The sequence below is a fragment of the Hemitrygon akajei genome, chromosome 10 (assembly GCF_048418815.1).
Source record: "Hemitrygon akajei chromosome 10, sHemAka1.3, whole genome shotgun sequence".
NCBI classification, from domain to species: Eukaryota; Metazoa; Chordata; class Chondrichthyes; order Myliobatiformes; family Dasyatidae; genus Hemitrygon; species Hemitrygon akajei.
In genome coordinates, this window is record NC_133133.1 from 122,127,735 (window position 1) to 122,271,913 (window position 144,179).

Here is a 144,179-nt window from a genome sequence, read left to right on the forward strand (position 1 = left end):
TTCTTGATATCTATTCCTTATTTATTATTCTTTCTGTTTGTATTTGTGCAGTTCATTATCTTTTGCAGTCTCGTTGAACAGCCAAGTTGTTGGGTTCTTTCATTGATTCTGTTATGGTCATTATTCTATAGATTAATTGTATATGCCTAAAAGAAAATAAATCTCAGGGTTATATATCACCATATATAAATCAATAGATTATATATATATATACATGCACACACACACACACAATTTGACAATAAATTTACTTTGAACTTTGATTTCTAAAATAGGATCCTGGGGACCTGCTTTTATTTCACAATACTGAATATTACACCAATGCTCAGGAATAACCTGATGAATATTCACTTCTTGGTTGTTTGCTAATCTTGCTTGCTAAACACAATAGCTGACTCTTGCAAGATCAAACAGTTGTAAGTAAATTTAACTAATACTGCTTTCTTTAGTTTTTAGCTGTAAATGGAAGTCAATCTTCAGTTCTTCAAATGTAAATGGAAAGCAGAAATCAGTTTGAAGTTAAAACTAGTATTGTCTATAGAACAGCTTTGGAAACAAGCTCTGTATGGAGCCTCAGAATTGCTGGCTCATACCACAAGGCTAACCGCTTGAGAGATGCAGTATATGACAATGGGTTATTTAATTTGGCTTGTTTCAAAACAGACAAGCTGACTAAATTGCTAAGGAAGCTTGCAGACCAGATGGCTAACATCATTTAGCACATCAAATAACTGATGTATTTATGGTTAGGAATTTTATGTACTCAGAGACGTTAGATTCTACATCTCCAAGATCATTTTAGAGCATTTGCTTTAAAAGGGTATTTGAGGTGGAGTCACCTGAGCAGTAGAGAAAGGGTACAAATGTAGAGTGTAGTTCAGGCCCATTAGGAATGGGGTAAGGAACAATCAAGAAACATGGTGAACTAGAATCCATTCTTCTTGCTTTGGTTTCTGTGACAGACAATTTGTTCATCTGCAACTGGTTACCATGTACAGGAATTGTACCTGTGTTTTGAAATATTTTATCCTTTATGCTTCGTAATTTGGAAAGGTTCAAAATAAAAATCTTCTGCATTTTAAATGTAAATGACATTCTTAAAGCGTATTTATGTATCAGTGAAAATAAATTAACTGCTTTATTAGCTGGAAGTATCTTTTCCTTGGTAGGGAGAGGGACCCCACAGCTTGAATAGTGGGTATTGGCAGCGAGACTCACCTCCGAAAATATACAGAGAAGTAAACTAGTCTTTGAAGATTAGGTCATTATAGTACGATATCTCTTTAGTGAGAGTACTAGTGGTTATTTATATTGATAGTGATTAAGGTCTTTGAGTGTAGAACTTCACAGTCAGTGAACCCAATATCATCACAATAGAAATGTTCCCTCCTCCTGCTGCCTGCCACTCTTCTTCACCCAGATCTACACGTTGCTTGTCACCTCTTGCTCTACCCCTGTATACCAGACAGCAACCCCCCCCACCTTTTCAGTGCAGATGAAAGGGTTTCGGCAGAAAATGCTAACCAACTGCCCACTGATTTCCTCCTGCAGTTCAGTTTCTTTTTGCCCTGGATTCCAAGTAAAAGGGCAAGCCACTCCAAATTCATGGGTCTTAATATCTCTGAAGATCTATCCTAGGCCCAATATATTTACACTATTGTCATGCTTACGCGACAGGCTGGTATATGGCTAGGGGAAAAATTCCAGCCACTCTCCAACCCCACCTCCCATCGGTGGAGCTCAACCATTGAACCTTTCGACCACCCTTCGCTGTCATCCAACCTCCATGACCTCGCACCTGGGACCACCCAGAGTGATCAGCCGAGCAGTGCGGCACACGTCCACCTTCTACAGTGTCTTCTTCCCCGCTCCCGAAAATCCCAGCTGCCAGACCCACACGAAAAAAAAATGACATCCAACCCCATTGGTTAACAAATGAATACAATCCCCGTTATCAGCAATTCTAAACCTAAACAGACTGCGAGAAGCTTCAAGAATGCTCTGCCGGACAACACTCTCTCTCCAGTTAGCATAACAAAGCAGTAGTTTTACTTTTCACAAAGAAGCCATTTTGATTAACATACATAGTACACTATATTATATACGTAGTATAATACTCTCAGTAATTTAGTGATTTTTTAATGTATTGCACTATACAACTTTCACAACATATGTCAGTGAAAATAAACCTGACAGCGTGGATGCACATTTGGGACCTCTGCAGATCACAGTCTGTGTTGTTTATTTTCTTTTTATATTTTTCCTTAATTTGTTCTTTTTTCACACATTGGATGTTTGTCAGTCTTCGTGTGTGTTCTTTGTGGATTCTATTGTATTTCTTTGTTTTGCGGCTGCCTGCAAAAAGACGACAAATCTTAAGGTTGTATATAGGGTGTACATATTTTGATAATAAATTTACTTCCAACTTTGATTCTGATTTTGAATTTTTCCCTTTCAAGTTTCTTTTGAAGACCCTGACCTGAAATTACACGCTGACTTTGGTTCTTTGCAGGAGTGGGACCTGTTCTCGGGGTTTCAAAACTGGCCGTTGTTCGGCATGCTAAGGGGTCAACCTGAGAGTCCGGCACGGATTTGGAAGCCTAGGATCTCAAGGCTCTGGGTATGGGCGGATTGAGTGTCAGTGTTGCAGCAGGAGACCTATGTGTCATTGGGAGAGCTAGAAAATCTTCTGTGTGCCCAAAGACCCAGAGTCTTTGAGAACAGAGCTCAGAAAAAGGGATGTAATGGACTTTTAACATCGTAAACCAGTAACTTGTTTGTTATGTCTCCCCGCTCACTGGGGAAAATACGGAGACACCTCCTCCTCCCTTATTAGGAGAGGGAACCTGTGGTATGTCGAATCCCAGGTGAATTGCAAAGTCTTTGGGTTAACTGCAAGTCTGTGTCTTTGCTATTGCTTTGTTCACCATTGAGTGTTCGGTGGTGGGTGCTGATGCATTTTTTTTGCTGGTGGAGGGAAGCGGGATCGTTGCATTCTGACGCTTACATGCGAGAGGGAGGAGAGTGGTGGGGAGGGGGGACTTTAGGGTTCTTACATTTAGCTGTCGGTCATTCTTTGAGGCATTTCTCCATTTTTGTAGATGTTTGCGAAGAAAAAGAATTTAAGATGTATATTGTATACATTTCTCTGACATTAAATTGGACCTTTAAACCTTTGGTTCAGTATTGTGTCTCCTTGTTCCCTGGTTCTTAACCATCCCAGGCCAGTGGAAGTTTCTCTTCATGCCCTATCCATACAATTCTTGATTTGAACAAACTACCTCTGAATTTTCTCCTCCCAGCAACCTTCATTTCAGGAGCATTCAGCAAAATCTGATCAGAAAATACACTGAAGGCAGTTTAATAGTTTGATTTTATTATAAACACCCATTGTAGCAAATAATCAGAACTTATCTTAGTATCAGAAACTGAACTACATCTTTTGTGGGAACAGAAGACACCCAATCTTCCATCAGGAACTACGCCATTCCAACCATGCATGGCCATTCGTAGCCTTTAGTGAAATAACTACAACTACCATCAGCAGGGATATTCCTGTTACACCGCCAATTATCCAGAGGAGGGGTTTTGAGCCATGCCCTAGAATGTAACAGCAAGCATTGGTTTAAATATTCCATTCATGGAGAGATTCAAGAAACACACAAACAAGAACATAAGAAATAGGAGCAGGAGTTGGCCATCTGGCCTGTCGAGCCTGCTCTGCTGTTCAATAAGATCATGGCTGATCTGCCCATGGAATCATCTCCACCTACTTGCCTTTTCTCCTTAACCATTAATTCTCCTACTATGCAAAAATCTCTCCAACCTTGTTTTAAGTACATTTACTAAGGTAGCCTCCACTGCTTCATCAAGCAGAGAATTCCAGTGTCACCACTCTTTGGGAAAAGCAGTTCCTCATCATTTCCATCCTAAATCTACTCCCTCGAATCTTGAGCCTATGTCCCCTAGTTCTAGTCAACTATCAGTGGAAACAACTATCCAGCCTCTATCTTATAAAATTAAGTAAAAGAAATGTTTCTATAAGATCTCCTCTCATTCTTCTGAATTCCAGTGAGTACAGTCCCAGGCGTCTCAAGCTCTCCTCTTAGTCTAACCCCCTCATCTCTGGTGAACCTCCTCTGCATCGCCTCCAAAGCCAGTATATCCTTCCTTAAGTAAGGAGACCAGAAACACACGCAGTACTCCAGGTGCGGCCTCAGTAGTAACCTATACAGTTGCCGCACAACCTCCCTGCTCTTAAATTCGATCACTCTAGCAATGAAGGCCAACATACAATTTGCCCTCCTGATAGCCTGCTGCACCTGCAAACCAACCTTTTGTAGATCATGCACAAGCACTCCAAAGTTTCTCTGCACAGCAGCATGCTGCAATTTTTAAAATTATTTAAATAATACGTTCTCCTATTTTTCCTTCCAAGGTGGATGACCTCGCATTTACCAACATTGTATTCCATCTGCCAGACCCTGACCCACTCACTTAACCCATCTATAATCTCTCAGCAGAGACCCTCTATCTTTTGCACAATTTGCTTTTCTACTCAATTTGGTAGATCATCAGCAAACTTAGATACACTACACTCAGTCCCCTCTTGCAGATTGTTAATGTTGTGACCAGTTACAGGCCCAGCCACGACCCCTGCAGCATACTGCTCACAGCTTATTGCCAACCACAGAAACATCAAAGTATCCCAACTCTCTGCTTTCTATCAGTTAACCAACCCTCAATCCATGCTAGTACATCACCCCCAACTCTATGCATCCTTATTTTATGCAGCACCTTGCCAGACACCTTCTGGAAATCCAAGTAAATACTGTCCGTCTGTTCCCCTCTATCCACTGCACTCATTACATCCTCAAAGAACCCCAGTAAGTTTGTCCAACAGGAGCTGCCTTTGCTGGATCCATGCTGCATCTGCCTGATGGATCAATTTCTTTTCAGATGCCTCACTATTTTTTCTTTAGTGATAGCTCCAAGCATTTTCCCAACTACAGACGTTAAACCAACTGGCCTTTAGTTACATGCATTTTTGCCTACATCCTTTTTTGAACAGCGGCATGATGTTTGCCATCTTCCAAACCACTGGGACCTGCCCAGAGTCCAAAGAATATTGGTAGATTATCAGCAAAGCCTCTGCTATAACTTCTGTCATTTCTTTCCGTACTCTGGAATGCATTCCATCAGGACCAGGGAATTTATCTATCTTCAGGCCCCATAAGTTTGCTTAGCACCTCTTCAGTGATAGCTATTGTATAGAGGTCCTCGCCTCCCATCACATTCATAACATCTCTCTTTGGCATGTTAGACATATCCTCCACAGTGAAGATAGACACAAAATAGTCATTCAAAGCCTCTGCAATTTCCCACTACCCAATATCAATTACCCCTTCTCATCCTCCAAGGGACCTGCTTTCACTTTGGCCACCCTCTTCTGCTTTATACAATTATAAAAACTATCCATTTTTATATTTTATGCTAGTTTATTTTCATAAAATAACTCTTCTTTATTGTTCGCTTTTTAAAGTCTTTCTAACCTTCCCGTTTCCCACTTTGTACGCCAAGACATCCCACACATCTTGCGTTGGGCATTTCACTTCTATGAAAAGAGAAGGTGCAAAGGTGATTGACCTGGATGCTGCTTGGATTGGAGAGTAGGTCTTATGAGAGGTTGAGAGAGCTGGGGCTTTTCTCTTTGGAGTGAAGGAGGATGAGAGGCAATTTTATGGATGTTTACAAGATAAGAGGCTCTGTCGTTGTCATCTGAACCCTTAGTGCCTAGGTGGCACATGGAGCCTCCACAAGGGTCTTCCATTTCTTCCGGTCTTTCGCTCTGTTGCTCACTGTTACCCAGTTCATGCCTACTTCTTTCAGTTCTGCTTCCACAGATCTTCACCACGTCATTTTGTCCCTGCACCTACTTCACTTTCCCTGTGGGGTCCACCTCAGTACTACTTTTGCTAGTTGATCATTTGGCATTCTCATTACGTGGTACAGCCATCTCCATCGTCTTCTTTTCACACAAACTGAGATTGATTCCATATTGCAAGATGTAAGCAAGTCTTGGTTTCTGAATTTCTCAGGCCAGAAGATCTTCTTGATACACCGTAGGCATTTTGTCTGGAACATGTCAAGTTTCTTGCAGATGTCTTTCGTCATCTTCCAACCTTCACTTCCATAAAGTAGCATGCTTAGGACGTTGCTTTTAAAAATTCTGATTTTGGAGTTAAGTTTGAGTTGTGTGGATTTCCAAACTGCATTGAGGCTGCCAAAAGCTTGATTTGCTTTAGATAGTCTTGCTAATACATCCTTACCACTATCTCCATCAGTGCTGACTTTACTCCCAAGGTACGTGAACTCATCTACCTCTTCCATTTGCTGATTATTGATGATTACTGGTTGGAGGTTGGAAGCGTTCATCTTCATGATCTTTGTTTTTCCTCACTTGAATGTTCATCCCAAGTTGCGATGCATGATGCAAGCCTGTCTGATTTCTCCTGAATGTCACAATGATGACTCGCTAGCAGACTGATATCGTCAGCAAAAACTAGGTCTTCAAGTGTTGAGGTAAGTGTCCATTGAATACCCCATTTCTTTTCTGTGATTGTTTCCCTCATAAGCCAATCCATTGCTAAAATGAAGAGCAAAGGTGATAGGATATATCCCTGTTCGACTCCTGTGCATACCCTGAAGCTTTCTGTCAGTTGCTTTCCACAAATCACCTTGCACTGGAAGCCGCTGTACATCATTTGGATAATGTTTACAATTTTTTGGGGAAATCCGTAACTTCTTAAAAATTTCCAGAGTGTTTCCCGGTGGATACTGTCAAATGCTTTTTCGAAGTCCACAAATAGTACATAAAGATTTCTGTTCCACTCTGCAGATTGTTCGAGAATTTGTCTTAGTACGAATATATGGTCTATGCAAGATTGACCTTTTCTAAAGCCAGCTTGTTCTTTCTGGATGATATCTTCCACAACCTCTGAGAGCCGATTTAACAAGATGCAACTAAAAACTTTGCTTGTGATTGAGAGGAGTGTAACAGCTCTCCAGTTGTCGCATATACTTAAATCTCCTTTCTTTGGCAGTTTTACAATAAATCCAGTTTTCCACACCTTGGGTATTTCTTCACTTTTCCAGATGGTGCTAAAGATTTGACACAGCACACAGCACATTCCTCTGCCACCTCCCTTAAGCATTTCTGCGCGTATCTCATCTTCTCTGGGTGCCTTTCCTGATTTCATTTTCTTAATGGCTTGCTGGACTTCTTCAACTGTGGGTGGTTCCGTGGACCTATCAAAGTCTTCATTACTCACAAATCTCAGGGGTTTCTCGAGGTGTTGGTCTATTCAAAACTGCTTCAAAATGTTCTTTCCATCTGGTGGTTATTCCTTTCTCGTTTTTGATAATATTGCCATCCTTTGCTTTTATAGCGATATCATGCTTGTTTCCATAGTTCCCCCTTCATGCACTTGGTTATTTTGTATAATGTTCTCATATCCATATTTTTTGCAGCTTCTTCAGCTTTTGAGGCAAGTGTCTCAAAATACCGTGGCTTGTCCTTTCTGCAGCTTCGTCTAACATCCTCATCATTCTCGGCACATTCAGCAGCAAGTCTCTCCCTCAGACGATGGGAAGTTGTACTCAGCATTCTTTTCTTGGTTTCTTTCCTTTTCGTTATTTTCATCCAGATTATCTCACTAATCCATTGTTTTTTCCATTTCTTTTGGTATCCCAGGATCTCTTTACTAGCCTCCTTCATCACATTATTAAAGTTGTGGATTGTCATGTCAGTATCTTTGCCAAGTATGCTAAATCTGTTTGTAAGTTTGAGTGTAAATTTTCTCTGTATCTTGAAGTTTTGAAGTTTGCTGGAATCGAAGCGTCGGCCTCTGCCTAAGCCGATTCTCACTTTCCTCAATTTTAGTTTCACTTTTGCTACAAGGAGATGGTGATCGCTGCCAACATCCACTAGCCTTTTTGCTCGAATATCGTTGAGTGATTCTTCCATTTGTTGTTGATGATGATGATATGGTTAATCTGACTGTTTTCCCATCTGGGGATTTCCACGTGAGTTTATGGATATCTCTATGCTGGAAAATGGTGCCTCCTACTGTAAGACGGTTCATTTCACGAATGTCAAAGTCTTTCACCATTGTCATATCCAACACCATGCCTTCCAATAGTACTTTTGGGATTGCTGTTTTCACTCCCAGCTCTTGCATTAAGGTCCCCCATTATAATGGGCACATCGTGTTTCAGGATCTTTTCCACGGCAGCTTGAAGGCTGTTGTAAAACTCATCTTTAGTTTCTTCTTCCGCATCCTCAGTAGGTGCATATACCACAATTATGGACAGTTTAGCAAACTTAGAGTTTAAACAAACATACAGGAGTCTTTCATAGATGGGGTTCCATTCTAATAAGGCCCTCGAGGCATCCTTGTCCATGATGAGTGCCACACCTTGTAAACGGTGGTTGTCCTTGCGGCCTGACCATATGATTGTATCGCCAGATGCTAGGGGTCGCTTTCCAGAATCTGTCCAATGTGTTTCTTGTATTCCAAGCAGCTGTAGTCATCTCTTTGATAGTCAGTTATGCATCTCTTTGATAGTCTGTGCAAGCTTTCCAGTTTGATATAAAGTTTGAACATTCCAGCATCCAACATGGATAGTTTCTTTGGGTGAAAGAAGATTAGCTTTCAGTCCGGCGATGTCCTGGTGGCTTTGATCTCCATCCATCATAATTTCTGTTTCCAGTTCTGCATCACTCCTCTCACCGGCAGCAATAAATTTCCTTGTTTCGGTTTCTGTAGCGGTAAAGATTTTACAGGGTAGTGTTGCTGGCCCTACACCCAACCTGGAGGACCAGGTGCTGTATTCCTCTGGCCCTTCACCTGGAACCTGCCCAGCAAGGTTGAACCTACTAGGGACTGAAGTCCCAGCTGCTATAGCTCCCAGGATCATTAAGGCACACAAACCTCTCCACCACAATAAGGAACAGCACATGTACGTTCCCCCATGACTGCGTGGGTTTCCTCCAGGTGCTCCAGTTCCCTCCCACAGTCCAAAGATATTTGGGTTAGTAGGTTAATTGGTCACAGGGGTGGCATGGGCTTATTGGGCCAAAAGGGCCTATTATTTTGTTTTTTTGCTCTAAACAAAAAATAAAGCACTCACTAAAATGAGTCATGATTGGAGATGGAATTATAATCCTCTCAACATTTACACTAGAGAAAGGACTTGCTACGTGGACTTTTTCGTAATGGGTCAGGCTTTCACTGAGAAGCCACATCTAAACCAATTCCCTGTTATACATGGACCATCAAACATGTACCGGCAGAGACGCATGAGAAGGCAGATACCGAAATACGGAGCATAACCTTTCTGGAGGAACTCAGTGGGTTGAGCAGCATCTATGGGGAGGAAGGAACTGTTCTGATGTAGGGTTTTGACTCGAAATGTTGCAATTCTTCGAACGCTCCCTCATTATTTTTTTTCCTATATTGCACTATGTAATTCATTGCACTGTACTGCTGCTACAAAACAAATTTCATTTCATATCAGAGATAGGGTAAACAAAATCATGAGGGGTACAGATAGGAGATCTAGAGATCATGGGTCAAGGGTGAAAGGTGAAATGTTTAAGAGGAACACGAGGGGGAACTTCTTTACTCAGAATGTGGTGAGAGTGTGGAACAAGCTTCCAGAAGTGGGGGGGGTGCAGGTTTGATTTCAATAGTTCAGAAATTTGGATATATACATGGATGGGAGAGGTATGGAGGGCTATGGTCTGGGTGCAGGTCAATGGGATAGGCAGAATAACAGTTCAGCATGGACTAGATGGGCCGAAAGATTTCTATGTTTATAGTATTCTATGCCTCTTAAAATAAATCTGATTCAGATGCTGCTTGACCGGCTGAGTTCCTGCAGCAAATTGTTCTTTGATCACTGATACGCACATTTGATGGCCGTTTCTTCCAGGTCCTCTGGCTGACTGGGATGGCTGCGCAGAGCTATGGATCCTGTGGAAACAAGTTCAGTCACAGTCTCATGGAGCGTTGTCCCTTCCCTCTGTTTGTCTCTTTTGGGAATCTGTGCACTGGAGCACTTCTGTGGGGGGTAGGAAATAAAAAGTTACCAATGTGCCAAGCAAGATGAACAAGGGTGGCGAGGTACTGTTGTGGTTAGTGTAGCACCATTGACCTGGGCTCAATTCCCACTACTGTAACAAGCTTGTGTGTTCTCCCTGTGACTGCACGAGTTTCCTCCTGGTGCTCAGATTTCCTCCCACATTCTCAAACATAATTGGTTAGGGTTAGTAAGTTGTGGGCCTGCTTTGCTGGTGCTGGAAGCATGGCAACACTTGCAGGCTGCCCACAGCACATCCTTGGACTGTGTTGGTTGTTGATGCAAAAGCACATATTTCAGTATGTTTTCACGTACATGTAACAAAAAGTTACTATTCTCTAATCTTAGAAATAGGAGAAAATGAACTTTAACTGCTTTTTGGTAGACTTGTCTCCCTTTCTGCATTCCTCTACAAACTATGTATCCACTTCCCTTCACCTCCTTCTAAGACAGCACATTCTAAAACAGAACCATATCAAAAGATTTTCACCAAAACCAATTTAAGGTGATTGGACTAAAGTACAAGGAGGAACGTCACAGGTGCGTGGAACACACTGCCAGCGTTGGTGGTAGAGGCTGATACATTGGACTTAAGAGACTCAGATAGGCACATGGACGATAGAAAAATGTAGGTCTATGTAGGACAGAAGGGTTAGATTGACTTTGGAGTAGGTTAGGTGGTCGTCACAACATTGTGGTCTGAAGGGCTTGTACTGTGCTTTCCTGTTCTATGTTCCACGTTCTATCAATTCTTTTTGCAAACTAAAAGGTTGATTAGTTAGTAAGACAGGCAAGTCAATCACAGCTGGAGTTTAATCCTGCTACACAAGCGCCAATACATTCTGGGAAGACCAACAAAGACTTCACACGATGAATGGCAAGGCCCTAGGGAGTTTTGAGGAACTTTTGCGTGCAAGACCAAGCATTATGAAAGTGGTGGCACAAATCGATAAGATGACTTAGAAGGCTTGCAAATAGCTGTTTTCTGTGTGACCAATGAAGGCAAGGGTAGGGGAGTTATGATACAACTTTCTAAGTTATCGGTTGAGTCACTGCTGGAGTTGTGTGTACAGTTCTAGTCACCACACAGTCTGAAGGATGTGACAGTACTGGACAAGTTGCAGAGTTCATCTGCATGAGAAGTTGGATTTTCCTTGGAGTGGAGGAGACTGTGGGGTGGGGGGGGGGGGGTCTAATACAACGTACAAAATTGAGGGGATTTAATATAGTAAGCACTCCATTAATTAGACATGCTCAGACAATTATTATTTTGGGCTGAGACCCCTCATTTATGCTGAAGAGTCCTGGCCCAAAATATCTACTGTTTATTTCCCTCTGGAAATGCTGAGTTCCACCAGCATCTGCATAATTTCACGTCTCTGAAATTAAATTAATAAATTGGTCTATTATTGTCCCATGTACTGAGGTACAGTGGAAAACTTGTCTTGCGTACCAACTGTACAGATTCATTCATTACAACAGTGCATTGAGGTAGTATAAGAGAAAGTGCAGTAATCTTTGCTGTGGTCACAAAACTTTTCCCATAGCAGAGATGTCTAAACCATAGGGTCTGGAGTAAGGAGCAGAGGGAATCCTAGGAAGATTTTCCACTGAGAGGATGTTGGAATCTGGAACATACTGCCATACACACCAGGCTGGGAATCCTGCTCTTGAAACAGTAGTGTTTGGAAACACCAGGAGATCAGTAGTTTCTGAGATACTCCAAGAACCCTGACTGGCACCAGGCTCAAGGACAGCTTCTACCCTGCTGTCAGACTCTTGAACAAGTCCTTTGTATGATAAAGGACTCAATCTCAGTCTACCTATCATAGCCTTGCACCTTATTGTCTCGCTGCACTTCTCTGTAACTAACACTTTATTCTGCATTGTTATTACTTTTCTTTCTTATTGCCTCAAAGGACTTGTGTATGCAATGGCTTTTCTGGATTACTATCTCAGTACATGGGACAATAATAAACCAATTACCACATCACTCACTGGTACACCATTACAATGTAATGAATACAAACTGTATCACTGAGAATATACACTCAGTGGCCACTTTATCAAGTGTCATTGAGTGTACATTTGAGATCTTCTACGGCTGTAGCCCATCCACTTCAAGGTTCAACATGTTGTGCATTCAGAGATGCTCGTTCGCACACCACTGTTGTAACATGTGGATATTTGAGTTATTGTTGCCTTCTTGTCAGCTTGACCCAGTCTGGCCATTCTCTGACCTCTCTCATTAACAAGGTGTCTTCAGTCACAGAACTACTGCCCGCTGTATTTTTCCACACCATTCTCTGTAAACTCTAGAGATGGTTGTGTGTGAAAATCCCAGGAGATCAGCTGTTTCAGAGATACTCAAACCACCCTTTCTAGCACCAACAATCATTTCACAGCAGGAGTCACTCAGATCACATTTCTTCCCCATTCTGATGTTTGGCCTGAACAACAACTGAACCTCTTGACTGTGTCTGCATGCTTTTATGCATTGAGTTGCTGACACATGATTGGCTGATTAACAAGCAGTGTAGAGGTGTACCTACTAAAGTGGCCACAGGTATTCATGTGCTGCTCAGCATCAGCCTGGCTTTGATTAGAACAAAGGACAGCATAGGACAGCAACAGGCCCTTCTGCCCATCATGTCTCTGCCAACCTATGCGGCCATTTTAAACTGATCCCATCTGATCACACATGGTCCCTATCCCCTACGACTGTTAAATGTTGCTAATTAACAAATCGTGCTTAGAAAACAACCAGATGCAGCATCTTCCATCTATAGAATCTTTAAAAAAAGTTTTTAATAACACTCCAGTTATCCAGTTAATAGCTCGCTTGGGATTTAAATAGTTGACCTACTGTTAAACAGTCTCCAGCAGCTTCCACATTGCAGATCGTCACCTGGCAGTGCAGGTAGATGGGACTGTTCACCATTTCTGTGAAGCGGAACATCTTGATGGCAAACCGGGTGTTGCTGCTCAGCCCGTTAACGGAATACCATCTGAAGGTCTCGTCTACAGGACACCTATTGGAAGAACGGAGGAGAGAAAACAGCAGAAGGAAAATCAACACCCAATTCATCTCCTCAGCAACACATGGGCTTGCTTTGTTGACCCAATCAAATCTGGTGATGAACCAGCATGTAAGCACAGAGACCTTCAATTTCATTGAGTGGTACCTCAATAACCTCTCACTCCAACATCAGCAAAACCAAAGAGCTGATTATCAGCTACAGGAGGGAGAAGCCAGAAGTCCGTGAGGCAGTCTTCATTAGGGAAATGGACGTGAAGAGGGTCAATAACCTGAAATTCTCTGGTGTTAATATAGAGAACATGCCTGGGTTAAGCTGCAAAAGCCACCACAAAGGCGGCACAACAGCACTCCTCTTAGAAGTTTGACTCTGTTCTAAAGGGACGTCTCTTTATTCAGAGATTGTGTCCCCAGATTCTCGACTCCACAGCCATTCTATCCAGGCCTTTCAGTACCCAAACAGGTCCTTTTTCATTCTTCGAAATACCAGTGCACACAAGTTTGTCCAATCTTTCTTCGCAGGACAAACCAACCCCATCCCCCCACATTCTGGATATCAGTTCAGCAAACTTTGTTTGAACTCATTGCGCTTATGAGAAGAAGTTCTCACCCATCCTGGAGGAACTGGAACGCTAATCTTCCCAGCCGGTCAGCAGCCGCAGTGGCCCAACAAGAAACCACTTCCAAAACAAAAGCAGCCTCCGAGATCCCAGTCGGAGATGCCCTGATCTCCAAGTAGAGATCCTCGTTAAGCTGGATGGTTGGAGACTCTCCGTACATAGTGCTGGGTGAGAATGTGTCGTCTTTGTAGAGGAAGATGGCGAGATGGAGGGGGTCTCTGTTATACTCAATTATGGGTTCAAACATCCTTGAATCAAACAAGAAAACAAAACAGTTTAGGACACTTCTGAGCAATAAATGGTCGTCCCATTATACAGAAGTTACACAGGTTTCAGAAGAGAATATATGAATTACAAGGAGAAACTTTGGTTGTTTTCTCTCTGTTAAACAAAAAAACTGCTCCCACCCCCATCACCGTAAAGCCATAGCCCCTGGTACTTTACCCTGGGAGATAGTTTCTGAATATCTATCCTGTCTACGTTTCTCAGAAGTTTATAAACTTCTATCAGTTCTCCCTTCAGCCTCTCCAAGAAAAACAACCCAAGTCTGTCCATCTTCTCCTGATAGCTTGTACCCCCTAATCCAGGATGCTGAGACAGGAATTCCAGGGGAACAAACATAAAATGTTGGAAGAACCCAGAAGGTCAGGCAGCATCTATGGAGGGCAATGAACAGTTGACATTTTTTGACCAAGAAGGGTCTCATTCTGAGTCACTGAATGTTCATAGGTGCTGCCTGACTTGCAGCGTTCCTCCAGCATATTGTGCATTTTCCGGCACGTTGCCTGGATTAGAGTGTAAGAGCTACAAGGAGAGGTGGGACACATTTAGGTTAATTTTTTCCCCTGAAGTAGCAGAGGTGCATAAAATGATGAGAAGCATAGAGAGGGTAGATTATTCTTGAGACTATCATCATGCAGCAGCTTGTGAGTTCCTGAGATCGAGAGCGATGCCATCTGGAATTTAGCTATCTGGCACCGATCTCCTGGTAGGGTCACCCATGCTGGTAAGGTTGAGGAAGAGGTTCCAGACAAAGAGCAATCCAACCAAAACCTCAGCAGTGGAGCAGGTGGAAGATGACGTCATGTCACAACGGCAGTGAAGGGACCCCAGTTGCCTTTCACTCCATGCCGCTGGACCATGACCCCAATCTGTCAAGGACTAAGTGGTGGTTGTCCGTGCATCAGCCTCCCACTTTAAACAGAGTTACACACAGGCATTGTCCATTAAGGGGTTAATAGACAACTCCTTACAGAACGTTGTACTTGACTTGAGTGATTGCACTCCTGCCAGGGTAGACGGTCAGAATTTTTCTCCCAGGGGACAGAAATGCCAAGCGCTTGAGGCGTAGCGTTAAGATGAGAGGGAAAAGCAAGTTCTTCATTTAAATGCCGAGGGTGTTGGGTTTCTGGGCCATGCTGTGTGGTGGTGGAAATAGATACGGAAGTGACATTTAAGGGATAAACGGTAGAAACAGATGCACAGGGAATGGATGGATATGGATCATGTACATGTACAGAGATTTAGTTTAATTCTGTATTTTGTTCAGCAGACATTATGCCTGAAGTGCCTGTCCCTTCAACAGTTCCATTTAAGATCAGAGAATGTATACAACCTGAAATTCTCACTTCCACAGACATCCTCAAAACAGAAGGAAAACCCCAAAGAATGAATGACAAAAATGCAAGAACCCCAAAATCCCCTGCCCCCTCCCACACTCAAGCAGCCTCAACTCCCCTCCCCCTCACTTATAAAAGCATAAAACATCAGCATTTCTACTACCCTCCATGCCCCCCAGAGACACACCATGGTCTACAGTACTTCAAAAAAAAACTTCACTTCAACATCTCTTAAGCTATGTCCACACTAGACCGGATAACTCCATAACCAAAGCCTTTTCTCTTCGTTTTGAACCTCTGTCCACACTGAAATGGCGTTTTCCTCCCCCAAAAACAGAGCTTCTCTAAATCATCCTCCAGAGTGTGTAAATTTGAAAACGCCACTTGGGCAAGAGTAGTGTGGATGGGGTAAGCGGAGATTTCTAGAAACGCTATCATGACATGCCAGAACAGATGGTGGCATTTCATTGTTTTCCTGGATGAAACCCACCACACAACCTAACAATTTCAGAACAGACGGCAACGAGACTGAAGCCAGAAGAGTTAGAAATGTACTCACCAAATACTTCGACCCATAACTTACCGAATAAATAAGTATACTCACTTCGTTCCGTTTTCTATCCTTGCTTGTATGAAGGTGGTTTACCTATTTATGCAAGTACTTCTCTGACAATAGATGTGTAACAGCCTAATGTAACATTGTATGGAAATACAAGATAACACTGATGCAGACATGTTTTATACATTTAACAAGGAGCTTTATTAATGCAGTTAGTCAGTTTTTCAATGTTCGTCATCAGCCGGGTCATACTGTCCGTTAACTCCCTTTTGGTTGCCTCCATATGCTCTAGTCTCTCTTTTTTTCAAGTTTTAAGTCCTCCTGTGTGAAAGCCAACAGCTGTCTGTCGTTTGGCAATTTCGTTTTAAGTTTTTCTAGTCTGTAACTGCACAAACATGGACTTTCACAGTGAGATTCAAAACCAAACATGTCGCTTGTTTTCTGTAGATGTGTCCTGTGCATGCCCAGTAGGAGGAGATTCACCCAAATACCCGTTTTAATGTGAACGGAGGTATTTTCAAAAATGCTTGGTATGGACGCTTATCATTTTTACACGAAGCCGGCATTTTCAAAATTATCCAGTCTAGTGTGAACGTAGCCTTAGGCTCTCCCTCACTAACAAGGGAGGGACAGACATCGCTCCTTCCATAGCAAGAGAGGAGACCGTCTACAGTGTTGTGCTGAACTAATTAAACTAGAAGTAATCAACTAGCTGGCTAAACTGTTCTACGCAAATGCTATTGGATCTGGAAATGATATTGACCAGGAGATTCTTTGGAAATCATGTTGTGGTTATGGCTGTTTAATTGGATGTTCATAACAAAGAATTAACAGCAAGTCAGCATTGGTAACCAACTCCAACTAACCAATTCACCTGTAAGCAAAAACAGAACAAAGCACCTTGCCTTAGGTCAATATTTGTACTGAAATCTAGCTCAAATGGGACAGATACAAAGGGAAATCTTTCGATAAGAACAGCCTATGAGACAACAAGGAAATAGTCTTGATCTGCACAGCCAAGAATTAAAATATATATTTTACCTTTCTATGCATATAAAACACTTAACATATGTATCTAATAATTAAACCACTGTGTTGCTTAGTAATAATTGTAGCTTTCATCGGGGCAGGGCCATTCACATCCTCCATTATTCTCACTTTATCCTTTAAAATTGTTCCGATTGTTGACTGACTGTAGCCTAATGCTTTTCCACTGACCGATGGCGTTTCACTTCTTTCCAAATGCTTTATTATTTCCACTTTATTTTCAATCGTGATTGCTTCCCATCAATGGAACAGAAACACAGTGGGCAGTGGGTCCTGAGCTCCGCCGGCTCCCGAGGTCCGCTGGGTCCTAAGGACCACCACACTGAGACAGGCTAAATGGGACAAGTGGGGGCTGTGCTGGGTTTGGGTTTTTGATCCTCCACAATATGCCGTGTGGGAATTTAAACTGGAGGTGGCAGTGTTTTTTTTTTAATGCGGTCGATTTGCGAGCTTGACATCAACCTGGCACGGATGGTATGGGAGTCACTGGATCAACATCAACCCGGTACAGGAGCGGTCCATCACTGGATCGAACCTGGAAACTTCCATTCTCTAGCCCGGTGCTGATCTCACTGTGCCACCAGCCGACTGGAATGGTGGGGGGGGGGGGGTGCAGGGTCAGGGTGAATCTTACTAAGAAAAATTTAAGCCAAATACAAAGTTAAACACTCAACACAGTGTCAACATCAACGACTTAAAATGGCGGATGGTGTTCTCCTTCCTCGGTTCGTAAGTACGAGTTGTCCGTAAGTCAGACGTTCGTAACTCGGGGACTACCTTTAATTACTGTTGTGATTTTTAAAAAAACTATCACTGAACCTAGTGAAAAGGTTAAACATTAAGCATACCTAATCTGTTTGATCGAATCCAGAGGCATTTTGGCTAAGGAACTCCTGGAATAGGCACAGTTCACAGTGAGTATCAGACGTGGTTCTCTGATGATGGGAGATTCAGAGTGGTACTCGTTAGTGATGACGTGTTTGAATATTTTGTGTGTCTCATTCATCTGGAGAAAAGACAAAAGCAATTCTTTAAAATAATTGGAGTTTGACATTGTTAATGTACACATGCAAAGTTTCTTAAGTGTATTAGAAAATAATTCAAAGTGGTTAACTAGGCTTTTTTTAAAAAAAAAGCTGGTGATTATTTGGGTTGCTGTGAGCTGTCTGTCTTTCAGTGGTCCCTCTAACCTTGCCCTTTTAGATCTTAAGGGGATATATTCTTATGTGCAGTATTTTGATAATAAATTCCTTTGACCTTACCTCAAGCTGCCCTCCACAATAAGCTTTGGTGTCAGTGACAGTGAATGTGTAGAAGTCCAGTTCCTCTTCTGCCCCACAGACCCCATCGTTCAGGACCAGCTGCAGACCTGTCTGCATCAGATCCACCAGGAATTCTTTCGACACACTAATTTTCATTGAATCCATTCTGCAGTCTGCAAACACTCCATGATCTAATGGGGAGAAAAGGGGTTCCATTACACATTATCATCCTACAGCAGAGAACAGGAATTCCTAGAACAGCCATGGCAAGGACACATTAGAATTGGTTTATTATTGTCACATGTACAAAGACATACTGCAAAGCTTGTCTTGTATACTATTGATACAGATCAAATCATTACACAGTGCATTGAGGTAGGACAAAGTAAAATAATAACAAAATGATCCAAATTAATGATTCTTACTAAAGGTAACTGACTCAAAATATTGCCTCCACATATGCTGCCTGACCATCAGAATATTCCATCATGTTTTTATTCAAGGTGGAAATGATTTATTAAATATCACATGTACTGCGGTACAGTGAAGAGCTGGTCTTGAATACAGCTCATACAGATCATATCATTACACAGTACATTGAGGTAGAACAAAGGAACACAAGACCACAAGCCATCTCTCTGACACAGCGGCGTCAAGAAAACAACCCTTCCCTCAATGTCACAACAACAAAGGAGCTGGTTGTGGACTACAGGAGGAATGGAGACGTCTAACCCCTATTGAGATCAATGGATCTGGGGTTGCGAGGGTGAACAGCTTCAAGTTCCTCAGCATAAACATCACCAAGGATGTCATGTGGTCTGTACACCCCAGCTGTGTGGTGAAAAGGCACAACAGCACCTCTTTCACCTCAGATGGTTGAGGAAGTTTGGTATGGGCCCCCTAATCCTAAAAATTTTCTACAGGGGCACAATTGAGAGCATCCTGACTGGCTGCATCACTGCCTGGTATGGGAACTGCACCTCCCTTAATAGCAGGACTCTGCAGAGTGATGTGGACAGCCCAGCACACCTGTAGTGAACTTCCCATGATTCAGAACATTTACAAGGACAGGTGTGTAAAAAGGGCCAGTAGGATCATTGGGGACCCAAGTCACCCCAACCACAATCTATTCCAGCTGTTACCATCCGGGAAACGGTACCGCAGCATAAAAGCCAGGACCAACAGGCTCCGGGACAGCTTCTTCCACCAGGCCATCAGACTGATTAACTCACGCTGATTTGAGTGTACTCTATATTACATTGACTGTTCTATTTATTATAAATTATTATAAATGACTATGATTTGCACATTTAGATGTAGATGTAACATAAAGATTTTTACTCATGTATGTGAAGGATGCAAGAAATAAAATTAATTCAATTCAAGAAATAGGAGGAATAGGCCATTTGGCCCATTGAGACTGCTCCACCATTCATTAAGATCTGGCCATGGACTCATCTCCAACTACCTGCCTTTACCCCATAACCCTCAATTACCCCTACCATGCAAAAATCTATCCAACCTCGTCTTAAATATATTTGCTGAGGTAGCCTCCACTGTTTCATTGGGCAGAGAATTCCACAGATTCACCACTCTCTGGGAAAAGCAGTTCCTCCTCATCTCGATCCTAAATCTACTCCCCTGAATCCTGAGCCTATGTATCCTAGTTCTAGTCTCAACTATCAGTGGAAACAACTGTCATGCCTCAATCTTATTTATCTCTTTCATAATTTTATGTTTCTGTAAGATCTCCTCTCATTCTTCTGAATTCCCGCGAGTACAGTCCCAGGCAATTCAATTTCTCCTCAACAATAACGATGCAGAATAAAGTGCAGCAACTACAGAGAGAGTGCAGTGCTCATAAACAATAAAGTGCAAGATCTCAATTAGATTACATGGTCAGGAGCCCAATTTATCTATAAGGGAACTACTTAATAGTTTTATAACGGTGGTGTAGAAGCTGACCTTGAGGCTAGTGATAAGTGCTTTCAGGCTTTTGCATCTCCTACGTGATGGGAGAGGGGTGAAGAGATAATGCTGACCGCTTTACTGAGGTAGGGAGAAGTGTGAACAAAGTCCACCACACCTCCCGGGGGGGGGGGGGGGGGGCTCTTGCTGCATTTGCTTAGTCAAGAGCCTCCAGCACCACTCAGGGAATTTCCAGTGGGTCAGTTCCTGGGGCCTGGATACTCCCCTTGGAACGTCGTTCAAATTAAAGTATGTATATATCACCATATAGAACCCCGAGATTCATTTTCTTATGGGCATACTCAATAAATCTAGGATAGAATAATAACCATAATAGAATCAATGAAAGACCACACCAACTTGTGTATTCAACCAGTGTGCAAAAAAAAACAACAAAATGTGCAAATACTAAAAGAAATAATAATAATAATAATAATAATAAATAGACGGAACTTCATACTCTGGTGTTTCAAAGGAAAAAGTTAGTCCAGTTGAATTACAAAACCCCCTAAGACTGTTGGAAAGGGTGGAGTCTCAGAGATTGGACATCATACATAATGGAAGCCCTTCAGCCCATCATGCTCATGCACCCCATTGTATCTATCCATACTAATCCCATTCCCCCCCACAATAAATGCACTGCCTTCCATGCCTCAGTGATTCAAGTACATGTCTAGATGCTTCTTGAATGTTGCTAGAGCATTTATCCCTACCAACCCTCTTAGCAATGAGTTTCCAATTGGTCATTGGGAAAGAGATTTCCCAAATATCCCCTATAAACATCAGCCCTCCTCAACACAAATGATTCTTCAGATACTGGAAATCCAGAGCAGAGCGGTCAGCAACTGCAGAAAGGAATAAACAGTTGATGTTTTGGCTGAGACACATCAAGTTGGCACTATAGCGTTGCAGTTTGCAAAATGCAACAGCAGCGCCCGTAACCCATTTCCTGCCACTGCCTGCAAGCAGTTTGTGTATTTTCCCTGTGACTGCACGGATTTCCTCTGGATGCTCTAGCTCCCCCCCCCCCCCCCCCCACATTCCAATGACAGGTTAATTGTTCACATGGCGTAATTGGGGGCACGGGCTCATTGGCTGGAAGGGCTTGTTACCACGCTCCAAATCTAAATCAGGACTGACAAAGGGTCTCAGCTTGAAATGATGACAGTTTATTTCACTCCATAGACGCTGCCCAACCTGCTGAGTTCCTGCAGCATTTTGTGTTTGTTGCTCCCGCTCTCCGCAAGCCTGCTCCCTCTTGGCCTAGACATCGGCACAAGAAAGAAATTTCTTCAATCTGCTCTATTTATGCTCTCCAATGTCACACACCTCCTCATAATGAAGGATCTGACCATTCAGCACTGGGATGTTGCTCACCGCTGCGCTGGTTTTGACAGAGCACAAATATAGAAACAACTTGCTTGCAAGCTCCAAGCTTATTCTCCCTCACTCCTGCTTGTCCATTGACCGCTCTTTGATTTTTTTTTGCTGCCCACCTACTTGGACAATTACCCTATCAGCATGTCTCTGGGATGCAGGAGAGGAAACCAGAGCACCTGGAGAAAGGCTGCACGGGTAGCAGGGAGAATATGCAGACCACACACACAGGATCTGACACAGTGAGCAAGCAGCTGTAACAAAACAATACCACATTAAAAAAGGGAGAAAACCAACCTCTGCAAGATCTGCTTTGAAAATTAGGGTCAAAATACCCTTGATGACAAACACATGTGAAGGAATCAAAGGTATTGATGCAGTCAGCCCCGACAGGACAGTCATTCTTGGCAGAGGAACACTCATCCTCATCTGGACAGAGACAAAAAAGAAAATCAAAAAGTCATTAAAGGAATGCACATTTGACAGGAATGCATGGTTTACTAATATTAAAAGGAATTTGTCTCTGTTCCCTATAAACTCAGTGGCCAGTTCTCTCCCACATCCCTGTAATGTGCAGATTGGTAGTTTAATTGGCCACTAAATTGCCAATTAACCTGCGGGTGGGGAGAGTGGTGGCATCTGGGATCGCAGAGTGAATGAACTAGGATTCGTGTAGATTGGAGACACAAGATTCTGCAGGTGCTGGAAATCTTGAGCAACCTGCACAAAATGCAGGCAGGAACTCAGCAGTTCAAGCATCAATGGAAGGGAATAAATAGCCGACATTCCAGAACTGTCAACTATTCATTTCCCTCTCCTTCTGTAGTAAATGTAAATTCCTCCAGCATTTTGTATCACTTTGTGTACATCCGCACTTAGCACTCAGCACGGAATCAATGGGCCAAAGGCCCAATTCTATATCGTATGAACTATAAATGCAAAAATAATAAAGGTTAACATGGTTTGAATGGAATTACTGAATTGTGGTCAAAAACCATCCCATTCAGATACACTTTCAGAAAGGAAATCTGCCAATTCACTAATTGCTGTACAAGTTGCTCCCCCTCTGGCCTTATTCTGTCTCTTCCCAAATCACCCACCTAGCACCCCACACTGTTTCTTTCCACTTCTTCACCCTCTTCATCTGCCCCCTGCACACACACTCCTTCCACCACGAGCCTCCCCCTCCCACTGCTCCACTGTCCTCCATCAGACTCCATCTTCTTCAGCTCTTGATCACCTCCACCAATCACCTCCCAGCTTCGGGTCCTGTTCCCACAATCTCTCCAACCCGATTGGATTCACCTGGCACCCGTCAGTTCCATTCCTTCCCTTCACCTTTAGCTTTTAGCACAGGCTCCCTCCCCTCTATTTTTCCAGATGAAGCGTTGCAACCCAAAATGTCATCTGCCCATTTCCATCCACAGATGCTACCCGACCCACTGAGTTACTCCAGCTTTTTTGTGTGTTGCTCCAAATCTTGCACATCAGTTGTTTAACAGTCTTTATGTATAAAATTTCCATAGATTCTATTGTATTTTTCTGCAAACGCCTGGAAGAAAATTAATTTCAAGGTCATGTATGGTAACACATACTTTGATAAAAGATTTATTTTGACTTTGAGATTCCAGAGCCTGCTGCCTCTTGTGTCTGACACTTTAACTAGCCCAGCCCAAGTGGGGCAGTGCAGTATTGCAGCGGTGAGCATAATGCTTTACAGTGACTGTAACAGGGTTCAATTGCCATCAGTGTCTAAGGAGTTTGTTAGCTCTCCCTCTGGATTTCCTCCAGATGGTCTGGTTTCTGCCACATTCCCAAGACACAGGGGTTAGTAGGTTAATTGGTCACATGGGAGTAATTGGGCGGCATGGTCTTGTTGGACCAGAAAAGCCCATTGCCATGTTGTATCTCTAAATAAAAAGTGATTCCAGGCCTATAATAATGAGACTGATTCTTAACAGCTGGATGGGGACACGCATGGATGGATACCCTCCACATTCTGGTACGTCAACTATAGGTGAGGGTCAGAAGCAACCAGGAGAGAAGGGCAAGGTGCAAGAGGAGGTACATTTCATTACCCACCATCCCAGAACAGCACATCACCCTCAGCGGACACCCTGGTATGACTGAGATTGGACAGAAGATACTCGAGGCTTGCTGGTGTGCTGTTCAATTGAATGTGGGCTGTCATATTCATCTCCACTCCATCACTTCCTCTCCTCAGATGCAACAGCTCCACATCTGCATTGGTGAGTTCCCCGGAATCCAGGAACAGCTGTCGAACCTGCCGGATTAACACAGCAAACGCGTTAGAGAATCGGATGATTCATTTCCCCAGTGGGGACAGGTCTTGGTTTATACTCTGGGCGAGGAAGCCCCCAACTAAATCTTCACCCTCACTGCCTGATACTCAACCCTCCAGTTCCCAGTTCTTGGCTCAAAGTTGCTCCTTGTGTTTCTCATCTCATACCTTCTGGTAGGCTCATGAGAATGATACATCAATATACATTAGTAGAGAACAATTCAAGCTGCATCAATGCATGGTACAGAAACTGTGCTGCAGCACACAGGCAGGCTCTACAACGACTAGTCAAAACTGCTGGCACCAGCCTACTCGCCATAAAGGACACGGATACAGAAAAGTGCCCGTAACATCACGGTGGATCCCATCCACCCTGCTCATGGACCGTTTGTCCCACTCCCATCAGGGAGGGGGTAACTCAACATCCACGCCAGGACCTCCACACTCAAACACAGTTACTTTCCCCAGGCAGCTAGGCAGATCAGCCCCTCCACCCACTGACCGATCCCGTCCACCACTTCATGATCATTTCCTGTCAGTCACCTCATGTACAGACACTCCTGTGCCTGGCATCACTTTATGGACAATGTATACAAGCCATTTCATGCATTTATTTATTGTGCTGTTTTATTATTGTGTTCTTTATCTTGCTGGTGTATTTTTGTACTGCATAGGATCTGGAGTAACATGTCTCATTCTCCTTTGTACAGTGGAAACAACATTAAGCAGTCTTGAATGATTGATTCTGGGAATGAAAGGATTAACACAGGAAGATCATTTGTTGGATCTGCGCCTGAATTCACTGGAGTCATTAAACACTCCAGTACAGAAAAAGACTACAACCCATCTAGTCCGTGACAAACTTAGTTCTGCCTAGTCTCATCAACCTGCACCCAAACCACTGCTCTCCCATCCACGTATTTAACCAAATTTCTCTTAAATGTTGAAAATCGAACCTGCATCCAAGACTCCGCTCAGTGTCCTAGCGCATGGTTTGCCAAAGGCCTATTTGCAGGTTGGGTCAGTGGTAAGGAAGACAAATGCAATGTTACCACTCATTTTGAGAGGACAAGAATACAAAAGCAAGATTTAATCGTGAAGTTTTATAAGGCATTGTTCAGACTGCATGGAGTATAGTGAACAGTTTTGGGGCCCTTAACTAAAAGATGAGCTGCACTTGGAGAGACTCCAGAGGTGGTTCACAAAAAAGATTCCTGGAATGAAATGGTGAACATATTGAGGAGAGTTTGCTGACTTTGGATCTGTACTCACAGGAGTTTAGGAGAATGGGGGGAGAAACCTCATTGAAACTTACCGAATATGGAAAGGCTTAGCGAGAGCGAAAATGAAGAGGATGTTTCCTATAGTGGGAGAATCTAGAAGCAGAGGACACAGCCTTCCTAGAAGGACGTCCTATTAAAACAGATGAGGAGGAATTTCTTTAGGCAGAGTGTAGTGGATCTGTGGAATTCATTGTCACAGATGGCTGTGGATATATTTCAAGCAAAGACTGAGAGATTCTATGCAAACATGAGAAAATCTGCAGATGCTGGAAATTCAAGCAACACACACAAAATGCTGGTGGAACGCAGCAGGCCAGTGTGGTAAACTATGTGTATACCTGTCTGGGCACGCCCCTCTGCTGACTGCTCCTGTGGCTCCTCCCACAGACCCCGGTATAAAGGCGATTGGAGGCACTGCTCCTCCCTCAGTCTCCAAGATGTTGTGGTCACTTTCGCTGCTAATAAAAGCCTATCGTTCGTCTGCCGTCTCCAAGAATTATTGACGGTGCATCAATTTTAAAACATGGAGAGCATTTTACGACCGGACAGATTGGATATTGACCCTCAATCTCTGGAAGCCAGCATCGCATTTGAACTCTGGCTTGCATGCTTCCAATCGTACCTGGAGGAGATTCGTGTGACCGAGCCTGCAACGATGCACAAAATTCTCTTCTCCAGGGTCAGTCTGCATGGCTACTTCCTGATCAGGGACCTGCCGACCTACCAAGGGGCACTGGACGCCCTCAAAAGACAATACCGGTGGCCGGCGAACACCGTCTACGCAAGACATTGCTTAGCGACACGGCGGCAGCGGGCCGGAGAGTCGAGCGCTGAGTTTGTCCGGGCCCTACAGACACTCGTGCGGGCCTGCGACTGCAGGGGACTGATGGAGGAACAGCATGCAGAGCTGCTGGTACGAGATGCCTTTGTTACGGGGATCAGGTCAGTGTACGTGCGCCAGCGGCTGCTGGAACACACCGATCTTACCTTACATTTGGCAATCGAGCTCGCCGACACGCTGGAGGCCGCTCTGCACAACGCTGACACTCTCCAGGCACGCGACCTCCCACCGGCCCCATGGACGCTGCAGACCCCGCAACCCGCCGGCGAATCGACCTCGGCTGCTGCCAGTCGCGAGTCCGTGAAGTCCCTGCAACCCGCGGGCATATCGACCACAGCTGCTGCCAGTTGCAAGTCTGTGCAGTGTTACTTCTGCGGACTCGAAAAGCACCCCCGAAAACGCTGCCCGGCCCGAGAAGCTACCTGCTCCAGCTGCGGAAAGAAAGGCCACTTCGCCAAGGCCTGTAAGTCCAAACCACGAGCGGGGTCGGGCAGCGCCGCATGCGAGGCATGGGGGTGGCCATCTTGGTCGCTGCCATCTTGCCTGCCCACCGCGTGCGAGGCATGGGGGCGGCCATCTTTGTCAGCGCCACCTCGCCCCGCCTCCTACCCACCGGTGCTGTGACCCTCGACCAAAGCGCTCCATACCAGCTCGCAAGGTCAATGATGGACATCCTGGTGGAGGGGCACAGGACTAGCTGCCTGTTTGACATGGGCAGCACTGAGAGTTTTATTGACCCGGACACAGTGCAACGCTGCGGACTCGTGACACAGCCGGTAAGCCAGAAGGTCACCATGGCTTCTGGGTCACATTCCACAGACATCCGGGGGGGTTGTGTAGCAACATTGGTGGTGCAGGGCACAGAATATCGGAACTTTGTGTTACTGGTCATGCCTCAACTGTGTGCCCTGTGCTATTGGGACTCGACTTCCAGAGCCACCTGAAAAGTGTGACAATGGAGTATGACGAGCCCCACCCACCAATCACTGTCAGAAATCCTCAGTTTTGTGGGACTTCGTCATATACCCCGCTACTGACCACACACACACACCGACCCACACATCCCACCCAGCACCATGCCAACAGCCGCGCTACTGACACCACTTGCAGCCTCTCCACCCTCAAGATCCCTCCCCCACCGCTGTTCGCCAACCTGACCCCCGACTGTAAACCTGTGGCAACTTAAAGCAGAAGGTACAGCGCGGGGGACAGGGCCTTCATTCAGTCAGAGGTGCAGCGGCTGTTCAGGGAGGGGATCATTGAGCCAAGCACAAGTCCTTGGAGGGCCCAGGTGGTCGTTGTTCGGACCAGGCAGAAAAATAGGATGGTCGTGGACTATAGCCAGACCATTAATAGGTTCACGCAGTTTGACGTGTACCCCCTACCCCGCATCATGGATATGGTCAATCAGATAGCTCAGTACAAGGTGTACTCGACCACAGACCTGAAATCTGCTTACCAACAGCTCCCCATCTGCCCGGAGGACCGCCCCTACATCACATTCGAGGCGGGTGGCAGGCTCTATCACTTCCTGTGCGTTCCCTTCGGTGTCACGAATGGTGTCTCTATCTTCCAGAGGGAAATGGACCGGATGGTGGACCAGTGCCAACTGAAGGCCATGTTCCCATATTTGGGTAACATCACCATCTGCTGTCATGACGGGCAGGATCACGACACCAACCTCCAATGATTTTTCCAAGCAGCTAAAACTCTTAACCTTACCTATAACAGGGACAAGTGTATGTTCAGAACCACCCGACTTGCTATCCTTGGGTGTGTCGTGGAGAACAAGGTCATTGGCCCTGACCCCGACCGTATGTGCCCCCTGTTAGAACTCCCTCTTCCCACCACCCTCAGACGGTGCCTGGGCTTCTTTTCCTATTACGCCCAATGGGTCCCTCACTACGCAGACAAGGCCCGCCCCCAGTCAAGTCCACTGCATTTCCCCTCTCAGCCGAGGCCCGCGCGGCCTTCAGCCGCATTAAAGGGGACATTGCCAAAGCAACGATGCATGCGGTGGACGAGACCATTCCCTTCCAAGTAGAGAGTGACGCTTTCGATTTCACGCTGGCTGCTACCCTCAATCAGGCAGGAAGGCCAGTAGCATTCTTCTCCCGTACCCTTCAAGGCCCGGAAATTCGGCACTCCGCGGTGGAGAAAGAAGCCCAGGCCATAGTGGAAGCTATTAGGCACTGGAGGCACTATCTCACCGGCAAAAGGTTCACCTTGCTGACCGACCAGCGCTCAGTTACATTCATGTTCAGCAACCAACAGCGGGGCAAAATCAAAAATGATAAAATTTTGAGGTGGAGAATAGAACTCTCCACCTACAACTATGATATCCTGTACCAGCCTGGAAGGCTCAGTGAGCCCCCTGATGCCCTATCCCGGGGAACATGTGCCAGCGCACAGCTCGACCAGCTATACGTCCTCCATGCATATCTTTGCCACCCGGGGGTCACCCGACTTTACCATTTTGTGAAAGCCCGGAATCTGCCTTACTCCCTTGAGGAAATCAGGACAATGACCAGGGACTGTCAAGTCTGCGCTGAGTGCAAACCGCACTTCTACCGTCCTGAAAAGGCCACCCGCCCCTTTGAGCGACTGAGTGTCGATTTTAAGGGCCCCCTTCCCTCCACTGACCGCAATGTCTACTTTCTCAACATAATCGATGAGTACTCGCGGTTCCCCTTTGCCATCCCCTGCCCCAATACCACTACCACGTCCGTCATAAAAGCCCTGCACCAGCTCTTCACTCTGTTTGGATATCCCTGCTATATCCACAGTGACAGGGGGTCCTCTTTTATGAGTGACGAGCTGCGCCAGTACCTGCTGGCTAGGGGTATTTCTACTAGTAGGACCACGAGCTATAATCCCCGGGGAAATGGACAGGTGGAGAGGGAGAATGCCACTGTGTGGAAGGCCACACTCTTAGCCCTTAGGTCAAAGGGATTGCCGGTCTCTCGCTGGCAGGAGGTCCTCCCCGAGGCACTCCACTCCATCCGCTCCCTGTTATGTACGTCCACCAATGCCACCCCTCATGAGCGACTCTTTTCTTTTCCCAGGAAGTCTGCCACTGGGACCACCCTACCAGCTTGGCTGACGTCCCCAGGGCCAGTGCTGCTCCGGAAACACTCAAGGAGCAATAAATACTCCCCGATGGTCGAGAGGTTTCACCTACTTCATGCAAACTCCCAGTATGCCTACATGGTCTTACCTGATGGGCGGGAGGACACGGTCTCCGTCCGCGACCTGGTGCCCGCAGGAGCACCAGACCCCTACCCCGAACACTCTACGGTGACTATGAACCCCGTACCCACGTGTGTGTGTGTGTGTGTGTGTGTGTGTGTGTGTGTGCGTGTGCGTGTGCGTGTGCGTGTGCGTGTGCGTGTGCGTGTGTATACACACACACATATATATATATATACATACATACACACACACGAAGCCCTACGCAGACTCCTCACGACACTCCCATACCGGGCGGCACGCACATGCATGAGGGATTACTGACGCCTAACGGGCTGGCACCTCAAGTCAGGCTGTCACTGGTGCAATCACCACCGGTGCTACGTAGATCGCAGCGACAGACTCGACTGCCTGATAGACTTAACCTGTAAATATACTTGTGAGAAACCTCGCCCTGTGGGGACTCTCTTTTAAAACAAAGGGGGGGGGGGGGTGAATGTGGTAAACAATGTGTATATCTGTCTGGACATGCCCCTCTGCTGACTGCTCCTGTGGCTCCTCCCACAGACCCCTGTATAAAGGCGATTGGAGGCACTGCTCCTCCCTCAGTCTCCAGGATGTTGTGGTCACTTTTGCTGCTAATAAAAGCCTATTGTTAGCCTCCCGTCTCCGAGAGTTATTGATGGTGCATCAGCCAGGCAGCATCTATAGGACGAAGTACAGTCGATGTTTTGGGTCGAGACCCTTCGTCAGGACTAACTGAAAAAAGATAGCAAGAGATTTAAAAGTGGGAGAGGGAGGGGGAGACCCAAAATGATAGGAGAAGACAGGAGGGGGAGGGATGATGCTGAGAGCTAGAATGTTGATTGGCAAAAGGGATACAAGGCTGGAGAAGGGGGGAGTATCATAGGACGGAAATCCTTGAAAGAAAGAAAGGGGGAGGGGAGCACCAGAGGAAGATGGAGAACAGGCAAGGAGTTATTGTGAGAGGGAAAGAGAAAAAAAAATTAAAAATTAGGGATGGGGTAAGAAGGGGAGGGGGGCATTAACGGAAGTTAGAGAAATCAATGTTCATGCCACCAGGTTGGAGGCTACCCAGATAATGTGTTGATCCTCCAACCTGAGTGTGGCTTCATCTCGACAGTAGCGGAGGCCATGGATTGACATATCGGAATAGGATTGGGACATGGAATTAAAATGTGTGGCCATTGGGAGATCCTGCTTCCTCTGGCAGACAGAGCGTAGGTGTTCAGCAAAACGGTCTCCCAGTCTGCGTTGTGTCCCACTTCAGCAAAATGGCCTCCCAGTCTTCCACCGCATCTGCTCTCAGGATGAGGCTTTTCATTCCAGGATGAAGGAGATGTCTTCCTTTTTTTAAACAAAGGGGCTTCCCTTCCTCCCCCATCAACACTGCTCTCAAATGCATGTCTCCCATTTCATGCATATCTGCTCTCACCCCATCCTCCCACCACCCCACTAGGGATAGGGTTCCCCTTGTCCTCACCTATCACCCCACCAGCCTCTGGGTCCAACAAAAAATTCTCCGTAACTTCCGCCACCTCCAACAGGATCCCACCACCAAGCACATCTTTCCCTCTCACCCCTCTTTCTGCTTTCCGCAGGGATCCCCTGGCACTTATTCCTTGTAAGTGGAACAAGTGCTACACCTGCCCTTACACTTCCTCCCTCACTACCATTCAAGGCCCCAGACAGTCCTTCCAGGTGAGGCGACACTTGACCTGTGAGTCGGCTGGTGTGATATACTGCATCCAGTGCGGCCTACTATATATTGGTGAGACCCAACGCAGACTGGGAGACCGTTTTGCTGAACATCTACGCTCGGTCAGCCAGAAAAAGCAAGATCTCCCAGTGGCCGCACATTTTAATTCCACGTCCCATTCCCATTCTGATATGTCTATCCATGGCCTCCTCTACTGTCAAGATGAAGCCACACTCAGGTTGGAGGAACAACACCTTATATTCCGCCTGGGTAGCCTCCAACCTGATGGCATGAACATTGATTTCTCTAACTTCCGTTAATGCCCCTCCTTACCCTATTCCTAATTTTTTTTTCTCTTTCCCTCTCACAATAACTCCTTGCCTGTTCTCCATCTTCCTTTGGTGATCCCCTCCCCCTTTCTTTCTTCCAAGGCTTTCCGTCCTATGATGTTCCCCCTTCTCCAGCCTTGTATCCCTTTTGTCAATCAATTTCCCAGCTCTAGGTTTCATCCCTCTCCCTCCTGTCTTCTCCTATCATTTTGGGTCTCCCTCTCCCAAATCTCTTACTATCTCACCCCCCACCCCCGATTGCCCTGATGAAGGGCCTCGGTCCCAAACGTCGACTGTACTTCTCCCTATAGATGCTGCCTGGTCTGCTGCGTTCCACCAGCATTCTGTGTGTTGACTGAGAGATTCTAGATTAGTAAGGGCAAAGATTATGGAGAGAATGGCATTGAGAGGGAAAATAAATCAGCCAGGATCTACTGGAGGAGCAGACTTGATGGGCTAAATGGCCTAATTCAGCTCCTTTGTCTCATGGTCTTATCTTAAAACCCAGATGTGATTGGCCAAGTTAAAATCCTTACTCCAGATATGAACAGCAATTCCTTCAAAGTCTGATGGGAAGATCACACACACTCTGGCCATTCAGCTCATTATTAATGAGCTATCAAATTACTCCCTAGGGTCCGATCAGTGCTGGTCTCCCAGTCTTTTCCTTACTGCTCTCTACTATATTCCAAATATTTAACCGATTCATGTTTTATTCGTCTCCCACTTCCTTTTATACAGCACATTACAACTGTGATTTAAAAAGAAATCTATTCAGCTCTTTTTATAGACACAAGAGATTCTGCAGTTGCTGAAAATCCAGAGCAACACAAAATGCTGGAGGAGCTCAGCAGGTCAGGCAGAATCTTTGGTGATGAATAAACAGTCAATGTTTTGGGCTGAGATTCATCAGGACTCAAATCTCCAAACATCTGTCAGACACAGCAATGAACCAAATCTTCGACTGCTCCATTGACTTGAATAAGTTATTCTGCTCCATAGATGCTGCCTGACCTGAAGTTCCTCCAACATTTTGTAAACATAATTCAGCCAGTTTGATTCCTTTTGTCTATTCTCTTAAATATGCCCCCTCTACTTCCTTGCTTTTCGACCACAGGAAACCACTTACACCCAATCTCTTCCATTAAATCCCACCAAGGTGACCAACATCTTCCATAAAATCTCATCAATCCACCCTTGCTCCGAGGAAATCAATCCCAGCGCCTCTGCACCCTCCCTTTACCCAACATCTGGTCTTTAACTCCATCTTACCTTGGAACGAGAGATGCCTGCCAGCTTTAGGTAAGCTTTTGAAGTTGGGTCATTCATGTAATCTGCAAACTGCCAGGGAAAATGTATGTGGAAGTGGATTTGGTTGGATGGCACGACAATGCTCTTGCGATCCGACGGTCGGACTTCAGGACACCCTGTGGAATTCCTAAGATTAATCAAAGTCAATACAAAAGGCACCTCCAACCAGCAGACCTAGGCCAGGACACTGGTTACTTCCCATCCACCAACTCTCCCAACTCTTCTGAAGAAATGCTCTGACTAAAGTCAGCAGCTCACCAACATACACACCCAAGGCATTATTCCCAACCTCCTTCCATTACATCAAAGCCATTTGTTCATGGCAGCAGCCAATGTAATCCTCATTCATGGAAGTGCTACTCCGCTTAGCAGAAGCCCCCAGGCAAAGAAGAGCACCTCTGAATCGCCAATAAACAAAAAGGACTCCTGGCTATTTTAATTGATTAGTTTTTGTTCTTTTAGATTTGCCCCAAATGAGCAGCCCCTCTGATTAACCAGAGGCCCTGTTAACCAGAATCCACTACAAATAGTTAACATCTTGGGCTGACACCCTTCATCAAGACAGTGAGGTTACACAGGGGAAAACAACAATGTAAAGATTAGTTTTGTCACACATGTACCAAAACATCCAAATATAGTGAAATGTGCTGTTTCCATTGATGTCTAACGCTGTCTGAGAACGTGCTGGGGGCAGCCTGCAAGCATTGCCAAGCTTCTGGCAGCAAAATAGCATGGCCACAACTCACTAACTCGTACGTCTTTGGAATATGGGAGAGCATTGGAGCACCTAGAGGAAGGCCACAGGGTTGTGGGGAGAACCTTGTAACCCTTACAGACTGCAGCAGGAATTGAACCTGGATCGCTGGTGCTGTAACACATTAACAACTCCATGCCACTTGATATTAAAACCCTACTCGTACTTTCCAGTGCAGGCTGGAGTTTCGAGACTCCTGAAACCTGCTCAGTTATAGCTCTATTTAGAGATGATTTCATCTCACTCGGGGGTTGGAGTGGGATAGAAATGGTACCTGTAACTGCGACCCAGGAGATTCCCTCGCTCATCCACGGTCCACAAGTTGCTTGGAAAGTGTACAGGTACCGAGTACAGGCTGACAAACCGGACACCTGGTAATAGCTCTTCTTAGTGAAAGCCACCAACGTGTTGTTAGCCTGCACACGAATTCCATGATAGGCCGGTGGGGAACGCCAGGAGAAGAAGCCCCCATCCATGGTTGGTTTGTAGATCAGCTCGGTAACACTGACTGGGGCTAGGGGGAAGAGAAACATTTAATAGCAGCCCCACAACAAATAACAAAACAAAATGTTTGTCATTATTCCAGAACTGTTCAATGTTATAGCCAATGAAATAACTTGTGTTCAGGAAACGTGGCAGTAAGGATGTTCTGGTATGACAGTTGAAGTACACATGGGTGAACAAAACTGCAGAGAATAGTGGCCTCGGCCCAAAACATCACAGACACATCCTTTCACAAACAAGAGAAAATCTGCAGATGCTGGAATGAACGAACGCACGCACACACACACAGTGATGAAGGGACTCAGCAGGTCAGACAGCATCTATGGGGAGCAACAAACAATCAACATTTTGGACCAAGGCTTAAAGCTACATCAAAGATTTGTCGGAAGAAATACTAAGCTAAATCCTCATCTGCTCAGTCAGTGAGATGCGAAGAGACTCCCATTACCAATTCCACTGCTGCAGGGGAATGTGTCCTGATGTTTTGTTCATATTTCTCTGAACAGACATTAAAAACTTCATCATTTATTCTATTGTTGTTTTGTGTTGAAGAACCTGACCATTTCCTACATTACAGATCCACTTCCCAAGCTACTGATCAGAAACAGGTTCTTTAAGCTAGACTGACTACTTCAGGAATGACACATTGAACAGTCACACAACACACAAGCAGCCCCGCCAGCCTAACTTGTCTGTGCTGATCCAATCTAGTCACATTTGACCCATATCACTTGAAATCATTCCTGTCTCATGCTAAGGATATGCATATACTGTGCTTCAATGAGCAAATTTATTTAGAGACACAGCGCAGTAACAGGTCCTTCTGACCCAACAAGCCCACATTGCTCAATTACACCCACGTGGCCATCTAACTCACTAACCCGTACGGCTTTGGAATGTGGGAGGAAAATGGAGCACCGCAGGAAACCCATGTAGTCATGGGGAGAATGTACACCAGATAGTGGTGGAACTGAACCCAGTTGCTGATGCCGTAATAGTGTTACACTAACTGTACACCCAAATACAAGGAAAATCTATACATCTACAATGCGTATCGAATAACAGAACATCAAACAGTACATGCCAACGAACTATACTGTGCAACTCCTTAACTTACTCCAAGACCAATCTAGCCCTTCCCTCCCGCATAGCTCTCCATTCTTCTATCATCCTGTGCAAGAGTTTCTTAAATGTCCCTAATGAATTTGCCCTTACCACCACCTTGGCAGTGTTTTCCACACACCCACCACTGTTAAGACACATCCCTCTGACATGCTTCCTATACTTTTCTCCACTCACCTTAAAAGTCATGCCCCTTTGTGTTAGAGATTCCCAACCTTGGAAAAAAAAGGAGCTGGCTGTCCACTCTATCTATGCCCCTTATCATCTCATACACCTCTATCAAGTCACCAGTGTACAAGGAGAATTGTCCGTCCTCATTGCCAACATTACTGGATAAGTTGCCGATTGTCTGTTGCTTGTCCTTTGTATTTAAGGTACATTTTTTCAAACCAAGGAAACAAGTTGTTATCCTGTTATCCTGAACTCTTCCATAAACGCTAAATCCAAAGGAAGATGGAACATTTCCTGATGTATTGTGGAGAGCATTCTAACTAGTTGCATCACCATCTGGTATGAAGGGGCCACGAGAAGAGAAAGCTGCAGAGGGGTGTAAACTCAGCCAGTTCCACCACGGGCACGAGGCTCCCCACCATCGAGGACATCTTCGATGCGCTGCATCTATCATAAGGGGCCCTCACTACCCAGGACATACGTTCTTCTCATTGCTACCATCAGGGAGGAAATACATTTTTGTATATACATTTCTTATTGTAATTTATAGTATATATTAAGCATTGCACTATACTGCTGCCACAAAGCAATAAATTTCATGTTACATAAAACATGATACTGAAAAAAGTAAAGCCCCAGACCTGTTGTCACAACAATTGTCTTTTTGTCAGCCACAGCTCCGGTCCTACACACCACTTCCAGCATAAACGTCTCTTCGGTGCAAGGTCCAAGGCCCACTGTGACGTACTCCATTTTATTCTGGGTCAGTTGCAGACGTCCATTTCTATAGACTCGGAAGAGGACTTGAGACGGATCTCCTGAGACTGACCAGGACACGCTGTAACCATCAGCAGCAGCAGTAGTCTGGGCAAGCTTCACCAACTTCACTGGAGCTGAAACAGTAGGAGATGCTATTTTTATGTGGTTTAATTGAGGAATGTTTCTAAACATCTTAAAAGCAAGTTACCGACAGCTGCAACTGAAAAGCCTCAGAAACAAGCATCTCCTCCACCTTCCCCAACACACTTTCTTACTCGGCCTTCTGCCCCTTTCCCTTCCAGGATCTCAGCCCAAAATGTCAACTGTTTATTCCCCTCCACAGATACTGCTTGATCTGCTGAATCCCTTCATTTTGCATGAACCCTGATGAAGGATTTCAGCCAGAAACGATGACTGCTCATTCCCTTCTATAGGTGCTGCCTGACCTTTTTTGGGGGGGGGGGGGCTCTCTCTCTCTCTCTCGCTCTATTTCCAGCACTGGCAAAATCTCGTGTCCACACACACGTGACAAGTACAAGCGGATTGTCTACATTGCGTGATTCTGTCTTCTCCTTATGGAAGCAATTCTGCCAAACACTCCCAGAATTTGGTACAATTAAATGGAACCCTGAAAACTCAGACTCATTCCTCAATTACACTATTTATTTATTTGTGCACAAGGAGAACAGCATGGTCGTGTCACCAAATTGTTCTAAAGTTTAACAGGCCAGTCCCTTTCAGTCTCACCTTGCAGAAGCTCCTTGTCCCAGGAATCTCATGCCCAGAATCCCAGGGACTAACTCCATGTCCTCCTTTAAGCTCTACAAAATTCTGGTTAGAACAGACTTGACGCACTGTGTTCAGGTCTGTTCATCTCATTATAGGAAGGATGTGAAAGCTTTGGAGAGGGTGCAGAGGAGATTTACCAGGATGCTGTCTGGATTAGAGAGCATGTCGTACAAGGAAAGGTTGAGTGAGTTAGGGCTTTTCTCTTTGGAGAAAAGGGAAGATGAAAGGTGATTTGATAGAGCTGCACAAGAACCATAGAGAGAATGGACAGCCAGAGATTTTTTCCCCCCTCCCAGTGTGGAAATAGCAATTCTTTGTAATTGTTGAATGTTGTTTTTGTTGCATGTTATGCTAACACCACAGCAAATTCCTAATAAATGTAAATGGATGGGACAATTAAAGTTGATCCTCGATAATTTTAAAGTGTTTGGAGGAAGGTATGGGGGGGGGGGTGGGGTGAGGTGGGGTGTTAGAGGCAAGTTTAATTTCATGTCTGGTGTACGGAATGTGCTGCTGGGGGTGTGGAGAGATACCATTTGAGTCATTTAAGAGACTCTTAGATAGGCACATGGATGATAGAAAAATGGAGGGTTATGTAGGAGGGAAGGGATAGATTGATCTCAGAATAGTTAAAGGTCAACACAACATTGTGGGCTGAAGGGCCTGTACTGTGCTGTAATGTTTTATGTTCTTTAGGCATAGAGACAAGATTTAGATTCAAGGTTCAAGTTCAGTGAAATACATCATTTGTGTTAAAAACAACACCCCCAAGAGTGCAGTGGGAGCAAGGCTGCTGGCTTCTCCACACAATTTGGCATCACCACAATGCTTGGCAGAACTACATAAAACAACAAAAATGGCCCCCATTCCTTCCTCACACCCCTGCACGTACACAGTCCTTTAACTGCAGGACATGCCTCCAGCAGACTTGGACACAGTCTCCTAGCATTCCGGGATGGATCTCACAAGCACTTTACAAACTTGGCAAGATTTGCATATGTTTATACTCAATCCCTCTACTGATAACAAGGTGGACAGACCATCTGGTTACCCAGTGGTCAGCAGCACCCTGCAGCTCGTCACAAACCAGCACAGATTCCACTACACAACACTAGCTTCACATTACATACAAAAAATATTCACTTTCCCTTCTAGCTCTGTGCAAGCAGCAAATGTGGACACCTGATAGTGTCTTTGCATTCATACCATTAACATAAATGAATTAAAATTCAAAGTTCATACAGTGTACATCACCACATACCATTGAGATTCATTTTCTTGCAGGCATTTACAGTAAATAGAAAATAAACAATAGAAAACAGCAGACAGAGACAAACAACCAATGTGCAAAAGACAACAAACTGCCCAAATACGAAAAGAAAAGAATTAAGTAACTCAGCTATAAATACTGAGAACATGCACTGTGAATCAGTTCACTGTCGAGGTGATTGAAGTTATCTGCTCCGGTTCGAGAGCCTGATGGTTGAGGGGCAATGTCTGTTCCTGAACCTAGGGGTGTGGGACTTGATGCTCCTGTATCTCCTTCCTGATGGCGGCAGCAAGAACAGAGTGGCCTGGACAATGGTGGTCCTCGATGACGGATGCTGCTTTCCTGCGACAGTGCTCCATATTGATGTGCTCAATGGTGGGGAGGGCTTTACCCATGATGGACTGGGCTATGCGCACTACTATTTGTGGCTTTTCCATGCAAGGGCATTGGTGTTTCCATACCAGCGGTGATGCAGCCAGTCAGGTCACTCTCCAACACTCACCTGTAGAAGTTTATCAAAGTTTTAGATGACATGCCAAATATGCAAGATCTTCGTAAGAGAGAGTAGAGTGGCTGCCGTGCTTTCTTTGCAAGGAAAGAGGACATGCTGGAAACAGGACAGATCCTTTGAGATGATAATGCTGAGGAATTTAAAGTTGTGACCCTCTCTACCTTGGATTCTCCTGATCAGGACTGGTCATTGGCCCCCCCCAGTCTCTTCCTCCTATAGTCACTAAACTTGGTTTCCCTGACATTGAGTGAGAGGTTGTTGTTGTCAATCGCAGTCAGTCACCATAATCAGAATCACCTCTCTGGATCTGTAAAATTCCTCAAATCCACTCAATCATTTGTCAACATGAGATTTATTTCTACAGATCCTCACCAACTTTTAATCAGTTCCCCGTAGAACGCATTGTCTGAACGCATCATGGCTTGGTATAGCAACTACTCAACCTAGAAACTGCAGAGTTGGGGACACAGTTCAGTTCCTCACAGAAACCAGCCCCCTCCATGCATTCAGTCTATGTCTCTCTACCTCAGTAAAGCAGCCAGCATAATCAAAGACACTCCCACCCCTCAATTCTTCCCTCTTCCATCGGGCAGGAGATACAAAAGCCTGAAAGCGTGTACGACCAGGCTCAAGGAAAGATCCGATCCCACTATTGTAAGACTTTTGAATAAAGTCTCAAATGACAAGATGGACTGACAATCTACCTCATTGTGGCCCTTGCATCCTATTGGTCTACAAGCACTTTCTCGGTCACACTTTGATCTGTATTCTTTTACTGCTTTTCCCCTTGTACTATCTCAATGTACTGATGTGATGAAATGATCCGTACAGATGGCACGCAAAAAAGGTTTTCTCTGTACTTGCATACATGAGGCAACATTAAACCAATTCACCAGTTTTATTGATGTGTTCTTCAAAACTGCTCAACATTATGCAACTGAAATTTTAAACAGGACTTTTTAAAATGTCAAAATCTTTGCAAGAAACACATGGATGCCCATTTCTTACTGGATTAAATTTCTGGTGAACACCCCATAGCCTTCTGAAACACTCCATTCCAAAAACACTAACCACACCATCTAGGTTCCATGCCCCTTGTGCCCCATTAATCTCATCCCACTCCCCGCCTGATGCAGTCCGAATTCTTGCTGAACAATACTGCGATCACTCGAGTTGAGTATGATGGGGGTTATCTATTGGTGGATTCACATGGTTGGAGAGGCCGATTACAATCCACAAAGTCTGACCTAGGAGCTTCCAGACCTCATAGCCCTACTCCCTTCGCTACTCGCTAATCACAATAATTGGAACGTAGGTGTGGATTCCCTTAAAGGAGATTACCTGTGCTTGACTTTTAACGTGGGGAGGCGGATGCAAGGGCAACCACCACAAAGCCCTTGACCAGTCAGGGTTGAGGCCCAGTGGCATGGAGTACAAGGCGACTGGGCACCCTTTTTGCTGCAGCCTGCCATCGTGATGTGGCATCATCTTTTGCCAGCTCCATCGTTGAGGTCTTGATTGGATCACTCTTCGTCTGGAACCTCACCGCCATGGGAGACCCTATCAGGAGCTAAGCTCCGGAGGGCTAAATTCAAGACAGCATCGCTCTTGAGATCTCAGGAACTCGAGCCTCTCCACCACGACAAGGTAGTGATTCTTGGAGCTGTCTAGTTCAATGCACTTCACCCACCCCCGTTGTGGAAGTTGCAGCAAGTCAAGAGTTAAAATGGCGTACTGACAGCACAGAGAGCGGACACTGTACAGTCTCAAGTTGAACAAAACCTCAGAGCTGGACTCCCCTTTTTCAGCTGGATGTTCAGCAAGGCAAGATGATAAGCTGACAGAGACAGTAAGCAGACATAGTGCAGGCTTCCAGGCCGAACATGACCCTTGGAAGCCTCGCTCCCCTTTGTACAGCCTTTCTGTTCAAGTCTGGGGACGAAGGTCAGCTAACGTATCAAGATAAAAAATGCAAATGACGGATTCTAGGACAACACTGATTTTACTGATTCTCCAGTATTATTGGCCTTTAACACATTGATTTAATTAGTTGACACTCAAAATATTGGTATTTAAATATGCAAATGATGGGAATCAGATTGGATCAATTTCTGTTTCCAACTAGTCAATTTCTGCACAGCAATGGCATTTCTCTGTTCAAACTTCAGAGCAGTTTGGTAACAGGAGCCACGCTGTTCACCTTGTGCACAAGGGTGATTGAAGAATGAGTTTTCAGAGTTTAGTTAATCAGCGGTGACACTGTGTGGCCTTAACCCACGTAACCCCTTTGAAGACCAGATATAGCCTATCCACAGGTTATATAGCCACATACAGTTCTTGAGGAGTATTTGCAACCCAAATTCTTCACAAGTCAGAAATATGCATCCAATGTATTTAAATAACACCCTAGGCCAATGTGTGGTTAAACCAGGCTGCTCAACTCAACCACAGATTGATACAGAGTTCTCAGCAGGCAGAAGATGCCTGCAGCCCAGAGGCAGTCAGCAAATCAAGCCAGCCAGTCTCCCAAATGCGGGTTGCAGTCTTCCCATATGCGAGTTATATGTGGTCCAAGTGTCTTCCCACCCCCCCCCCCCCCGCCACCACCAAGGGGATCAGCACACTACCTCCTCAGTTCCATGCAATTTGTGAAACAGGACTTTCCTTCCGTACAACTGCTGGCACTAGTGAATCCTGCATCGTGCCGTTACGTCAGCCATCAATTCCAGCACTTGGTTAACTGATTTTATTACACTCTGTCCCTCATTGAGTTCCTTCTAATGGCTCACCCATTTCTTTTTTAAGGAACAGATGTGATTGTAACTGTGTACAGCCAGAATCAGGTTTATTATCAATGACACATGTCATGAAATTTGTTGTTTTGCAGAAGTGATACACGAAGTATACTATAAATGAGAAGAAATCTATATCTACAGTCTGCACACTACAGATTATATACATTATAGTACATACTGTATATTATATAGTTGATATACACAGTAAATTACAGTTATGTTTACCAACTAAATGCATATAAGCATGCCGACATGGTCAAGAGGTTCAGTTGTTGTTCAGACCAAACAGCAGAATGGGGAAGAAGTGTGATATAAATGACTGACTGTGGAATGGTGCCAGATGGGGTGCTTTGAACATCTCGGAAACTGCTGCTCTCCTGGGACTTTCATGCACAACAGTCTCAAGGATTTACAGAGAATGATATGACAAAAAAAAATGTCCAGTGAGTGGCAGTTCTGTGGACAAAAACGACTTGATAATGAGAGAGAAGTCAGAGGAGAATGGCCAGATGTGTTCAAGCTGACAGGAAGGAGACATTAACTCAAATAATCATACATTACAATAGTGGTGTGCAGAAGAGCATCTCTAAGTGTACAACACGCTGAACCTTGAAGTGGATGACCTACAGCGGAAGACCATGAACATAAACTCAGTGGCCACTTTATTAAGTACTGAGTGTATATACTACCAAAAGATATACTATAAATATATATAAATATGTTTATCTACTACACACACACTGAATAAATAATGCAGAAAGAGTAATAATGATGAAATAATGTTCACAAATTTATTGTCCATTCAGAAATCTCAGTCTCACCTGTGTCAGCCACCAGAGACATATCTGTACTTTCTTTCACTGTGGCTCCTTCACACGCACTCTTAAGCGAAACACGCACCTGCTGACAAACTGGCAGGCTGTCGATGAGGAAGGAAACCCCACTCTGTGTCAAGTTGTATGATTGAAGTAGCGACTCAGTGTCTTTGCCGTCCCGTTCAGGCAAGATGACATCCAGTTGAAACCAGCCTACATCCCCCTGAACTGGCCTGTCCCAATAAACGGTGACACTGTTGGAAGTTGATGTTATTAGGCTCAAGTTGCTGGCAGGCAAGGGTTCTACATAAAGATTAGAAAATGAATACAGTTCGAATCAGATTTATTATCATTGACATACATTGTGAAATTTGTTGATTTGTTGCAGCAATGCAAGACAAAAACATTACAAGAAGATAGAAATAAATAGTGCAAAAGAGGAATTTGAAGTAGTGTTCATGAACCATCAGAAATCTGATGGCAGAGGGGATGAACCTGTTCCTCAAGATGTTGAGCATGTATCTTCATGCTTCTGTACTTCCTCCCTGATCCTAGAAATGAAAACAAAGGGCACGCCCTTCTTCATGTTCTGCCTTTGAAGATGTCCTTTACGGTGGGGAGGCTGGTGCCCGTAATGGACCTGGCTGAGTCAAAAACACTCAGCAGCTTTGGCTCACTTCATTCCTGTGCATTGGAGCCTTCGAACTAGGTGGTGATGCAGCCAGTCAGAATTTTCTCCATGGTGCAGTTGTAGAAATTTGCTTCTCCCCCACCTCAATCCAATCACCATCAGGGAAGATACAACAGTCTAAAAGCACACATGATCAGGCTTAAGGTCAACTTCTACCTCAATATTACAAGACTATTCAATAGTTCCCTAGTACAATAATATTGACTCTTGATTTCAGAGTTTGTTATGATTGTGCACCTTATTGTCTACCTGCACTTCCTCTGCAAATGTTGCTGTTTATTTTGCAAAGTTATTGTTTTACTTTGTTCTGCCTCAATGCATTGTTTAATGATTTGATCTGTATAAACTGTACAAGACAGTTTTCACTGTATATCAGTCCACATGACAATAACAAACCAATTCCAACTTGGATAAAAAGACTGGAACATTCTGATGGTCAGACAGTCTCTCTGGAGGCAATATTTCAGGTCAGTTAACTTTGGTAAGAATCAATAATTTGGATCTTTAATGGTGTGCAAAAAATTGCATATTTTAAAAATTTAAACCTTCAAATCACAGTTTGATCTATTTGGAAAGAAAGCTTATTTAAAAAAAAAAATTATATTGTTGGATACCTAGAGCAAGAATCAAAATTGTCTCACAGGCATAAAAAAGTCACATTACTGCTGAATTGATCTTGTCAGCTGTGGTCTAACAACCCACACACAAGAAAATATTGGAAAGACTCAGGAGGGTGAGGGTGTTCCCTTTCCACATTTAGAACTGATGAAGGGTGTTCAACCAGAAATGTTCTTTCACTCTCTCCACAAATGCTGCCTGACCCATTGAATATTTCCAGTTATTTTGAATTTCAAATATAATCAAAATTGATTCAGGCCCTCGAATGCAGTATCAATCTTTATTTGTGTAACCAAGGGCCAACCTCCTCAGGTAGATGTGAAATATCTCCCATCACTATTTCATTATACAAGCGCTGACCGGAATAGCACTTTCCTTCTGCCTACATTGTACCTGGCTGACTTCTGCTGAGAGAACAACCAGCAATGTATTGAATTCAAAATTAGAAAATATTTATTCATGTTTTCTAATATTATTGGACATCCAGAGTCCAAGCCAATGATGTGGGTGTGGCCATCCCGTGGAAATTGGGCTGTCCCAGACCTGGGACTCCCTGGATCAGATGTCCATGCAAGCAGGAAACATGTAGGCCAGTGACTTAGTGAGCCTGGAGTTTGATGGAACCCAGAGCTCCAGACTCATCGGCTAATCTGGGGGTTGATACCAAAGATCAGAACCAGAAAGTCAATCAGAAGTCCAGAAGGTCAATCCAATGGCTGAAGCCAGGAGTTCCGGAAGGTTTTACTGTCATGGGATCAAAGGACTGAGAGTGTGTATGGGTGAGAAAGGAAAGGGACTTGTTCTGCTGCTGTTGTTTCGTTGCTTCTTGGGCTGTGTCATTGTGTTCTTGCCAATATTGAGGGCATGCCATGTTGGTGTCAGAATGTGTGGTGATATCTGTAGGCTGTCTCCAACACACCCTTAGTTAGATTTCACTGTACATATTGATGTACGTGTGGTAAATAAATGAATCCGAATCTAATGCACATGCTCAGGGTCAGTAATATTCACTTTCATATCATAGTGGTAGATAATCGGGCTGCAAATTAGATGTAGGAAGGAAAAGAATCTTTTCTTAGGGCAACTCATCCCGGCTGTGACCACAATGAGGCCAGTCAACAGGAAACCCAGGGCTCAGACTGACCCAGTCTGCAGTTAGTTGTCCAAGGTGATAATGATGCCCAAAGAGAAAATATTTTTGCCCCAGATTCTACAAACTAAACGGCCAAGTGGCTACTTGGATTTTTATTTGGACTTAGAAATTTAGGATGTTCCCAAATCTAATACAAGAGAACTGTTATTTAAAAAAAAAATCTTAATCTGTACAAAATATCCCTTTCTAAAGATTTAGATTTATTCAAAAACCAAGTACTCCATAGAATTGGATTAGAATAAACTTGGTATTAATGTAGTTTTAAATGTAATACATCTGGTGTTGCCCACAGCTAAAAAGAAAATGTGTTATTAAAAATACAAAATTAAGATAGAAATGGAAATTTCAGGGAAGGGTTAGATTTATCTTAGAGTTAAAAAAAATCAGAGTAACATCATAGGGAATAGGGCCTGAACTGTGCTATAATGTTCCATGTTGTGGTTCAAGGCGCCACTCAGTGGCCAGAGCTTGCAACTACAATGTGACAGTTGACATGGCAAAATTGAGAGGGCAACAGAATTTTTTCTGGTGGTAAATGTTGTCAGAGAAGTATGACAACAGACTTTCGGATAAGCAATAGAACATTTTTAACATCTGGAGAGCAGGACAGCAAGAACACATACACTACCTGTTAGTGTTACAGCGCAGACACCATGCTCCATAATATTCACACATACGATGTAGTGTCTACATGGCGTTAAACCCGTGATGTTAAGGCTTGGGTGTATGACAATCTCTTGATGCAGTTTGTTGCCATCTACATCAAACAATAGAAGAGTGCAGAGGGGATCTTTAAGGAAACAGGTTCTAAATCCCCAGAAGAAGCTTAGTCCAGTGGGAACGGTGTTGATCTTCAAAGGGAAGTGATCAGCAGAAACTGAAAGGAAAGGACAAGATTAGTTTTATTTGTTACAAGAGCATCCAAATATACAGTGAGGTGTGTTATTGGTGTCAATGACCGACACGGTTTGGGGATGTACTGGGGGCAGCATGCATGTGTTGCCATGCTTATAGCATACCCATAATCTACTGACCTGCAGGAGGAATCCAGAGCACCCAAAGGAAACCCACCCAGTCACAGGGAGAACATACAAAATTCTTACAGACAGTGGCGGGAATGAAACCCAAATCCCAGGCACTGTAAAGCTTTACATTAACTACGCTAGAATGCCACCTTAGAAATTAGAAATGGTTACTGGTTAGAAGTTAGCTAAAGGATTGATGCCGACATTTACCGTAAGCACCCACAGTAATATGGCAGCTGATAACATATCACATTTGGGACCGATTATAACAACACACACGACTCCCCAGGGTTCCATTCCTGTGGACTGATTATAACCCAGACAGGATGGGGGTGCAGTGTTGGGTGTAGCACTAGTATAGCACCCAAACTGGATCATTCTCGCCACTGTCTGGAAAAGTTTGGATGCTCTCCCTATGACCACGTGGGTTTCCTCATTTCTTTCCACATTCCAAAGACGTACAGGTTGGTAGGTTAATTGGTCACATGGGTGTACTTGGGCAATGATGGCTCATTGGCTGAAAGGGCCTGCTAAGGTTCTGGACCGCTAAATAATTAAAATCCAGGCATGAACAGAGCACCCTTCCAGCAGAAGATGCCCACAGTCCCACAGCAGCCGACAAAGCCCACCTGTCGGCCGCCCAAACATTTGTTTCTGTGGGAAGTACACAGGTCGGGAACTCATAAGCTGGGTGGACCTGTTTCACTGCACAAATGCTCCCCAACCTGAACATTCCCCAGTGAGAATTGCTTTCACTTCTAATTATCCAGAAGACGAATTAAGCAACATGACTCACCTATCACCAATGACAAATCGTGTGTCCCTAAAAAGTAAAGGACTTCTCCCTCACAGCCAAGCCTTGCATTCCTTTGGAACAGGAAACTTTGTTTAGCGTCTTCCACTCCCTAGAAAGCAAAAAGGTGCCACTGCTAGCAGGTTGAAGCTCACGGCAAATGAAATGCTGAGCTTAAACAATTCATTCGACCACATACCACCAACCAAATTACCTGTACTTCTGTAACACTTCCATTTAACACCTCTACGTGTGGAGGACCTTCAATGTCATCGGAGAAAAGAAGCAAAAATAAATTCACACATCAAATGAACTGCAGCTTTGCCATGTCCACATTGAATTATTTTGACAATCAAGTTTTGGCTACTGTACATTACGACAGGAGGAAATTATGGCACTTAGATCAGAAATTTATAGCACTCAAACCAGATAGTTTGTCCATCCCTCCCAATACCTCTTGAAGTAGCTTGGTGCCAGACTGGAGTTAGTAGCACCCTGTAAAAGGAAAACTAGTCCTGCGGCCAACCTGTATCATGGGTCAGAGATTCCCCGTCTGGTCTGGGTCACATTGGAAGCAAAGCGGAAGATGGTGTGGGAATTCACTAGGTTAGCTCATGGGATCAGAGAGTTGCAAATCACGTACAGCTGAAGAGGTTAGATCTGTATTACACAGAACATAAAAGCACAGTACAGGCCATTGCGATGTTGTGCTGACATCTTAACCCACTTTAAAATAAATCTAACCCTTCCCATCCTACATATCCTTCCATTTTTCTATCATTTATTTGCTGAAGAGTTTCAAAGTTCAAAGTAAAACTTGTATCGAAGAACATAAATGTCACCAAATACTACTCAGAGTCTTTTTCTTGCAGGCATTCTTGGTAAATAAAAAGCATCAATGACCATCCGTGGCAGTGAATTCTACTCACCCACCACTCTTTTTTAAAGAAAAACATAACTCTGATATTCTCCTCCCCCCACCTCATACTTTCCTCCAATCATCTTACATTTATGCCGCTTTGTATTAGCTGTGTCTGCCCTGGAACAAAGATGTTGGTTGTCTACTCTATCCATGCCCCTTATCATCTTGTACACATCATCTCCTATCCTCCTTTGCTCCAAAGAGAAAAGACATAGCTTACTCATCATCCTATCTTCACAAGATATGCTCTCTTATACAGGCAGCATCCTGGTAAATCTCCTTTGCACCCTCTCCAAAGTTTGCACATCTTTCCCATGATGATGTGACCAGAATAAATACAACATTCCAAATGTAGTCTAACCAGGGTTTCATCGAGCTGCTATTGAACTCAAAATATTCCTTGGAGTTCAGAAGAATGTGCAGCAACTTCATCAGGGGGCATAATAGGACAGATGTTGAGCAACAAGCAATTTGCTGGAGGAATTCAGGAATCAATCAGTTGGAGGAATTGTTGACACGTCAGGTCAAAACCTTGCATCAGGGTTTATGCCAAGATGTCTCCACTAGTCAGAAAGACTCATCAGATGATGTAGTCAGACAATAAGGGAGAATTCTTTATAACTGATGTGTAGGAATTTCTTCTCAGAGGGCTACAGGACATTAACAGGCCCTTTGATCTAGGCATTCCATGATGAATTGTTATGCTGCCTGGTCCTACTGGCCTGTATCTGGACCATAGCCCTCCTATGTATCTATCCAAACTTCTCAAATGTTGCAATCAAACCTGCATCTACCACTTCCACTGGCAGCTTGTTCCACACTTGAACCACAGTGAAGAAATACCCCTGCATGTTCCTCTTAAGTATTTCACCCCTAACCTATGACCTTGAGTTCTGGTCTCATCCAATCTCAGTGGAAAAAGCCTGCTTGCATTTACTGTATATAGATCCCCAAAAATTTGCATACCACTATCAAATAACTCCTCATTCTTCTACGCTCCAGGGAATAAAGTCATAACCTACTTGGACTTTTTCTATAACTCAGGTCCTCAAGTCCCAGCAACAGCCTGGCAAATGTTGTCTGGGTGTTGAACCTCTGGAATTCTCCACCTCAGAGGGCTGTGGAGATTTGGTCATGGGGGGGATTTTAAGTTGGGGGGGGGAAAAGAGAGACATTTTTGAAGAATTAGGACCACATGGAACTGGCTCAGAAGAACATAGAACAGTACAGTACAGAGTAGATCTTTCAGCCCAAGATGTTGTACCTTTTACTATATGCCAAGATCAATCTAACCCTTCCCTCCCACAGAGTCTACCATGTTTCTATCACTTATGTCTATCTAGGAGATTTTCAAATGCTCCTTGTGTATCTGCCTCCACCACCACCCTGGCACCCCATACAACTGTGTAAGAACTTGCCTCTAACATCCCCACTAAAAACTTTCCTCCTGTCATCTTAAAATTATTCCTCCTGGTATTAGAGGGAAATATTTAAATTTAATTTAGAGATACAACATGGTATTAAGTGCTTTCAGCCCAATGAGCCCACACCACCCAATTACACCCATGTGACTAATTAACCTACTAACCCATACCTACGGTATTTGGAATGTGGGAGGAAACTGGAGCACCCAGTAGAAAGCCATTCAGCCACAGGGAGAACGAACAAAGCTCCTTATGGACAATGGTGGGAAATGAACCCAGGTCATTGGTGTTGTAATGGTGTTACACCTTTGGACCTGTGCTCATTGTAATTCAGAAGAATGCGTGGGGATCCCATTGAAACCTACCGAATGTTGGAAGGACTAGATAAGGTGGATGTGGAGAGGACATTTCCTCAGGTGGGGGTGTCAGGAACTAGAGGGCACAGCCTCAAAATTTGAGAGGCAACCTTTTAGAACAGAAGGAAGTTTTTTTAAGCCAAAGCGTGGTGAATCTGTGGAATGCACTGCCACAGACTGCGGTGGAGGCCAAGTCCAGAGGTACATTCAAAGTGGAAGTTGATACATTCCTGATTGGTCAGGACATCAAGGGATATGGCGAGAGGGCAGGTGTCTGGGGTTGAATGGGATCCAGGATCAGTTGTGATGAAATGTCAGTCTGGACTCAATGGGCTGAATGGCCTAATTCTGCTCCTATGTCTTATGGTCTACAATAACCACTATGCTACTGTGTCTTGGCTATCCACTCTATCAAAGCCTCTTATCCTGTACAGCTCTATCAAGTTACCTCTCATCCTCCTTCACTCCAAAGAGAAAAGCCCTAGCTCATTTAACCTGTCTTCATTAGATATGCTTTCTTGTTCACTCAGTATCCTGGTAACTCTTCTCTGCCATCCTCTCTAAAACTTCCACATCATTCCTATATTCAGCAGAGGGAAGTCCTATGGGGCAGGTGCGAGGTGTCAGGTGGCCCACAGCTACTTCTTTGTGTGGTGTCTCGCGATTGTTAGATGCCAGAACCAATACCACATCTGCGGTTGAGTATTGTCTAGGCAACCTGCCTGCAAACATCAATGGGCTTGAGCATGGTAAAAGGAAAAATAAATGTTATGTCCACACAAGGTATTCTGTGGATGCACACCAAATTCTGGAGGCACTCAGCTGGTTAGACAGCATCTCTGGAGAGGAATAAAGAGTCGATATTTCGGGCTGAGACCCTGTATCAGGACAGGAAAGTAATGGGGAAGAAGCCAGAACAAGATGGGGGGGGGGGGGGAAGGGGAAGGAGTACAAACCAGGTGATAGATGAGGGGGGATGGTAGGTGGTTGGGGGAGGGTGTGAAGTAAGAATCTGGGAGGTGATATGTAGAAGGGCCAAAGGAGGGATCTAATAGTGAACCATGGAAGAAGGTGAAGGAGGTGCACCAGAGGGAGATGTTGAGCACTTGAGAAGGGGTAAGATGGGAGCCAGAATGGGCAATGGAAAAAGGGAGAAGGTAGAGGGGAAACAGCAACTCAACCTACACATGGTGTAGATTTTCCAGGTTGACGACTGGGTCGCGTGTGTGAGGTGTAGGACGTGTTCCACCCTTGGTTCCAGCCACCAGGAACCAGACTTTATTTTTCCAATGTCAAGAACATTGTTGTAGTTTAAGTAAAGTTTCCTACAGAATAGAAACAAAACATTTTAAAAAAGCAACTAGAGTTCCATTCTCAAACAATTCTGATTTTATTTAAAAAAAAGTTCTCAGTCTGTAGCCAACATTCGCCACCCAGATCTTTGTCCTCAAGAAATTGTTGGCAAACCATTTGCAGTCCATCAATTTGCATATTCAAATCCCCAATACTGTCCTGTTCTTCCTCTAACCCTCCAATTTCACCCCACATCCCTCCTCCTGCACTCACACTTGACCACCCTCCTAGGAGCATAAGACATAGGAGCAGAATTAGGCTATTTGGTCCATTGAGTCTTCTCTACCATCAATATTGGCTGAGGAATGAAAACTGAACAGCCTGATTCTACTCTTGTGTCTTATGGTCTTGTTTTCCCTCTCAACACCATTCTCCTCATAACTTTTGACATCCTTACTAATCAAGAACCTATCAACATCCATATTAAATATACCCAAATACTTGGCCTCCACAGCCATCTGTGGCAATAAATTCCACAAGTTCCGCCATCCTGGCCATCATTTCTATTCCGAGGAGGTACCCCTTTCTGAGGCTGTGCCCTCTGGTCCTTGATTCTCCCACTATTGGAAGCATTTCTTTCATGTGAAATCTGCCCAGACCTTTCAATATTCGGTAGGTTGACTTCATTTCCCTCCACAGATACTGCCTGAACTCCCGAGTCCCTCCAGCATCTTAAATATTTGAGCCACTTCATTTCCAAGACCACATGGTAACCGAGTTTGTGGAGATACACATTTCAAGTCAGTCACACATCATGGAAAAAGGCTACTCAGGTCTACGCTGATCAGTGAGCACCCATCTGTACTAATCCCATCTTCAAGCACTTGACCCATTACCTTCCATCCCTGGACAATTCAACTCTTTGCCGAGCACTTGTCAGTGACTCTCCCACCCACCACCTCTCAGAAAGCGTATTGAAGGTACTCAACACTCTCCGGGTGAAATATTTTATATTATATTGGGGCGAAAAAGGTAATTCCAGTAAATTTGGGGCAGCACATGAGTGTTGTGGTTAGCATAATGCCATTACAACACCAGTGACCAGGGTTCAATTCCACCACCGTTTGTAAGGAATTTGTACATTCTCTCCGTGACCGCGTGGCTTTCCTCTGGGTGCTCCAGTTTCAAATGAAGGTTGGTGGGTTAATCACTCAGGTGTAATTGGGCCGAAATGGTATGTTGCAGAAGTCTAGGACCAGAGGGCACAGCCTCAGAATACATGAGCAACCCTTTAGAACAGAGATGAGGAATTTCCTCAGCCAGAGGGTGGTGAGTCTGTGGAGTTCATTGCCACAGACACTGTAGAGGCCAAGTCACTGAGTATGTTTAAAGTGAAGGTTGATGGGTTCTTGATTGGTAAGAGTATCAAAGGTTACAGCAAGAAGGCAGGAGAGAGGGGTTGAGAGGGATAAAGAAAAACAGACCTGAGTGAATGATGGGACAAATGGACTAATTATGCAGTCGTATGGTCGTCTTTCAAACCCAATTGCAGCTGCTGTACAGAGATGTCACCGGCTAATCCATTCAGAGGTCCCCAGCAGGTTTGCTATCTTCATCTACAACTGTACAGAATCCTCCTTGTTGGAGTTACCCAGTGAAGGTGACGGATGACGTAATGTCCCAGCACAGCGAGGTGGCACCACAGGTCACTGGCTCTGCTCCTTCAAGTTAAAAAAAAGAAAATCACATTCATAAAGAATTTACATAGAACGCAAAGATATGAGGTTATTGCTTGAAGTGTATAGTACACTGATTAGTCCACAGCTGGACACAATTCCATCACCACAGAAGATTCGCAAGAGATTCTGCAGATGCTGGAATTCCAGAGCAACACACACACAAAATGCTGGAGGGACTCAGCAGGTCAGACAGAATATACAGATGGGAGTAAACAGTCAATGTTTCGGGCCAAGACCCTTCATCAGGACTGGAAAGGGAAGCGGAAGAAGCCGGAATATGAAGGTGGGGAGGGTAGCAGGGAAGAAGGAAGAGCAAAAGCTGACAGGTGAGAGGTGAAATCAGGAGAAGGGAAGGTGGGGGTCAGGAGAAGGGGAAATGAAGTGAGAAGCTGGGAGAGGATAGGTGAAGTAAGTAAAGAGCTAAAGAAGGAGGAATCTGATAAGAGGACAGGAGAAAGGGAAGTCATTGGGGAAGGCACAGGTGGACTAAGTATTGGCTTTGGGAGACAAAAGCAGACAAAATAAAAGGCAGATGGAACAAGGTGTTGAGGAGGGGGAGAGGGAAAGTGGAGATAGCTAGGAAGGTGATAAGCAAGAACACAAAGGGCTGCCGATGCTGGCATCTGATAAGTGAGGCGATAATGGCGGGAAAAGAAGGATGGTAGAGTGGCACTGCAGTTCGCATAATGCTTTACAGCGCCCCCTGTAAGACCGCTGTTCGATTCTCACCAGTCTGTAAGGAGTTATTAAACATTCTCCCCGTGACCGTGTGGGTTTCCGTCGGGTGCGACCGTAGCGGTTAGCGCAACGCTAATACAGTTAGGGACATCGGAGTTCAGAGTTCCATTCCGGCGTCCTCTCTAAGAAACTGTGGGCGTTGGTTTCCTCCCACAGTACAGAGATGCACGTCTTAAAAAAACATAGTATCTCTAAAAGTGTGGGTTGAAGCAGCATCGTTCGCCCAGCCTTCTCCTACAAGGCTCTATCGTTTACAACTTTTCAACCAATGAATGGAGTAATTTCAAAAATTAACTCTTCATGACGATTGATTTCCCCTCCCTTCTGTGAAATTAAGTGGTTCACCGGGGTTGGGAGAAGGAGATTCCAATGGTAACTCTTAACAAGACAACCGGCCGTTCTGTCAGAACATCTCCGAGTGTGAACTAGTTAATAGTCCCATTCTAGAGTTTAGGCTGGAACGCAACTGAATCCGGGGGGGGGGGGGGGGGGGGGGAAGAAAAAAAATCCTTCGCTCTCAATTTCAGCCACAACATCGCAAGCCTTATCCGAGACCAAGGTGTTCACTTCATTTGATAAGATGTACACGCATGACTAAGAGGTGAAGGTCGAAGCTTTTCCCGGCCACTTGAACAGAAGTTAAGCGACCGTGAAGAAGAAATCAGTCGCTGAATGACGAGCGGAAGCTCCCGTCCCGTTACCTTCTGACGATCTCAGTAACAGGGCTGAAGTGGCGAGCCACAACAGGCTTCCCGCTCGCCCGGGCATCGTGCTGTTGAAGGTGGGAGTCCTCTGTCTCTCGTTTCTGCCCTTAATCATCTCCCCGTCAAAAAAGAACGAGCTAACCAGTCCAGCTGAGATCTATCACCTGTAAGTCGCCGATAAGGGAGCGATGAATGGAAGGTTGGGACCTGGAGCTCCTTAACATTTAAAGGGATATTCCCTGCACTGGCATGATCATCTCCAAGTTTTATCTTTTAAAAGATTAGCTTTACTTGTCACGTGTATATCAAAACATACAGAGACATACAAAACATACATTTGCATCAACAACCAACAAAATCCAAGAATGTGCTGGGGGCAGCCTGCAAGTGTTGCCACGCTTCCAGCATCAGCAAAGCATGCCCACAACTTACTAACCCTAACCCGTATGTCTTTGGAATGTGGGAGGAAACCAGATCACCCGGACAAAACCCACACGGTCACAGTGAGAATGGACAAACTCCTTACAGACTGCAGCAAGAATTGATTTTCCGATTGCCGGCACTGTAAAGCATTACACTAACCACTTTACTTATTTATCGTCACACACAAGATCAGAAACATTGAAATCCTGATCAGTACAACTAAGAAGGATTTGCCAAATTAAAACTGAAAATGCTGGGAACACACAGAGGCTCTGTGGAAAGAGAAACAAGATCATCTTTTTGACTTGGACCCATTAACCCCAGTTTCTCTCTCCACTGATGCTGAGCAACTAGCATTTGAGTGTTTCCAGGATTCTGTTTTCATTTCAAGCTGTATTTCATTAACTCTGCCCGCAAGCTCAGCTGCAAAAGGAGGAGGGTTGGGCATGGGGCTGGCAACCCAGAGCAACAGAAGCTCCAAAGACCTCATCCCTCAGAGAGGAAGGATCTTCAGCTGGAAGATACAAGATGGGTTACACCTAAGGACAACTTGAAAGACTGGCCCAGGACAGAGGACTGGGGAGCTGCTGTTGGCAGGCCATGGCCTATCAAGGGTGATGGGCTTAAGTACGTAAGTTAAGGACTATTTCATAAGATTTACCAAATGCTTTCTTAAGATAATGCTTTGCTAGGTGACTGGAATCAATAACACAAGGCTGATGTGCGGCTTGGAGGGGAATCCTACTGCTGGTGACATTCCCTGACGTCTGCTGCTGTTGCCCTTCTCAGTGGCAGCGTTGGGAGATGAGGGAGTAGGCTGGACATTTTCTAACCATAAGAGATTTTGTCAATGCTGGAAATCCAGTGCAGCACTTCCAAAATGCTGGAGCATAGGGTGATTGAGAAGGGATATGGTGTGTTGGCCATCATTATTCATCAGGAGATTGAGTTCAAGAGCCATGAGGTAATGTTGCAGCTCTATAAAACTCTGGGCAGATGATATGGAGTAATGTGTGCAGTTCTGGTTGTCTCATCATATGAATACGTAGCTTTAGAGAGGATGTGGAGGAGATTTGCCAGGTTGCCGCCTGGACTAGAGGGCCTGTCTAATGAGGATAGATTGAACAAGTTAGTGCTTTTCTCTTTGAGAAAGAGAATGAGAGGTGACTTGACAGAGGTGTATAGATGATAAAGTGGACAGCCAGTGACTTTACCACAGGGTGGAAATGGCTACTAAGGGGAATAATTTTAAGGTGATTGAAGAAAAGTATAAGGGGGATGTCAGAGGTAAGCTTTTTTTACATAGAGAGTGGAGGGGGTTTGGTATGCTTTGCCAGAAGTGGTGGTAGAGAGTGAATATATTAGGGACATTTAAAAACTTGGATGGCCACATGGATGATAGAAAAATGGAGGTCTATGTAGGAGGGAAAGGTTAGATTGTTTATTAGAGTATGTTAAAAGGTCAGCACAACATAGTGGGCCAAAGGGCCTGTACTGTGTTGCAATATACTATAGTCACTAACTCCCTTAATAGATTTTCCAAAACTTTCCTGTGGCTATGGACTCCGTTCTCAGTCACACACTACAGGAAGCAACTCGTCGCATTATCAACACCAGGTTTAAGTTTCTCTAATTTCTTCAAATGACAGCTCCAGTGGGATATTTGAACTCATGTCTCTGTAGTGGACCATTAATAACAGACCCTTGGTATGATTGGCCACAGCAATGCTACCATAGGGCAATCAGCTCCCATTAAGCCAATGAGGCATCAATTAGAAAACACATTTATATATAGCTTCTCACCACTTTAACAGGTCCCAATCAAGGATAATAATTGTCCTGAAGAAAATGAGCATCTAGTTTGTAAGTTTGTACACAGCATGATCCCACAAGTAACTCTTCATACAATAACAAGATATAGGATCAGGATTAGGCAATTTGGCCCATCAAGACCCTGCCATTACTTTTTTAACCCATTTCTCCTTCTCCCTGTAACTCTTAACTCCCTTACCAATTACAAAACTATCAATCTCTGACCTAAATACCTTCACAGTGTCTCTGGCAATATATTCCACAGATTCACCACCCTGTGGCTGAAGAAATTCCTTCTCATCTCCATTTTAAAGGGATGTCCCTTTATTCTGAGGCTGGCTAACGGAAACATTCTCTCCATATCCATTCCATATACTCCTTTCAATATCCATATCCATCTCCATATCACTCCACTCCATTCTCTCCATATCCACTCCATATACTCCTTTCCATATCCAATAGGTTTCAATGAGATCCTCTCTCATTCTACTGAACTCCAGTGAGTACTGGCCCAGAGACATCAAGTGTTCTCATATGTTAACCCCTTCATCCCAGGATCATTCTTGTAAACCTCCTCCCCAAAACTGCCAACAGTACTTCAATACAGCGTGATAGATGAAATCTCATAGCAGAAGGGGAGAAGCTGTTGCTGACTCATTGAGTGTGGGTCTTCAGGCTCCCCTGCCTCCTCCCTGATGGTAGTAATGAGAAGAGGATATGTGCTTGATAGTGAAGGGTTGTTAGTGATATCTCCTTCATGCCTCCAAGAAGAAGCCTCCTTCTTGAGGCATCATATTTTGACAGAGTCCTTGATGGTGGGGAGGTTTGTACCCCTACTGGAGTTGGCTGTTTACAACACTTTGCAGCTTTTTTTGATCCTGTGCACTGGAGCCTCCATCTCAGTCTGTGATGCAACCAGTCAGAATGCCCCTCCACTGTACATCTGTAGAGGAAAGGAGAAGTATAAACAGAGTCCACGGAGGGAATGCTGATTTTTATGATGTGCTGAGCTCTTCTACAGTTTCTTGCAGTCCTCGGCAGAGCAATTGCCGTATCAATCCCTGATGCATCCGGATAGGCTCCTGTATCTCCTCCCTGATGGCAGTAACGAGAAGAGGGCGTGCCCCCGATGGTAAGGGCCCTTAGTGATGGATGCCGCCTTCTTCAGGCACCACCTCTTGAAGATGTCCTCAAGAGTGGGGAGGGTTGCCCCCATGATGGAGCTGATTGAGTTTATAACCTTCTACAGCCTTCTGACTCCTGTGCATTGGAGCCTCGGTGATGCAGCCAGTCAGAATGCTCTCCACCTTTCAGCTGTAGAAATTAGTTAGGGTTTTTGTTGACAGATCGAATCTCCTCAAACACCTAATGAAACAGAGCTGCTGGTGCCCTCGTCATGATAGGAGTAGTAGTGCGATCACTCGAATCGAGTTTGATGTTCTCCTAAGGGGTTGTCTATTGGTGGGTCTTCATGTGGCTGTAGAGGCTGATCCAGGATCCACATAAATAGAGAACGCCTGTGCGTGGCTTTGTTTAACTTGGGGAGGCTGGTGCATAAGCAGCCACCACACTGGCCTTGATGAATCGGGGTCAGGGTCCAGTGGCCTGGAATGCAAAAAGACTGCTTCCGCCTTCCTCCACCTTCTCTGCCATTGTGTTTGTCATCATCTTCTGCCCACACCACTGTTGAGGTCTTGGTTGGATCGCTGTTTGTCTGGAACCTCCCTCTGGACCTTACTGCCGTGGGTGTCCCAACCAGGAGTTAAAAGCTAGATGGCAAACTCCATCTAGCTCTTGGGATCTCAGGAACTTGTAAGTCTCTGCACCATGACAAGGTAAGGATCCTCAGAAAAATCCATGAAAGCATCATGATAGCCCTCAATCTAGGTACTGGCTAACTTATGTGTGGTCTAACATATTGAACACCCATTAACGAGGCACTTCCCAGCTACCTGGCCTAAATTTGTCATTTGCATAACATTAAATGTTCATGTAAATGTATTTAGACTTATGTATCAATATGTTGTAAGGATCTCTGCCTCCTCCACTCTCCTGGTCAATGAGTTTCTGACCTACATCACCCTCCCTCCACATCTCTCCTCTAATTGTTCTGCAGTAACTAACTTCATGACATGGGGAATCAGTTTTTTCTAAATACTCTGTCATGGCTCTTTCATAATTTTAAACAGACTATGAAATGTCCCTGTAACCTCCTCTATTGGGCCTGTGTCCCACTTCATCCAGAGCAGCTGTGTGACAGAGGACTCTCTGATCTACAGGCTGTTCCCAGGGACAGACATGGACACAGACAGGGACACACATACACAGACACACGGATATCAAGTGCTGCTGGAAGGTGATCAATTTGGTGAAGTTCAAAGTAAATTCCTTTTGAAGGAACGTATCTGTCACCATATGCTACCCTGAGATTCATTTTCTTGCAGGCTTTCAGAGTAGAACAAGAAATACAGTACACAAAGACTGACAAACAAACAATGTGCAAAAAAGACGAACTGTGCAAATACAAGAAAAAGCAAGTAATATTAATAATAAATAAAGAAGAAAAAAAAACTAAGAACAAGAATTGTAGAGTCCTTGGAAGTGAGTTCATAAGTTGTGGAGTCAGTTCAGTGTTGAGGTGAGTGAAGTTATCCATATGATGAAAGATGCCCTTTGGTCTAGCAGAAGCTTGTTGTTGCTCTGCCAGCACATTGGGATGTCCGTAGAGGAATGCTGCTGACTGACACATATCCAGGATTCAGGAGGACATGCTGAGGGACGTACTGAAAAGCTTAGTGCAGACATTACATCGGCTCGGTGGGGGAGGACCACGGTGTAGGCTTCTTCTTCTACTAGAGAGTGAACAGGTGAGGAGCTCTCGTAGTAGTGTACCGGCCCAGGGGGCTGCATGAGTGATAACAGTGCCGTTGGTTTTAAAAAATGTAATAGAATACTACTTGATGCATTATCAATGAATCAGAATCAGGTTTATATGTTGTGAAATTTGTTGTCTTTGTGGCAGCAGTACAATGCAATACATTATAATAGATTTAAAAAAAACATGAAGTACACTAATAGTAGCCTGATGAAGGGTCTTGGCCTGAAATGTTGACTGGTTACCCTTTTCCTTAGTTGCTGCCTGGCCTGCTGAATTCCTCCAACATTTTGTGTGTGTTGCCATGAATTAGGGTGTATATATGTTAAAAAGCTAAATTAAGTAAGTAAGCCAAAAATAGAAATAAAAAAAGTAGTGAGGTGGTGTTCATGGGTCAATGTCCATTCAGAAATCAGATGGCCGAGGGGAAGAAGCTGTTCCTGAATTGTTGAGTGTGTGCCTTCAGGCTCCTGTATCTCCTTCCTGATGGAAGCAATGAGAACAAGCGCTCCCCCCACCCATACTTGATAGTGATACAGTCAGTCAGAATGCTCTCCACAGTACACCTGTAGAAATTTGCAAGTGTTTTTGGTGACATACCAAATCTCCTCAGATTCCTAATGAGATATAGTTGCTGTCATGGTTTCTTTGTAGCTGCATCAATATGTTGGGTCCAGGACAGATCCTCAGAGATATTGACACCCAGAAACTTGAAACCAATCTCTCTTTCCTCTTCTGATGCCTCTATGAGGACTGGTGCGTGTTCCCACGTCTTACCTTGTCATAATTCCCCAATCAGTCCTTTGGTGTTACTGATGTTGAGTGCAAGGTTGTTGCTGTGACACCAAGTAGCTGATATATCTTGCTCCTGGACATCCTCTTGGCACCATCTGAAATTCTGCCAACAATAGTTGTATCATCAGCAAGTTTATAGATGGCATTTGAGCAAACAGCATTGCATGGCTTATTCTTGTAAATAATTTTTTTAATGAATAAAGCTGGTGTTGTACAAGTGTTGTATTAACCACTGTGCAGGTAGTTATGTGTAGGTAGATCGGTTAATATAATTTGGCCACTACAGACATTGCGGGCTGAAGGGCCTGTTCGGGTACGGTATTATTCTATTGGCAAATCTTCTGGTCATTTCTTGCAAGTATTAATCAGCAAAGATAAGAACAATTCACCAACTCAGCAACCAATTATAAGTAAGATTTAATTGCACAGAGACAATCACTGACCTGGCAGCAGCTGCAAAAAGTTTTCATTTCGCATTTTGGAAATTCAAATTATCCTGAAAGTACGTACTGTACCTGCTTGACTAGGCCTCACACAACACATACTACAGTCGCTACCCTTAGCACACAGCTAGAGTGGGGGCTGACGAAAACAGCAAGGAAGTCCCATCAATGTTTCCAACTTCCTGTAGTTACCCCCTTCTCTTCTCCATTCCCTATTCTGATTCCTCACTCACCTCTTCTCTTCTTCTCACCTGCCCATCACCTAATTATGGTTCTCCTCCTTCTTCCCTTTCTTCCATGGTCCACTCTCCTCTCCTATCAGATTCCTTCTTCTTCAGCCCTTTACCTCTTCCACCTATCACCTCCCAGCTTCTCACTTCACCTCCCCTCCCCCAACCAGCCACCTTCCCCCTCACCTGATTTACCTACCACCTGCCCCCACCCCCACCTTCTTATTCTGGCTTCCTTTCCAATGCTGATGAAAGGTCTTGGCCCAAAGCAGTATTTATGTTTATTGCTTATTCCCCTCCATAAATACTGCCCGACTTGCTGAGTTCCTCCGGCGTTTTCTGTGTGTTGCTTTAGGGCCTTTTATAACTTACCCTAAAACCAATCCAACCCTTCTCTCCTACGTAGCCCTCTAGTTTTCTTTCATTCATGTGCCTATCTAAGAGTTTCTTAAAAGTCTCTAATGTATCTTTCTTGACCACCATCCCTTCTGTGTACCCACCACTCTCTGAGTAAAAACATATCTCTGACATCCCCTCTATACTCTCCTCCAATCACTGTGAAATTACGCCCCCCCCTCCAGGGTTTTTCCACCCTGGAAAAAAAAAGATCAGACTATCCACGTGATCTGCACCTCTTAACATCTTGCAACATTGGAATTACTTGCATATTTATTCTAAAACATTTTATAATCAAGCCATTTCATTGGAAAATCTGTTGAGTGCAGATCTGCAGAATATTCAATTATGTGAACTGCTTTGCAAAGTGAAAATATGGAGAGTTAAATTGGAAAAAAATGTAGTTTAAATCTAAAACCATTCACGCAAATCTTGGTTTTGATATATCTTTTGTTGCAGCCTGAATATGGGCACTGTCACAGGAGATCAATATTCATCTGAGAGACAAAGTAAGCTCAGGGGACAAGAGGAGTGCGTGATCAGTTGGATTAATGGGCATCGACTGAGACAAACATCCTGTAACAGAGAGCCGCAGTATTCAGTCTTCATTAGGCTATTTCTGTTGCAATATAGAATGTAGACAAAGAACATTACAGCCCAGAAACAGGCCCTTCAGCTAACAATGTTGTGCCAAACTAATTAAACTGGTAATTAAATTCCTAATTTAACTAATCCCTGCTTACTCAATGTCCATATCCCTCCAATCTCTACATATTAATGTACCAATCTAATAGCCTCTCAGATGCCTCTGACAGATCTGCCTCCACCACCAACCCTGGAAGGATGTTTCAGGCACCCACCACTCTCTGTTACAAACACCTACCCTGCACACTTCCCTTGAACTTAACCCTTCTCACCTTCGTTTGGCATAGCATCAGCTGTCCCGCCTGTGATGCATTTGCGGGCTAGCCCCAACACATCTTTGGACTCGTTGGTCGTTCACGCAAACAACCCATTTTACTGTTTGTTCCAATGTTTTCATGTGCATGTGACAAATAAAGCGAATTTTTTTAATTTGGAAAATGCGTTAGGGTTAGGGCATTCAGCCCACAATGCTGTGCTGAACAAATTAACTTAGTAATCAAATGGCCAAATAAACTAATCCCATCTGCCTACACAATGTCCATATCCTGCCATTTCCCTCACGTTCATGTGCCTAATAGTAGATTAATTGGTCACAGGGCTGTAATTGGGTGGCATGGGCCTGTTGTATCTATAAAAATAAACAAAATAAAATAACGTTAACTTTAAGGGAATTTTAAGAGATCTGACTCTAATGTTTGGTGACAATATGCAAAATAAAATGACTTTGCACAGACTTTAATTACTGAATATAGGTCTTTTTTTTCAATTAAAGTTTGCGGAAACATGGTAAGAATTAAGGTGGGAGGAGGGAGGTGGACAGTTTTATTTAGTGAGTTGTGTAGTTCATAGATTCATAGCTATACAGTGTGGAAACAGGCCTCTCGGCCCATCTTGTTCATGCTGACCCAGATGCCTATCTATGCTAACACTATTAGTCAGTCCAGTCCATCGTGGGTAAAGCGGTTCCCACCATTGAGTACATCTACATGAAACATTGCTGCAGGAAAGGATCATCCATCATCAGGGACCTCCACTGCCAAGGTCATGCTCTCTTTGTGCTTCTGCCATCAGGAGTCTCAGGACTCACACCACCAGATTCAGGAACAGTTATTACCCCTCAACCATCAGGCTCTTGAACCAAAGGGGATAACTTCACTCAACTTCACTTCATCATTGAAATGTTCCCACAATTTATGGACTCACTTTCAAAGACTCTTAATCTCATGTTCTCAATATTTATTGCTTATTTATTTACTTTTTTTGTAATTCAAATTTTTATTATTATTTCCTCTTATTTTACAAAGCAGCACAGCATATCATAGAGCAGATACAGTACAGCATACTTATACAGGCATCCCATGACAGGAAAGCATATAAAACTAAGAAACAGAAAAAAACTTCTAATTTAAGTTTAAATTAACATACAACCAAAATTGATCCCACGCGTCTTGCACTTTTCCCTCACTGTTAATTCTTCCCAAGTATTTTTGAAGTTTGTGTCTTTTGCACACTGTTTGAACATCCAGTTGGTGCAGTCTTTCATTGATTCTATGATAGTTATTATTCTATTAATAATAACTTGCAAGAAAATGAATCTCAGGTTTGTATATGGTAACATATATGTACTTTGATAATCAATTTACTTTGAACTTTAAACTTTAGACTCCACTATACTAGGAACTAGTCTATGCTTATTTGCCCTCTCTATGTCCTTCTTAATTTTAAGAAACTTCATAAGGTCACTTCTCTACCTCCATCACACCAGGGTATGCACTCCCAACCTATCTCATCTCTCCCTATAGCTTAAGTCCTAGCAACATCCTAGTGAATGTTTTCTGCCTCCTGTCTAGTTTAACCACATCCTTCATATAAGTGTGGTACAGATTTGATGGGCTGAATGGCCTAGTTCTCCTCCTATGTCTTACGGTGTGGCAGGCGTAATTGCACACTGTATTCCAAGGGTGGTCTAACCAAAGTTTTGTAGAACTGTAGCGTGATGCCTGAACCCCTACACTCAAGGCCTTGGTCAATGAAGGACAGCATGCCACATGCCTTCTTCAAAGTCTCAAAATCAAGTTTATTTTTATGTTCACAAGTACATATCTCTTCTCCCTTCTCCCATTGGGTGAGGAGATACAAAAGCCTGAAAGCATGTACTACCAGGCTCTTGGACAGCTTCTATCCTCACAATCTACCTCATTATGATCTTGCACTTTATTGTTTACCTGCACTGTGCTTTCTCTGTAGCTGTTACACTTTATTCTGTATTGTTATTGCTTTACCTTATTCTACCTCAGTGCGCTGTTCAATCATTTAGTATGTGTGAACAATATGCAAGACAAACTTTTCACTGTATCTTGGTACACGTGACCAAGATAAACCAACTCCAATACCAATGTGTGCATGGGTGCAATGAAAAACTTACAGCAGCATCACAGGCACATTGCAATAGAGATACGGTATTCACAGCAAAAACATAAATCAATCAAAAATACAATTGACAAAAAAAAATGAAGTTCATTTCAGTGTAAGGTGATCAGAGTGGTCATAGTTGCTATTCAGAGGTAATGATTGGGGTCGTGCCAGTTTGTTCAAGAACCAAATGGTTGAAGAAAGTACTAGTTGTTCTTGAAGCTGGAGGTGTAGGCCTCTGTATTTCCTGACCATTGGTACCTGCAAGAAGATGGAGTGGCCTGGAGGATGGTGGGGATCTTTGATAATGGATGTTGCCTTCTTGAGGCAGAATCTCCTGCAGATACTACCAAGCGTGGTGAGAGATGTATTGAGCAGAGTCCATTACTCTTTGCAGCTTCTTATGTTCCTGTGCAGTTGAACCTCCTAGCAAAGCATGATGCAACCAGTCAGGGCATTGTCAATAGTGCATCTGTAGAAGATTGCCTACCTGTTTTGCCATTTCCAGGCTATTTGTTACATGTAACCCAAGGTTTCAGTGTTCAATAACACGTCACAAGGACTCTATCGTTCACTGTGCATATCCTGGCCTAGTTTAACCTTTCAAAAATGCATAATTCTACCCTTGTTAAAGTAAAATTCCATCAGCCATTCCCTTGAGCATATTTCCAGTTTTGACTTGGAACACTTGAGTAAAAAGTTGGCAGTTACAGATTCAACAGAAACTTACAAAAGGGAAATGAAAAAAGTATTTGAAGTTAAATGTGCAGAGGTAGAGGGAAGGATTGGAGAGTGGGACTTGTGAGAGACCCACTCTACTGTGTGTTTGTCCACACACCATAGGCAGCTCAATGGCACTGTGAGTAAGCCTCTGCCTCACAGCTTCCATAACACGGGCTCAGTCCTCTGCTGCGTGGGCTTTGCCCATTCACCCTAAGACTGCATAGGTTTTCCACGGGTGCTTCCGAATCTTCCACATCCCAGAAATTTGCAGGTTGGTTGGGTGGGGGTGTTATTAGTCACTGTAAATTGCCTCTTTTGTGTAGGTGAGGCATAGAGTCTGGGGGAAGTTGATGCGAGTGAAATTACATCAGTATGGGATTAGTGTCAGAAACCCAATCATCGGCATACGTTGTGAAATTTGTTAAATTTGTGGGCAGTACAATGTAATACATGATAATGAGAGAAATAAAACCTGTGAATTACTATAAGTATGTTTATATAGTATAATATTTAAATTAAAATAAGTAGTGCAAAAATAGGAAATAAAGAAGTAATGAGGTAGTGTTTATGGGCTCAGTGTCTATTCAGAAATCACATGGCAGTGGGGAAGAAGCTATTCCTGAATCACTGAGTGTGTGCCTTCAGGCTTCTGTACCTCCTTCCTGATGGTAGCAATGAGAAGAGGGCATGTCCTGGGTGATGAGGGTACTTAATGATGGACACCACTTTTCTGAGGCACTGTTCCTTGAAGATGCACGGATACTACAGAGGCTCGTACTCATGGCTGAGTTTACAGCTCGCTGCAGTTTACTTCAATCCTATACAATAGCGCCCCCTCCCTGATACCAGATGGTGATGCATCTCATTAGAATGCTCTCCACTGTACATCTGTAGAAATTTGCAAGCGTTTTTGGTGACATACCAAATCTCCAATTGAAATATAATTACTATCTTGCTTTCTTTATAGCTTCATCGATAAATTGGTCCTCAGAGATATTGACACCCAGCAACTTGAAACCACTCACTCTTTCCACTTCTATCCTTAGAACCATAAAACCATAGAACACTACAGCACAGTACAGGCCCTTCAGCCCTCCATGTTGTGCTGACCCATATAATCCTTAAAAAAAGCACTAAACCCACACTACCCCATAACCCTCTATTTTTCTTTCATCCATGTGCCTGTCCAAGAGGCTGTTAAATACCCCTAATGTTTTAGCCTCCACCACCATCCCTGGCAAGTCATTCCAGGCACTCACAACCCTCTGTGTAAAAAACTTACCCCTGATGTCTCCCCTAAACTTCCCTCCCTTAATTTTGTACATATGCCCTCTGGTGTTTGCTATTGGTGCCCTGGGAAACAGGTACTGACTATCCACCCTATCTATGCCTCTCATAATCTTGTAGACGTCTATCAAGTCCCCTCTCATTCTTCTACACTCCAAAGAGAAAAGTCCCAGCTCTGCTAACCTTGCTTCATATGATTGTTCTCCAATCCAGGCAACATCCTGGTAAATCTCCTCTGCACCCTCTCCATAGCTTCCACTTCCTTCCTATAATGAGGTAACCAGAATTGAACACAATACTCTAAGTGCGGTCTCACCAGAGATTTGTAGAGTTGCAACATGACCTCTCTACTCTTGAACTCAATCCCCCTGTTAATGAAGCCTAGCATCCCATAGGCCTTCTTAACTACCCTATCAACCTGCGCAGCGACCTTGAGGGATGTATGGATTTGAACCCCAAGGTCCCTTTGTTCATCCACACTCTTAAGTAACTGACCATTAATCCTGTACTCAGTCTTCTGGTTTGTCCTTCTAAAATGCATCACCTCACACTTATCCAGATTGAACTCCATCTGCCATTTTTCTGCCCAACTCTGCAGCCTCTCTATACCCTCTTGTAACCTTTGACAACCTGCAGCTCCATCCACAACTCCTCCAATCTTCATGTCATCTGCAAACTTACTCACCTATCCTTCTGCCTCTACATCCAGGTCATTTATAAAAATCACAAATAGCAGGGGACCCAGGACAGATCCCTGCGGCACACCACTAGTCACCGACCTCCAGGCAGAATACTTTCCTTCCACAACTACCCTCTGCTTTCTTCCTTTAAGCCAATTTTTTATCCAAACAGACAAGGTTCCACTTATCCCATGCCTCATGACTTTCTGGATGAGTCTCTCGTGAGGGACCTTGTCAAATGCCTTGCTAAAGTCCATGCAGACCACATCCACTGCCCTACCCTCATCAATTTCTTTTGTTGCTTCTTCAAAAAACTCAATCAGGCTTCTGAGGCACGATCTTCCCTTCACAAAGCCATGTTGACTACCCATGAGTAGATTGTACTTCTCCAAATGCTCGTAGATCCTATCCTTAAGAATCCTTTCCAGTAGTTTACAGTCCACCGACATAAGACTCACTGGTCTATAGTTCCCAGGTTTCTCCCTATTACCCTTTTTAAACAAGGGAGCTACATTTGCCATTCTCCAGTCCTCCAGCACTTCCCCTGTAGCCAAAGAGGATTCAAAGATCATAGCTAATGCTCCTGCGATCTCTTCTCTCAATTCCCACAACAACCTGGAGTGTATCATATCCGGCCCTGGGGATTTATCAATCTTAATGTTTTTAAGAAGATCCAGCACTTCTTCCATAATCTCCACATTGTCCAGCACACAGGCCTGCTCTATTTCGACCTCACCCTGATATAGATCCTTTTCACTTGTGAATACTGAAGTATTCATTTAGGACCTCTCCAACCTCCTCCACTTCCAGGCACATGTTGCCCTCTTTATCCTTTAGCGGTCCCACCTTCGTTCTCGTCATCCTCCTGTTCTTCACATATGCATAGAACGCCTTGGGGTTCTCCTTAATCCTACATGCTAAGGCCTTCTCATGCCCCCTTCGAGCTCTCCTAAGTCTTTTCTTTAGCTCCTTCCTGGCTACCCTATATTTCTCATGAGTCCCTCCTACTTCCTGCTTCTTATATCTAACATATACTTCCTTTTTCCTCTTGACAAGTTGCCTCACGTGTTTCGTCAGCCACGGTTCCCTTTTCCTACCATTTTTTCCTTGCCTCAGTGGGACAAACCTATCCTGAACCCAGCTCAAGTGGTCCCTAAACTTCTCCCACATTACTTCTGTGCTTTCCCCTTTGAACATCTGTTTCCAATTTACTCTCGCTAGTTCCTGCCTCATCCCTTCAAAGTTAGCCCTTCCACAGTTAAGCACTTTACCATTTCATCTGATTTTATCTCTTTCCATAGCTATGCTGAAGCTAAGGGAGTTGTGGTCACTCTCACCAAAATGCTCCCCCACCAAGAGGTCTGTCACCTGGCCAGGTTCATTACCCAGAACTAGATCCAGTATAGCCTCTCCTCTCGTTGGCCGGTCCACATACTGTGTCAGGAATCCTTCTTGAACACACCTAACAAACTCAGCGCCATCTATCCCCCTTGCACTCAGGAGGTGCCAGTCAACATGAGGGAAGTGAAATCACCCATAATTACTACCCTGTATTTTGTGCACCATTCTAAAATCTGCCTACTTATCTGCTCCTCGGTGTCCCGAGGGCTATTTGGGGGCCTATAGACGACTCCCAGCACCGTGATTGATCCTTTCCTATTTCTGACTTCCACCCAGACCGACTCAATGACACTCCCTCTGCAGCGTCCTCCCTTTCTATAGCTGTGATACATCTTACCCTTTCTGAAGTCCACAATCAGTTCTTGGTCTTACTGACATTGAGTGCAAGGTTGTTGCTGTGACACCACTCAGCTAATTGGTATACCTCACTCCTGTATGCTCCCGTGTCACCATCTGAAATTCTGCCAACAGCAGTTGTCATCAGCAAATTTATAGCTGGCATCTGAGCTGTGCCGAGCCACACAGTCATGGGTATAGAGTGATAAGAGAAGCTGGGCTAACCACATATCCCTGAAGTGCACTATGTTGTTGTCAACAAGGTTCTTGGTTCTTGGTCCTCCAAAACATTCCGCATGGAATTTAAACTGAAGGTGAAGATGTTATTTCCGATCCTCACAGACTGGAGTCTTCTGGTTAGGAAGTCAAGGATCCAGTTGCAGAAGGTGGTAGAGGCCCAGGTTCTGGAGCTTTACAAACAGAACTGTGGGAACGACAGTGTTAAATGCTGAGCTGTAGTCAACAAACATCCTGACATAGATATTTGTATTGTCAAGCTGATCCAAGGCCATATGGAGAGACAGTGAGATCATGTCTGCCATCGACCTATTGTGGTGATAGGCAAATTGCAGTGGGTCCAGGTTCTTGCTGAGACAGGAGTTACTTCTAGTCATAACTAACCCCTCAAAGCACTCATATCACTGTAGATGTGAGTGCCACTGGATGATAGTCCTTATGGCAGCTCATCCTGTTCTTCTTGGTCATAGGTATAATTGTTGCCCTTTTGAAGCAGGTGGGAACTTCCAACTGCAGCAATCAGAGATTGAAATTGTCTTTGAACACACGTCAGTTAGTTGGCACAGGTTTTCAGAGCCTTACCAGGAACTCTCCATAGTCTGTCACCTTGTGACGGTTCACCCTCTTGAAAGACAGCCTGGTGTCAGCCTCCAAGACAGAGATCACAGGGTCACTGGGTGCTGCAGCGATCCTCATATCTCTAGTTTTATTCTCCCTTTCAAAGTGAGCATTGAGCTCTCCAGCTAGTGAAGCATTCATGATGTTGGGTTTTGCTTTATGGGAAGTAATGGCCTGCAAACCCTGCCAGGGTAGATGTGCATCCGATGTCACCTCCACTCCAGCTTGGAATTGTTCCTTGGCTGTTGAACTAGCCTTGCGCAAGTCATGCCTGGTTTTCTTGTACAGACCTGGGTCGCCAGATTTAAATACCACAGCTCCTGCCCTCAGCAGACTATGGATCTCCAGGTTCATCCATAGCTTTTGATTTGGGTATGTGCAGTAAGTTCTCGTAGGCGCTCACTCATCCACACAGGTTTTAATGAAGTCAGTAACAGTTGTGGTGTACTCATTCAGACTCGAAGATGAACCCCTGAATACAGACCAGTCCACCAATTCAAAACAGTCCTGGAAGTGCTCCTGCATCTCCCTTGTCTATAGCTTTCTGGTCTTCACTACTGGTGCTGCAGTCTTCAGTCTCTGCCTACACTCAGGGAGAAGAAGTACAGCTAGGCAATCAGACTTTCCAAAGTGTGGCATGGGATGGCACGGTAAGCACTCCATGGTGGTGTAACAGTTGTCTAACGTGTTGGTTCCTCAGGTACTACAAGTGATTTGTTGGTAATATTTATTTAGAGAGTTTTTTCAAGCTAGCCTGGTTAAAATCCCCCAAAAGGTGTCAGGATATGCTGTTTCATGTTTGTTGGGCACATCACCAGTATAAATAGGGGATTGATAGTCAGCATAGTTGGAGGGCAGAAGGGCTAGTTTTCATGCTGTATCTCTTTATACCTGTAAATGCTGCCTGAAACAAGTTTTTCATTGCACATATAACTCACTGTACTTATGTGACGATGATTGTGATCATTATATGCCATGTTGTATGATGTGAGCTTTCATTGTCTATGGCCATGATTGTTCTTGGCATATTTTTCTACTGAAGTAGTTTGCCTTTGCCTTCTTCTGGGCAGTGTCTTTACCTGACAGGTGACTCCAGTCATTATCAATACTCTTCAGAGATTGTCTGCCTGGTGTCAGTGGTCACATAACCAGGATATGTGATATGCACCAGCTGCTCGTACAACCATCCACCTAGTTTGGCAGAGACGTATCTCCACCCTGGGGGCTGTCATATATTTATCTACATGACAATAAACTCAACTTGAATTCTTTGACTTCTGTAAAATCCTGAGATTATTTTAAAGGTACAACTGTTACTCTTTTAAGTCGAAGTGTCCTATGTCCCATTCCTGCCTTTAAGAGTGGAACAGTTCTATGGCAGCTTTTTAAAACTCTAGTAAATTCCACATCTGGAGTATGGGTATTTGCATTCAGTTCTGCTCACCCCACTATAGGAAAGATGTGGAACCTTTACAGAATGTTCAGAAAAGGTTTACCTGGATGTTACTTGGATTGGAGAGCATGAGCTGTTAGGAGAGTTTGGATTCTTGGGAATGGTGGAGCCTGAGGGCAGACCTACGAGAAACATAGATAGAGGAAGCAGCCTGACCTTTTCCCTGAGATGGAAAAGTCTAATACCAGAGGGCATGCATTTGAGGTGCAAAGAAGAAAATTCAAAGGAGATGTGCAGAGAGAGTTTTTTTTAAAACAGGGAGTGCTAGGTGCCTAGAACGCACTGCCAGTGGTGGTTGAGGCATTTACAAGGCTCTTAGATAGGTAATGAATGCACAGACAATGGAGCGATAGGGACAACGTGCAGGCAGAAAGGATTAGTGTAATTAGGTGTCATTAGTTTGGCACAACATCGTGGCCTCTTCCAGTACATTTTGTGATCTATCTCCCTGTTGGTGATGCAGGTTTGAACCTCTAGATGGGGCTATCTGTTCTAGGTTTCAATTTGAACACTGAATGAAACATAGAAAACCTACAGCACAACACAGGCCCTTTGGTCCTTTGCAGCCACTTTGTTGAAACAAATCTAACCAAGATGGGGTATCCCGATGGCCACTCATTTCAGTTCGACTTCCCATTCCATTCCGTCATGTAGGTCCATGATGAGGCCACACTCATGCTGGAGGAGCAACACCTCATATTCTGTCTGGGTAGCCTCCAGCCTGATGGCACAACATCAATTTCTCCAACTTCCAGTAATTTCTCCTTTTCACTTGTTTTCATTGCCCATTGTTTGGCCCTCTCACCCCTTCTCTTCTCCTCACCTGCACGTCAACTCCCGCTGGTTCTCTATTTCCATCTTTGCACAGTCCACCATTCTCTCCTATCAGATTTCTTCCTCTTCAGCCCTTTACCTCTTCCACCTATCATCTCCCAACTTCTCACTTAATCCCTATTACATCCTCACCTATCACCTGCTAGTGTGTACCCCTTCCCCTTCCCACACCTTCTTATTCTGTCTTCTGCCCCGCTTTTTATCCAGTCTTGATGAATGGTCTTGGCCTGGACATTAACTGTTTATTCCTCTCCACTGGTGCTGCCTGACTTGCTGAGTTCCTTCAGCATTTTGCATGTGTTGTACAAGGTTTCCAGAATCTGCAAAATCTCTTGTTTTCTATGACTGTACTATTCTATATTCTGTGTTCTACCTGCCTATCAGAGCAACTGAGTTCAAACCTTCAGATGGGGCTAAGAGTTCTGGGTTTGAATTTGAAAATTGATTACTTACAACCAGTTTGTTGAAGCAAATCTAACCAAGCAGTCATGACTGCAAGTTTAATTATGTGACTGCATAGGTTTCCTCCAGGTGCTCTGGTTTCCTCCCACATTCCAAAGATGTATGGGTTAGTCAGTTAATTAGGCACATGGACTTATGAATTGGGTGGATTGTAAAGCCAATGTGTAGTCGAAATCATTTGGTGAATGTAAACAGTCTTTTTCCCAGAGTTGGGGAATAAAGATGCTTTATTCCCTAGAATTAGAACCAGGTTTAATACCACTGACATATATTGTGAAATTTGTTACTTGCAGCAATACATAAAATATACTATAAATTACAATAAGAAATATAGAATGGATTCTGGTTAATTGGGTCATCAGTTAATTGGATCATGTGCTTATTTGGGATAACTCTTAAGGAACAAAAACTAATTGAGAAAATAGCCGGAACTCCCCTTGTTTATTTGGGACACTATGCTGCTTGATAGGGACAGGAGACTGTTGCTGAACAGTCAGTTGCATGCACTTGTGTGACCATTAGACTCCTAGAGTGAACAGTTTTTAAATAACGTCAGTTGTATGTGTATTCAAAAAGTAGTGACTTTTGTCACAGAGAGTTGGTGAGAAACAAGCAGTAAGACAATTCAGAACTGTTTTGCTCACTGCAGTCTCAAGCATTCAGGCTTGCAGTTGGCAGTAACGGCCAGGAGTGAAAATGAAACAATTTCACTACTTCAACAAGTTAGGAAGTGCAAAGAATTTGAAGGTATCGACAATCATCTTGAATGTTACAATAGAAATGAAGATTTGGAGGGTGCAATCATTGAAAGTATTGTATGAAGGCTGTTCATTATTTGAACTAGATTCTGCACTGATTTTGATCATTTGCAGTCAATCAAAAGAATATAGCAGTGAACACTGGATGAATTCTTCTGTCGATAACTATTAGGAACTAATGCACAGTTTTATAATAATGTAATAGTATTGATAGTGTTCTAATTTTTTTCTGTATTTCATTTTCATACATAATTTTTGTATAGTTAAACAGTAGTTTTTCTTTTTTCTACCTTTTTAACTACTTCCATAAAACTTTGGCTAACTGGGGCAGCTGTTTAATTGGTCAAAAATGTACTGGTCCTGACGTGTTCCAATTAACTGGAACTCACTGAATATAATTTTTTTTAAGTAGGTAGTGCAAAAACTGAGGAATAATAGTGAGGTAGTGAATAGTGGTTCATTGTCCTAAAATATGATGGTCGAAGGGTAGAAGCTGCTCCTAAAACATTGGGTTTTGGTCTTCAACCTCCTCCCTGATGGCAGTAGTCAGAAGAGAGCACATATTGGTTGATGGGTGTCCATAATGAAAGGGTGGATGTAGAATTGACTGCAACATTTAAGAGAAGTTTGGATAAGTACATGAATATAGGGGTATGGAGGGCCATGGTCCAATGAGATGAGGCAGAATAACAGTTTGGCACAGAAAGATGGGCCAAAGGGCCTGTTTCTGTCTTGTAGAGCTCTTTGACTCTATAACTCTATACTGTAGGTTTAAGACGAGAGGGAAGAGATTTAATAGGATTCCAAGGGGGTGGTGTGAATATGAAACAAGCTTCCAGAGGAAGTAGTTCAGCAAGGTACATTAACAACACTTAAAAAACACTTGGACAAGTACATAAATAAGGTAGGGTTAGAGGGAAATGGGTCAAATACAGGAAAATGGGATGAGCTTAGATGGGCATCTTGGTCTTGGCACACTGGGCCAAAGGGATTGTATCCATGCTGTATGAGTCTAGGACTCTAGCCTTAACCCAAGGGTTAAAATTGTGGCAACAGTTACCATTTAAGGTTAGATTGGATAAGTGGATGCAAGAGTCAGGGCTCAGTGGTGTTAAACAAGCCAAAGTACCATGGAAATTCGAAATGAAGGCAGGAAATGCCAGAAAATTGTGAGGTAGCAGCAGTGGAGAGTCAGTAATGTTTCTCTAGTCAGAAACTGGCAGAAGTTGAAGGGAGACGAGTATTTGTGATGCAGAGAGAGGAGGGAGATCTGTGTTGGGTGCAACAGAGTGGTTAAATAAAACCATAAGACATTGGAGCATTTAGCCCATTGAGTCTGCTCCGCTATTCCACCATGCCTGATTTATTATCCCTCTCAACCGCATTCTCCATAGACCCATAGAAACATAGAACATTACAGCACAGAAACAGGCCTTTTGGCCCTTCTCAGCTGTGCCGAACCATTTTTCTGCCTAGTCCCACTGACATGCACCTGGTCCATATCCCTCCATACACCTCTCATCTATGTACCTGTTCAAGTTTTTCTTAAATGTTAAAAGTGAGACCGCATATACCACTTCATTTGGCAGCTCATTCCACACTCCCACCACTCTCTGTGTGAAGAAGTTCCCCACTAATGTTCCCTTTTAACTTTTCCCCCTTCACCTTTAACCCATGTCCTTTGGTTTTTTTTTTCTCCCCTAGCCTCTCCTGCTTTCTCCTCGTATCCATTGATGCCCTAACTAATTAAGCATCTATCAACTTCTGTTTTATGTACTTGGCTCCACGCTATGTGTGGCAATGTATTTCCACAGATGCAAACCTCTGCATCAGGGCTAAGAGTGGAGAGGAGGATGGCCAATGTAAAGGGCAGAGGAGGGAGTGGTGAGACACTAGCCTATGGGTGTAGATAGAGCCAGGTAGTGAGAGTGACAGCTGTTTTCACTTTTACCCTCCTTTCCCCCCACCTGGTTCTATCTGTCCGCACCCATCATCCAGAGAAACACTCACAAACACCAAATGCTGGAAGAACTCAGCAGGTCAGGTAGCATCCATGGAGTGTAGCAAACTGTTGATATTTCAGGCTGAGACCCTGCATCAGGGCTGAGGAGGAAGGGAGCAGAAGCCAGCATAAGAAGGCAGGGGGTGAGAGGTAGTTGTCAGGAAACGTAGAGGAGGCTTGACTGAAATGCAGAGTAGCAAAGACAGTTTAGCAATGAGTGATAACTTTAATAATGAACTGCCCATGAAGGGCCACAAAACAAGAGAGAATAGGCACTAACCACAACAAGGCAACAGAAGGCTAGGAACAACTGGTTGAGGCTGGCTGGTTCAATGGGTGAACAATGACTGTGGATGAGAGCTGGGTTTAAATAGGCTGCAGGTGATGAGTTAGAAATGAGTGACAGGTGACTCCTCTTAGTTGGATGGAGACTGGGAGGAGCCTGCATGTGTAGGATTGACAGGACATCCCCTCCCCACACACTCCCACCTCCCATGGCTGGCCCCAGATGGTCCAGGATGAACTGGATGGGTCCAATGGAATTCCTTGATGAATGACAGATCTAAGATGTAACTGGACAGCACCTGACCTTTTGTCTGGGCTGTACCCTTCCCAGTTGACCAAGTACTGTACACCCCATCAGTGATGATGTGAATCCATCAATGGGCATTTCACGTACACAGGAATACCTTCCACCTGGTAGGTTCTGAGGTGCAGCCTCCGATGGGTTGAGTGGATCATGGACTATGGGCTTGAGGCAGGACACGTGGAAGGTAGGGGTGATCCTGAAGGACAGTGGCAGGTGGAGACAGTAGTGACTGGATTGATGTGATAGGTAATCATGAATCAGGGCAAAGCTTGTGGGAGTCATTGCATGGAGGGGGGGGGGCAGATCTTGGGTGGACAGCCTGACACAGTGCCAGGCTGAATAGTTTGGGCACTGACAGTGGTTAGCCTGGCAGCAGTAGATGTAGTTGGCAGCTAGAATAGCCCTCTGTGCCCTCTTCCAAGCATTCTGGCATCAGCAAACCAGGAGTCTGGTGGATGGGACCTCCACCATTGGATCCTTAATGGGGCAAAATGGCAGATAGTAGCCATGAAGCACTTCAACGTGTGACATACCTGTGGCAGAGGAGGTGTGTAGATTGTGGGACAGTTCAGACCAAATGGAAGGCTCAGAGGTGGCAAGACATCACTGAATCTTCTCCACTTGCTGGCTGGCTCTTTTGGACTGACCATTGGTCTGCGGATGAAATCCAGAGGGCAAACTGGGGCGGGGAGGAAGGAATAGAAGGTTCACCAGAAGCGGGAGATGAATTCTGGGCCCCAGACCTACAACAATGTTCTGAGGGAAGTCGTGGAGGTGAAACACATGTTGGAGAACCGGATCTGCCATCTCAACAGTTGACCGAAGTTTGGGGAGGGCAATGAACTGGGCCACCTTGGAGAACCGGTTCACCACTATCAAGATGATCAGAAGGTTGCTAACCCATGATGTGAAGGCATCCTTGAAAGTGTGGTCCACGGCCGCAGACTAGGTTATCCTTAAGGTAGGTGACTTGTTGAGGGAGGTGAGAGGAGCGGCAATTTGGCTGTTGCTTCAGATGAAACGATGGTAGATGTTGGAGAAGCCCAAGAAACACAGTAGCTGTTAGAGTGAGCACAGTTGAGGCCATTCAATAGTGGTATGCACTTCCTCTGGGTCCATGGTTATGCTTTGGGGTGCAAGGACATAACCCAGGAAGGAAATTTATTTTATAAACCCACATGCTTGTTAGTCAAGACAATAAAAGTGTCTTGATTTTGAATCTGTATTTACTTGTCAGAAAATACAGATTCTTTCTGTGCCTAACTGGTCATAATTACTGAGGGGCAATCCTTGTAACAGTGTGTGCACACGCCATGTCTCTCTTCTACCAACAACCCCTACCTCACCCTTCCCGCAACATCCCATCAAGATCTCGGTACTGTCAACTTAGGGGTTATGTATTCTGAATCAGGTTTATAGGTTGGTTGACAGAAGAGTTAGAGGCCACTCAGTATCTATGGAATATTTACCGGTGCTTGGACATGCTCATCCATGTGGGGTACTTGTGAACTTACAGATCTGAAAGACAGCAGAGGGCATCTACATTGTAATCTGCAAACATGAGGAAATCTGCAGATGCTGAAGTTCAAGCAACACACACAAAGTGCTGGTGGAACGCAGCAGGCCAGGCAGCATCTATAGGGAGAAGCACTGTTGACGTTTCGGGCCGAGACCCTTTGTCAGGACTAACTGAAAGGAAAGATAGTAAGAGATTTGAAAGTAGGAGGGGGAGGGGGAAATGCGAAATGATAGGAGAAGACCGGAGGGGTTGGGGTGAAGCTGAGAGCCGGAAAGGTGATTGGTAAAAGGGATACAGAGCTGGAGAAGGGAAAGGATCATAGGATGGGAGGCCTAGGGATGCTGCCTGGCCTGCTGTGTTCCACCAGCATTTTGTGTGTGTTACATTGTAATCTGATGGAAATTCCATTTGTACGAATATCTCCAGGACTTCTTTCTGGATATCTCACATAAAACTATCAGGACCTCGAAGTAAAAGTGGATGATGCAGGCAAACAGAAATTCTGCAACTCAGATTATTCAGTAGTTTAACTTGGAGAATGTTGTTGGGTTTTGTGGTTATAGAATAGCAAGGAAAAGAGAACAAATCAGTTTTTCTTGTTGTTTATTAACAAAATGGAAGCAGCCTCTTCAGCTGCCAATCTTCCCCTCCCTAAAGGAATTGATGGCTTTGTGGCCAAGTTTACATACAATGCGAAGATAAGTGGAGTGGCAGGTTCTAGGGGGCAATTCAGTTGTCTTGTCTCAGCAGGATAAGAGCTTGCTGGTATATGCTTGCAGGCTTTTGAATCTTCTGTGCATTGGGGGGTGGGGAAGAAGTGAGAATGTCTGGGGTGAGCTGCTTCTTTGATTACGACTGTTTTATCTGTGTTAGGATGGGGATTGTGGTTGTCCTGGCGATCTAATGCATCTGGAGCTGGCAATGGATAAAAGAAAAAAAGGAGAAAGAGGGGAAAGAGGGAGAGAGAGAGTGAGAGCAAAGCAATGTGCAGGAATTGTGAGATGCAGAATAAATCAATTGGTGGAAATCTAAAACGAGAGATAATGAATCTGCTCAGCATAACAGACCACGTCTGAGGAAAAAAAAATACCCTGATGAAAGGTCTCAGCCTGAAACATCAGCACTTTATTCCCCTCTGTGGATGCTGCCTGACCTGCTGAGTTCTCCCAGCATTCTGTGTGTGTTACTCTAGATTTCCAACATCTGCACAAAAAAACGGAGTTAATGTTCTGACACCGACAGGAAGATTTGGTTCTCTAAGATGCTGAAGATTTGTTCCAGTGAGATTTGGAATAGCTTACCCCATTAAGAAGAGCCACATTATACTTGATTTTCTATCTTTTACACATCACAATACTCGCTTAAAAGAGTTGTCAGAATAAAGATGAAATACGCCAAAATAATTTTCCTCTGAATGCTTTATTGAGTTGAAAAGTGGTTCCAGTGGGCTTTTAATTTATTCCATCTTCTTTCAGCAGCTAATTATCCTTCAGTACTTACAGTAGATAAAATTAAATTAGAAGATGTAAAAAAAGGAATATCCGATGTCTGTCAGCTCTTGACAGTTGCACAGTTGCTTTACCTCCTTCTGTGTAATGAATGATTCAACCAATATGGAAACACCATGTTCCCCCAGAATGGAAATGTCTACTCAAAATGGTGGCTGCAGCCCAGTCCTTCACAGGCAAAAGCCCTCCCCACCATTGAGCTCACCTACAAGGAGCGCTGGCACAAGAAAGCAGAATCCGTCATCAAGAACCACCACCATCCAGGCCATTCCCTCTTTGCACTGCTGCTGTTCGGAAGGAAGTACAGGAACCTTAGGTCCCACACCACCAGGTTCAGGAATAGTTATTAACCTACAACTATCAGGCTCCTGAATTAGTGTGAATGCCCTCAATTCTGAATTGATTCCAAAACCTATGGACTCACTGTCAGCTCATGAACTCATTTATTTACTTACATATTTACTATTATTTTGTATTTGCGCAGTTTGTCTTCTTTTGCACATTGATTGTCAAGCATTGTATGAGTTTAGATTTTCATTGATTCAATTGTATTTATTTTCTCTGCTGTGAAGCCTGCAAGAAAATGCAAGGTAGTGTATGACTACCTTGGGGTGGCACGGTAGTGTAGTGGTGAGCACAATACTTCTCAGTACCAACGACCTGGGTTCAATTGCTGCTGTTGTCTGTAAGGAGTTTGTATATTCTTCCCGTGACCACACAGGTTTCTTCCGGGTGCTCTTGTTTCCTCCCACAGTCCAAAAATGTACCAGTTGGTAGGTTAATTGGTCATCATAAATTGTCCCTTGATTAGTCACAACCACGGATTTGGCAGTGCAGCTGATACGACAATTGCGCTCATCAAGATGCATGTGTCAGCTAATTATTATTTCATCGTGATGATATTTAACTCCATTCTTTTAGTCGTAGTGCTTGTTGAGGCTTGAGCAAAGCACAGCAATGTTTCGCTGCCTGCTTGCATTCAGCCTTGCCCGACAGATTGGACTTCCAAGTCAATTGACTCTGAAGACTAGCGGTATTTGTTTTATATTTAGCTATTCCTTTCAGCTGCAGTGTACACTTCGTTTTCCATTTGAGAGTTTTAGCTAATGGCCCTGTTTGGCCTAGCATTTATTGTTTTCTTTTCCCTCTAACTAACTCTGTTCACATTAAAGTCTGTGAACAATCTACCCGCTTCAGTGTCCCTCGCTCCACACTTGGGCCATATCTGAACGTAGTGACATGATTAGGTTAGGGTTACACTGGTAGTTGCTGGGTGATGTAGCTTGAAGGGCCAATTCTGTGCTCAATAAATAAGTAAGCAAATAAAATATATGTACTATAAGACATAGGAGCAGAATTAGGCTATTCAGCCTATCGAGTCTGCTCCACCATTCCAATGTAGCTGATTTATTATCTCTCTCAACTCCATTCTCATGCCTTCTCCCTGTAAGCTTTGATGCCCTTATTAATCAAGAACCTATTAATCCCCACTTTAATTATACCCAATGACGGCCTCCACAGCTATCTGTAGCAATGAATTCCACACATTCACCACACTCTGGTTAAAGAAATTTCTCATCTCTGTTCTAAAGGGATGTCCTTCTATTCTGCGGCTTTTCATATTTGATAGGTTTCAATGAGAACCTCCCACCCCCATTCTTCTAAATACAGAAACTATAGGCCCAACACCATCAAATGCTCTTCAAACATTAACCCTTTCAGTTGCTGCGTATGTGATACACTGTTCTCGGAGTGAGTGTTGGACACTTAAGATTGTCTGGTTCTGAAGCACAGTCACAAAATTATGGAAACCCACAGTCCTGAAGGAGGCCATTCAGCCCTTTGTGTCTATGCTGGCTTTCTGATTTCCAATAATGGACTTAGGGATAACAAGGTAGGGTAACGGTTAGCGTAACATTATCACAGCACCAGCGACTCGTGTTCAAGTCCCGCCATTTGTCTGTCAGTTGTTTGTACGTTCTCCCCTGTCTGGGTTGGTTTCCTCCCACTTTCCAAATGCCTATGGGTTAGGGTTTGTATGCTGTGGATGTGATGTTGGTGACACTTGCGGGGTGCCGTCAGCACATCCTTAGACATGGTTGGTCATTGACACAAATGGCACGTCTCACTGTATACTTCGGTGTTTTGATTTACATGTGACAAATAACTTCTTTATCACTTTACAGATAGAGATCACCCATATGTCTTTGGAATGTGGGAGGAAACCAGAGCACCTGGAGGAAAACCCATGTGGTCATGGGGAAAACGTACAAACTACTTATGAGACAGTGGCGGGAATTGAACCCCAAACTTAGAGCTGGGGCTGTAAAGCACACACTAACTGCTTCGCTACTGTGCCAGCCTACATGAAGCTGGTTCCTCAGTGAATGAACAATAAGGAGCAATAAGGAATGGGGCAATTCTGAAGGGAGGGAGATCCCAAAGTCTTTGAAACCTGTACAAGATTATCTAAGAAAGGATGTGCTGACATTGGAGAGGGTTCAAAGGAGGTCATGAAAATTATTCTGGGATTGAAAGGCAATTATATGAGGAGCGTTTGATGGCTCTGGGCCTGTACTTGCTGGAATTCAGAAGAATGAGGAGGGGATCAGATTGAAAACTATTGAACGTTGAAAGGCCTCCATGGAGTGGATGGGAGAGGATGTTTCCTATGGTAGGGGAGCCTAAGCTACAGGACACGGCCTCAGAATAGAGGGATGTCCATTTAGAATGGAGATGAGGAAGAATTTATTTAGCCAGAAGGTGGTGAATCAGTGGAAATCTTTGCCACAGGTAACTGTGGAGACCAAGTCATTGGGTATATTTAAGGCAGAGGTTGATAGATTCTTGATTAGTCTGGGCATGGAGGGATATGAGGAGAAGGAAGGAGACAGGGGCTGAGAGGCCATGATGAAATAGTGGAGCAGACTCAATGGGCCAAATGGCCCAATTTTCTCCTATATCTTATAGCCTTATTGTATGACCAGCATTGGAGAATATCTGAATTTATTATATCATGTTTACTGAGTGCCCACACCATCACAATTTTACTATAGATTTATATTAAAATTGCTTTATTATTTGGATCCCTGGGAGCATTAAAATGATTTCAGTTATTATTACAGCTCCTAATCAGGTCTTCCAACATAACCAAGAGAGTAAGAATGCAATTATTGCATAGATTTAGGCCGAACTTATGATTTAGCTTCCACATTGACTGCTAATGAGTTGTTTTCCACTTCCCGTGTCTGTGGGTGGCACAGTGGCACAGTTGGTAGGGATGCTGCCTCATAGCGCTGGAGATCCAGGTTCAATCCTGACCTCCGGTGCTGAATGTGTGGAGTTTGCATGTTCTCCAAAGACCTGCGGCTTCTACGTCAATTGGCCTCTGTGAATAGTCCCTAGTGCGTAAGTGAGTGTTGGAATAAGAGCAAAGTGGATGACGATATGTGGAAAATAAAAGATTAATTAAGATTATTGCCAATGAAAGTTACTTTCTATATCTCTTGGACAGCACCATGCTGTGTGAGGGACTGTGAAGCTGTCTATTGGATTTCTATTATTTTATTTTTAAATTTAGAAATACAGCATGGAACAGGCCCATCTGGCCCAGCAACCCACCTATTTATCCCTAGACTAATCATGGGACAATTTACAATAACTAATAACCTACTAACTGGAATGTCTTTGGACTGTGGGAGGAAACCACAGCACTCGGAGGAAACCCACATGGTCACAGGAAGGACACATGTACAAACTTCTGACAGGTAATTAACTGCTACCCTGCTGTAGATGAGACTGTTGAATTGCCCGATGACTCATTGAACGGCTGGAGAGAGCAAAGGAGCCATTGTTGGTGTTGGGGCAAATAATTCACCCCTCAGTCCCCATCACAACGCAGTTTGTGGAATCAAACTTTGTACAATTAAGTAATATTTCACTATTTATAAAACTTTCTAGGGTGTTCTGAAAGGGATGTGAAGGACATAGGAGCAGAATTAACCCATTTGGCTCATCAAGTCTGCTCTGCCATTCCAACATGGCTCATTTATTATTCTTCTCAATCCCGTTCTCCCATCTTCTGCCTGTCACCTTTGACACCCTCCACTGGTTTGAGTCGACCATGGATTTTGCATCCCAGCAGTGTACGTGATACGCATGCCAGGGCAGTACAATATGTCAAGCAAGCTGTTGCTCACGTAGCAGGCTCACCCTCTCCATACAGCTGATGAGTACAAAGGAACGGCAGAGACTGAATCAGTATGGCACCAGCAGTGTCGCAGGAGTTGCCAGTCAGCATCAAACTCAGTGTTGGACTACCTTAGGGACTCCAGCTCTGCATTTTCCCTCAGAGCTTACTCCCCCATGCGTGGGTATAGCTGCAAGGCAGTGGAGAGTTTTCCTTTTTCTAGGTGAGCTGCCAACCACGGCTGACGAGCCCCATTCTGCACGAAGCGACTGGTTTTAAGGTGCCAGTAACCTGCCTTTGCCCCTTCTCTGTCAGTAGAAATTGTTCCCCCGGGCTTAGTAGCTGACCCACACATGAACACCAGGAGCTGGACTTGGTTATCAGTAGCTATTTGAGATGCAGGCCATTGGGAGCATCTAGTAGCAGTGGGAGATTATCTCCATTACCACCAACCCTCCCCCCCAGCTATCACAACCTAAGGAACCAATCATGAACTACTCAGAGCCTATCAACCTCGCTTTAAATAGACCACATGTCTTAGACTCCACAGCCATCCATTGCAATGAATTCCACAGTTTCACCACCCTCTGGCTAAAGAAATTCCTCCTCATCTCTCTTCTAAAGAGACATCCTTCTATTCTGAGGCTGTGCCCTCATGGTCTTAGACTCTTCCAATACAATACGTCCACTCTATCTAGACCTTTCAATGCTTGATAGCTTTCTTTGATTCTGATTCAGATTCTGATTCAATGAGATGAAGGGGAATTTCCTGAACTAGAGGATGGTGTATCTGTTGAATTAATTACCACAGACTGCTGTGGAGGCCACATCATTGGGTTGATAGCAGAGTTGATTGGGTTGATACTCAGAGTGGAGGTTGATAGGCTCTTGATTAGTCAGGGTGTTAAAGAAGGCAGGAGAATAGGGCTGAGAGGGAATAATGAATCAGCCATGATTGAATGGCAGAGCAAACTTGATGGGCTGAAAGGACTAATTCTGCTCCTATTTCTTATGGTGTTACAATCCTATCATCTAGAGTCACAGAGCCATTGACGCCATGTAGAAACAGGCTCTTCAGACAACCAAATACCCTTGTCCCTTCCACCAATGGGAAATTCCTCTGTAGGCTGCATCTAATCCCCCAATAATTCTAAATCCCTTCACAACTTCTCCTGTTCAAAGGAGAACAACCCCAGCATGCTCACTTTAGAAACATTTCAGTAAATCTTTTCTGCATCCTCTTTAAAGACTTGTCATCTTTCCTAAAGTGCATTGCTCAGATCTGAGCACAATAATCCAGTGGAGATGCAAAAGGGAAGGACTTCATTTTATCTTCTGACATCTTTCTTCAAGCATTTCTGTGTCCAAGCGATTTAGACAAAAATGACCTTCCCACAAGGAAGTGAGAGCGGTAACTCATGGAGGAACTTTTGGGCTCTGAGGTTTGGATGATTAGTTTATCTCAGGCAAGACGCCAGATCCCCCTGGTCCCTTTACACTGAACTCCATCATGTGGGTGTTGCCCATCACGGAGCTGTCTACACTTTTCCTGTTTCAAATCGTGACAAGCCTGATGCTTAGCCACAGGACTAAATCAATCTATATCTCTGGAGTCATAATTCGGCCTAGACCGTTACATGTGTTTCCTGTTTAGTCAAATTAGAACAAAGCTCCCCATTGAATTTGATCTTCACTCAATATGTGACTGAGCAGAAATAACAGGGTAGAAATTTGTCCTCATGTCGATGCTAAATTTGTGTTGTAATGTTTGCCTGGTAAAATGCTGCTTCAGAATTTAGGCCTGTTGAAATATTTCTGTCTGAATCCAAGAAGGAATCCTTCACCACCACTAATTTACCTCAATCACTCCATTACCTCAATTACTCTAACTCCTCAATCCCTCTAGCATCTTAATCACTGAACCACCTCAGTCCCTCAGTCACCTCAGCACCTCTATCTCCTCAATATCGCTATCACTTCAATCACTCCATCAACCCATTCCCTCCCCATCAACTCAATCACTCCATCTCCTCAACCCTTCTTCACCTCAACCCCTTCATCACCTCAATCACTCCAACACCACATTCTCTCTCCTCACCTCGATCACCTAAAGTCCTCCTTCAACTCAATCATTCCATCACCTCATTCACTCCTCAAGCACTCCATCACCTCAGTAACTCTATCACCTCAGTCCCTCTGTCCCCTCAATCACTCCTTCACCTCAATCATTCCATCACCTCAATTACTCCATCATCTCCTCAACCCCTCCTTCACCTTGACACCCTCCATCATGTCAATCCCTTTGTCATCAATCCCTCCATTATTGTCACTTCAATCAGTCAGTTACCTCAATCACTCCATCACAACTCCTCCTTCACCTCAACTCTCCATCACCTCAATCACTCTATCATGTCAACCGCCTCCATTATTTGAATCCCTCTATCTCCTCAAACCCTCTATCATTTCAACCCCTCCTTCACCTCAACCCTTCCTTCATCTCAATCCCTCTATCAGTTCAATCCCTCCATCTCCTAATCCCTCCAGCACCTCAACCACTCCATCTCAACCTCTCTATCACCTTTATCCCTCAACATCTTATTAACCTTAAGCCCTCTATCACCTCAGTTCCTCCAACTCCTCAACCCCTGAATAACTCCATCACTTCAAACATCCTCTCTTGTTCTTGATTACCCAATCTCGGGAGAAAAAACTGTGTGGATTCACACTATCTCTGCCCTTTATGATTTTATACACCTCTTTTTCAATACGCTGCTTTTTAGTTATAGTTGTAATGTGACTACAGCTCCGAAATATCAGTTGTCTAAACCCAGGAAGCTACTTTATTTATTTGTGGATGATCTATTAACATGGGTTATAAAGGAATTAAATTTACCAAGGTTTAGCATCGCTCACCCTATTGCTTGATTAATTGTCCCACAGAAAGTAAAAGCAATTATGACAGTTGTTGCATAACAAGACCCTAGGTATACAAAGCTTACAGAGGTTTATAAAATAATGAGTGGCATATATAGGATGGATAATCACAGTCATTTCCCCCTGGTACAGGAGTCTAAAACAAAGGGGTGCAGCTCTGCAGTGAGAGGGGGAAAATTTATAGAGGACTTCAAGGATAAGTTTTTTTACCCAGAGGGTGGTGAGGGGAAGGAAGAAGGAGAGGGAGAGAGAGACAGAGAGGGAAAGCGAAGCGGAGGGGGAAGAGAGAGAGAGAGTGTTGGGGCTTGGAAAGTGAAGCAGGGCATTCAGCTTGTGGCTCATTTGTAAAATAAAAGAGGGAAGATCTGTCTGGAAAAGTTCCCTAATCACCCGACTGAAAAGACAAACTGTTGTCACATTAGAGTCAGACCGATTGCCTCCGACACCGGAACGCTCTTTCAGTGTCAGTCGTGATTACGTGCTGAAGTCTCGGAATGGTATTTGAGCTCACAACCTGTCAAATCACATGCATGAGGGTCCCACTGAGCTGTAGCCGACACCCTGTAATTATCCCATCCCCTTTCAGTGTATTAGACCTTCTTTGTTCTGCAACAGGATGGGCACATCCTGAAGGTTCACTGTTGGGACTGTGAGGTGAGGGCAGGGGATGGTGAGTGGGGAAACTGACTGGCTGTCTAGACCCCCAGACAGTCGAGGGAAGTATTGCTCCCTCAACACATCTACAGTACATCTGTGTGGCACATGATTCTCCATATATCCAGGCTGTGCTCACTTATTGCTGCTGCCATCAGGAAGGAGGTGCAGGAGCCTGAGGTCCCACACCACCAGGTTCAGGAACAGTTATTACCCCTCATCCATCAGGTTTCTGAACCAATGTGGATAACTTCACTCACCTCAACACTAAACTGACTCTACAACATGTGGACTCACTTTCAAGGACTCTACAACTCATGTACTCAATATTTATTGTTATTTTGATACTTTTTTCTTTTTTATATTTGCACAATTTGATGTCTTTTGCACATTGGTTGTTTGTCTATCTCTTGCTTCCGTAGTCTGAGGTACCCACCTGCTTTAAGCAGGTTTTAATTATACCAGTGGCTAAGAAGAACGTGATAACCTGCCTCAATGACTATCATCCGGTAGCACTTACATCCACAGCGATGAAGTGCTTTGAGAGGTTGCTGATGAAACATATCAACTCTTGTCTGAGAAGCGACTTAGATCTGGTCCATTTTGCCTACTGAAGCAACAGGTCCACAGCAGATGCCACCTCATTGGCTCTTCATTTAACCTTGGACCATCTGGATAGGAATGATGCATCCATCAGGATGCTCTTTATCAACTAAGGTTCAGCATTCAATACAATCATCCCCTCAAAGCTAATCAATAAGTTTCAAGACCTTGGGCTCAATATCTCCGTGCGCAATCGAATCTTCGAATTCCTCACTTGCAACAACATTTCTACCACGACCTCAATCAAAACAGGTGCACGAAAGGCTGCATGCTTAGCCCCCTGCTCGACCTGCTTTACACTTATGACTGTGTGGCTAAGCACAGCTCCAATGCCATATTCCAGTTTCCTGCTACACCAAATCAAAGGTGTTGACGAATCAGCATATAGGAGGGAGACTGAAAATCTGACTGAATGGATAACAACCTCAGCAAAATCAAGGAGCTGATTATTGACTTCAGGAGGAACATCCAGAGGTTTATGAGCCAGTCCTCATCGAAGGATCAGAGGTGGAGATAGTCAGAATTTTAAACTCCTCAGTGTTACCATTTCAGAGGATCTGTCTTGGGCCCAGCATGTAAGTGCAATTATGAAGAAAGTATGATATCGCCTTTACTTCCTCAGGAGTTTGCTAAGATTGGGCATCTCATCTAAAACTTTGACACACTTCTATAGATATGTAGTGAAGCGTATATTGACTGGCTGCATCTCAGCTTGGCATGGAAACCAGGGAGTCACGGCGGTTAAACACCCCCCCCCCCCACCTCCCCCGCATCCAATTCATGGAAACAGCCATAGTCAGATTTCTCACCCAGAGATTCATCCAAGTAAGATTGTAAACTTCCATAGTGTAAACTGCACAGCCTTGCACAGAATGCATTGAAATGCTCTTCCAATATTTGATTCCAGCCAGACTCTGGATGCAGCTCTGCATCTGTAGACCTCTATCCTCTGTATATTTAGTGGCTGTTTTGTTAATTACCTGCTGTATCTAATAGAGTGGCCACTGAGTGTATGTTCATGAGTGAAAGGTAAATCTCGTCACTGATATGGACCTTGTGTCTTTGAACTGGGCTGCACGGAAGGGGAAGGAGGCTTTCTCCGGAGGTAGTGTGTTGGCCTTCATTAGTCGGGGATTCAGATCAAGAGCCGCGAGCTAATGTTGCAGCTCTACATAAAACCCTGGTTAGACCACACTTGGAATCTTGTGCTCAGTTCTGGTCGCCTCATGTAGAAAGATGTAAAAGTTTAGACAAGTTTCAGAGGAAATATACCTGGATGCTGCTGGATAGGAGAGCATGTCTTATGAGGATAGGTTGAGTGATCTAGAATTTTCTCTTTGAAGCAAAGGAGAATGAGAAGTGAATTGATTAAGGTGTATAAGATGACAAGAGGCATAGATCAAGTGGATACCCTGAGACATTTTCCCAGGGCAGAAATAGCTAATATGAGGGGACATAATTTTAAGGTAATTGGAGGGAAGTATCAGGGGTATGTCAGAGGTAGGATTTTCACACAGAGAGTTGTGGGTGTGTGGAAGAACCAGCCAGGGGCTGGTGGTGGAAGCAGATACATGAGGAATATTTAGGGACTCTTAGATAGGCACATGGATGATAGAAAAATGGAGGACTATGTAGGAGGGAAGGGTTAGATTGACCTTAGTTGGTTAAAAGGTTGTCACAGCATTGAGGGCTTAAGGGTCTGTACTATGCTGTTGTGTTTTATATCCTATGTTCAACCCTCAGTGGCCAATTTATTAAGTGCAGCTTTTTCCAAATAAAGTGGTCACTGAGTGTATGTTCATGGTTTTCTGCTGCTGCAGCCACCCTCTTCAAGGTTCAACGTGTTGTGAGATGCTCTTCTGCACACCACTGTTGTAACACGTGGTCCTTTGAGTTACTGTCACCTTCCTGTCAGCCTGAACCAGTCTGGCCATTCTCCTCCAACCTCCCTCCTTAACAAGGCACTTTCACCCACAAGACTGCCACTTTTTTCACTTTTCACACCATTCTGTGTGAACTCTAGAGACTGCTGTGTGTGAAAATCTCAGATCAGCAGTTTCTGAAATACTCAAACCACTCCAACTAGGACCAACAGTCAAAGTCACAAATCACATTTCTTTCCCATTCTGATGCTCGGTCTGAACAAAAACTCAACTTCTTGACCACGTCTGCATGCTTTTATACATTGAGTTGCTGCTATGTGATTGGCTGATTAGATATTTGCATTAATGAGCAGGTGTAAAGGTGTACCTAATAAAGTGGCCACTGAGTGTATATTCTCTCTTGCAGAGTGTCACAGCATCCCCAATGAACCATGTTTAGTGTCAACTACTGTGATATGTTTGACACTGACAAATTTCCCAAGACATTTCATGTCAGCAGCTCTGCGATCCATCCTGGTGATACTCAGTACTTTTTTTTATGTGTTTCTGCTGATTTTCTTTTTGTTAAAAAAGCATTAGAATTTCACCCGTGTTGCCATGACATACATTAAAATGGTAAAGTGCTCAGCTCTCAGAGCTGGGGACTAGCCATGTTTGACGTTTCCAGTTGGAAAACATCTACTTATTCCATCGCTGTTGGCAGATTAATTTTCCCTTTCAAAACTTGGGCAGACACCAAATAGATTGTAGATCTTGCCCAGACAGCAAGGGTGCAAATTACCTTCCTTATCAGGAATATCCAACCCTCCATTCCCCTAGAATGATCAGAATTAACAGTGCAGAATGAGGCTATCTGGCCCACTTAAAGACCTATCCCATTCACAGAGTCACACAGCAAGGACACTGGCTGCTGGGTCCATAATGACCACCCTTTTACAATCATCTCATTTTTTTCCCCAGTCCTCGGAGTTAAAAGTTACAGGAGCCAATTAACCTACCAATGCAAGTGGGATGCGTGGACAAAACAGAACACCTGAAGGAAACTGATATGGTCACAGCAAGGGCACTTGTGAATTCCACACAAACAGTACCCAAGGTTAGGATTGAACTTGGGACCCTGGAGGTGTGAAGCAGTGACTCTACCACTGTGCTACCTAACTCATTCCCTTCACCCCTGTCCCTTTGTTCTGCAAATCACTGCCGGCACAATTCTATTGAAGCCACTTCCACTGTCCCTTTGGGAAGTTCTGGGTCACGACCACTCGCTCTATGCCTAACATGAGAAAACCTGCAGATGCTGGGAATCCAAACAACACACACAACATGGTGGAGGAACTCAGCAGGCCAGCCAGCATCAATGGAATATAGTAAACAGTCGAGCTTTCAGGCCGAGACCTTTCATCTGGAGTGGAAAAAAGATGAGAAGTTAGAGCAAGAAGGTGGGGGGAGGGGAGGAAGAAGTACAAGGTGGTAGGTCAAATCACAAACAAGGGAAAGTCTGCAGATACTGGAAATCCAAGTAACACACACAAACTGCTGGAGGAACTCAGCAGGCCAGGCAGCATCTAAAGGAAAAAGTACAGTCAACGCATCGGGCCAAAACCCTTTGGCAGGACGGTCGACGTTTCGGGCCAAAGCCCTTCGGCAGGACCCTTCAGCAAGGCGGTAGGAGATAGGTGAAACTGGGAGGGGGGAGGGTGAGGTTATGAGCTGGGTAGTTGATTGATGAAAAAGATAAAGGGCTGGAGAAGGGGGCATCTGATAAGAGAGGGTAGAAGGCTATGAAATAAAGGGAAGGGGGAGGAAAGGATTCCCTCTTCTGCCGTCTCTTTCACCAACCAACTTCCCAAATGGAATATTCCACAAGGCGCTGGGAAAGTTCTCAGGTGATATGCAGGTATCTGCGCATCGTGGACAGTTCCGAGAAGTGAGTTCACTTATGTAATGACCAGAAGTTAATGAGAAATAAAAAAACATTGTGTAAAGTGAAAAATGAAGATCTCAATTGTGTCGGTATCAGAGTGAACATAGGCTGCGTAACTGTTTGCTGATTATGAAACGAGCAAAGATCTATCACAACAAACTGAAAATTGAAGGTAATTGTGAACATGCAGCAGGCATGAGGTGTTTGATGTCTGATTATTTGATATCCAGCAGTGTCTTGCAAATGTACAAAAGACATAAAAGACGAACAATTGCGCCTTTGTTTGGACCCAGAGAGGCCGTTGCGTCATGATCTTACTGGAATAAAGTTCCTACTAAAAGTGGCCACTATTCCTCATAAAGTGGCCTCTGAGAATATGTTTGTTGTCTTCTGCTGCTGTAGCCCATCTACTTCAAGGTTCGACACGTTGTGCATTCAGAGATGCTCTTCTGCACACCACTGTTGTAACGCATGGTTATTTGAGTTACTGTCACCTTCCTGTCAGCTTGAACCAGTCTGGCCATTCCCCTCTGACGTCTCTCATTAAAAAGGCTTTTTACTAGGATTAAATATATAGGTGCTCCGAAGATAAAATTATTGGTTATTTGGGGAAATAAATAAATATATATACTAAAGCTATTATGAACTCCATGGAACATGTGGGGATCTTCCGATATCCAGGCATTCTTTCTTTCTTTCTTTTTTTTCTCTTTTTTTTCTCTTTCTACAGGGATATGTTAGAGGGGAGGGGTTAAGGGGAGGGGGGAAGGGTTGATAAACTTTTTTTCCTTCTGTAACCATTTGAAAATTCAATTAAAATTTTTTTATTAAAAAAAGGCTTTTTTCACCAAGAGACCTGCCATTCACTGGATGTTATTTGCTTTTCACACCATTCTCTGGAAACTTTGGAGATTGTTGTACATGAAAATCCCAGGAGGTCTGCAGCTTCTCAGCTACACAAACCACCCAGTTAGGCATCAACAATCATTCTATGGTCTAAAAGTCACTTAGATCACATTTCCTGTTCTGATGTTTGGTCTGAACAACAACTGAACCTCTTGCCATGTCTGTATGCATTGAGTTGCTACCACATGATTGGTTGATTGGATATTTGCATTAATGAGCAGGTATACAGGTGTACCCAGTAAAGGGACTACTGGGTATAAATTATACAAGACACTGAAGAGAGAAAGACTGTGAAAAAACAAAGATTTAGTGCAATAAAGACATAATCAGTGATGTCATGGTAGCCTAGCAATTAGTGTAACACTATTACAGTGCCAATAACTTGGGTTCAATTTCTGCTCCAGTCTGTAAGGAGTTTGTACTTTTTCTCTGTACTGCAAGGATGCTTTGGTTTCCTGTCATTCCAAGGACATATGGGTTAGTAGGTTAATTGGTCACATGGATAGCATGGGCTCGTGGGCCAGAAGGGCAGGGCCTTTTACTATGTAGTATCCCAAATTAAATTAAATTAAATCAATGGTAGTGCAAAAGTGGCCATAGTGTTCTGTCACAGAGGTAGAGTTAGGGTTCTACAGATTAGTTCAGGGACCTGATGGTTGTAGGAAAGTCACTGTTCCTGAACCTGGTGCTGATGGATTTCAGCCTTTTGCTACACATCAAAAGTTCCTCAATGCTTTGGCATGACATTGTCTGAAAATTCCTCTTGCTTTTTCCTCTGAATTGGTTGGATTTTGCCACACCCTTGAAGCGCCTCCTTCCTGCTCTGTGCTAAGCCCACCCCCTTTCCAGCAGTCAGGGACCACACAATCACTGCAAACAGCTGTCCCCAGTCAGCTCCTTAGCTCAGCTCATTTACTGATATTATCTTTATGCTTTGTGTAATTTCCCTTGATGGCACAGATTCCGCCGATGTGGATGTACTGAAGAGAAAATGTGTCAACAGAATGCTGAGACTTAGCTTTCCATTCATACACATACAGACACACTAATATATATAGTCTCACACCCATACATTCTAACACACTCACTATCTCTCTCTCTCACACACACGCACACACATTTTAATAAACCTGTTCTTACACGCACACGTTTATACGAGGGATGATTGATAAGTTCGTGGCCTAAGGTAGAAGGACTCAATTTTAGAAAACCTAGCACATTTATTTTTCAACATAGTCCCCTCCTACATTTACACACTTAGTCCAACGGTCGTGGAGCACACGGATCCTCCTTTGTAGAATTCGGTGTCTTGGACCTCCAGAAGTGGTACACATCAGGGGTGATTGATAAGTTTGTGGCCTAAGGTAGAAGGAGATGAGTTATTAACTTCAAACTTTCAGCATAATCACTCAAAAGAGTTGAACTACATGTGCATGTAACAAGAACTGTATAATTCATCTCCTTCTACCTTAGGCCACAAACCTATCAACCATCCCTGCTGTGGACCACTTCTGGAGGTCCAAGATGCCAACTTCTACAAAGGAGGGATCCTTAAGTTCCACAACCGCTGGACCAAGTGTGTAAATGTAGGAAAAATTAATGTGCTAGCATTTCTAAAATTGACTCCTTCTACCTTAGGCCATGAACTTATCAATCATCCCTCGTATATACACTGTTATACTTGTACACCCTTACACATACTCTTAAACACACACATTTAGACACACCTTTACTGTCATACATATGCTGACTTACAAACTCGTATATACATACAGCTGCCTTCCCACAACAATCAGGTCCTTAAACTGACCTGCACAACCCTAATCCTACCTCAGCAATGAAACACTATAGACCGCCTCTTGCACTACCGTTGACTTGGACTTGTCTCTTGAGTGTGTCTTGCTTTTGCACTGCTTGGTATACTATTATGTGTAACTTATGTATGATTTCTATTCTGTGCATTGTCTGTACCTACGAGCCTGTGATGCTACTGTGAGTGAGTTTTTCATTGTACTTGCATACAGGACAATAAACTCAACTTGGCTTCACACACACACATCCACACACGCAGAATCTCACACGCTCTCACACACACATCATCAGTTCACCAGCATGTACCAACACATGTATTCACACACATACATGCAGATATACTCACATACATCACTGATTCACAAACACATCAATCACATGCGCACATCTACTGTGTATTTAAATATTCTATCACAAACACACAGTAACTCACTGTACACGTTGCATGCACATTGCACTTGAACAAGCCTGCACGCACATATGCACACCCATCCAAACGTACCGACATACACGCGCAGACTAACATGTATGCATACACTCACACACACCCATTCTCATAGACGCACACACTCATATATACTCATACACATGCAACCACACAAACAAAGAAACTTGCACCCATGCATGGACACATACATACACATTCAACACACACACACTCACACTCACATACACACCTATATTTCATTCAAACATATTCACATATAAGTACACACTAATTTATACACACAGTCACATTCATTTACATGTGCTCATATGTCATAAGGCCATAAGAGATAGGAGCAGAATTAGGTCATTTGGCCCATCAAGACTGCTCTACCATTTTATCATGGCTGATTCAATTTCCCCTTCAACCCCATTTTCCTGTTTTCTCCCTCTAACTTTTCACGCCCTGACTAATCAAGAACCAATCAACCAATATACCCAATGACCCGACCTCCACAGCCGTCCGTGGCAAAAAAATCCACATTCACCACCCTCTAGTAAAAGAAATTCCTCCTCATCTCCATTCAAAATGGACATCCTTCTATTCTGAGGTTGAGTTCTCTTGTCCTAATCCATAGGAAATATAGTCTCCACATCCACTCTGTCTAGGCCTTTCAATATTCAATATGTTTCGATGAGATCCCTCCTTTTTCTTCTAAATTCCAATGAGTACAGGCCCAGAACCATAAAACGCACCTCATACACTAACCCTTTCATTCCTGGAATAATTCTCATGAAACTTTGCTGGGCGTTCTCCAATGTTAGCACATCCTTTCTTAGATAAGGGGCCCAAAACTGCTCACAATACTCCAAGTGGGGCCTGGTCAGTGCCTTATGAAGCCTCAGCATTAAATCCTTGCTTTTATATTCCAGTCCTCATGAAATGGATGCTGACATTGCACTTACCTTCCTCACCACTGACTCAACCTGCAAATTAACCTTTAGGGAATCCTGCACGAGAACTCCCAAGTCCCCTTGCACCTCAGATTTTTGAATCTTCTGCCCATTTACAAAATAAACTACACATTTGTTCCTTCTACCAAAATGTATGACCATACACCTCCCAACACTGTATTCCATCTGCCACTGCTTTGCCCATTCTCCTAATTTGTCTACATCCTTCCGCAGTGTCTCTGTTTCCTCAATGCCACTTGCCCCTCCACCTAACTTTGTATCATCTGAAAACTTGGCCACAAAGCCACCAATTTTGTCATCCTGATCGTTGACATTTAACGTGAAAAGAAGTGGTCCCATCACAAACCTATACGGAACACCACTAGTCACTGGCAGCTAACCAGAAAAGGCTCCCTTTATTTCCATTATTTGCTTCTTGCCAATCAGCCAATCTTCTATCCGTACTAGTATTTTTCCTGCTATACCATGGGTTCTTGTTACGTAGTTTCATGTATGGCACCTTGTCAAAGGCTTTCTGAAAATCCACTGATTCTCCTTTGTCTATCCCACTTGTTATTTCCTCAAAGAATTCCAACAAATTTGTCAGGCAAGATTTTCTCTTAAGGAAAACATGCTGACTTTGGCTTATTTTCTCATGTGCCTCCAAGTACCCCAAAATTACATACTTAACAATCACCTCCAGCATCCTCCCAACCATTGAGGTCAGACTTGGCACCAATTTCCTTTCTTCTGCCTCCCTCCTTTCATGAAGAGTAGAGTGATATTTGCAATTTTCAAGTCCTCCAGAACAATGCCAGAATCTAGTGATTCTTGAAAGGTCATTTCTAATACTTTAGCTACCTCTTTCAGAACCCTGGAGTGTATACCATCTGGTCCAGGTGACTTATCTACTTTCAGACCTCAGCATCTGAAGCACCTTCTCCATTGTAATAGCAATTTCACTCACTTCTGCCCCCTGACACTCTTGAACATCTGTCATACAGCTAGTGTCTTCCACAGTGAAGATGAATGCAAAATATGTATTTAGTTCATCCATTATTTCCTTTTGCCCATTACTACCTCTCCATTGTCATTTTCCAGTGGTTCAATATCTACTCTTGCCTCTCTTTTATTCTTTATATATCTGAAAAAGAACTTTTGGTATATATTATTGGCTAGCTAACTTTAAATATTTAATATTTTCCCTCCTTATGGCTTTTTAGTTGCCTTCTGTTGGTTTTTAAAATCTTCCCAATCCTCCACATTCCCACTAATTTTTGCTCAATTATATGCTCTCTCTTTGGCTTATATATGGTTTTGACTTTCCTTGTCAGCCACAGTTGTGTTTTCCTGCCTTTTGAATACTTCATATTCTTTGGGATGTACAGTATTTATCCTGTGCCTTCAGAATTTTTCCCAGAAACTCCAACCACTACTGTTCTACTGTCATCCCTTCCAATCAACTTTGGCCAGCTCCTCTCTCATGCCTCTGTAGTTCCCTTTACCTCACTGTAATACTGATAGACTTTCCTTTAGCTTCTCCTTCTCAAACTGCAGGGTGAAGTATATTATTCTTTCTTTTCAAATCTTTTTATTATTATTATCCAAAATAACAAGAGTATATCGAAGTAGGTAACACTTACAATGTCTCAAGGGGAGAAAAAACATTGTTTTAAAGATTGAAAAATTTGGTGACACAAAAAAGAAAAGAAAAAAAACCCTACTAAAGCAAAGCAAAGTGAGAAAAAAACCATTAGGTGTTCAAACCCGGAGCCATATGTCATATAAAAAGCTTCTAAAGATAAACATCAAACAGCCAGCAAGAAAAAAAATGTATCAAAAATTTACAATTAGATCGTGGAGGATATCTATCAATGAACTCAAATGATAGTAACGAGTATATTATGTTATGCTTACTGCCTCCTAAGGTTTCCTTTACCTTAAACTCTGTAATTAATTCCGGTTAACAGCATAACACCCAATCCAGAATAGCCTTTCCTCTAGTAGACTCAATCACAAGTTGCTCTAAAAAGCCATCTCATAGGCATTCTACAAATTCTCTGTCTTGGGATCCAGCACTAACCTAATTTTCCCAATCTATCTGGAAGTTGAAATCTCCCATGACTATCATAACATTGCCCTTTTGACATGCTGTTTCTAACTCCCGTTGTAATTTGTAGCCCACATTTTGGCTACTGTTGAAGCTCTTATCTAACTCCCATCAGGGTCTTTTTATCCTTGCAGTTTCTTAACTCTACCCACAAGGATTCTACATTTTCCGATCCTCTTTCTAAGGATTTGATTTCTCTGTCTACCTCTGCCTACCTGCCTAGCTTTTTGATATAATGTATATCCCTATATGTTCAGCTACCAACTATGATGATCTTCCAGCCACAACTTAGTGATGCCCATACATCAATGAATCAATCTCTAACTGCGCTACAAGATCATCTACCTTATTCCATATACTGCGTGCATTCAAATATAACACCTAGAGTCCTGTATTCATCACCATTTTTGATATTGTCCCCTTGTCACACTGCAACTCAGCCACTGACTGCAGTTCTGCCCTATCATCTGCTCCTTGCATCAGTGTCTCAGCCATGCATCATTGGCCAGATCATCCAATTCTTACCCTCGCTGATGTGTGGCATGGGCAGCAGTACAGAGATTACTACCCAGGAGGTCCTGCTTTACAGCTTTCTACCTAAATCCCTAAATTCCCTCTTCCGGACATCCCCCCTTTCCCTTCCTTTGTCATTGGTGCCAAGATATAGCAAGAGTTCTGGCTGCTCACCTGCCCCTTTTAGAATTCCGTGGACCCACTCCAAGATGTCTCTGACTCTGGCTGCCGGGAAGCAACATACCATCCGGGCGTCTCTTTCACATCACGTCACCAACCAATTCATACATGCATGGACACACACGCATGCACTCAAATGCAGCTGTATAAACCCATAGAATCCAGCCCACAAAACACCCATTGCGCACTGACCCATGACAGACTTTACCACCCATCAAACTGCATTTTCCAAAAGCTCCCTTCTGCAAAGTGCTATAGGGCTATCAAAACAAAACCTTCACACCATCTTAAAAGTTTCTTCTGCCGGGCAGTTAACCTGATCAACCATTCCTTTTAGTGCCCCACCCCACCCCCTCTATCTATTACCTCAGTCACTGCACTGTAAACACTTTAAACCACTTTTTATAATGCTGCTTACTTTGTAAATACTGGCGTTTATGTATTCATGCTCATTTTATTCCATATCTGTACTTCTAACTTTATTTTTACATAAAATTATTTACTCTTTATAATTGTTGCATGTTGTTGTTTTTGTTGCATATTGCACCAATACACCACAGCATATTCCTAATACATGTAAATAAAGTTAAAATAAAGGTGAATAAAGTTAATCCTTGATGTATGTTGTACTTTCACTCATACAGTTACACCCATAATCTCCATGTCGTCCTTCTCTTTTTTTCCTATTCCCTCTCACCTCATGTCTTCTGCTCACCTGTCTATCACCTTCTCCTGGTGCCCCTCCTCGTCCCTTTCTCCTACGGTTCACTCTCCTCTCCAATTAGATTCCTTCTGATTCAGCCCTTTACCCTTTCAGCTGTCACCTCCCTGCTTCTCACTTCGTCCTCCTCCCCCACCCACCCACCTTTCCCCCTCATCTGGTTTCACCTATCACTATAGTTTGTCCTCCGTCTCCTTCTTCTCCCCCCACCTTCTTATTCTGGCTTCCGCTTCCTTCCTTTCCAGTCCTGATGAAGGGTCTCAGCCCGAAAGTTGACCGTTTATTCCTTTCTGACCTACTGAGCTCCTCGAGCATTTTGTGTGTGTTACAAACACAAGAATCAGCTATCTATGAACATACACATGAACACAGGTGGACAGACAGACTCACATGAGTGCTCCCTATTGATTTACATATATTAAGTGCACAATTTTATCTGGAATATGCTTGATTTAACTGTTAATTCAAATCTACTTCATGCTCTGTGCTGATGCTACTGATGGTAATTGTTTAATTCCAAATCATTGAATAATTTGAGTCCTTTCCAAGATGGGTAACATGCCTTGGATTTAGCAGGATATGTACAACCCAGCATAGAAATAAATCTTTGATAAAGTTGTAAAGGTTTTATAGCATTCAAATAAGCTTTCTGCTTACAATTACAGTCAATAGCCACTTTATTAGGTAACCACTGTTGTAATGTGTTGTAATTTGAGAAAGTGTTGCCTCCTTGTCAGCTTGCACCAGTCTGCCCATTCTCCTCTGATCTCCCTCAGTAACAAGACGCTTTCACTTACAGGACTGCCACTCACTAGAAGTTTTTTTGTAAACTCTAGAGACTTGTGCATGAAAATCCCAGGAGATCAGCAGTTTTGAAAATATTTAAAACACCCTGTCCACAGCCAACAAACATTCCACAGCTAAAGTCACTTAGATCGCATTTCTTCCCCATTCTGATGTTTGGTCAGAACAACAATTGAAACTCTTCACCATGTCTACATGCTATTATGCATCAAGCCATTGCCACATGATTGGTTGATTAGATATTTAGGTGTACAGGTGTACTTAATAAAGTGGCCATTAGGTGTATTTTGGCCTCTTTAAAAACTCACTGGGGTAGATTCTGATTTGTGCTGTTGGTGCAAATATTACCTGAGCATAGTGCATCAAGTGGGGGAGTCTAGGACCAGGTGGCACAGCCTCAGAATAATAGGACATCCCTTTAGAACAGAGATGAGGAGGGATTTCTTTAGCCAGAGGATGGTGAATTCGTGGAATTCATTGCCACAGATGGCTGTGGAGGCCAAGTTATTGGATATATTTAAAGTGGAGGTTGATACGTTCTTGTTTGGTAGGGTATCAAAGGTTGGTGGTGAAGACAGGAGAATGGGATTATGAGATCATAAATTGGCTGTGGTTGAATGGCAGAGCAGACTCAATTGGCCGAATAGCCTAATTCTGCTCCTATGCCTTATGGTCTAATCAAGGTGAATGATGTGGTGAGAATCGCCAGTGTGCTGGCCCCTCAAATCCATCATGCTCAATCCTAGAACATCTCATGAATGTCTGAACTTGGCAATCAAACTCCCTTCAGAATCTGAACAATTCTGTGGTGGCTTCCACACTAGTATCGAGCTACTTTGGCCAGTCCTGATTCAAAGTGAAAATATTTTATGGACTTTTTACTAAGATTGCACTGGACTCTAAAGGTAAAGGTTTTCTTTAAAGATTAGCTTTATTTGTCACATATACATCGAAGCATCAAAACATACAGTGAAATATGTTGTTTGTTTCAACAACCAACACAGTCCAAGGTCGTGCTGGGGACAGTCCACAAGTGTCACCACGTTTCAAGCGCCAACATAGCATGCCAACAACTCATTAACCCTGATCATACATCTTTTGAATGTGGGAAGAAACTAGAGAATCCAGAGAAAACCCACAGGGTCATGGGGAGAATGTGCAAGCTCCTGGCAGACAGCAGCGGGAATTGGACTCTGATCATGATCTCAGGTACTGTAAAGCATTACGCTAAGCACCACACTACTGTGCAATCCCCGATATATTTCCAATCAAAACTGTAAGGAGAAATAACAATAATTTCAGTGTTATAAAGAGGATATATTTTCACATCTAGTTCCTGTATTTCTCCTCCACTAATAATAAGTAAGGAAGTTTGAGTTCAATAAATCCAAGTTAAATTCAAGGTAAACTAGATGGAAATGTCAATACGATTCCTTGAGAGTTCTGTGAAGTAAATTCCACCCTGTAAAATGTTTTCCCTGGCAACAGTGAGGTGAACAGAATAGCTAAACTGTCCCATTCATTCAGTGACAATCCTAATCTTTCATTCGCACGGTCTTTGTTCCCTGTATGCACCATTAACACGTTCCTCATATTATAAACAACAGCCAACACTATAATTTGGATGACAAGTGTCTTCTGGCACAGCTGTTCTCAAGATCCTGCAGATGCTTTATCCTTGAGGCCACTGGAATCGTCTTCTGTTTGATGCCTCCGTGCTTTAGGGAAGTTGACAGAAAAAAAACTTCTAGACGGACAAGAAGACCAATCCGTATTTACCCATAAACACAAGAGATTTCTGCAAATGCTGAAAATCTTGAGCAGCATATACAAAATGCTGGAGGAACTCAGCAAGTCAGGAACTATCTATTGAGAGGAACAAGCAGTCAATGTTTCAGGCTGAGATCCTCATTCCACTATTCCATGGAGCGGCTGATAATACAGAATCTGAGGCCACAAACCAGGCACGCCCAGGATCCTCTTCAGTTTGCGTATAAGGAGAAGGTGGGAGTGGAGGATGCTATCATGTATTTGCTGCACAAATCACTCTCTCACCTAGATGGGGCCAGTTGTGCTGTGAGGATTACATTCCTTGACTTCTCTAGTGCCTTTAACACCATCCAGCCCAAGATCTTAAGGCACAAACTAACGGAGATGGGAGTAGACTCTCACATGGTGGATTGGATAGTGGACTACTTGACAGATAGACCTCAGTATGTGCGGTTGGGAGACTGTAGGTCTGACACGGGGGTCAGCAGCACAGGAGCGCCGCAGGGAACCGTACTCTCTCTGGTCCTGTTCACCCTGTACACATCAGACTTCCAATATAACTCGGAGTCCTGCCATGTGCAGAAGTTCGCTGATGACACGGCCATAGTGGGGTGTGTCAGGAATGGACAGGAGGAGGAGTATAGGAAACTGATACAGGACTTTGTGATATGGTGCAACTCAAACTACCTGCGTCTCAATATCACCAAGACCAAGGAGATGGTGGTGGACTTTAGGAGATCTAGGCCTCATATGGAGCCAGTGATCATTAATGGAGAATGTGTGGAGCAGGTTAGATAGATAGATAGATAGATAGATAGATACTTTATTCATCCCCATGGGGACCTACAAGTATCTGGGAGTACAGTTAGACGAGAAGCTAGACTGGACTGCCAACACAGATGCCTTGTGCAGGAAGGCACAGAGTCGACTGTACTTCCTTAGAAGGTTGGCGTCATTCAATGTCTGTAGTGAGATGCTGAAGATGTTCTATAGGTCAGTTGTGGAGAGCGTCCTCTTCTTTGTGGTGGCGTGTTGGGGAGGAAGCATTAAGAAGAGGGACGCCTCACGTCTTAATAAGCTGGTAAGGAAGGCGGGCTCTGTCGTGGGCAAAGTACTGGAGAGTTTAACATCGGTAGCTGAGCGAAGGGCGCTAAGTAGGCTACGGTCAATTATGGAAAACTCTGAATATCCTCTACATAGCACCATCCAGAGACAGAGAAGCAGTTTCAGCGACAGGTTACTATCGATGCAATGCTCCTCAGACAGGATGAAGAGGTCAATACTCCCCAATGCCATTCGGCTTTACAATTTAACCGCCAGGACTTAAGAACTTTTTAAAAGCTATTATTAATGCTTTTTGAGATAGTGATTTAGATGCATATCATATTTTTTACTGAGTTAAGTATTGTATGTTATTAGTTTTGCTACAACAAGTGTATGGGACATTGGAAAAAAAAGTTGAATTTCCCCATGGGGATGAATAAAGTATCTATCTATCTATCTATTCCATTGGACTTTATACTCCCACGGTGTTTTATGTTAGCCTTTCCCATTACCACAACTAAAACACAGAAATAGGTTTCCATTTCCTGGCTTCTCCCCCCTTTGTTTTCAGTCCTGGTGAAGGGTCTCAGCCTGAAACGTCGATTGTTTATTCCCCTCCATATAGGTGCTGCCTGACCTGCAGAATTCCTCCGGCATTTCATGTGTGTCACTCTGGATTTTCAGCATCTGCAAAATCTCTTGTGTTTACGTTTCCATAGCACCATTTACATTCCTTTCATTGTGAGCCCAAGGGTTTATCTGTCAATGAAGTATTCACATTTTTACAATGTAGAAAATAAGACACAGGTGGGTGCATTTTGCATTACTTTGGTGTAGCTATACGGTGGCCTTGTCTATAGTTCTGACCTTTCTTGTTTCAGTAAATTGTTTAATTGTTCAATGCTTCATGTCATTTCCAGTATATAAATGTAAAGAAGAACAAAAAAAACTTACTCTGGATCTGATTCAGCATATAAAAAAACACATGAAGTTAAAGAACATAATAGAAAAAAATGCAAATGATAGCATTTTAGATAGATAGCATTCCTACATAGATTGGTTGTACATCCATAAAGTGATGCTAGGGACAGCAGTTGTTGTATGTAAGGAGACTTCGACAGAAACTGATAAATTAGTTGAGGCTGTGATGGGGTGGGTTAGTTGGTGGAGATAGCCTACACCCTGGTGGGAATGAGACATACAGTCCATAAGCAGAGTGGGTGGGATCCTTCATGATCTTTTTCCAGCACTCTTGTGTATATATGCCCTTGATGGTGGATAGCAGAATAGAAATATTACAAGATGGGAGATCATTTATCCACTGTGTCTATCCTAGCTCCTGGTAAACCAATCCAGACAGTCCCATTCCACTGTATCAGTGCTGCCAGTTAGTTTCTCTCTTGTCCCTGTCCCATTCATTTTTGGATTCATATTGGGACTCAAGACCAATTTTGATAATTTCAGAAAACCACGCTTTTCTCTTAAGCAGAACACACAAAATGCTGGAGAAACTCTGCAGGTCAGGAGGCATCAATGGAGGAAAAAGAAACAGTGAATTTTTCGGGCCACAATCCTTCATCAGGGCTGGAAACAAAGGGGGGGGGGGAACAAAAGGCAAATTAAGAAGGTGAGGGGAGGTAAAGAGTACAAGATGGCAGGTGATAGGTGAGACCAGGTTAGGGGGAAGACTAGAAAGTTGGGGAGTGGGGATGAAGTAAGAAGCTGGGAGATGGTAGGTGGAAGAAGTGAAAGGTTGAAGAAGGAATTTGATAGGAGAGGAGAGTGGACTATGGGAGATAAGGAAGGAGGAGGGGCATCAGAGGAAGGCAATGAGCAGGTGAGGAGAAAAGAAGGGGTGAGGGGGAACCAGAATGGGGAATTGAAAAATAGAAACAAGGGAAGGGAGAAGTGGTCTCAGCCCAAAATGTCCACTGTTTATTCCTCTCCACAGGTGCTGCCTGACCTGCTGAGCTCCTTCTGCACTTTGTGGATGTTGTTTTGGATTTCAAGCATTTGCTGAATCTCTTATGTGTATGCAATAGAAAGAGTTTTGTGGTGTCTCTGCAATGTCTTGCACTGCACTATCAATCTTTCCCCTCCTTCCACTCTGTCAAAAACACAAGAGATTCTGAGGATGCTGGAAATCCAGATCAAAACACACAAAATGCTGGACGAACTCAGCAGGTCAGACATTCACGCCAAGATTATTTCCTGCTCCACTGTGATGTTTCTTTGTGGGATGCCTATCCTGAAGAAGTTTAAATTTTCTCTTCGAATGGTGTTCAGTGAGACCCTCTCTCACTGCCCTCCCCCCCCCCCCCCCCGTGATCTCTGCTATCCTCCGACTCTTCAACCATGTACTCACTCAGACTTACTACCACAGTCATGTGTCTTTCCTGGCAACTTGTCTCACCTATCACCTGACAGCTTGTACTCCTTCCCCTCCCACCCTCCACTTCTTTATTCCGGCTTCTGCCCCCTTCTTTCCAGCCCTGAGGAAGGGTCTCCGCCTGAAACTTAGACTGTTTATTCCCCTCCATAGCTGCTGCCTGACCTGCTGAATTCCTCTAGCATTTTGTGTGTGTTGTTCTCTCCATCAATTTCCTTTCCCTCACCCAAGCTCAAAGTAAGTTTATTATCAAATACGTATTTGTCAACATCTACTACCTTGAGATTCATTTTTGTAGGCATCCATGATAGAACAAAGAAGTACAATAGCACCAATGAAAAACTACACACAAAGACTGACAAACACCTAATGTGCAAACTGTGCAAATACAAAAAAAATTAAAAATAACAAAAACAAAGTAGGGAATAAATAACACAGAGAACTTGAGTTGTAGAGTCCTTGAAAGTGAGTCATAGGTTGTGGAATCAGTTCAGAATTGAGCTGAGTGCAAGTTATCCATGTCAGGTTAGGAGCCTGGTGGCTGAGGGGTAAGAACTGTTCCTGATCATGGTGATGTGGGACTGTGGGATCTAAGGCTCCTGTATCTCCCTCCTTCCTGATGAGAAGACAGCATGTCCTGTGCGGTAGGGGTCCTTGATGGTGGATGATGTTTTCTTGTGGCAGCACTCCTACCCCTTTTCTGACCATCATCCTTTCTTGCTGATATTCATTGCAGACACTTTTCCCAACAAAAGACAGAACCATCAATAAGAGAAAAATTATCTTGTCATTCCATAGCTTTGCTTAATGGGTTTACAGTATGATGACAATACCAAATGCTGACAAGGTAGCTCCCACCAATTAGCTACTGCTTATCAAAGGCTGTTCTTTTCTCAATTGTCGTTAGTGCTAATTGATGGCTTTGTCTCATTGTTCTTACAATATCACAGACAATAGTCTCACTGAGATCATCTTTATCTCCCACCTAGTTCAATTCTCTTATTCTTTTTAATGCAGCCAATCAATGAAAGTTCTTTAGACAGACTTACCTAAAGTAATTATGACCCATATTTCACTGACATAAATGAGTGAGATTCTGGGTTCATGCAGTTTTTGCACTGTTAATTTAAAAAAATACATCAAAATTAAAGACGCTGCCTGGCCTGCTGAGCTCCTCCAGCATTTTGTGTGTGTTGATCAAAACTAATAGAAGATTTTTTTTAATGGTTAAAATGGTCACCAATCATATTTAGAAATCCTACAATATTTATCTAGGTATCTGGTACCTCCTCCTTGTTGACAATCACACAGACGAATCTCAATAAGGCGTGCTTAGCCCACTACTCTACTCTTGCTATACTCATGACAGTGTTGCCAGACACAGCATAAACACCATCAATAAATTCACTGATGACACCCCACTGTTGTTGGCAGAATTTTAGATGGTAAAAAGGAGGCGTTAGTAGTGAGATGGATCAGCTGGTTGAGAGGTGTCCCAGATGCAACCTTGGACACAGCACCAGCAAGATTAAGGAATTGATTGTGGACCTCAGGTAGGGGAATTCGAGAGAACACACACCAATCCTCATTGGGAGGTCAGCAGAGGAATGGGTGAACAGCTTCAAGATCCTGGACATCAACATCTCCAAAGACCTACCCTGGGCCCAACACATTGATGTATCAAAAAGAAGGCACACTGGTGACTATACGTCATTAGGATTTAAAGAGGCTTAGTATGTCAACAAAGACTCTTCCCAATTTTTACAGATGTATGGTGGAGATCATTCTGACCGGTGGTGGTTTGGAGGCTCCGGACCGGCACAGGATCGAAAGAGACTGTAGAGGGCTGTAGACCCTGCCAGCTCCATCATGGGTACAACTCACTGCATCATTGAAGACACCTTTAAAAATCTCTCTTCTTGTTACAACTTTTGAGGAGGAGGTACAGAGCCTAAAGACCCATACTCAACATTTTAGGAATATCATCCACTCCATCATCAGATTTCTGGATGCTCCATGAAACCATGAGCATGGTCTCATTATTTGTACAAACGTATTTTTCAGTATTTATTTTTGTAAACTATAATAATTTTTATATCTTCTGTACTGCTGATACAGAGCAACAATTTTCACAATGGATGTCAATGATAATAAATCTGATTCTGATTGTGATTGTGATTCTGAAATGATGACTCCTTGTTCTGATCCATTCTGCAAATGGAAACAGATCTTACTTACCCTGTCAGGCTCTGTCTATACTTCCTACTGTTGTGTATTTAATATTCATAAGAACATAAGAAATAGCAGCAGGAGTAGGCCATCTGGCCCGTTGAGCCTGCTCCATCATTTAATAAGATCATGACTGATCTGGCCATGGACTCATCTCCACCCTACCTGCCTTTTCCCCATAACCCTAGTATGCAAAAATCCATTCTACCTAGTCTTAAATATATTAACTGAGTCAGTCTCCACTGTTTCATTGGGCAGAGAATTCCACAGATTCACCACTCTCTGGGAAAAGCAGTTCCTCCACATCTCCGTCCTAAATCTACTCCCCCAAATCTTGAGGCTATGTCCCCTAATTCTAGTCTCACCTACCAGTGGTAACAACTTTCCTGCCTCAATCTAATCAATCCCTTTCATAATTTTATATGTTTCTATAATATCTCCTCTCATTCTTCTGAATTCCAGCAAGTACAGTCCCAGGCGACTCAATCTCTCTTTATAGTCTAACCCCCTAATCTCTGGAATCAACCTGGTGAACCTCCTCTCCAAAGCCAGCATATCCTTCTCCAAGTAAGGAGACAGGAACTGCACACTCTACTCCAGGTGTGGCCTCACCAATAATCTGTACAGTTGTGCAATAACCTTCCTGCTCTTAAATTCGATCCCTCTAGCAATGAAGGCCAACATTTCATTTGCCTTCTTGATAGCCGGCTGCACCTGCAAACCGACCTTTTGTGATTCATGCACAAGCACTCACATGTCCTCTGCACAGCAGCGTGCTGCAATTTTTTACAATTTAAATAATAATCTGCTCTTTCATTTTTCCTTCCAAAGTGGATGACCTCGTATTTACCAGCATTGTACTCCATCTGCCAGACCCTTGCCCACTCACTTAACCTATCTATAGCTCTCTGCAAACTCTCCGTATCTTCTGCACAATTTGCTTTTTCAATCAATTCAGTATCATCAGAAAACTCAGATACAATACACTCGGTCCCCTCTTCCAGATCGTTAATGTATATTGCGAACAGGGGACCCCTGCGGACCCCTGCGGCACACCACTCACCACTGATTGCCAACCAGAGTAACACCCATGTATCCCAACTCTCTGCTTTATATTAGTTAACCAATCCTCTATCCATGCTAATACATCACCCCCAACTCTATGCATCCTTATCTTATGGATAAGCCCACAAGTGTTGCCACAATTTTAGCACCAACATAGGATGTCCACAACTCACTAGGGTCTTTGGAATGTGGGAGGAAGCTGCAGCACTCAGAGGAAACCCACGTGGTCATGGGGAGAATGTACAAACATCTTACAAACAGCGGGCGGGAATTGAACCCTGATCAGTGATTGCGAGCGCTGTAAAGTGATGTGCTAACACTGTACTACTGTGCCAGTCCCGCATCCTGTGGAGTTTACACGTACTCGCCGTGACTGCTTGGGTGTCCTCTAGGTGCTCTCGGGTCTTACGTCGAGTTCGTATCCCGAACAGAAGTGGTTCTGCAGATGCTGGAAAGCCTCAGCAACACACACAAAATACTGCAGGAGACTCAGCAAATCAGGCAGCATCTATGGGAGGGAATAAACAGTGAATGATCTGCACCAAGACCTTTCCTCAGGACCCTTCAGTCTGAAACACTCACCTGAGTTCCTCGAGCATTTTGTGTGTATTTCCCAGGTATGTATCTTCTGTAAGATTCATTGCACAGATGAACTCAATACTTTGGTTGAATTCTGAATATTGAAAGGCCTAGACAGAGTGGACATGGGGAGTACATTTCCTTTTGTTGGGAGAGTCTAGGACCAGAGGGCACAGCCTCAGAATGCAAGGATGTTCTTTTAGAACAGAGGTGAGGAGGAATTTCTTTAGCCAGGGGGTGGTGGATTTGTGGAATTCATTGCCGCAGATGACTGTGGAGGCCAAGGTATTGGGTGTATTTAAGGCAGAGGTTGACAGGTACTTGATTAGTCAGGGTGTCAAAAGGTGTGTGGAGAAGGCAGAAGAATGGGGTTGAGGGGAATAATAATCCAGCCATGATGAGATAGTGGAGCAGACTTGATGGGATGAATGGCCTAACTCCGCTCCTATGTCTTACTTACTTACATTTATCCTGAAATAATTGATTCCCAAATCCCTATCATTCCAGTTTCTTCTCAAAGTTTAAGTGTTTATTCAAGCTAGCAGCATTGGTTCGAGGTGTCTCAGTGGCAGACCATGTTTATTTAGCGATGCGCTGGGGTATGTGTTGGCAGGAGGTGATTCTGCAATTATAATTTCCCATATGGTGACTGTAGTCTTCATTGCACTCTGAGGAAATGTGAAGGATGTTAACGTCACTCTAAGCAGCTTGAACCCAGTGAGTGGAGGAACATCACCGGCCCAGAAACCCAAGCTTAGCCCACGAGTGTTTGAGTTGTCGAGTCACACAGTGTAGAAATAGGCCCTTTGGCCCATCATGTCCATGCTGTGCTTTCTGCCCATCTACGTTAATCCCATTTGCCCACTTTAATTCCATATCCTTCTACACCTTTATAAGACAATAAGACCATAATTTTAAGGTGACTGGAAGAAAATATAAGAGGGATGTCAGAGGCAGATTCTTTCGAAGAGAGTGTTAGGTGGATAGAACACACTGTCAGTGAAGGTGGGAGAGGCAGATACATTAGGGGCATTTAAGAAACTCTTAGATAGGTGCATTGATGATAGAAAAATGGAGGGCTATGTAGAAAGGGGTTGATTCATCTTACAGCAGTCAAAAAGACAGCACAATATTGTGGGCCGAAAGGCCTGTACTGTGCTGTACTGTTTTAAATTACTGACCCTGTTTGGTTATGCTCCATTGTCAAGGACAGCTTTTGAAATTGCAATGAATAAAAGTGTGGGATTCATGGTTCCCTTAATGTGTTAATCTCCATTTGGCAAAGACTTCCTTTGATCTAGCAATGAACATCTTTGCAGCTCCAAACTGGAAAAGCATGTGGGAATTTTGAAATCGCTTTCGCAAGCAAGATTAAGCGTTATAAATAGCTCTCTATGTGGGTTTGCAGACAGGACCCGTGCCACTTTGCTCTCGCTCTTCACCCTTTTGCCTTTGAGGAAAGCAAAGGTGAAGCTGAAATAAATGAACAGCTGCGGCAAGATATTCACAGGCAGTGTCAAACTGCGTACATACACAGAGCTAATCACCAGAGCACTTCATCACTGTCCATTAAACAGAGGAAGCCCAGAGTTTATAAACACAAGAAATTGTGCAGATGCTGGAAATCCAGAGCAACACACACAGAATGCTGGAGGAACACAGCAGGTCAGGAAACATCTATAGGGGGGAATAAACAGAGGACGTTTTGTCCAAGACCTTCATCAGGACTGGAAAGGAAGGGGGCTTGTGTGTATGTCGCTCAAAATTTCAAGCATCTACATAATCTCTGGTGTTTGTGAACTAGAAAGCATTTGATTTCCTATCTATTGTTGGCAAGATGCCACAGGCAATAAAGAGGTTTAAGAAAGCTCATCATTTAATCACATCTTGATGTACTTATGTATGGAATGATATGTCTGCATAGCATGTAAATACCAGATTCTCCACTCTGGTGGGCATGAATTATGCAAATAGATTTGGCTTAGATGGTCAGCATGGATGAATTGGGCCGAAAAGCCTGTCTCCATGCTACATGACTTTAAAAGTTATTCACAAACATGAGTTTTTGCAGATCCTGGAAATCTTGAGAACCACACAAACGATGCAGGTGTTGTGTCAGGTCGAGACCCTTCATCAGGACTGGAAATGAAGGGGGATGAAGCCAGAATAAGAAGGTGGGGGAGGGAAAGGAGTATAAACTGGAAAGTAATTGCATAAACCAGGTGAGGAGGAAAGCGGATGGGGAGGGGCGATGATACAAGAAGCTGTGATGTGATAGGTGGAAGAGGTAAAGAGCTGAAGAAAAAGAAATCAGATAGGAGAGGAGAGCGGACCGTAGGAGAAAGGGAAGGAGGGGTACCAGAGGGAGATGATGGACAGGTAAGAAGAGAAGAGACAAAGCGGGGAGCCAGAATGGAGAATGGAAAAAAAGAAGGGGCTATAGGGAAGAAATTACCAGAAGTTATCAGATATATCGATGTTCGTGCCATCAGGTCAGAGGTTATCCAGATGGAATATGAAATGTTGCTCCTCCAACCTGAGAGTGGCCTCATTGTAGCAATAGTGGAGGAGGCTATGACAGGCAAGGCAGAATGGGAATGGGAGACTGAGTTGAAATGGGAGGCCACTTGGAATTCACACTTTTTATGGCAGACAGAGCGAAGGTGCTTGACCTTACCCCAGAGTTTATACTTTTTCAAGCCGATCTGAAATCTTGCTGAATTGTTTAAGGTAATGTATTAAGATCATTGACCACTTTGGTCTGAATCAGCCATCAGTTATGCTGAAGGTTCATAAACAATACCTGCTATTGGACAATCATAGGAACCGTGCATTTGTAGTCAGATTTCTGTCTTTATGGATCCTGCCTGACTTGCTGGGTGTTTGTGGTTTTTGTTTCAGATTTCCACCATCTGAATTGTTGTTTTTGCTTCAGTCTCCTAGCCAGACTCCTGCACAGCTCAGTACACACTCACATCTCACTCTACACACTGCTCACACCCAACACCCTGGCAATGCCCAACACCATTCTGCAACAAAACTGCCCATTTATCTCATAACCACAAAAGATTCTGCAGATGCTGGAAATCTTGAGTAACACACACAAAATGCTGGAGGAGCTCAGCAGGTCAGGCAGCATCTCTACAGGGGAATAAACAGTTGATGTTTCAGGCCGAGACATTTCAACAGGACTGGAAAGGAGATTAAATATAAAGATGAAAGTTTAATATTATTTGTCACATGTACATCGAAACACACAGTGAAATGCAATATTTTGTGTCAATGACAAACACAGTCTAGGTCTGTGTTGGGGGCAGCCCGCAAGTGTTGCCATGCTTCCAGCACCAACATAGCATGACAATTTATTAACCCTAACCTGCAAGCTTTTGGACGGTGGGAGGAAACCGGAGCATCTGGAGGAAACCCACATGGTCACAGGGAGAAGGAACAAACTCCTTACAGCCAGTAGTGGGCATTGAACATTGATTGGTAATTGGTCTATTATTGTCAAAAGTACCAAGATGCAGAGAAAATCTCATCTTGCACACCGTTGATACAGCTCAATTCATTACACAGTGCATTGTGGTCGATCAAGGTAAAACAATAACAATGCAGAATAAAGTGTTATACCTATTGAGAAAGTGCAGTGAAAGTAGGTAATAAAGCACAGGATCATAACAAGGTAGACTGTGAGACAAAGAGTATTTTCTATCCAGCAAGAGTTTCAATGATCATACTAGGGATCTATTTAATAGTGTGACAGGAGCTGGTATGTTTTCTCAAGGTTTGTACAATTTGCCTGTTGGGAGAGGGGAGATGAAAGAATGATGTAGGTGGGAGGGGTCCTTGATTATGCTGGCTGCTTTACCGAAAGCATTGGCGGAATCAATGGAGGGGAAGCTGGCTTGCATGACGTGCTGGCCTGTATTCTCAAAAGTGGAGTGTTTTCAGTGGGCTGGCCCCAGGCACAATGGGCTGAATGGCCAAGGTCTCCTGACTACAATTCCAGACGCTGGGTTTCACTGGAATCTAGCTGGTGTGGGTAATGCGAGATCAGGAGGGCTGTGTCCGTGTGCAGGGATGGGGCTCCCAGATGAATTTGGTGGGGTTGTATCACTGCAGAGATCTGTGAGCTTGTCCTTGCTTCCTTGCCACTGCGCACACTTGCAAGATAGGAAATTCTCCTCTGTAACCATAGCAACGAGCTATTGGATGCCTGCTGTTGGCACAAGCAGGTGTGATGGAGAAGGGCTTTGTTGAAGCTGTAAAGCTGCTAATCCTTAATTTGTCCTGTAAAGACTCAAAGTGAAAAGATCCTTTTTTGCTGCTCCATTCCCTGCTTCACACGAGCTGTCGACAGAGGCGCTTTTGATATCGTGCCCACCCAGAAACCTTTCTCACTAAACTCCAATACTTCCCAGCTCTGCCATTTGGAAAGCTGGGGATTTGATCCAACAACCATCAAGGATATAATGAAAGAGACTATCAGATCTGAAAGTTTCTTAAATGCCCCTACTTATCTGCCTCCAGCAACACCCTTCACGTCACTTTCCATATATCCACCACTCTGTAAAAAAATCTGCTTCTGACACCCCCTATACTTTCCTCCAATCATCTTAAAATTATGCCATTTCTGCCATGGGAAAAAGGCGCTGTTTTCCACTCTATCTGTACCCCTTGTACATGTCTCATCCTTCACTCTAAAGAGAAAAGCCCTATCTTGCTCAATATCCTCATAAGACATGCTCTCAAATCTAGGCAGCATCCTTGTAAATCCCTGCACTCTCTCTGAAGCTTTCACATCCTTCCTATAATGAGGTGACCAGAACTGGACAAAATAATCCAAGTGTGGTCTAACCAGTGCTTTTTAAAGCTGCAACATTACCTTCTAACTCGTGAACTGCAATTCTGAAGACTGAAAGGAGATCTTATAGAAACATATAAAATTATGAAAGGGATAGATAAGATAGAGCCAGGAAAGTTAATTCCAGTGGTAGGTGAGACTAGAACTAAGGGACATAGCCTCAAAATGTGGTGGAGAAGATTTAGGATGGCGATAAGGAGGAACTTCTTTTCCCAGAGAGTGGTGAATCTGTGGAATTCTCTGCCCAATAAAGCAGTGGAGGCTAACTCAGTAAATATATTTAAAACAAGGTTGGAGAGATTTTTGCATTGTAGAAGTTCTGGGGAAAAGGCACGTAGGTGGAGATGAGTCCATGGCCAGATCAGCCATGATCTTACTGAATGGTGGGGCAGACTCGACGGGCCAGGTGGCCGACTCCTGCTCCTATTTCTTATGTTTCTTATGAACTCAGTCCCCCAACTAATGAAGGCCAATAATTCAGTTAGGCCATTCTGTCAGCTGCTTCAGCAACGCCTTTCTGTAAGATGGGCTAAAGGGCCTGTCTTCGTGCTGAATGACTATAAATTGGAGCACCTGGAGGAAACAAACAATGTCACGGAGAACGTGCAAACTCAACACAGACAGCACTAGAGGTCAGAATCAAACCTGAGTCACTGGAGCTGTGAGACAGTAGCTCTAACAGGTACAACGTCCAAGTTAATTCATAAGATCTGTGAGTAAATATGCTTGTGTGGTCCTCTCAGGCAGCATAATTAAATAATTTCTCTTCTCCCCAGTGACTCTTTTGCTAATTATCCTAAATCCGTGTCCTCAGGTTTCTTTTCCTTCTGTCTCTAGAAAGAATTACTTGCTGTTAACTCCATCCTGATTTATCTGAATGAGATAAAGCCAGGGAAGAGACTATCTCAAACCCAGTCTGGAGTTCACTGGAGCTGCTTGCAGATGTGTCTTCAACGTCTGCAGATACCAGCTATCTGTCCAATTTCCACAGCAGACGCATATGGAGAGGCATTAAGCAATCTGCTGGAAGAACTCAGTGGGTTATGCAGCATCTGTGGTGGGGAGAGGAATTAAAGAGATAAAGAGATCAGCTTTATTTGTCACATGCACATTGAAACATACAGTGAAATGTGCCATTTGGAGTCAATGACACAGCCCGAGGATGTGCTGGAAGCAGCCCGCAACTATCGCCATTCACTAGCCCTAACCCATACACCTTCGGAATGAAGGAATACACAAAGTCCTTATCGAGGGGTCAGCAGTGGAAAAGGTGGGCAGTTTCAAATTCCTGGGTGTCAATATCTCACCTACGTATATAAAGATGTCACACCTGTAGCTATGTTTCAAAGTTCAAAAGTTCAAAGTGCTTTTATTATCAAAGTACATATGTGCCACCATATACATTCTCTTGCAGGCATACTCAATAAATCTAAAAAATAATAACTATAACAGAATCAATGAAAGACCACCCAACTTTGGTGTTCAGCCAGCGAGCAGAGGATAACTAACTGTGCAAATGCAAAAAGAAAGAAGTAATCATAATAAATAAATAATCAATAAGTATCAAGATCATGAGATGAAGAGTCCTTGAACTTAAGTCCATTCCTTGTGGGAACATTTCAATTATGGAGCAAATGAAGTTGAGTGACAAAGTTATCCCCTTTGTTCAAGAACCTGATGGTTGAAGGGTAGTTACTGTTCTTGACCTGGTGGTATGAATCCTCAGGATCCTGTACCTTCTTCCTGATAGGAGCAGTGAGAAGGGAGCATGTTCTGAGGGTCCCGGATGATGGATGCTGCTTTCCTGTGGCAGCGTTTCATGTAGAAGTGCTTAATGGTTGGGAGGGCTTTATCTGTTATGGACTGCGCCGTATCCACTACATTTGTAGGATTTTCCATTCAAGGGCATTGATGTTTCCATACAAGGCTGTGTTTCAGCCAGTCAATATATGCTTCACTACTCATCTATAGAAGTTTGTCAAAGTTTTAAGATATAAGATAAGAAATAGGAGCAGAGTTAGGCCCATTAAGTCTGCTTTGCCAATTCATCATGGTTGATTCATTTCCCTCTCAGCTTCAGTCTTTTGCCTTCTCCTTGTATCCCTTCGTGCTCTGACTAATCAAGAATCTATCAACATCTGCCTTGAATGTAGCCAATGACTTGGCCTCCACAGCCACTCTGGCTAAAGAAATTCCTCTTTATCTCTATTCTAAATGGACAGCCCTCTATTCCGATGCTGTGCCCTCTGGCCTTAGACGAGGAAACATCCTGTCCACATCCAATCTATTGAGGCTTTCAACATCCACTAGGTTTCAATGACAACCCCCTCATTCTTCTGAATTGTAGTGACTACAGGCCCAGAGCCATCAAACACTCGTCATGTGATTAGCCTTTCAATCCCAGTATCATTTTCGTGAATGTTCTTTGAACCCCCTCCAATGGCAGCACATCTTTTCACAGATAAAGGACCCAAAACTGCTCAGAATCTTCAAGTCAGGCATCGCCAGAGCCTTATAATGTCTCAACATTACATCCTTGCTTTTATATTCTGGTCCTGTTGGAATGAATGGTAACACTACATTTACCTTCCTCACCACTGGCTCAACTTTCAAATTAACCTTTAGGGAATCCTGCACAAGGACTTCCAAATCACTTTGCAACTCATATTTTTAATTTTCTAAGCTTTCAGAAAATAGTGTATACTTTTATTTCTTTTACCAAAGTGCATGACCATATTCCCTACACTACATTCCACCTGCCACCTCTTTGCCCATTCTCCTAATCTGTCTAAGTCCTTTTGTAGCCTCTCTGCTTCCTCAAAACTACCTGCCCCTCCACCTATCTTCATATCATCTGCAAAATTAGTTACAAAGCCATCAATTCCATAATTGAGATCATTGACATATAAGGTAAAAAGAAGTGGTCCCAACACAAATCCCTGTGTAACACTACGAGTCACCAGTAGCCAATCAGAAAATGATTGCTTTATTCCCACTCTTTGCCTCCTGCCAATCAGCCATTGCTCTATCCATGTTAGTATCTTTTCTATAACACCATGAACTCTTGTTAACCAGCCTCTTGTATGGCACCTTGTCAAAGACTCTCTGAAAATCCAAGTACATAACATCCACCATTTCTACTTTGTCTATACTACTTGTTATTTCTTCAAAGAGTTACAACAGATTTGGCAGGCAAGATTTTCCCTTGAGGAAACCTTGCTGACTTTGGCCTATTTTATCATGTGCATCCAAGTTCCCCAAAACCTCATCCTTATAATCGACTCCAACATCTTCTCACCACTGAGGTCAGACTAATTGGCCTATAATTTATTTTCATCTGCCTCCCTTTCTTCTTGAAAAGTGGAGTGATATTTGCAGTTTTCCCGTCCTCTGGATCCTCTAGATCATTAGTAATACTGCTACAATTTCTTCAGCCACCTCTTTCAGAACCTTGGGGTATAGACCATCTGGTTCAGGTGGCTTATCTACCTTCAGACCTTTCGGTTTCCTTCTCCCAAGTCATGACAACTGCACTCACATCTGCCCTCTGACATCTCAAACCTCTGCAATCTTTGCAAACTCCTAAGGAAGCAGAGGTATTGCCGTGCCTTCTACATAATTGCACTTACGTGCTGGGCCCAGGACAGGTCCTCCGAAATAATAACACTGAAGAATTAAAAGTTGCTGACCCTCTTCACCTCTGATCCTTCAGTGAGAATGGGCGTATGGACCTCTGGTTTCTTTTCTCTGAAGTCAATAATCAGCTCCTTAGTCTTGCTAACTGAGGAAAAGGTTGTGCATTGGTTCCATCCATTGAGGAATAGGATGCACGTTAACTCTGGCAGGTTTTCAGGCATTACTTCCTACAAAGCGAAACCTAACATCATAAATGGGTGTGATGCTTCACTCCCAGATGAGCTCCACACCTTTTATGCATCCTTTGAAAGGGAGAATAAAACTACACCTGTATGAATCCCTGCAGGTTCTGGTAACTCTGTGATCTCTGTCTCGGAGGCCAACGTCAGAACATCTTTTAAGAAAGTGAACCCTTGCAAGGCATCAGGCCCTGGCGATGTACCTGGTAGGTCTCTGACAACCTGTGCCCACCAACTGGCAGGAGTATTCGAGGGTATTTCGATCTCTCACTGTTGCGGTCGGAAGTTCCCACCTACTTCAAAAGGGCAACAATCATACCAGTGCCCAAGAAGGGCAGGGTGAGCTGCTTCAATGACTATCGGCCAGTGGCACTCACATCTGCTGTGATGAAATGCTTTGAGAGGTCGGTAACGGCTAGAATCAACTCCAGTCTAATCAAGTACTTAGACTTGCCTATCGCCACAATAGGTCTACACCAGATGCAATCTCACTGGCTCTCCACTCGGCCTTGGATCACCTGGACAATAGTAATATCTATGTCAGGTTGCTGTTTATTGATTACAGCTCAGTTTTTGACATAATCATACCCACTGTTCAAATCAAAAAGCTCCAGAACCTGGGCCTCTGTATCTCCCTTTGCAACTGGATCCTTGACTTCCTCACTGGGAGACCACAGTCTGTGCGTGTCCTCCTCACTGACAGTCAACACTGGTGCACCACAAGGATTCATGCTTAGCCCACTGCTCGACTCCCTTTACATCCACAAATGTGTGGCTAGGTGCAGCACAAACACCATCTATAAATTTGCTGATGGCACAACTGTTGGTGGCAAAATTTCAGATGGTGACAAGGAGGCCTACCAGAGTGAGATCTGGTTGAGTACTGTTGCAATAACAACTTTGCACTCGGTGTCAGTCAGACCAAGGAGTTGATTGTGAACTTCAGGAAGGGGATGTTGAGGGAACACATACCAGTCCTCACTGAGAGATCAGCAGTGGAAAGAGTGAGCAGCTTCAAATTCTTGGGTGCCAACATCTTTGAAGATCTATCCTGGGCCTAACATATTGATGCAATTACAAAGAAGGCACAACAGTGGCTATATTCCATTAGGAATTTGAGGAGATTTGATATATCACCAAAGACACTCACAAATTTCTACCGATTTACCATAGAGAGCTTTCTAACTTGTTGCATCACTGTCTGGTATGGAGGCGACACTGCACAGGCTTGGAATAAGCTGTAGAAAGTTGTAAACTCAGCCAGCTCTATCATGAGCACACACCTCGCCAGCATTGAGGAGACCTTCAAAAAGCAATGTCTCAAAAAGGCAGCATCCATCATTAAGGACCTCTATCACCCAGAGCATACCCTTTTCTCATTGCTACCACCAGGGAGGAGATACAGGAGTCTGAAACTCAATGTTTGAGGAACAGATTCTTTCCTCCACCATCAGACAATAAATACTATGAACACTACCTCACTATTTTTTCCTCTCTTTTTGCACTGCTTATTTAATTTATTTTTAAAATATATACTTCTTATTGCAATTGTATCACCCTGGGTAAGGTTTCACTGCTAACATAATGGTCTTTCTGTAGAAGCCGTGTTTGAATTATGGTTAGAGATAACGGGGCTTTGCAATGTGAGCCGTCCAGTGAGGGGAGTGTGTTTTTGTGTTGTGTGCCTGACACCGGTGAGCTGGGTCCTTTGTTCAGCAGGAGATGAAGAGCGAAGATACTGGAGAGAACCGGTCATAGGATTCGATCTGGTGGGGGGACCGTGATTCATTGGAGCAAAGTGCTGGGATCTACAGAGGATTGGTGAATATGTGTGACCTTTGGAAGAGTTGAGCTCCAACTTGTCCAACTGTTTAATTATAATGGGCCCCTTACTAACCTTCTAGCTAAGATTCATAAATATAGTTACTTTAATCGTATACAGTGAGCTGTCTGTTGTTTCTTGGCACTGAAATCTAACAGGGTTGCAGATTACACAGCATCCACACAAACCAGGGTTTGGGGTGAGAGAGCTGTCTCAATCTTGCGGGTTTGGCGGGACCGGAGAGTGTCTTCCCTAGACTTACACAGCCAAGGAAACCAGCGGGGTTTCATAATTTATAGGTTTTTTAAATTGTTATGCACTGTACTACAATGTTTTGCTGCTGCTAAACAAAAAATTTCATGACATACGCAGTGTTATTAAACCTGATTCTGATTTCATTTGGAGCTTGAGGAGATTTGGTACGCCTCTGAAGAATCAAGCTTATTCCCACAGATCTATCATGGAGAGCATTCTGACTGGATAGAACAAGGCTGCAGAGGGTTTGTAGACTCAACCAGTTCCATTATGGACAGAAGCCTCTTCATCATCAGCGATTTCTTTAAAAGACTGCCTCAGGTTTATAGAGAGAGGTGGAATGGAATTGATGGGATTAGTTCCTTATGAGCCAGCATTGTGTATATAGGCCAAATGGCCACTCTCTGTGTTGTTAGAATACACGAGCACTTTTGAAGAAGAGTGCATTTCAGTTTGTGAAGGGCACTATATAAATGTACATGGTTGTTGTAGATGCATGCTGTTTACCTGCATGTGTAATATTGATATAAACATTTGGGTTTTTTGGTTGATGGTGGTTTTCAGTATCTTGTTCAGAGATTCGTATTTTGGTGGAAGGGAATGGAATCTTTTCATATTTAGCTGTCTTCCTGTGGGTCCTGGCACACACTGCCTTGCCAAGAGGAGCAGAGCTTGTTATTTTTGGAAGTATTTTGTTTGAACACATCGAGCCAAGTGGGAAATTTAAAACATTATATTCTGTGTTTAATTCTCTAAACTATGCTGTGAATGTTAATAGGATAGAGTTCTTTGATCATGGAATGTGGTGTCGATATTGAGCTTTGAATGTGTTTTTGTGTAGTATTTGGTATTTGGGGAGTTTTAGTCTTGGGGTTAGGTGCTAAATCCTACACATTGGCTCCATAACCAGCTCATAAGGCAGAGTTTAGGAACTCCTGCTTCCAATAACGATGTAATGCTGTGGCTTTATAAAACACCAGTCAGACTGCACTTGCAGTATTCAGAGCAGCTTTGGTCCCCTTATCTAAGTATAGATGTGCTGGGATTGGAGAGGGTCCAGAGAAATAGCACGAGAATGAAAGACTTAATGTATGAGGAGCATTTGATAGCTGTGGGCCTGTACTTGCTGGAGTTTAGTAGAGAAGGCAGGAGAATGGGGTGAGAGGAATAATAAAGCAGCCATAATGGAAAGGCAGAGCAGATGTGATGGGCCAAGGTGCTTAATTTTGCTCCTATGTCTTATGGTCTAATAATTCAAATGCTAGATCCAAATCCACATCTACAGACTTCTGCAGATGCACTGTTGTAAGTATACTGACTGACTGCATCATGGTCTGGTATGGCAATTAGAATGTACAGGAAAGTAGGAAGCCGCAGAGTGTAGTGGATTTAGCGTGATACATCACAGGCACATCCCTCCCCACTATCACCTTATACAGGAGGCACTGCCACAAGAAGGCAACATCTATCATCAATGATCTCCACCATCTAGCCATACTATCTTCTCAGAGAAACCACTGGGCAGGAGGTATAGAAGCCTGAAGTCCCACACCATTAGGTTCAAGATCAACTACTTCCCTTCAACCATTCAGTTCTTGAATTCTCCTATCCTTCATTCTCTCTTATTCCATTTCACATTCTGGCTCCCCTGTCACTCCTTCTCTTCTTCACACCTGCCCCTCACCTCCCTCTGGTGCCCTCCTCTTTCACTTTCTTCCATGCTCCACTCTCCTCCCCTATCAGATTCTTTCTTCTTCAGTCCTTTACCTCTTCCACATCACCTCTCAGCGGCTTACTTCATCCCCCTTCCCCCTCACCTAGTTTCACCTATCGCCTGCCAGCTTGTACTCCCCCTCCCTCTCCCCCCACCTTCTTATTCTGTCTTCAGCCCCCTTCTCCCCCAGTCTTGATGAAACATTGACTATTTGTTCCCATCCATTGATGCTGCCTGATGTGCTGAGTTCTGCCGGCATCTTGTGTGTTACTCAAGTTTTCCAGCATTTGCAGAACCTCTTTCACTTAAGGTTCTTGAACCAACCTGCACAACCCTAATCACTACCTCAGTATAGCAACATTATGACCACTTTGAGCACATTGGTCTACAATATGAATCTAGAAGATTATAAGACTAGCAAGAAGGAGCTTAAGAATGAAATTAGGAGAACCAGAAGCGGCTATGAGAAGGCCTTGGCGGACAGGATTAAGGAAAACCGCAAGGCATTCTACAAGTATGTAAAGAGCAAGAAGATAAGATGTGAGAGAATATGACCAATCAAGTGTGACAGTGGAAAAGTGTGTATGGAACCTTAGGAAATAGCGGAGGTACTTAATGAATACTTTGCTTCAGTATTCACTATGGAAAAGGATCTTGGCAATTGTAGGGATGACTTGCAGTGGACTGGAGCTTTTGGAAAGCATCAAGTTGGATAAGTCACCAGGACCAGACGGGATGTACCCCAGGCTACTGTGGGAGGCAAGGGAGGAGATTGCTGAGCCTCTGGTGATGATCTTTGCATCATCAATGAGGACAGGAGAGGTTCTGGAGGATTGGAGGGTTGCGGATGTTGTTCCCTTGTTCAAGAAAGGGAGTAGGGATAGCCCAGGAAATTATAGGCCAGTGTGTCTTACTTCAGTGGTTGGTAAGTTGATGGAGAAGATCCTGAGAGGCAGGATTTATGAACATTTGGAGAGGCATGATATCATTAGGAATAGCCAGCATGGCTTTGTCAAAGGCAAATTGTGCCTTATGAGCCTGATTGAATTTTTTGAGGATGTAACTAAGAACATTGATGAAGGTAGAGATTTCAGCAAGGCATTTGATAAGGTACCCCATGCAAGGCTTATTGAGAAAGTAAAGAGGCATGGAATCCAAGGAGACATTGCTTTGTGGATCCAGAACTGGCTTGCCCACAGAAGGCAAAGAGTGGTTGTAGACGGGCCGTATTCTGCCTGGAGGCCGGTGGCCAGTGGTGTGCCTCAGGGATCTGTTCTGGGACCCCTAGTGTTTGTGATTTTTATAAATGACCTGGATGACAAAGTGGAGGGATGGGTTAGTGAATTTGCTGATGCCACAAAGGTTGGAGGTGTTGTGAATAGTGTGGAGGGCTGTCAGAGGTTACAATGGGACATTGATAGGATGCAAAACTGTGCTGAGAAGTGGCAGATGGATTTCAACCCAGATAAGTGTGAGGTAGTTCATTTTGGTTGGTCAAATATGATGGCAGAATATAGCATTAATGGTAAGACTCTTGGCAGTGTGGAGGATCAGAGGGATCTAGGGGTCCGAGTCCATAGGACACTCAAAGCTGCTGCGCAGGTTGACTCTGTAGTTAAGAAGGCATACGGTGCATTGGCCTTCATCAGCTGTGGAATTGAGTTTAAGAGCTGAGAGGTAATGTTGCAGCTATATAGGACCCTGGTCAGACCCCTACTGTGCTCAATTCTGGTCGCCTCACTATTCTGGATACCATAGAAAGGATGTAGAGGAGATTTACAAGGATGTCGCTTGGATTGTGGAGCATGTCTTATGAGAATAGGTTGAGTGAACTTGGCCTTATCTCCTTGGAGCAACGGAGGATGAGAGGTGACTTGATAGTGGTGTACAAGGTAATGAGAAGCATTGATCGTGTGGATAGTCAGAGGCTTTTCCCCAGGGCTGAAATGGCTAGCATGAGAAAGCATAGTTTTAAGGTGCTTAGAAGTAGTTTCAGAGGAGTTGTCAGGGTTAGGTTTTTACACAGAGAGTGGTGAGTGTGTGGAATGGGTTGCCGGTGGCGGTGGTGGAGGTGGAAATGATAGAGTCTTTTAAGAGACTCCTGGATGACTACATGGAGCTCAGAGAAATAGAGGGCTATGAGTAAAGCCTAGATAGTTTTAAGATAGGGGCATGTTCGGCACAGCTTTGTGGGCCAAAGGGCCTGTATTGTGTTGTATGTTTTCTGTTTCTATGTTACTGTGTTTCTACCTTTGTTTTTTTTTGTTCTAATAGTGTTCTTTCTTGTATAATTTATGTTTATCTTGTGAATATTGGGTATCTGATGCAGTGTGAGTGTAATGCTGCTGCAAGTTTTTCATTACATGCATGTACTTATTGATGGGCTGAATAGCCTAATTCTGTTCCTATATCTTATGGTCTTATGTAGATAACAATAAACTTGACTTTAACTTTGATTCTAGACCAAACTGATGACCTTCCTTCAACAGTTTCTACTTGTTCCCACTTTACTTATTGTACAATTCACTGAACTCGTCATTTCCTCTGTCAGCTCATTCCAAATACTTACAAAATGAGGAATTTGCCCCTCAGGTCCCTTCTAAATCTTATCCTTCTCACCTTTAACCTATACCCTCTAGTTTTTAGTTTCCCTTCCTTGGAATACTAAAATGGCTATAACCCTCATGATTTTATACTCTTCTATATATTGATATCTCACCCTTAATCTGCAATGATCTAAGGAACAAAGTCTTAGCCCAAACATCCTCTCTCTTTAACTCAGGTCATTGAGTTTTTGCAGCATCCTCATAAATCTTTTTTGCACTCTTTCTAGTTTAATGATATAACAGGGTGACCAAAACTGTAAATGATACTCCAAGTGCAGTCTCAACAATGTCTTGCTCTTCTAACATCTTATTCTGGTGCTCCAGATTCCAGACTGGAGTACAGAGTTCCCTGTTAGCACTGAGAAAATTTATAAGGATTTTGCTGGGACTTGAGAACCTGAGTTATAGGGAAAGTTTCAAAAAGTTTAAAAGCTGAGGAAAAAGTGCAGTGCCGGTAAACAATAAAGTGCAAGATCATAACAAGGTAGATCGTGAGGCCAAGGGTCCGACTTATCATATAAGATGTCCATGAAGAGTCTGATACCAGTGGGATGGAAGTTGTCCTTGAGCTAGGTGGTATGTGCTTTCAGGCTTTTGTATCTTCTGCTCTATGAGAGAGGGGAGAATAGAGAAAGTCCAAGATGGGTGGAACTTCATCATTCTGTGCCTTAATGTGTGCAATGAACCACTCTACAGAAGCTTTATTCAGGGTGCACAGAAAACAGAAACACATTTCTAGGCAAAGTTCAGGAGTTAGTCATCACCCAGTAATAATTTTGATGCATAAGTAATGTGTGATTGTTTATTCATGAATGGCTTATGCTAATGTCTATATTTTTGTCAGGAATCAGCCATGCATTTTATAGAAACCAGCATGTGCCAGGATAGAGTTTAATATTATTTGACAGAATTGGAGCATTCTAATTTAGTATCTTTCAAAGAACAAGCGCAAACATTTTTGAAGAAATTTTTGAAATTTGGCCAAAAGGTCCATTGTCACCGATGAATTTTAAATGCCAGAAACATATCTTCCCCTTCAAAATTCTCTTCAAAAATGCTTTGTTTTCAGGTTTCAAACTGTGGCTGAAGTCTATGTTCCTCTTTAACACACTTATTTTTAATGTTTTAATATTTTGCTTCCTGGTGGCCTTGGAAATTCCTGATGGAATTGATAGCAGCATTGCAATTTCCAGGTTTAAACACCCAGGCTTCCTCCCTTCTGTAGGTCAACTGTAAGTGATTGCTGAATATTCTGCAGCTCCATGAGCCTGCCTACTGCATTCATTAGGCTAATACTGTGGCTTTGCATCTCGCAATTTCACACATCATTGCCGGAAAACCAGTGTTGCGAATGGCTCTTAGTGCAAGCTCAGGAGATATTGTAATCAGGAATTTATTACTAGTGCACAGCAGCAGGACCTCAGCCTGGGATGTCATTTGTACTTAATCTAATCATTGGAATGAAACTTTTGATTTGTCTCCATGGATGTGTGTGTGTGTGTGTGTGTGTGTGTGTGTGTGTGTGTGTGTGTGTGTGTGTGTGTGTGTGTGTGTGTGTGTGTGTGTGTGTGTGTGTGTGTGTGTGTGTGTGTGTGTGTGTGTGTGTGTGCGCGCGCAAAGGTGTACATAATGAAAGGAACACGTGGGGAAGGGGAATCAGATATCCCGAGATTTTCAAATCCATTCATACCAATGCAGCTATAAATGGGGCTTATTCACCCACAGAGCTAAAGGCAGGGTTGCAGTTATTTAACTTAGAGATATAATACAGTAACAGGCCTGTCTGACCCAAGGAGCCCTCACCGCCCGATTACTTCCATGTGACCAATTAATCCACTTTGGAATATGGGGGAAACCAGAATCCTTAGAGTTGACCTACACAATGCAGAATGTACAGACTCTTACAGACTGCGTAGGAATTGAACCCAGGTTTTTGGTGCTGTAATAGCGTCACGCTACCGCAATGACTTGTGAACTGTGTAGGTTATGAACAGTCCCCAGCAATGGGACCCTGTGGAGGACACGTAAAGTTTAGAAAGTTCATCATCATAATCCATTTACAATTTGGAACTGATGTGACATGTTAGTAGCTGTCAAATTGCTGTGGGTGCATGGAGTAAATGTCAGCAGTAACCCTTTGGCTAATTTTGAACCAGTAACCATTTCTAATTTCCAGGATGCCATGGAAGTGTAGCAGTTAGTGCGGTGCTGTACAGTGCCAGCAATAGGGTTCAATTCTGTTGCTGTCTGTAAGGAGTTTGTATGTTCTCTATGTAACTGTGTGGGTTTCCTCCAGGTGCTTTGCTTTGCTCCCACATTCTGAAGACGTACAGGTTAGTAGGTCATGGGTATGCTATTAAGCCCCAACAACACACAAAATGCTGAAGGAATTCAGCAGATGCAAGTTCATGTTGAGTTATCAATCAGGCAAACGAAATGGTGTTTCTCTGGGGCCAAGGTGTAAAACACGTTACCGACAGCCCACAGTACACTGTACATCTACGGCAGTCAGGCAGTATCTATGGGGGAATAAACAGTCAACATTTCAGGTCGAGGCCCTTCATGGGGACTGGAAAGAAAGGGGACAGAAGCCAGATTAAGCAGGTGGGGAGACGGGTACGAGTACAAGTTAAATGTAGCAAACACAAACCTCACTGATTTGATTGATGCAATTGATGCATTTCACTGTACAGTGTATGTACACTGTTTCAATGTACATGTGACAATAAAGCTAATCTTTATCTTTACTAAATCTTAAAGATGCTGGATTTAAACTTCCAGTTAGTCGCAATGATATGGGTGATTTACATACAGTCACATCTAACAGAGAAAGTTTTCCCTTAAGAAATATGGGCGTGTGGAGCTACCCATTATGAAGAGTCATGTATTAAATGAACCAAGAAATTCCATTCATTTTCCATTGCCAACAGCAGTTTCACTTTACGCTTGCTTAGCAGAAGTTATTAGGGGTCAAATATCATTCTGGATGTAATATGCTAGCTTTGTGCAGTGGAGATGACCTGTAGCCAACAATTTCGGGGAAGGAGGGATTTTGATGCGTAGAATTTTGTTCAAAGCTATTCAGTACTGAATGCCTGTACAAATGATCTGGGGCAGACAGTAATGTGATTGTAGTCTTACTGGCAGAAGGTCAAGATGGAAGAGAAGAGGGGGAGATGTTTGGAGAAGCAGATGGGGAGGGAATGTGGAGGTGGGGGTGAGGGGGAAAGGAGGGCAAAGAAAGGGCAGGAATGAAGAAGGGAAGGGGAGGCGAGGAGGTAAGAAAAGGGGAGGGGAGAAGGATGAGAGCAAAGTTCATGATTATCAAGCGGAGATGAAAAGTATTTATAAAGCTTTCCTCTTGAAAAGGATACACAAATTCCTGCTCTTTTGTGCTAGCAATGTTGAACTTTAAAGCTGCCCAAAATAGAATCAGCCTGAACTCAAGAGATTCTAAAGTTGCTGGAAATCCAGAGTAACTCGCACAGAATTCTGGAGAAACTCAGCAGGTCAGGTGGCATCAATGGAGAGGAATAAGCAGTTGACGATTCGGGCCAAGGCTCTTCATCAGGACTGGAAAGAAAGGGGTCAGAAGACATGTTCTGTTTGAGTGTCTGGCACTGGGAAATTGAATAGCGGATGAGATCATAGGTGCCAAGTCAATACACAAAGCCTACATGCTCAAGGCCTTGCTGCTGTGTTCTTTGTAGGTGAAGAAACTGCTGGACACAGGCTGGGCAGGGGAGACAGGGACAAGGCCCAATCAATGAGCAAAAGGATTGGTTGGGTGAGAATGTGGGCAGTAGATGGGTGAAGCTGGGAGGAAGGATTGGTAGACAAGGGGTGCCAGAATTACGGTGTGGGCTGGTGGTTGGTAATATGTGGGCATTATTAGTAATTGGGTGGGATGGGTCTAGATCATGGTTAGTGAACCAGTGGATGTGGGGTTGAGGGGTTGAAGAGAAGATTACATGCTGTGGGTGGTGTATGGGCCGTTTGGGTTGTGGGTCCTGGAGGGAGATCTGCTGAAGAGCTTGGGAAAGGGTTCATCTCCAAGTCAGCCTCCCCACTCCTTCCTTTTGGCCACTCTGAACTAGGCCTGAAAAAATTTATTAAGGCCTGCTTTTACCCAAGTGGACATGGATGGTGTGGTTCATGCCAAGGGTTGGACCACACACTGTTGGGGGCCCCTGTGCGTTTCCTGATTCCTTCCTGCAATACCGTGGAAGGATCAAATTCAATATCATTGTCATGAGTGGACATACACCCTGGGTATAAATGCCATGAAAATAAGCTTTTTGCAGCAACAGCATAGTACATTACTAATACCACAAATATAAGTTACCATAAACTTAAATGAACATAAATTATACATAACTCACACAATACAATGAGCAGAAATAACATTCTGACTGCAATATGCAAGTTGAGGGAAATATACGAGGGGTGATTGATAAGTTCATGGCCTGAGGTAGAAGGAGTCAATTTTAGAAAGCCTAGCACATTTATTTTTCAAATTAGTCCCCTGCTACATTTACACATTTAGTCCAGCGGTCATGGTGCATACGGATCTTGGACCTCCAGAAAGTGTCCACAGCAGGCGTGATTGATAAGTTCATGGCCTAAGGTAGAAGGAGATGAGTTATTAACTTCAAACTTTCTGCATTATCAGTCAAAGAGTTGAACTGCATGTGCATGTAACGAGAGCTGTATAACTCATCTCCACGAACTTATCAATCACCCATGCTGTGGACACTTTCCTGAGGTCCAAGATCCGTATGCTCCACGACCGCTGGACTAAGTGTGTAAATGCAGGAGGGGACTATGTTGAAAAATAAATGTGCTAGGTTGTCTAAAATTGATTCCTTCTGCCTTAGGCCACAAACTTATCAATCACTCCTCGTAGTCCAAGGTAGAATATAGTTCAGTTTGCATCAAGAACATGGTGGCAATAGGAAGCACATCTTCAAAAGGTGATGCCTCAAATAGGCGGTATCCATCATTAAGGGCACCACCACCCAGGACATGCACTCCTCTCCCTTACCCCATTGTGGAGGAGGAACAGGGGCCTGAAGGCACACACTTAACATTTAGAAATAGCTTCTTCCCCACTGCCATCAGATTTCTGAATGATCCATAAACACTACCTGACTATTTTGCTTTCTTTTTGCACTATTTATTTTTCCCCTTATAACTCACAGTATTTTTTATGTCTTGCACTGTACTGCTGCTGCAAAGCAACAAATTTTATGACATATGTCAGTGATGATAAATCTGATTCTGACTCTGAAAAATATGGACCCTCTAAATTTATGAGTGAACAGCTTTCAAATACATTTTAAGCACAAGAGATTCTGCAGATGCTGGACATCCTGAGGAACACACACAAAATGCTGGAGGAACTCAGCAAGTCAGGCAGCATCAATGGAAGAGAATAAATACCTGACATCAGTTTTCATGAAGGGTGTCGGCTTAAATGTTGACTGTTCATTCAAATATGTTTGCTTTCTCCTTAAAATTGGATCACACAGTATGTTGAAACATTGCAAAGAATAAGTAGGGAACTACAGGCTGGTCTGCTTAACATCATATCAGAATCAGGTTTATTATCACCAGCATGTGTTGTGAAATTTGTTAACTTAGCAGCAGCAGTTCAATGCAATAGATAATCTAGACGAAGAAAAAATAAATAAGTAAATCAATTACAGTATACTGTACATATATTGAATAGATTAAAACTCATGCAAAAAGCAGAAATAATATATATTAAAAAAGTGAGGTAGTGTTCACCGGGTTCAATGTCCATTTAGGAATTGGATGGCAGAGGGGAAGAAGCTGTTCCTGAATCGCTGAGTGTGTGCCTTCAGGCTTCTGTACCTTCTACCTGATGGTAACAATGAGAAAAGGGCATGCCCTGGGTGCTGGAGGTCCTTAATAATGGATGCTGCCTTTCTGAGACACTGCTCCCTGAAGATGCCCTGGGTACTTTGTAGGCTAGTATCCAAGATGAAGCCAACTAAATTTACAACCCTCTGCAGCTTCTTTCGGTCCTGTGCAGTAGCCCCCCACCACCTCCATACCAGACAGTGATGCAGCCTGTCAGAATGCTCTCCATGGTACATCTATAAAAGTTTTTGAGTGTATTTGTTGACATACCAAATCTCTTCGAACTCCTAATGAAGTATTGTTACTGTCTTGTCTTCTTTATAACTGCATTGATATATTGGGACCAGGTTACATCGATGGTGGGACAGTTAGTGGAGGAGATTCCAAAAGATTACCACAGTCCACTCCATGATTAGATGGATACTTGACCTCACAATTCACCTCATTATGTTCTTACACCATATTGTTTACCTGCTCTGCACTCTCTCTGTTATCATTACACTTTATTCTGCATTCTGTTATTGTTTTATCTTCTTCTACCTCATTGCAATCTGACCTATTTTGATATGTAAGACAAGCTTTTCACTGTATCTCAGTACATGTGATAATTATTAACGAATTCCAATTCCACCTTTCACCTTGTCCCAAATGACGATCACCTCTCCTCTAGTAGTTCCCGTTCTCATCTCCTTCATTGTAGCATTTTCTTATCTTCCTCCAGCAACTGTCTCCCAAATTCACACTCCCGTGCCCTCACCCTCCTCCCTCTCTTTCTCTCTGCCTGCCTCCATCTATCATTCATTTGTCACAGTCTTTCAACACCCCCACTCACATCCCCCCAATGGGCACTACCCACTTGTCAGCTTATACCACTACTCAGTGCACCAATTAACTCAGAATCCTTTCTTGCTACTCCCCTACCCTTTTCTATGTTGGCCATCTCACCTGTTCATTCTCAGTCCTGATGCAGAGCTTTGACCCAAAACCTTGGCACTTTCTTTCCTCCACCACCTCCAACAGATCACTGTGTTGCTTCTGACAAACAATCCATCCTCAGGGACCTCTTTACTAGCTACCTTCTGTCCCTAATAAAGTGGCCACTGTATATTCGTAGTCTTGCTGCTATAGCCCATCCTCTTCAAGGTTTGACGTTTTGCGTGTTCAGAGATGCTATTGTAACATGTGGTTGTTTGAGTTACTGTCACCTTTCTACAGTTTGAACCAATCAGGACATTCTCCTCTGACACTCTCATCAACAAGATGCTTTCACCCACAGAACTACTGCTTACTGGGTGTTATTTTCTGTAAACTCTAGAGACTGTTGTGCATGAAAATCCCAGGAGATCAGCAGTTTCTGAGATACTCAAACCACCCCATCTAGCGTCAACAATCATTCTATAGTCAAAGTCACTTAGATCACATTTCTTCCCTATTCTGATATTTGGTCTCTGCTACAATTAAACTTCTTGAGCTTGTCTGCATGTTTTTCTGCATTGAGTTGCTGCCACATGATTAGCTGATTAGATATTTACATCAACAAGCAGGTGTACAGTTGTACCTAATAAAGTGGCCACAGATTGTATATAAGTTTGGAAAGGCAAGGAATGATTATGGACAATCACCATTGCTTTGTGCATAAGAAATCCTATTTCGTAAACTTGACTGAGTTTTAAGGAGGAGACCAAGACGATCGAAGAGGGTATAGTGGTAGAGGCAGATATATTAGGGACATTAAGAGACTCTTAGATAGGATGAAAGAAAAATGGAAGCTACATTGGAGGAAAGGGTTAGATTGCTCTTAGAATAGGTTAAAAGATTGCCACAACATCATGGGATGAAGAGCCTGTACTGTGCTGTAACGTTCTATGTTCTATGTTCTACTTTGCTAATGCATCCCATTCCTGATGAAGGGTCATTGACCTGAAGCATACCCTCTGTTTCTGTCTTCACTGATTTCCACTGCCCGGCTGAATATTCCTAGCATTCTCCATTTCTGTTGTGTCAATAAGTGTCAAGTTATAAACGTCAGAAGAGAGAAATGTCATTACAGATGCTGGAAACTTAAACTAATCAACTGGATGAATGTTTATTCTTTGTAACACATTTCCTGAAGGACTTTTTGGTGGGCTGCAATCATCGTCTGCAGTTGTTTCAACACACACAAAATACTGGTGGAACACAGCAGGCCAGGCAGCATCTATAAGGAGAAGCAATGTCGATGTTTCGGGCCGAGACCCTTCGTCAGGAACCCAACAACCCTTCGTTGTTTGAATTTCCAGCATCTGCAGTTTTCCTCGTGTCTGCAGTTGTTTGTTTGGCTGAGGCAGCACAAAGTTTAAAAGGAGCTTGGGGCTTTTCGGTGGGCTACAATTATAATGATCTATTAGGCCTCAGCAAAGGCCAACAAGGAGAAGCCAGGCTTAAGTGCAGTGCTCATTGTGGGAGTGGGCAATTGTTAGAGTAGACAGTGTTAGAGTAGTTAGGTTTTGGCTTAACAGGCGAAAGCTCTGAGTTTCTTTTCATCTTTTGTTTGTCTATTATTCTCAAGATGGTGCTGATAAGTGGCAACTTTTTTCATGCAGCTCCAATGGGAATCATCCAATATTCATATTTAGGACTACTACAGCTGAAATCTGTAGTCACAAATATGGGTACTTGAGTAAGCAATATCATTTAAAAAATCCATCTATCCTCAAATGCAGTGGATGGAGGCAGACTCAGGTTGCGAGTGAAATACCCCCTTAAAAAATGGAACTGGGAAGGTGTGCTGGCTACAGTTACAATTGAAATGCCCGATAGCTTCACCATTCACCATAAAGACAGGTCTGTTGAGTCTTTTAAAGGTAGAGGAAGGGGAGTACGCTTCATGATTAACTTATCATGGGGCACAGACATATGTTTCTGTTTCAGTCATGCTCACCCAACCTTGAACATCCAGCTATGAAGTTTCGTCCATTTTATCTGCCGAAGGAGGGTTCCACCATCATTCTGATAGAATTCATCCTGCAGTTTGAGAAGGAAAAGATAAAGTCAAATGTATCAGTATTATAGTGGATTAAGGGGAAATATGGAAATATGAGAGAGGAACTGGCCAAAGATGATTGGAAGCAGACACTAATTAGGGATGGTAGCAGAACAACAATGGCAGAAGTGTTTGGGAGCAATTCAGAAGGCATAGGATAGATATCAAAGATGAGGTAGTATTTTAAAGGGAGGATGAAGCAACTGTGGCTGACAAGGGAAGTCAGAGACAGCATAAAAGGAAAAGAGAGGGCATCTAACATAGCAAAAATTAGTGGGAAGATAGGGGATTGGGAAATTTTTAAAACCCAACAGAGGGCAACAAAAAAGCCAAAAAGAGAAAAGATGAAATATGAAGGTAAGCTAGTTAATAATATAAAAGAGGATACCAAAATGTTTTCAAACATGTACATAAAGAGTAAAAGAGAGGTAAGAATATATATTGGACAACTAAAAAATTACATTGGAGAGGTAGTAATAGGAGAGAAATAAATGGCAGATGAATGAAGTAAGTATTTTGCATTGGCTTTCACTGTGGAAGACATTAACAGTATGTCAGAATTTGGGAGAATCAGGGGACAGGAGTGAGTGAGTTGCCACTACTAAGGAGAAGGTGCTTAGGAAACGGAAAGGTCTGAAGGTAGATAAGTCACCTGGACCAGATGGACTACACCCCAGGGTTCTGAAAGAGATAGCTGAAGAGATTGTGGAGGCATTAACAGTGATCTTTCAAGAATCACCAGATTCTGGAATGGTTCTGGAGGACGGGAAAACTGCAAATGCCAGGTGGCAGAAGGAAGGAAATTATCGGCCTGTTAGCCTGACTTCAGTGGTTGGGAAGATGTTATTAATTATTAAGAATGCATTCCATTATTAACATAGAACATAGAACAGTACAACACAGGAACAGGCCCTTTGACCCACAATGTTGTACCAAACCAGCTAAAAATTAAATTAAAAAAACCTTAAAAACTAATCCCTCCTACCTATACAATGTTCATATCTCTCCAACTTCCTCACATTCATGTGCCCATCTAAATGACACTTAATAGCCTCTAATGTATTTACCATTGGATGAGATTTTGGGTTACTTGGTAAAACATGATGAAACAGGCCAAAATCAGCATGGTTTCCTTAAGGGGAAATCTTCATTGACAAATCTGTAGGAATTCTTTGAGGAAATAATAAGCAGGATAGACAAAGGAGAGTCATTGGACATTGCTTACTTGGATTTTCAGAAGGCCTTAGACAAGGTGTCACACATGAAGCTGCTTAACAAGATAAGAGTCCATAGTATTACAGGAAAAGTAATAGCGTGGATAAAGGATTCATTTCATTTGGTCTTCACTCAACCCTGGAACATCTGGACAGCAAAGCAGGATACTCTTTGTTGACTACAGTTTGGCATTCAGTACCATTATCCCCTTAAAATTAACAAATAAGCTTCAACACCTTGGCCTCAATAACTCCTTGTGTGATTAGATCCTCGATTTCCTCACTTGCAGACCCTGGTCAGTTCGGATTGGCATCAACATCTCCTCCACAATCTCCTTCAGCACAGGTGCACCACAAGGCTGAGTGCTTAGCCCCTTGCTCTACTCATTTACACTTATGACTGAGTGGCTAAGAATAGCTCCAATACCACTTTCAAGTTTGCTGATGACAGCATTGTTGTAGGCTGAATCAAAGATGGTTATCAATCAGCATAGAGGAGGGAGAGTGAAAATCTGGCTGAGTTGTGCCATGGCAGCAGTCTCTTACTCAATGTCAGCAAGACCAAGGAGCTGATTTCAGGAGGAGGAATCCAGAGGTCCACGAGAGGCGTCTCAGAGGTCATCAGAGGATCTGAGGTGGCGAGGGTCAGCAATTTTAAATTCCTCAGTGTTATCATTACAGAGGAATTGTTCTGGGCCCAGCATGAAGAAAGCACGGCAGTGCCTTTACTTTCTTAGGAGTTTGCAAAGATTTGACTATCTTTTTTGATGTGTGGTGGAGAGTATATTGACTGGCTGCATCACACCTTGGTATGGAAACACTAATGTCCTTGAATGGAAAACCATATACAAAGTAGTGGATTCGCCCAGTCCTTCACGGGTAAAGCCCTCTCTGCCAGTTAGCACATCTACCTGAAGCGATGTGGCAGGAAAGCAACATCCGTTATCAGACCCCCACCACGCAGGTCGCATTCTCTTTTCACTGCTGCCATGAGGAAGAAGGTACAGGAGCCACAGGACTCAGACTACAAGGTTCACAAACAGTTGTTACCCCTCAGACATCAGGCTCTTGAACCAAAGGAGATAACTTCATTTGCCCCATCCCTTAAAATGCTCCCACAACCTATGGACTCATTTTCAAGGATTCTTCATCTCATGTTCTTGATATTTATTGCTTATATATGTATATTTATATATATATATATATTTATTTATTATCATTTCTTTCTTTTGCATTTGCACAGTTTGTTGGCTTTTGAACACTTGTTGAACTCCCAAGTTGGTGCAGACTTCTCATAATTCTATTATGGCTATTATTTTATTATGCGTTCATTGAGTATGCTGGCAAGAAAACGAGTCTCAGTTGTATATGGTGACGTATATGTACCTTTTAATAAGTTTTCTTTGAACTTTTAACTTTGAATATTGGCTGACTGGCAGGAGGCAAAGAGTGGAAAGACGTAACCTGGTCCCAACATATCGATGCAGTTATAAAGAAGGCAAGACAGTGACTATAATTCATTCACAGTTTGAAGAGATTTGGCATGTCAACAAATACACTCAAACACTTTTATAGATGTACCATGGAGAGCCTTCTGACAGGCTGCATCACTGTCTGGTATGGGGGCGGGTGGGGGGGGTGTGTGGAGCTACTGCACAGGACCGAAAGAGGGTTGTAAATTTAATTGGCTCCAAAGTACCCAGGACATCTTTAAGGAGCGGTGTCTCGGAAAGGCAGCATACATTAGTAAGGACCCCCAGCATCCAGGGCATTCCCTTTTCTCACTGTTACCATCAGTTAGGAGGTACAGACGCCTGAAGGCACACACTCAGCAATTCAGGAACAGCTTCTTCCCCTCTGCCATCTGATTCCGAAATGGATATCAAAACCATGATCACTACCTCATTTTTTTAATATGTATTATTTCTGGGGTTTTTTGCACAATTTTTAATCTATTCAATATATGTACACTGATTTATCTATTTATTGATCTATCTATCCATCTATTTATTTATTTATTTATTATTTTTCCTCTTCTTCTATATTATGTATTGTGTTGAACTGCTGTGCTAAATCAACAAATTTCATGACACATGCCAGTGATAATAAACCTGATTCTGATTCTAAAGGGGAATGTTCTGGTTGGCTGCGGTGACTGGTGGGTCCACTTCTTTTCATGTTATATGTAAATGATGGCTTTGTGGTCAAGATTGTGGTTGACACAAAGGTAGGTGGTGGGGCAAGTAGCGTTGAGGAAGCAGGGAGTCTGCGGAAGGACTTAGACAGATTGAGAGAATGAGCAAAGAAGTGGCATATGGAATATTATGTAAGAAGTGTATGGTCATGCATATTGGTAGAAGGAATGAGGGTGTAGACTATTTTCTAAATGGGGATAAAATTCAAAAATCCAATGTGCAAAATGACTTGTGAGTCTTCGTATCTTATAGGTAGAGTTGATGGAAAGGAAGACAAATGTAATGTTGATAATAATTTTCTGAGGACTAGAATATAAAAACAAGGATGTAACGAGGCTTTATAAGGCTTTATACATGGGGTATTGTGAGCAGCTTTGGGCCGCATGTCTAAGAAAAGGTGTGCTCACATTGGAGAGAGTCCAATGCGAGTCCAGAAGAGGTTTACGAGAATAATTTTGGGAATAAAAAGGTTATTATATGAAAAGCATTTGATGGCTTTGGGCCTGTACTCACTGGCATTTATAAGAATGAGGGTGCCTCATTGAATATTGAAAGGCCTAGACAGAGTGCATGTGGAGAGTATATTTGCTATATTGGGAGAGTCTAGGACTGGAGACACAACCTCTGAATAGAGGGACTTCCAGTTAGAACGGAGATGAGGAGGGGTTTCTTCAGCAAGACGGTAGTGAATCTGTGGAATTCATTGACACATATGGTTATGGAGGCTAAGTCATTGGGTATATTTAAAGTGGAAGTTGATAGGTTTTTGATTTGTAAGGGCATCAAAGGTTATGGAGAGAGGGTGGAGAATGGGGTTGAGAGGGATAATAGATCAGTCATGATGGAATGGTGGATCAGACTGGTGGGTCAAAAGGGCCACTTCTGCTTCTATGTCTTCTGGACTGTAGCTGTTCAAGATGGTAGCTTGCCACCACCTTCCTCAAGTACAACTGAGGACTGGTAATAAATGTTACCCTTGCCAGTGACATCCAGATCCCCAAAATGAATAAATTATTCAGCAGGCAGAAGTCAGTTCTCTCTCATGAGAGTTTTATGGTCTGTAGCTATTTCATTTTTTTAAATTTAGAGATAGGTACTTGTGACTAGTTAACCTACCCACCAGTAAGTCTTTGGAATGTGGGTGAAAATCAGAGCACCCAGAGGAAATCCACGCTGTCATGTCTCAATCTCTTACTTCCCTCCCACACAGCCCTCCAGTTTTTATCATTCATGTGCTGATCTAAGAGTCCCTAATCTTTCTGCACACTCCACACACCCATTCTGACATCCCCCCTAAATTCTCCTTGAAGTTATGTCTCCTCTTATTTGCCATAAACATGAGAAAAGTGTAACATCTTTTCTATTCTGCTTGCCTCTATGCACCAGGGTGTAATACAAGCAGGGAAAATATAATACTTCCAGTTGTAATTATCTTTACTAACTGCAGAACTATAAAAGGAATTCCTAATGGTCAGCATCTTAACTCCCACTAACCCTTAATAAAGTATTAATATTGCTTGAAGGTTTCTGTGTTCTACCTGAGGGTTCATCTTGGCCATAATAAGGTGGCATGGTAGGGAGTAGTTTATGTGACACTACTATAGCAGTTACATCGGTTTGCTTCTGCCCCGTCCGTAAGGAGTTTGGATCGGCACAGCATCATGGGCTGAAAGGCCAGTATCATGCTGTAATGTTCTACGTTCTGTATTCCATTGTTATAAGGAAACAACCATGGTCTCCTTTAAATGTTTAACCTTTAGAAAGACCTCATAAAATTGGATGCACTGAAATGATTAATGGAACTGACAGGATAATGGTTTTACCATACAATTGTCAATTAATGTCCACTCTTGTTTCTGGTTATTGGGAGGAGACATTCATAATGCAGTGTCACAGCTGAGATAATATATTAACCATCTCAGCAGTATATCCCTCTCTGTGTTCTGCCTTATTGTGTTTTTGACAATGTCATTAATATCTTTAGGGAATAGCTTCCAGAGATGATTGAGTTCCTTTCTGAGTTGCAAACCACCCTTGAAATCAATTGCTGATGGCTCAGTACACAGGTGACAGCAGTTTCAAGGAGGTGGCTCACCACCACTTTTTAAGGACAATTAGGATTCCTAATAGATTCCACTGAATTTCCTTGCAAGTTGATAAGGTGGTTAAGAAGGTGAATGGAGTGTTGGCCTTCTTAGTTGGGGGATTGAGTTCAAGACCTGCAAGGTAATGTTGCAGCTCTATAAAACCCTGGTTAGACCACACTTTGGGGTATTGTGTTCAGTTCTAGTCACTTCATTACAGGAAGAGTGGGGAAGCTTTAGAAAGGGTGCAAAGGAGATTTACCAGAATGCTGCCTGGATTAGGGAATGTACCTTCTGAGGATAGGTTGGAGCAAAGGAGGATGAAAGGTGACCTGATAAAGGTGTACAAGATACTGAGAGGCATAGACAGAAGTGGACGGCCAGAGACCTTTTCCCAGGAAAGAAATGGCTGATATGAAGGGGTATAAGATGTTTGTAGAAAAGTATAGGGAGGGTGTCAAAGGTAACATTTTAAACACAGAGAATGGTGTTTGTGTGAAACACGCTGCCAGGGTTGGTGGTCGAGGTGGATACATTAAGGCCATTTAAGAGACTCTTAGATAGGCACATGGATAATAGAAAAATGAAGGGTTATGTGGGAGGGCAAGTTTAGATTGATCTTGGAGTAGGTTAAACTAAGGCACAACATCATGGACAGAATGGCCTCCACTGTGCTGTACTATTCTATGTTCTATGATCAATGACAACTGAATGATGTCTGTGAATGAGGGACTCCGTCAGAATGAAGTAACTGCTGTCATGATCATTATGGCTGAGATTATCTTGGTGTTAACTTAGCTAAGGAGTGTTAGAGAAAATCTGGAGTGCTGATATCACTGGACAATGAAGATTTTGCTTCCTGAATACTTTTGGGTGTATCTTGTGGATTTTGGGCTGCTGATGATGAAAATCCACCATAAAGTTTTCCTATCATGCACCATTAAAAAAAAATCTCCTATGTTTTTTCAATTCATAATTCAAGACAATTAAAATGTTTCCCACAATGTAAGCTGAAAAGTTTTCTATCTTGACCAGGTATGACTAGACATGCTTAGGTAGGGTGGAAACTGCATGGTAGGACAGGTTTTAGAAAGGCTGCAAAAGCATCAAGCACACACTGTTCTATGTATCGCGTTTACATGTGTATCGGTTTGCGATCATGTTGATGCACACGCTCTATGCATATAGCATATTGTGTGTACTCATTATAATGAAGTAATTGTATTTTTAGGAGTGTTTGTTGGAGCAAAATGTCTCGCCAATGTTTCAAAAATCATGATAGAGTGTTTGTGGTGAGTATATGCTTAAATCTCAATGACAGAGCATGACACATCTTATCAAGAAAGTCTACTTTGGGTGTAAAATTGGTGACCAAGACAGACCCTGGACTCCTCACATTTGTTGTTGAACATGCACCGTCAATCTTAGAGCTTAGCTCAGAGGTACTCAAAAGTCATTGCCAGTTCACTGTCCTGATGATATAGCGAGTGCTGAAGGATCATGTGACAGAATGCTACTCCTGTCTGACCAGTGTGTCTGGTTTCTCTGCCAAAAACAATAAATACATTGAATACCCCAATCTCCCCTCAGCCATGAGACCTGTGCTACGTGACGATTGTCTTCTAGTACTGAAGCCATCAGAGGTCTGCAGTCTAGAGGTGGTAGATGAAGATGCCATGATGCACGAGTCAGGGACGGCAAATGACACTGATACAAATTCAGATTTTGAATCCCTTATGTCGAGTCAGCCTCTTCTATAACTCAATCTAAGTTAAATGACCTGGTTAGAGACTTGGGTTTGTCAAAGGCAAAAGTGGAATTACTGGGTTCAAGACTGCAAGGATGGAATTTGCTATCATCAGGCACAACAATTTCTCTGAAGAATTCTGATATTTGAGACAGATGTTTCCCAGAATAACTGATGCAAAGATTATGGAAGGCATTTTTGTTGGTCCACAAGTCAAACAGGTCATCAGTGTCAGGCAATTTGAAGAACCTCTAGTGAGACGAGAGAACATTGCATGGAAGGCATTCAAGGATGTTGTTGAAAAATTTCTTGGCAACTACAGAGCGCCAAACTACGTGCAGTTGGCTGACAACATGCTTCAAGTAAACAAAACCATAAAGTGCAACATGTCACTAAAGATTCATTTTCTGCATTCCCATTTAGACTTCTTCTCCGTAAATTGTGGCACTGTCAGTGATGAACATGGTGAGAGTTTTCACCAGGACATTGTGGTCATGGAGAAAGGGTATCAGGGCAACTGGAATACATCAATGCTGGCTGATTATGGTTGGACACTTGAGCAGGAAGCCTCAGACATTGAGTACAAATGAAAATCATCAACAAAACATTTTTAGCTTAGTTGAACATCAGCACCATCATGCAATTAAACACATTTTGTTCAATAAAAGTTAATTCTTATTCCTCCAAAAGTTATTAAGTTGGTTTATTATTATCAAATGTATAGAGGTAGAGTGAAAAACTTCGTTTTTCATGTCACCCATACAGATCATTTCATACCATCAGTACACTGAGGTAGTACAAGGAAAAGCAATAACAGAATAAAATGTTACAGTTAAAGTGCATACAGACAATATGCTGCAAGGCCATAACATGTACGGTATATTGTGGGGTGAAGAGTTCATCTTATTGTACTGGGGGAATTTTACCATCCTTGGGCTGCCAAGGATTGAAGACAATCTTGTGGTGTGTGCTTTCAGGCTTTTCTATCTTTTTCCCGATGGGAGAGGGGAGAAGAAAGAATATCCGCGGCGGGTGGGTCTTTGATTATGGCCAGTCCCTATACATCTTCATTCCCTTCGGGAGGGCCTTAAAGCTCTCTGTTTCTTTCAGGACAACAGACTCAACCAGTTCCCCTCCAGCACCACTCTCCCCCATCTGGTGGAACTGGTCTTCACCCTCAACAATTTCTCCTTTGGCTCCTCTCACTTCTTTAGATCAGAAATGTAGCCATGGGCACTCACATGGGTCCCTGCTATTCCTGCATTTTTGTTGGATACGTGGAACGGTCCATGTTCCAAGCCTACACAGGTATCACTCCCCAACTCTTCTTGCGCTACATTGATGACTGCATTGGTGCTGCCTCCTGCGCCCATACTGAGCTTCTTGACTTCATCAATGTTGCCTTCAACTTCCACCCTGTCCTCAGATTTACCTCCCTCCCCTTTCTCGATCTTTCTATCTCCATCACTGGAGACAGTCTATCCACTGTTATCTCTTATAAACCCACTGATTTTCACAGCTGCCTGAATTATTTCCATACCACATCCCCTCCTGTCAGTTCCTCCGTCTCCGCTGCATCTGCTCTCAGGATGAGGCATTTCATTCCAGAACTACTGAAGCATCCTCCTTCTTCAAAGAAAGGGGCTTCCTTTCCTCCACCCTCAATGCTGCCCTCACCCGCATCTCTTCCATTCAGCGCACGTCTGCCCTCACCCAATCCTCACACCAGGGATAGGTTCTTCTTGTCCTCATCTACTACCCCACCAGCTTCTGTGTCCAGCACATAATTCTCTGCCACTTCCACCACCTCCAATGGGATCCCACCACCAAGCACATTTTTCCTTCCCTCCCCACTTCCTGCTTTCTACAGAGATTGCTCCCTATGCAACTCCCTTGTCCATTCATCCCCTCCCCCCCACTGATATCCCTCCTGGCAATTATCCTTGCAAGCGGAGCAAGTGCTACACCTGCCCCTACACCTCCTCCCTCACTACCATTCAGGGCCCTAAACAGTTCTCCCAGCTGAGGTGTCACTTCACCTGTGAGTCTGTTGGAGTCATTTACTGTGTCTGGTGCTCCTTGTGTGGCCTCTTGTATATCGGTAAGACGTGATGTAGATTGGGAGACCGCTTCACCGAGCACCTACTCTCCGTCCGCCAGAAAAAGCAGGATCTCCCAGTGGCCACCCATTTTAGTTCCACTTCCCATTCCCATTCCAATATGCCTATTTATGGCATTTATGTCATGATGAGGGCACACTTAGGTTGGAGGAACAACACCTTATATTCCCTGAGGGTAGCCTCCAACCTGATGGCATGAACATCGATTCCTTGTACTTCCGGTAATGCCTCCCCCCACCCCCATCATTTCCAATCCCCTTTTCCCTCTCTCACCTTATCTCCTCGCCCACCCATTGCCTTCTTCTGGTACTCCTACCCCCTTTTCTTTCTTCCATGGCCTTCTGTCTCTTTCATCAATTTACTCCCCAACTCTTTACTTCATCCCCACCCTCTTGAGGTTTCACCTATCACCTGGTGTTTCTCTCTCCCGCACCTCCCCCCCACCAAAGTTTTAAAATCTATTCCTCAGCTTTTTCTCTCCAGTCTTGCTGAAGGGTTTTGGTCCGAAATGTCAACTGTAATCTTTTCTATAAATGCTACCTGGCCTGCTGTGTTCCTCCAGCATTTTGTGTTTGTTGCTGGGATTATGCTGGCTGCTTTACCAAGGCAGCGAGAGGTGTAGAGAGAATCCATGGAGAGAAGGCTGGTTTCTGTGATGCTCAGAGCTGTGTCCACAACTCTCTGGAGTTTTGCACGGATTTGCAGCCGGAGGCGCTGGAAAGAATGTGGGAGCATTGGATTTGGAAGCAGATGTTGATTGACAGATTCTGAGGACCCACTCTGTGGGAAGAATGTCTGGGCTGTTCCGTGGCATGAAGTTGTGTAAATAGACATCCCCTGCCAGGACTCCTGGCACGTTGCAGGGTAAGTGGCCTGGTGTGGTTCAGCCTGGGCAGACGCTGTTGCCACTTCCTGCAGTCTCTGGCAGGGCTGCAAGTCCCTGCAGAGGAGGCCAAGGAGGTGTGCCAAGGAAAGCAGTGCCCCCTCTGGCAACAGGTCACACAGTGGGCGAGAACTTTCCATCCACAGGGAACATCCAGATCCAGACCTCTTCCCAAGCATCCAGCTGCTGCAGCCACAAACTGAATGGCCAGCTGTGAATCAACCAATTATATGGCACGTTGCTCAGACATGGGGCCTCTTGACCACTCCCTTTGACACATTTCTTCACCATTCTTTGCCTAGCACCCCAGACACTTAAAAATACTGCTTGCTATGGTCAGTCAGAATAAAAAAAATGCATTTCCATAGCAACCTAGGCTAATCCATAGACACAAGAGGTACTGCAGATGCTGGAAATCTAGAGCAATACACACAACATACTGGAGGAGCTCAGCAGGTCAGGCAGCCTTTCATGAATCTTCAGGACTCTTTATGGGTCCTGATGAAGGGTCTCGGCCCATCCTTAGATGCTGCCTGACCTGCTGAGCGCCTCTAGCATATTGTGTGGATTGCTCAGGCCAATCCAAAATGTTTTACAGCCAGATTCTGGAATTTGGAGCAACACAGAGCGCTGGAGAAACTCAGTGTGTCAGGCAGCATCTGTGGAGGGAAATGGATGGTCAGATTCGGATTTATTTATTTATCACATATATATCAAAATGTGCAGTGAAATGCATCATTTGTGTTAACAACCATCACACTCAAAGATGTGACAGGTCACCACACATTCCAACAACACATTTATGCACAATATGTTTCCTTGATCGAAGTGTCAGTAACTTTTTAAATTACATATCCTACAGCGCATTTATGCACAATTAGTGTGGTTTCTGTGTGGATCTGGGCCAGGGATTGAATGGGCATGCAGCACACCCTGGGGAGAAAGAGGAAGAGAGAGAGGGGCAGAGAGAGTGAAAGAGGGGGAGAGGGAGAGAGGGCAGGAGAGGTAGGGGAGAAAGAGAGGCAGAGAAAGGGGGAGAGTGGGAGAGGAGGGAGGGGGAGAAAGAGAGAGAGAGAGAGACCCAAGGAGTGATCTAGAAGGAGATTGAAGACACCTGGAGCAGCCTAGGGAGTTTGTAGAGCCTTTACTCTTAACCTACTGTATGACCTGTAGTTCTAGTCTCATCCAACCTCAGTGAAAAAAGTCTGCTTGCATTTACCCTATTGATTACCCCTCAAAATTTTGTATACCTCTATCAAATCTCTCCTTATTCTCCTTTATTCTAGACAATAAAGATCTAAACTATTCAACCTCTCCCTGTAACTCAGGCCTTCATGTGCCTGCAACATCTTTGTAAATATTTTCGATTCCCTTGATGGTTGATAGTTCGAGATTACAAGGGAAATCACGATTGAAGGTAAAGTTATTTGTGCTACCTTGAGATCCACTTTCCTGCAGGCATTCTCAGGAGAACAAAGAAATCCAATAATGCACAAAACAACCAATGTGCAAAAGGAGACAAATGGAGCAAATTAATAATTAAACAAACGAACTGATAAATAAATGATATCGATAACATGAGTTGTAGAGTCCTTTAAGTTGAGTCCATAGGTTATGGAATCAGCTGAGTGTTGAGGTGAGTGAAGTTATCCACATTGGTTCAGGAGCCTGATGGATGAAGTGTAATAATTGATTCTGAACTTGATGGTGTGGGACCGAAGGCTGCTACACCTCCTTGCCAATGGCAGCAGAGAGAAGAGAGCATGGTCTGGATGATATGGGTCCTTGATGATGGAGGCTGCTTTCTTGTGGCAGTGCTCTGTGTAAGTGTGCTGAATAGTAGGGAGTGCTTTGCCTGTGATGGACTGGGCTGCTTCCACTACTTTTTGTAGGCTTTTCTAGTTTTGGACATTACTGGTTCCATACCATTAGCAGTGGGATATGTTCAAAGTAAATATATAAAGTTGGTGTGATTGGTTCATTAGTGGGATTGATGCAATTGACTTGTGAAACAGCACGAATGAAATAAACTAATTGGCTTTCTCCTATGCCATAGAAAAATACGTTCAAACTTCAAAGTAAATTTATTAACAAAGTATGTATATGTTACCAAATACTACCCTGAGATTCATTCTCTTGAATGCGTTCATAATATAACAAGAAGTACAATAGAATCAATGAAAAGCTATACACAAAGTGTGATGGGTAACTA

The 144,179-nt window shown here is 43.6% G+C and overlaps 2 protein-coding genes across 2 annotated transcripts; both read right to left on the minus strand.

Moving 5' to 3' along the window:
* Positions 1-3,412: 3,412 nt before the first annotated feature.
* LOC140734106 (uromodulin-like 1) lies at positions 3,413-42,196 on the minus strand. The gene is made up of 12 exons (XM_073057687.1): positions 42,104-42,196; positions 35,800-36,051; positions 33,636-33,875; positions 32,569-32,723; positions 23,715-23,916; positions 21,930-22,061; positions 18,288-18,478; positions 17,874-18,031; positions 13,791-14,048; positions 13,010-13,175; positions 9,975-10,125; positions 3,413-3,600 (listed from the first exon to the last, which is right to left on the minus strand). Exons 1-12 carry the CDS (start codon positions 42,123-42,125, stop codon positions 3,473-3,475), a joined length of 2,055 nt encoding a protein of 684 aa, XP_072913788.1. The 5' UTR covers positions 42,126-42,196; the 3' UTR covers positions 3,413-3,472.
* Positions 42,154-53,668, minus strand: LOC140734011 (uncharacterized). Its single transcript, XM_073057589.1, has 8 exons — positions 53,551-53,668; positions 52,024-52,093; positions 50,265-50,404; positions 46,592-46,638; positions 46,381-46,489; positions 45,188-45,436; positions 42,227-42,400; positions 42,154-42,164 (listed from the first exon to the last, which is right to left on the minus strand). Exons 1-8 carry the CDS (start codon positions 53,666-53,668, stop codon positions 42,154-42,156), a joined length of 918 nt encoding a protein of 305 aa, XP_072913690.1.
* Between the last annotated feature and the right edge of the window lie 90,511 nt (positions 53,669-144,179).

Excerpts from the sequence above, each read along its gene's own strand:
- LOC140734011 (XM_073057589.1), bottom strand. The coding sequence starts at position 53,668 with ATGATTAAGGGCAGAAACGAGAGACAGAGGACTCCCACCTTCAACAGC. Across the intron at positions 45,437-46,380 it reads CGATTTGTCATTGGTGATAG|TTTCTGCTGATCACTTCCCT; the intron begins GTGAGTCATGTT and ends CTTTCCTTTCAG. Across the intron at positions 42,401-45,187 it reads CTGCGCTGTAACACTAACAG|AACCCTTGCCTGCCAGCAAC; the intron begins GTAGTGTATGTG and ends ATCTTTATGTAG.
- LOC140734106 (XM_073057687.1), bottom strand. The coding sequence starts at position 42,125 with ATGTCTCTGGTGGCTGACACAG. Across the intron at positions 32,724-33,635 it reads CTCCTGGGTCGCAGTTACAG|GGTGTCCTGAAGTCCGACCG; the intron begins GTACCATTTCTA and ends GGAATTCCACAG. Across the intron at positions 13,176-13,790 it reads TTCCAGTTCCTCCAGGATGG|GTGTCCTGTAGACGAGACCT; the intron begins GTGAGAACTTCT and ends TTCTTCCAATAG.